The sequence below is a fragment of the Nipponia nippon genome, unplaced genomic scaffold, assembly GCF_047370975.1.
Source record: "Nipponia nippon isolate SJK-2023a ecotype South Korea unplaced genomic scaffold, ASM4737097v1 scaffold_8, whole genome shotgun sequence".
Classification (NCBI taxonomy): domain Eukaryota; kingdom Metazoa; phylum Chordata; class Aves; order Pelecaniformes; family Threskiornithidae; genus Nipponia; species Nipponia nippon.
Window position 1 is genome coordinate 48283429 of NW_028262402.1, and position 144179 is coordinate 48427607.

The 144179-nt window shown below is 40.8% G+C and overlaps 2 protein-coding genes across 3 annotated transcripts in view; one reads left to right on the forward strand and one right to left on the reverse strand.

The window, feature by feature from the left end:
- The first annotated feature begins 16271 nt into the window (after nt 1–16271).
- Nucleotides 16272–93028, forward strand: MAP1B (microtubule associated protein 1B). The gene is made up of 7 exons (XM_087742614.1): nt 16272–18425; nt 23192–23293; nt 69765–69847; nt 73854–73994; nt 78347–85160; nt 87331–87569; nt 88296–93028. The coding sequence occupies exons 1-7, from the start codon at nt 18248–18250 to the stop codon at nt 88449–88451; spliced, it is 7713 nt and encodes a 2570-aa protein (XP_087598740.1). The 5' UTR covers nt 16272–18247; the 3' UTR covers nt 88452–93028.
- Nucleotides 93029–100820: 7792 nt separating this feature from the next.
- The window catches only part of MRPS27 (mitochondrial ribosomal protein S27), a 48000-nt gene continuing 4641 nt past the window's right edge, over nt 100821–144179 (reverse strand). Inside the window, exons 3-12 of one of the 2 annotated variants that reach the window (XM_087742615.1) lie at nt 140628–140698; nt 137577–137635; nt 116381–116495; nt 115788–115866; nt 114370–114485; nt 112025–112114; nt 111402–111504; nt 109008–109150; nt 105424–105579; nt 100821–101247 (exon numbers count right to left, since the gene is read on the reverse strand). In XM_087742615.1, coding sequence (XP_087598741.1) covers nt 101008–101247; nt 105424–105579; nt 109008–109150; nt 111402–111504; nt 112025–112114; nt 114370–114485; nt 115788–115866; nt 116381–116495; nt 137577–137635; nt 140628–140698 — 1172 coding nt within the window. In that variant the 3' untranslated portion in view covers nt 100821–101007. The remainder of the gene's footprint in view (nt 101248–105423; nt 105580–109007; nt 109151–111401; nt 111505–112024; nt 112115–114369; nt 114486–115787; nt 115867–116380; nt 116496–137576; nt 137636–140627; nt 140699–144179) is intronic. The other variant, XM_087742616.1, reaches the window with a different exon arrangement.

Genomic DNA, 144179 nt, shown 5'->3' on the forward strand with positions numbered 1-144179 from the left:
AACCCAGTATTATGCATCTTCACAGCTCACACATGCTTTTAGTCTGAATGGCTTTATTTAGATTATTGCAGCTAGCACAGAAAGAATCATTATAACATCTTCTTGACGAAGCACACAGCCTGTACAATGCACACAACAATACCATTCCTCTTGGACTACCTCATGTGGAACAGCCCCAAGACAGGAACCTCAATCTATACCTACGGAGGCACTGCACAGCTTTGACATTACATGGCTTCATGTGCTACTAAGCAGCAATAAAGAATACTCCAGCTGAAGTCATGGATTACATGCAACCCCCCAACAGGATAAAAAGTCTCAAATCTATGTACGCCCAAAATAAATAAGGACATAAACCCCAAACCTCTTCACTTAGGAATATTCTACCTGTTTGGGGCCGAATAGCTCTCTTTGGTAATGCTCCTGTGGCCTCTTGAATTTAATGGATAATGAAGCGCCAAATTCTGCCAAAATGAACAGGAGAATGAGACCAGATGTAAAGTAAGAGCCATAGAGCCTCTTTGTTGGTATTGTCATGGACACTTTCATTCCCCAAAAGAATGAATAGTATCTTTAACTCTGATCTCTCATCCTGGATTGTTTCAGTTACTGGGTCTTATTTTTTCCTAATCAAAGCACAGCAACAACTTTGATGAATCAACTTTTGGCTAAGAATCAACTTTAGTCAAATAATAGCGTTGAGTTTCTGAAACAGTTCTTACAGGCTTGGGTAAGTACAACTGTAGATGAGGACCAGAGCTATCCCCAGGTCCATTAGTGAAAATAAGAGCAATGCCATGGTGATCAGTGGAATTATTTTGCTTCAGATGAAAATAGTTGGGCAGGGACATTGCAAAGGGACATTAACTGAAATGTTTTTTTATAAGATAAATGACCAGAATGGTTTCTATAAATGCATGTTTGCTCACTTCTATTTTCCAGTGTGATACCCAATGTATACCTTTATAATCATTTGCCCAAGCGCAGTATTTGGTAATCAGGACACACGGAATCCACAATAGTGATTCAGTAGTCTACCTCTCACTGCTGGCACCTGAAATTGGAAAATACATAGAATCATAGAATCATTTAGTTTGGAAAAGACCTTTAAGATCATCAAGTGCAACTGTTAATATATCATGGCCAAGTCCACCACTAAACCATGTCCCTAAGCACCACATCTACACCTCTTTTAAATACCTCCAGGGATGGGGACTCAACTACTTCCCTGGGCAGCCTCTTCCAATGCTTCACAACCCTTGTGGTGAAAACATTTTTCATAGTATCCAACCTAAACATCCCCTGCCACAACTTCAGGCCATTTCCTCTTGTCCCATCACTTGTTACTTGGCAGAAGAGACTGATCCCCACCTCGCTACAACCTTCTTTCATGTAGAGAGCAATAAGGTCTCCCCTGAGGTTCCTTTTCTCCAGACTAAACAACCTCAGTTCCCTCAGCCAATCCTCACAAGACTTGTGCTCCAGACCCTTCACCAGCTTTGTTGCCCTTCTTTGGACACACTCCAGCACCTCAATGTCCTTCTTGTAGCGAGGGGCCTAAAACTGAACACAGTTTTTGAGGTCTGGCCTCACCAGTGCTGAGTACAGGGGGACAACCACTTCCCTGGTCCTGCTGGCCACGCTATTTCTGATACAAGCCAAGATGCCATTGGCCTTCTTGGCCACCTGAGCACACTGCTGGCTCACGTTCAGCCGGCTGTCAACCAACACCCCCAGGTCCTTTTCCACCAGGCAGCTCTCCAGCCACTCTTCCCCAAGCCTGCAGCATGGCCTAGGGTTGTTGTGACCCAAGTGCAGGACCCAACACTGAGCCTTGTTGAACCTCATACAATTGGCCTTGACCCATGGATTCAGCCTGTCCAGATCCCTCTGTAGAGCCTTCCTACCCTTCAGCGGATCAACACTCCTGCCCGGCTTGGTGTCGTCTGGAAACTTACTGAGGGTGCACTGAATCCCCTTGTCCACATCACTGGTAAAGATATTAAACAGAACTGGCCCCAATACTGAGCCCTGGGGAGCACCACTTGTGACCTGCTCTCAACGGGATTTAACTCCATTCACCACCACTCTTTGGGCCCAGACATTGAGACATTTTTCTACCCAGCGAAGAGTATGCCCGTCCAAGCCATGTGCAGCCAGTTTCTCCAGGAAAATGCTGTGGGAAACGCATTCAAGAAAAAGATCTTTATTTTCTATACATTCCTCTGTGGAATGGGCATACGTGTTATTGATCAGTTACTTAGTCTGTGTTCATTTAAACCTGAATAACAGATTTACAGGACTCCAAGGACAAAACAGATTAGAGAATATAATGCAGGGATACAACAGTGTTGGCATTGGGATATGTTAGATATGTGGTCTTTTCTGCTTTCAGTGCCTATAACTAAAACACATGTTGGCGTATGTACAGCCAGATTTTTTTTTTTTTTAATAGGTGTCTCCAGTAAGATTCCTTTGCCTATAGGAAGCTGGTGGGGAAACTTCACTTTAAAATTAGATTATGCTTTAAATACAGATATGGGTCTCTAGCTTCAGGAGCACATCTTTCAAAATCTCTGCTCTCATGCTCCAGATTTTGACACAGGCCTGACTTGCATCAGTTTATAGCAATATTTTCAGAAAACATGGTCCTTTTTACACTGACATGACTGCACAGTAAATCCTCTCGGTTCACACATGTCTATTGGTGTCCACACACATACTTGCGCTTGCAGATGCTCGCCATTTCCTCGTCCTGTGCATGACGCTCAGAGCATGGGAGCGGGTGTCAAGCTAAGGCTGCAGCCAAGTGCCATCTCTTCACAAAGCTGCTGGCTCCTGCCTTGTCGAGGCGTGTGTGTGCAGACCCGTGGGTCAACAGGCTGATCAGCAAGGTTGGCCCCATCTGGCACTGTGCTCCCAGGGCTGGAGAGAGCTGGGACACTGCCTGGAACCCAAAACCTTACATAAAGCAGGTGACATATTCCCAGGAAATACAACCATACTGCTTGAGTGTTTGTGACTGTGCCTGAATATAGTCCTATTAGCCTGAGACTGGATATGAACTAAACTTTGTACATATAGCCTGAATTTCATTGATGTTGTATTGTGACTATATTAGGACTAGCCAGCAGGACTCTCAGGATAGAAATAATGAAGAAAAATGATGCAATGAGGATGAAAGACCTTCCCACAAACGCTTGGGAATTTGTTCAAAGATGACTCGGTGAACAGCTGATCCAAAGGGCTTGGCTTGACCTTCTGTAAAGTTCAGGAAATAGATGGTGAACTGCAGGGTAAGGAGCAGAAAACTGCTAAGACAAAACTTTGCTACATAAAAAGTCACTAATTTGCAAGAGTTGTTTGGAAGCTCTTTCAGGAATTAGACCGCTTGTCTGGAGGCTTTCCTCTTCTTCTATATCCTGCTCTGTTCCTATCATCAGGTTGATCAATACATTGTTTTAAGGAATCTACCATATTCACCATCAACCACAGACTCACAAAGGGAATAATATCAATACTGGACCCAGTCAGGCCTCCTGGGTAAGGATGATCACTGCTCTCATTTAGCGCTTAGCATAAAAATGGGAAAAGAGCATGATGGGTGTTCTGAAAGGATAACATTGTAGAGAGAAGAAGCTGAGTTGCAGCTATTTGCCTAACCATGAACACTTAATTTATAAAACATCTCCATTCCAATTTTAGTTAGAAATATTTTTAAAGAAAATAAACCTCATTTGTAACTGGTGCATAGAATTTTGTGTTAATGCATTTACTGAATTTGCATTCTGAAGCATAGAAAAAAGTAGTATAAAATTATGTTCCAGAGGCAACACTTAAGGCAAAACTGCTTGTAGGCCCTTGACATACTAAGAACAGAAAATCAATTTTCCTTCAAACACCTTATTGGACAGTACTTGTAAGCATCAAAATAATGGCATTATTAATGATTTTGTACTGTGACATACTGGTTCATTGTACAGATCTGGAGAGATCTGAAAGCCTAGTAAAGTCTCATCAAGCTTTTTTTATTGAGAGAGTAAAAACACATGGCACAACCTCCTTCTCTTCTGGAACTGGGCCAACTTTGCCTTTCATGCTCCAAGACAAGGATTTTTAGAAATCCAGCATAATATGCATACTGTTCCATACATATTCACTGCAGGCATTTATATCAGAGACCATAGTCAGAAGGCTTGTCTTTTTCACCTTCCAGTACAATCAACGCGGTGGAGGGCAGGGGAGCTCTTGCAGAGTTCAGTTCAACTCCCTGACCTCCTCAACTGCAAACAAGACTTAAGTAACCTTTCTTGCTACTCTGGTTGTCCTATGCATGGTAATAATGACAGAGTGGTGGTGCATATCCCACCTTGAAAACAGGAAGAACTAAACTGCAGTGTTGGTATGTCTGAGTGAAAGAATTTTTATTGAAGAGGTATGAATGCAGTAATGAATTATCCAGTCATTGTTTGCACATTTGAGGTACCTTCCATTATTTCATTAAATTTCAGTTTCAATACTAGGGAAACTTATTTGATACAAAACAAACCTTTTATAGAATGACCTGCGTTACAAAATGGCTATGACCTGTGTGTGTTGCTAGAGAACCAGGTGATACACGGTGAGAACAAACCCAAATCAATATTATAGGATGAGGTTATGGGTCAGCATCTACCAATATGACATGGACACAGAGGAAAAAAGGCAAAGTAAATGAGCTTTCTTTCATCTAAAGTATACATCAATGTTTCTTCCCTCAGGGCATCCTGGTGGTTAATGAATATTTCAAGAAGCAAAATCAAGAGGTTGCTCTCCAGTCATTTCATTAACTACCTTTTTATTTGGACAGTTAAGTTTAGATGAAACTCAGCAATGAGACCATGGAACAAGTGACAAAGTGTTCATTCACTTCAGCTGGGCTTCCTTTACACACCAATGGTGAATATTCAGTATCTTCTAAGAACCAATGAGTAGTCATCAGCTGAGCATCCAAAAATACTTTAGCCTTCATTCAAAGTTAGTAACTCAGTCATTTTCCATATACAATACAAAATTTTAACATTATAAGCTTAAGTTACCCCAGTTAATTTTTTAGGCACCTAATCTAGTGTCCTGAATGGAAAGGTTCAGCATCCTCAGTCCCCACTGCAATGAGAGGAGGAAAAGGGGTGTTCCTGCAGAATGCTGTTCACAGCACCCCAGTTAGACTCCTGCTCTGAACTCCATCTCGTCCTCTCCTGGTGACAGAGGGAGCAGACAGATATTTCCTTCCTAACCTAGAAACCCAAGCTTGGTGTCTTTCTTAGAGAGCATGACTGTCCCTAGCATTCACGGTGCAGTTTCCAAACTTAATTTGTAATGGCTGTTGTTGGGAAATCCTGGTATGATCGTTACCCGATGCACATGTATGCAGCATAAGTAGTAATGCACAAGGACAGACCATTATGTTATTAAGGCTGCAGTGAAGACGAGAGATGCAGTTATTGTGGTCTGGACTAGACAAATGCTACAAATTTTAACCTGCTAGTATCCTGAAGCTGTAAAACAACCAGACTTCAATTCTCATCCCATTAAAACAACTGAGATTTTTGCAGTGACTTCATTATGCCCCAGATTAGACTCAGTGTGAGCTAAGGCTTGGAAAGGTGCACAGATTTGAAAATCAAGGCAATAATTGATTAAATTGGACATCAGAGGATGAACTGTCCATATTGAGGATATTTTCCATTTTCTGGAAATGTATCCTTTTAGGGCAGGTTAAGTCAACTGAATGCAAAAATCTTAAGTATTTCAAAAAAAGAAGTCTAGAATCTATTCAGATAAATTTACACATTGTTACAGCCCCTATGAAATGTTGAGCACACATTTAAATCATGTGGCTCATGCACACCTTATTCCTTAGGCAAACCCTATGCTTACCCAAGGATGCTGCCTTTTCTCACCCTTCCTCCAAACCTGAAACACCTGCAGTCAGTCTCAGCTTATTATAACAGCCACAGCTGCATTTCGGGGCTCTGCTTGGGGACTAAGGGCCTATTGTTATGCCTTGGGCCATGTGTTTATCCCCATCAGCCATTAAACCTGCAGCAATGTTCACCCCTGACCATTATTACTTAAGTCAATATCAGTCTTGTTACTAAGCAGATGAGCTCTTACCAGGGTGATTAGGATGTGATAACTGCATAGCTGCAAGCAAATCAGATCATTCCCTACCACTATCCACAATATGTGTAAAAATAATTCTTCCAGGTGGTTCAAAGCAGTTGGCTGTGTGCCTAACAATTCACCTAGGCATTCTGGGATTGCATAATAAAATACTACTTGTCATGTCTTATTGCTTAATTATTGTTATCAGCTTCCAGAATTTCAGTAAACTGGGCGTACTGCATAATGAGGTTAAACTAAGCCAGAGGCATTGTATCACAAGTACAAAGAGAGCTATACTACTATATTGTACTGGATATACTACTACCCCAACACAGTAAACTTTTCAGTCTCTTATATTTTTTTCCTAGGGAAAAAACAGCAGTTTACAGTAGACTTTTCTACAGTGTGTCTGGATCTTAAATTCTCTGAGAACAATAAACTCCCTGATACGATAAACTCCCTTTGTTAATATTATCACAGCATGCTTAAAATGTATCTGGAGAGTAGATGAGGAGACCCCTCAGGCTAGGAGACAGCAAAAGGGAAAGCAAAAGGAGAATGATCATCCTCTCATGTTATGAAATCTCACCTTCACTCATTTGCGTAGTGACAACCTCTCCCTGCTTTTTGAATCAATGACATCAAGAGCATAAATGCCTAAGGTAAAAAAAACCGAACAACTGAGTAACATTAGCAGAAAATTCCTTAAAAGCAAAATATACGTAATAGGAAATTGAACAGAAGAAAACAAATGTAAACAAAAATCCAGAGAAAAAATACCTCTGTTTTTGCTTTTCTCTAAGAACTTATATTTACCTTTTCTCCTACGTATTTCAAACAGCTTTCCAAAACCAAGCAAATCTGCAGTTTATAAATGAGAAAACAGGAGAATAATGAAGGTTAAATACATGACTTAATATAAATACATCTATGTGACAAAGGTAAAATACATTGTTTCCCTTGGCAGGTGAGGTCCTCTCATTCTTTCAGAATTACCTAAGCTTACTATCCTCACTAAAAAAAGATTTTATTAATTTTTACTGCCATTAGCAGTAGAGAACAAATTCAGCTCTTGGAAGATGAGCTGGATTTTATTCTGGTTTATTTATCATCAAAAGAACTGTTAATTAAATTCTCAGTGCAAAATATCACTGTAGATGCATCAACCCAAAATAACCCAGCTTGGCTTTCAGTGTTTATTAGATTCTGGTGTATGTTTTCCTGCTTATGCTCAGGAAAAAAATAGCAAAACTAAACAAAACCTTAAAAAAATCTTTTAAATGGAAATTTGTCTAGAAGCCACTGGAAAACAATTCTCATGGAGTGAAAATTTTAGTGACTATCCCTGGTCAGACAGCAAGGCAACATCAAGTTGGAGATAGGTTAGATGCCCTGATTAGTCCTTGTGCACTTGCTGCTGGTGCAATAGTGGAGGGACAGGCCAAGCCACCAGTGCCACAATGCAGAGACAGAGGGAGGCAGGGGTCTGCAAACAATCTTGAGAAATTTCTCCCCAAAGACATGGAGTTCAGAGAGATCACAGTGCACACGGTCTGGAAAATGCTTACTCATGAGAGCATCCCATTAGCTTTTGGACTTGGAGCCAGAGCATTTTGGCACTGCTTGAAAAGAAGTTGAAGAGCAGCACGCTGTATAGCAATCCTGTGACGTGATGCTGTGCCCCTGCTTTGGACAAACAGTCCTGTTTATTACAGCAAGGATTTTACTGTGGTCTTTAGGTGCATGGGAGTCTTCAGGTGCCCTCTCAGGACCTGTAGAAGGCAACTTAGAAAATCTAGTCAATAGGTTTAAATTCTCACTGTGATAATCTGTACCTCTACAGGACAGCCCATATATTTGATAAAGGCTGAAACTGGATTAAAATCCTAAGGAGTTGGTTTCTCAGTCTTAAAATCCTGAAGGCAGTTGGTGAATGCAGTCAGTATCGGTCACCTTTCATAAGTGCCCAGAGGAGAAAATGAGAGTGGTTGCAAGGATCCTGAGAGTCAGGAGACGCCAGAGGTGCTGACTGCATGGCTGGTGCTCTGCTCCACGGGGAACACAGACGACCATTGCTGCAAGAAATAGTTCTGCTTGTCTGAGGGGATGAAGTGAATCGTTTGGTCAGTGCTCACCTTGACTTACACCTCATGCAATGCCTTGGATTTTGCAGGATTGAGGCTGAAGGGGAATTGTGCCAGAATCAACCCTCTTCCCCTTTTTTCCACAAATGATGAATTCCCATCCCACATCTGGGACACTGATTCTCCCAAGGAGAGTGCATGGGAAAAGAAGTGATCAGGTTTAATGTCTGTTTAGATTCCTACTACATCTGTCCAAATCCCTTCCTACAGCTGCCCATCCTTTATTTATGTAATTACTTTCCAAATTCATTTGACAATACCATGGCCCTCTGGCTAGTCACCACTTTGCTGTTACTCTACTTTTCCTCCAGTGCCCACAGCCTGAAAGCAGGTGCTAATAGGTATTATCACAGAAAGTTGCACAATATCTGGGGCATCTTTCTTAGCCAAAATAAACATGACCTGTTCTTGATTTCATGTTGTTCTTGGTCAGAAAATTTTCCTCTTAAAAATATTTCACAGTCCTTGGTGTTTACCCCTTTTCTGTGCTGGATGCTAGCAGAACATGGGCTTTGCCAGTCAGCCATGCCCTTCAGAGCCAGATCAGCATGCTAGCCACCTCACTCAACTTTCTGAAAAGACAATGGCAAAAAAGCTTATCATCAACCCTGATCATGCTTGGAGCATAAAACCAAAACCTAGACTTCAGAGAATATTTCTGAGGGAGAAAATAACCCTTTGTCCATTTTGTTATAACTTCACCAATGTCCTTTGTACTTTGTCTCCCAATCTTTTCTTCTTCTATTCATGACTCTTCTCAGTACTTCGCACTGTAATGTAGTTTTAGCAGTTTTCTTCTAGATACAGTTTTACTGGCCCTTCTACCATGGTCTTAATTTAGTTTTCTATAAAAGCGGTCATGGACAGCTACTTTACAGTCCCCACTGAGTCTGTTAATATTAATTAATGTTAATATCAGCTCATGAGGCTCAACAAGGCCAAGTGCAAGGTCCCGTGCCTGGGTCAGGGCAACCCCCAGTATCAATACAGGCTGGGGGATGAAGGGATTCAGAGCAGCCCTGTGGAGAAGGACTTCAGGGTACTGGTGGATGAAAAGCTGGACATGTGGCAATGTGCGCTCACAGCCCATAAAGCCAACTGTATCCTGGGCTGCATCAAAAGAAGCGTGGCCAGCAGGTCGAGGCAGATGATTTTGCCCCTCTACTCTGCTCTGGTTAGACCCCACCTGGAGTACTGTGTTCAGCTCTGGGGTCCTCAGCACAGGAAGGACAGGGACATGTGGGAGCGGGTCCAGAGGAGGGCCACAAAAATGATCAGAGGGCTGGAACACCTCTGCTATGAGGAAAGGCTGAGAGAGTTGGGGTTGTTCAGCCTGGAGAAGAGAAGGCTGCAGGGAGACCTTATTGCAGCCTTTCACTACTTAAAGGGGGTTTATAAGAAAGATGGGGACAGATTTTTTAGCAGGGCCTGTAGTGATAAGACAAGGGGTAATGGTTTTAAACTAAAAGAGGGTAGATTCAGACTAGATAAGGAAGAAGTTTTTTACAATGAGGGTGGTGAAACACTGGAACGGGTTGCCCAGAGAGGTGCTAGATGCCCCATCCTTGGAAACATTCAAGGTCAGGCTGGATGGGGCTCTGAGCAACCTGATTGAGTTGTAGATGTCCCTGCCAATTGCAGGGGGAGATGGACTAGATGACCTTTAAAGGTCCCTTCCATCCCAAAGCATTCTATGCTTCTGTGAAATGAGATTGAGGTACGAATCGAACTGAAGGAAAATGCTCTGGTCAAAGTGGAAGCCTGAGCCTACAGCTGGAAAACGAAAAGGTAATCAGAGACTCCTCTGGAGATAAGCAAAACTTTTCATTGGATGAATCACCTACAATGATTTTAATGCTGTTAAAAATAGAATGTGTGAATGCAGGAATAGAACAATGAACAATTTTATGGCCCGTGGGTCATAAGGAATTGTTTGGATGCTTTTTCTCAATGACAGCTACTGTGACTGAACTTACCCAGTGCAAATCGTCCAAAGAAAACATGCAGTGCTTGCGGTAAGGATGTTCAGATAAATAACACTGTTCCCTCAATTTATTAGTAAACCTATTTCCTATTACAGAGTTGACACATTATGGTTTGCAGAACCAGGATTTTCTCAGTTAAATGTGAAAAAACCAGCTCTGACCACGTGTTGCTAAAATCCAGAGCCTTTGTATTACCCAAAAATGGAGATTACATTCTGTCTGTGCAATGTAATTCCATGACTTTGCTTGGAAAGGATATATTTGTTCACGTTCACAAAACTGAGTGCAACTGCAGCATACTGTCTGTTACCCCAGAAATAGCAGCATTTCAGTGCTGGAAAAAATTATTCCTGTATGTAAAAAGTTGCAGTTGCAGAATTACTGGGAGGAGAAAGAGGCTTTGCATATATCAGGTACATGATATATACAAATACATATTATTGTGCCACATAATGACAATATAATATCTGCTGTCTCAAAAGTGTGTATGCAGGGTGACTGCAGTAAAATACGTCAGATCTAGCTAATACAAATCTTGCCTTCCTTGAGTTTTGAAGACTAAACCATGACCTTTTAAATTTGGAATTCAAAAAGTTGTTGGAACCAGCATAAAGAGAAGTTGGAAAAAAACCCACAACCAAAGAAGTTCAAGCTATCTTGGGTAAAACTGAATGGAATATTTGGAAAAGAACATTAAAAAAAAAAGTTCCTTTTCTGCATTTTGAAATTTGCTTGGTGGTGGATCTATATTTTTGCATTGGAAATCATACTTTTCAGCAACGGCTCTAACATTGTTGCTCTACTGCCTTTGCAAGTAATGAAGAACAAAACTTCTCTGTATTTTAGAAATATGGTAACAGCATTCTAGCATTACCCAAAAAGGTTATCATGCAACATCTGGCAAATAGGATACCTGACAAAAATCAGGACAATTCTTAAGGAGAAATCATGGCAGACCCTTATCTGTCCCATGGCATGGTTCCAGATCCACAAGGACTCTTGGGACACTGCCATGGCGGGACCAAGAGAGAATCCCATGTGCACAAGGCAAACACTGACGGTGACCCCCTGTATATCAGAATGCACAGTGGTGGTGGTCTCCGCCCAATCCCAAAACAGGGACCCTTTAGCAAAATGCTCAGCTTGCTGCCCTCTCTGGGTAGCCCTGCTGCGCGCTGTCCACTCAGGCCATTCACTAAAAGTTCTGCAGTGTGACCCTTACTCAGCCCATCCCAACCTACTGCAAAATACTAATGACTAGGAATGACTTATTAAATTAAAGAGCAGATAAAGCAGAAAGAAAGAAAGAAAAAATCAGAGGAGAAACATCCTTAAATCATCTTTACTTTGCATCAGCCTATTGGAGTGCATGGAGCAGACAGATAAATAGTAGACAGAAACCAAAGGGAAGCCAAAAAAAAGCCAGAATGATGCTGCAAAATTGTACCAATAGTAATGTTGCTACTAAGCCACAATAGAAAGTGCAAGAAGGTGGAAAAGAAGCAGATGGTCAGTCTTGTAGGTGGTCTGAATGAACAACTCTGAAATTTGTTTTGAGAGTGAAGTTAACCGTTCCTACTGTTTATTCTGTAAGAGTATCAAGTTCTACGCAAAAAGTATGAGTTTTTGTTGTAGTTGAAATGATTAAAGAACTGGATTATTGTGACTAAAGGGTACATCAGTAGAATGACTAAAACCTATTTAGGCAATATCAGAGTCACAAATTATTCTCATAGGAACAGGCCACATTTCATTGTAATTTACTACACATATTTAGGTGAAATCTAGAGTCTCTGAAAGAGAACTAGAATGAAAGGTCCCATGAAGACCCTTGCAGGAATGTAGTTTGCATGCACAAAAAAAACCCGGCAAGGGTGCAAAATAATGCACTACCCTGTTGCAGCTATGAAATATGTGAAATCACTGTGGTCTTGAAGAGCTGGGGTGTTCTCAGTGCAGGACCGTGGTCTGCTGGACCTCTGCAGATCCAGCAGTTCCTCAGTTTGCATGTTCAGAAGCCTATCAGTGCACTCTGTGAAACAATGCTTGCCTGAATTTCTTGCTTCCTATTCTCCACGCAGTAGCAATATGCCATTTCTCTTGTAGTGTGCTCAAGAGAACATGAGAATGGACCCTTGTAAAATAATAATTATCAGTTTTAAATCCTACAGAACTAGCGGAGATAGGCAACCTCTGAAAAGTATTTTAAGGCATGTCTTAAAGCTAGATGAGAATATAATGTAAAATATCTACTTGCTCTTGGGTTCCCAGAGGTAGCTTTAGATGATTCAGCCTGGGGGGGAAGCAAAAAAAAAAAAAAATGCCTTTGCTCTAGAGCACCTCCATGTGCTTTTGCCACCGGAGCAGCTAGGATGTAACAGCGTGACTGACAGCCCATCGATGTTTTTCTCCTCTGTGCTTGCAGTGAGTTACAAGACTAACACCTGGCATATAAGACAGCTGATGGTCTTCCAGCGAGGATGTGGACCGGCTGTGCTGCCAGGATAGACAGGTTTCAGGCAGGCTGTGGCCAGCCTGAACATAGATGTTATGCCAGCCAACACCACCTTGCGGGAACTCTCAGCTTCCAGTTGCCCCCCCAAAAAATAGTCATTGAAAACCCATGACTTGATTCGCCCCTTAAGTCAAGAGGGAGCTCTAAAACTGGCTTGAAAGGAAGCTATGTTGAGCCTCTGGACTGCAGGGCTCCTCGGGCTGGTGTGATAGGCGATAAATAGTACCTTGTCCCTAGAAGCCAAATGTAATTCTGTAACCTGCAGTCCTTCAACAAGAATTAAAAACCTGCAGAACCCACCTCCTGAAACCCAAACTGTATTCCATATCATCAGACCATTCCTCTCTCTCTTGTTCAGAAGGGTTCAAAACTGATCAAAGGAAGCTCAAAACTACTGCCTGATGCCATCTTTATTATCATTTGTTGCTGAATTTTAAGTGTAATCCTAATTAGTACACATGATCTAATTACTTAAAACTGCTCTATTTTCTCTCCAACAGTGGAGAAGCAATCATTTTATTTTCATGCAAAACTATGTGGTTTTTCATAGCAAATTTCAGGATAAGTTTATTCAAAATCATTAATTTGTAATTTGTCTTTTTTGAAGTCATGTGGTTGACTATTAAGTCGAGGGGAAATTCCTTTTTTTTTTTTTTCCATTTCATTCTTACTGAAGTTAAATAAAGTATTTTTCCTTTTTTTTACTTCTAACTTCTTTTTCCACTGTACAAAAAGAGGGAAATTACTCTGATAAAAAAATAATTAACTTTTTCCATTGGGAACTAAAGCAAAATGTTACTGGTGTTATTTTTCTCTCACTTCAAGAGAGAAAGTTGCAAGTGAGAGAAAATGTTATTTTTAAAAGCAATAGCGTTGCTCTCCTCACTTTTTTTATTTTAATATTTAACTCCATCTTTTCTGTGGGGAAGGTGGGAGGAGTGGGAAACAGCTGAAATACCAACTGAAATAGATATTTCACCACAAGCAAGTAAAAACTTTCTTTTGCTGTTTAAAAGGTAATCATTAAAATTGAAGTAATATAATTTAAAATACTTAAAATGAATGTCAGAAAAGTAATTTTTATTTTGCATGTAGTTAAACACAGAGCTTGCCATCTTAAAAAGTAAGGTATTTCCCCTCTTAAAGAGTCTCTCCTGGAGTCCAAGTCCCTGGCTGCTCACTCAGGTACAGCTCTCTGGTGCCCCTAGCCTTTGCCATATCACTGCTGCAGAAGCAGCTCCTCCAGCAGTGCCAACTTGAGGATATTAGGGATGAGGATGCCTCCCTGCCTAAAAAAAATGGGGGAAGGCAAGAGGAGTTCCCTTTGTCAACCACACAGCTAGGTTCTTGCAGGTCTCCTGACTAATCACATCATGGCCCGTGGGTGCAGGATGACACTTCTGCTCTGCTGGGGTCCGGGCAACGTGCTGACTGTCCCTCTGTGCCTGCTCTGTTCCTACGTGCTCTGCTGAGTTGCCTAAAGGAGCAACACACAGAGGAGACTCTGGGAGGTAAAGGCTGGACCAAGTGGGGATGGTGGAGCTTCTGGCTGCAGGAAATGGGGAGTGTGGGGCCACACGTGGGGGAGTGGGTGTATTGAGAGTGACAGTAAGCCACATTGGGAAGGCATCAGGTAAGGTACGAAATGTTACAGGTATTATTTGCTATAACATTGGTGGCACATTCTTGACTTCACCATGCATCAGGAAACACTTTTTCACTGTGAGGGTGATGGAGAACAGGCACAGGTTGCCCAAAGAGGTGGTGGAGTCTCCATCCGTGGAGATACTCAAACCTGGTTGAACACAGCTCTGAGCAACCTACTGTAGGTGGCCTTGCTTCAGCAGGGGGATTAGAAAAGATGACCTACAGAGGTCCCTCAGCCATAATCTCTGAAATATGTTATGCCTTACTGCCTCTCCTTATGAAAACCTGCCTGCTCTAGGAACCCATTTCATGACGCATTGTGCAATTCTCAGACTGACATTTCCCTCAGTGAGGACAGCCTTCTGAACCACTTCACTTTCAGTAAAGTTCTTAAATTGATCTGACGTAATGCGCATGGATGAGTATTTCTTTTATGCTAGGGGTGACATTTGGCCTCAGACAAAGGGCCTCTCTAAGGGTTTGTGTATCACTGAAACCTCATCTAAAACTTGAAGATAGGATTTGAACAAAACCTGAGTGTTAGTGGGTAACAAATGGCACACACCACCAAGAAGTATGTTCTAGTTTTAGACTTCAAGAGCTTTATTTAAAACTGCATGTTTACTTTAAAACATACCAGATCCACAAGAAAAATACAGCTCTACATAATGTTTGACTCTATTCAACTGGGGGACACCAATTTGGTACTGAACATACTAAAGGAACAAAACCAAATGAAAACAAAGCAAACAAAAGCCATACAGCAGTGGGTACCAATCATTGTCTTTTTAAAACAGCAAGAGATATTCCACAGTCCACATGAGTTTTGCTGTTTCTTCCACCGAAGCGGCGTACCTACGTGGTTCAGCTGCAGCTAGGAAGCTGGTACCACTTTCAGACAGGGAGGGTCACATGACACTGAGTCAGCTTCAGTACAGCACATTGCCATTTCACCCAGCAGCGGATCTGTTGATATGCTCCATGTTGCAGAATATAAATGGGTTTCCAGAAAGGGAAAGATGATGACAAACAAAACCATCCGAGTGAGATACCGTCAGGGCAAGTCACAGCATGAACGCTGACCACAGAGCTGGGAACCTGCAGCTTCCTCAGAGACATATCCAGGAGGTTAAAGCATCTTTTCTTGTCTAACTTCCATCTCAGATGAAGTGGGATATGCTTGTGAATAGATGAGGGCAGAGGTCTGCATCCGTTGAAGAGTTTAGCGCAAGACCATTTTCTTCCAAAGGCAGCCTCTTGTCCTTAGGGTTTTAATGTGTGGCACATTTCCCACCACAAGAGAGTTTAACTGTAACAGTTCACCTTATATCATACCATGTTCTAGCTGCATATTATTTTACAGCACAATATAAAATAGAGGACTACCTCAGCAGGCTATTTCAAACATATGTGTATTACCTACCTGTAGGTAAGCATTTTCTTCTTTGATACAATACATTCTTTTCACCTCTTACTTTTCAAGTTCACAGGCATTTTTCCAGTTATGTATGTCTTCATTTTTTCTTAAAATAAGCAAGTGCTAACAAGCACATATAATGCATTTTGTGTACTGATGTGTGTTTCTCAGAGTAATGCATTCAACCTGCTGTGCTTGTGAGGCAAGCAATTGTTTCACCTTTATGTGCAGGAACCACTACCAGTCTGTTCTGCAGCCAGTTAGCAAGGCCCCTTGGCAAGCCCCTTCCATGCTCCAGAGACCAGCTGCTCTTGGTGGTGACTGAAATAAAGGCATATCCCAAGGCTATGTGTTGCAGTGGGAGAAGCAAGAAGCTGGCTTTCTCCAGCAGGCACCATGTGGCAAATGTTGAGAGTATCTATAATTAGAATAGATTATTCGGGTGGGGGTCATATAGGACATGGCCACGGAGGAGTGGACATTATATCTAGGTAGGCATCTAGACTACCCCATGGAAACTGCCAGGATCAGCGAGGAAACACCAAAGTCACAGCTGGGCTCAGACGAACTGGGGTACCCAAAGAGCAACACTCCATGCCTCGCCAGAGTGAATACCTTGCCAACTTTAGAAGAATTGCTGCTAGTTCTTCTGCATCTACGCCGTTGCATTTGTTCTATCAGTGGTGTCAGCTCTAGTGAAGAACGAGCACCGTTGCTCTTTCTTTACCATTGTGTCATCTCAGCCACCTGACATGGCTGTAAAAATGCTTGTCCGCACTCTACAACATTCAGACTAACAGCAGCTCAGAAGAATAGTCTGCTTTGGATGCAACACCCAAACGCGTCACACTGTATTAGCCAAGGCTCTCAATGCAGAGGAACTATTCATATTAAAAACACTAGGTGCTATAGGCAGATATAACATTATGGACCAGCACCTACAACGGTGGTGTTTCAATCTTTGTGGGTGCATCTAGGCAAGTAAGACAAATAACAGTAGTGACAACCTGAAATGCATGTTAATTAGAATGAGTCCAGTGTGCCCTGAAACAAAGTACATATTCTAAGAAAACAGGACTGCTGTATCAGTTCACCTGGGCAAGCACTGTGTTTCTGAGCAGCAGGCAGGGAATTTGAGCAGTCAGTACTGGAAGGAGCTGCACACAGACGAGGTGTCTTCCCAGTCAGGGGCCAGAGGTTATCTTAAAAACCAGGCTATAAAAGTTTATATCCTTGCATAGGTCATAGTGCGATTTCTCCCACATCACTTTAGCCATATAAACAAGAGGCTTAGTGTAAACCAGTGCCTTGCTTCTGTCAGCAAAGCGAGAGGAACATCTCAGACAGGCTGATTTATCTGACTGCTCCATCCCATTTTAGCAGAGGATAAAACACTTTTAGGAGGTGATTGAGCTTATCTCTTGAGTGGGTCTCAGTAAGTATGTCTAACTTTTATGTGGAGAGGAATGAAACCTTTGTTTTTCTAATTGTCTATGTTTTCCGGTACCATTGCTCCCCGGAGTTACTTGAGCCTGGTCAAAATTAGTTACCCAAAGCCCTTTGAACTTCTGGAGCCTTAAGAGTATGGGTTTCAGAAGCTTGTCCGAAACCAGTGATTTTCCAGTGTAAGTCATATATCCATGGGCCTTGAATATGTGCTACATTTGAAGTACTTTATTAAGCCAACTGCTTTCAAATGAAAAAAGGTAGCAAGAATATTTAGATTGCTGGTTGTGTGTGTGTGGGGGGGAAGTATGATTCAAATCCTGCTGCAGTGCTACAGCGAGATGCAGGAGACCGGACCCTTGTCCCCTGACACTGGAACTGCTTTTTCATCCGCCAGCCTCAGGGGTGCCGCTGGGGCCCCGATGCCGGCTTTCCCAGATGAGCTCGCCGGGTCCGCCCGGCCGGCACCTGCGGCTCCTCACCGCCCTGCTTCAAGGCTGGGACCCGGGAGGGCCTCGGGGAGCCCACAGCCAGACCCCGGGGCCGAGCAGCCCGGCGGGGCACGGGGGGAGCGCGGGCCCGGGGCCGGCCTGGGCAGCGGGGGCCGGGGGTGCTGCCGGCGGGGCCGGGTCGCCCCCCTCGGGGCGTTGTTCGCCCCCCGCGTCCTTCCTGCTTCCGGGGGCCGCCGCGGGGAGGATTTGCCGCAGATGACATCAGCCGTGGATGCTGGAAGCGCGGCGGCGGCGGCGCGGGGATGCGCCGGCTCCCCCCCTTCCTCCTCCTCCTCCTCCTCCTCGCCAGGTCCCTGCCCTGCACCGTCTCCGTATAAAAGCGCCGCCGCCTCCCCGCCCGCCCTCACTCCCTCCCCGCCGCCTGCGGAGCCGCCGCCGAGCGGCCCTTCTCCCCTCAGCGCCCCGGAGCCGCGGGGCGGAGCGGGGCGGCGGCGATGGCCACCGTGGTGGTGGAAGTGGACTCGGAGCCCTCCTGCAGCATCCCCAACCCCACCTCCCCCTCGCCCAGCCTCTCCCACCGCTTCCTGGACAGCAAGTTTTACCTGCTGGTGGTCATCGGCGAGCTGGTGACCGAGGAGCACCTGCGGCGGGCCATCGCCAACATCGAGCGAGGTGAGGCGGCGGGGAGCGGGGACGCCGCAGGCAGCGCCGCGGCACCCCCCCGCCGGCGCCTTCCCCCTCCTCGGACGCGGCCCGGGCTTGCCCCCAGCGCACCCCCCCCCACCGCCAGGCGCGGCCAGACGAGCCGCCGGGTCGCGGTCTCCGGTTCTTTATTCCACCGGGGTCCCGCCGCAGCCCCCCCCCCATCCTCCCCCGGCGGGGCGCGGGCGCTGCGGAGCAACGGCTGCGGGCCGGGCCCCGCCGCCGCTCGCCCAGAAGCCGCAGCGGGCGGGTCGCCCGCCCCGCCAGCCCGGCAGCGAGCCCCCCGCCCCCGCTGTGGGGGCAGAGGGGCCGGGGCGGGAGCCCGGCGGCCGCCGCCGATCCCCTCCGCCCGGAGACAGCGGCGGGTGGGCGTGGCGCGGTCCGCACTGCGGTCCCTATGGCAGCCCGGAGCGGACAAAGGGCGGCCGCGGCGCCGGCGGCAAACGCGGCTGGGGAGGATGGGGATGGGCTGGGGCTGCGGGGCGGCTGCTCCCCGCGGAACCCCGTCCCCCGCCGCCGAACCCCGCCAAACCCAGCCCAACCCAACCGGCGGGATTCGGGGCGTTTTCCTCCTCGGCGGCAACGACTGCCCGAGCGGGAGCGCAGCCGTACCTTTGTGTCTAACTTCGGGCGGTGAGACTTTTCTCTCGGCTGGAGGGTTTTTCAGGACCCGAGCTTTATATGCGCATATATATATATTTCAATAAAGAAAAACCATATGGGTAACAAGGCTAAAACCTGAGTGCTCCGCCTCGTCATTGTCCGGCTACGGGCTGCTTGGACTCGCTGTTTTATTTGTCCTTTTCTTAAGGCGGCGATACAGGAAGGTATCGCAAGTGAAATGATAGTTTAATGAGTTCTCGGTGTGGTTTCTCATACAATAGGCTGCAGTGTAACATGCAGAGGGGGGGAAAAAGCCCCGTTGCAGTCATAGTGGTATGAAGCACAAAGAAAATTATTGCCGGACCCTATAGTTTGTTAAACTCAATTTATACCTGATTTTGTAACATATATTTCTGTTCCGGGCTCATGAAAGCAGAGATTTCAGAAACCTGCCATTGTTAGAGGGGAGGAAGAGACCCTGGAACGGGGAATTGGTAGCAGCCTTGTCATGTAGGTGTGGTTCAGCGGTCCAGCTAGGACTTCATTTGTCTCTATTGTTGCTTTCTCAAGCCTTGTTGCTTTAGTTGGCTATTTCTCTTGATTCTTTTTCATGACTGTTTGTGGTAAAGGACTGCCTCATCACATCTAACCGTGTCCTGTTCACCTTTATTGCTACCATTGTCTCCTAGGGAGAGCTGCTGAGGCAGATGCTTTGTCATTCAGAGCATCTTCAGCATTGCACTTTCCTAATTCTGCCTAATTTTCGATTATGTCAGAAGTGAATGGGCTGTATTTTAATTAAATTATTAAAAATTATAGAGCAAATGGATAAAACTTCTGCTCTCAAGACAGCTGATGTCATCCTTCCTCTGAAGAAATGCTCTTCAGTCTCTTCTTGAAGCTTCTATTGTACAGTTGCTGCTGCATAGCTCTGTTGCTGCTACCTCCTGCCACTAAGCATAACACCCACTTACAGTTTTAGATGTTCAGAGGGGACGCTTTGGCCTTTTTATTCATCATTTTGGATTAGAAGTCACCTCGCTGCTCCTGGTGTGAGACGATCTGATTGAGATTTTGCCTGCTAGGAAAAACCCTTGATCAAATTTTGAGGTGTATTGTTCTGGATGAGTACACTGGGAGTCTGAAGCTTTATCTGCATGAGGCAAACATGGGCTCGACTAATCTCTTTCTCTTTGGACAGTGTGCTATAGTCTGGAAAAAAACCACTTCTTTCAACCTTTATTCTTAACAGAGCTTTAAATGTGTTTTGGGTTCTTGATAACTCTGCCTGTCTTCTCTGGTACATCTCCTGAGTACCATCACTGAAAACTGTGGATTCATGCGCCAAACTGCAGAGCAACGTGTCAAAGAAAACATCTGCTGATAACACATCAGTGGCGTGATGCTACGCAACCTGGTGGAATGCAGAGTCATTTCTTAATATATCATGAAGAGGGAATGGCGTGGCAAGATGCATTTTCAGTAATTGCATTTGGGATGTGACTTTGCTAAGGGAGCAATCCTCCAACCCACCGTCCACCAAAGGAGAAGAGGGGAGTGAAGAGAAAGCTTCAAGATTTTTTCACTGATTTTGGCAAACGCTACTGGGTGTGCCCTGCCTGCTGTCTGATTCGTCCTGTGTCTAGTGGCATTGCACTCCTAAGACTGCAGAAGGAAAGAAATAGCTCCAGTTCAGCCATGCTCCCACTAGCTATGTCTATGCTGTCAATGATCTACATCATTGGATTGACCTTGGATTTTAGTTCCAGATTTACCTCTGTTCTACCCAAACATGATCTGGTTATATAATGTATAGAATATATTATGCTGCTTTATAATATACCTATATAATTTTTGCAACCAGACTGCTGAATCATGCAGCTGCAGATTTGGGATATTCTATCCAAATCCCAGCTTCAGCTTCTACGGCTACTGTGTGCATGGGATGTCTAGTTTTTTTGTTGTTTTTTTTTTTCCTTCTGTTTATTTTGCATATAGTCCTGTGTTTTGGACATTGCTTGTCTCACCAGTCTTGGCTACTCCTAATCAGAATCTTATCCCTACAGCAAATTTGGATTAATGACAAAAGCAACTACGGATGGTGGACAGGCCCTATCATTAGCAGCATTGCTGAATCATGGTCCATATTGCTTAAATGACCTCCACAAAGCTTTGTAGTCTCCCCACACAAGCTTGCTGTCAGAGGCCAGCAAGCTGTTTATCTTCTACCTTCTTGAAGTTCAGCGCTCATTCATTCAACATACTTCAGCTTTGTGATTGATGTTGGTTTACTAGTCGTAGTTTTCATATGTGCTGTACATGCGTGGTATTATATATTATATCTTCTTTACTTTCTTGGTCTCAAATATTCCAACACCTGGAAAACATTAAAGCCTGCTGAGTTGTATTTGTCTGCCAAAACTACACCCGAAAAATGCGCCATATGGCCAAGAGATTTTTGAGAAATGAAAATAAGGAGACTTGCAGAAGAGACTCACTGCTTACGTCCCTGAACAATGATGCATCAGTCAGGAAGTGGAGGTGGCTGGTTATAGCTTAGTTATTTTTCTCTTGAGTGGTTATGAAATGAGTTTCAAATGGCAGCTACTTAATAGCTGGTAGCATATCCCAGTAGTAAGCATGCTCCTACCTGGACTGGGATGCTGACAAGGAAAAGCCCTGGATGAATTCTCCCTGAAGAGGCTTCAGGTTCTTGAAATGCAGATGTTCATATTTGCATGGAGAACCTAGCCGGAGCTGCAATGGGAGACCAGCACTGCAGATCTGGTTTCTCTGCTCTTCCCCCTCTTTCTTCTCCTCATCCTTCAGCCCTACAACATGGCTTCTGCCAGCACGAGTCCTGATGTTTCTGCTGCCTTGAAAGAGAATATAGCATGGGAGGTAGCGTTGACAGTATCGTTCACAGCCTGAAACTCTGAGAGTGTTACCAGCAGGAGTGTTAGTGCTAGTCTCATGGTGAGGATTGGCCACATGCCTCTTCAGGCATCTCCTCACCAAACCCCAAAGCGATTTAATTCAACAATCTCATGCAAAGGCATGGTCAGGCATGTGGGGAGGGGGCACCAGACACTTCCTCACCTGCAGTCCCTTCTGCGTTTGCCAGCTAATTTGTGTAAGTCTAATGATGTTCCTTTAGGAAAAAAAAAATCACTGTAATGTTGGTGTTCAAAATCACAGCAGTGCCTGGACTTACCTGTAGTGCAACTGCCTGCTCATTATTTTTCAAAACTAGAAGATTTTTCAGGACAATTTCAAAATAAGAAAATTATACAAAAATGTTAAGCATGTTCTCCTGTTTTGTTTTGGTTTTATTTATTATTTAGTCATCAAAATCTTAGGGAAGGAAACTATAAATTTGTCTTTTGGTTGCAATGATTTTTTTTCTTTCCCTGGTCATATTTCAATCCTTAAAAATGTGTTTTGGAATAATACACTTTTTGATCATATGTGTCAAGCCTCTCACTTTCTAAGTAGCTGGCGGGAAAAACGGTAGGGAATAGAGATGTGCTGTTTAGTTTTTAAAAGAAAAAAGATCAAACATAGCATTTTCAAATATCAGAACTAGAATTTTGATGCTTCATAAATAAAAGATCACTTAAATTTTAATTTAAAATATGGGATGCTTCAAAGCTTTTGAATGAAGAAGTCAGCATTTTAATACTTTGAATTCAAATAATAATTTGCAACGTGCTAGGTGATGCTGTCTTGTTTTCTCAGAGGGACAAGTACAATGGTCCTGCAATGTGACTAAAGTGTCCTCTGAGTGATTCAATCTTTCAGTTTTTAAATCAGTGTATTGCTATTTTAAAGTCCATTTGGGGACATCAGTAACTTCTTGTACTGTGGCTACTGGGATGTGGGACCAACAGTCCTAAAGCTGGGGCCTTAAAGGATGGTCATCCTTTGGAAAGTCAGATTCCTCTTGCTTGTGACCAATTCCCATCCAGAGTGCTCCTTTTGAACACTCAGCACTTTCCAAAAAATAGCTGTATGCCTTGAAAGGAAGAGAGGCTGAGTTTGGAATTTAGAAATATGCAAATAGCATGAATGCAAAATTAAAACTTCTAGTGCTCATGTGTCAAGCTAGATATGTTTTATATTTTCAATTTTAGGAATCCGATCATGGGACACAAACTTGATTGAATGCAACTTGGATCAAGAACTGAAACTTTTTGTGTCTCGCCATTCAGCTCGATTCTCTCCTGAAGTTCGAGGTGAGTTTTTGGAAGTGTTTGTCAAAGGTGTTGGGGTTTTTTGTTGTTGTTTGTTTTAAGAGCAGAATTAATAAATACACTCTGGAATTGTATGACCCACTTTCATTTGTGATTCTTTACAATGAATAATTTTTTTCCTTTATTTTAAAATATGACTTGAAAATAATGATTTGTTTTAACTTTCTCACAACTTAACTTTAAAATAATCAGCCTTTTAGGTTAGCTTTATGTATATCACCATGATTACCTTGGTAGTAGATGTTAGTTTTAGGGCCACATATTAAAGTTAAGTAAAACTCACTTTTTGACTGAACAGTTTGTTTACGTAGCACCAATCTAGTAGTCCCAGAGACTGAAGATTATTGTGGTAGGTAGAGCACATACAAAAAAATAACCTGAAAGGTTAGCTCTACAGTTTGATAGAGCCAGAAATTGTCACAGCTGTTGTGCAAGCACATTTCAAGCACAACGTTTCTTCCCAAAGGGCTTGGACTTTTCTCTTTCTTGGTATGAAAAGCTGAGGGGTGGAAGGTCTACCTTGACTCACAGGAGCTTTCTTTGGCTTGTATGAGGAAATTAGAAATTTACAGGGCTCATAAGACTAAATCTCTCTTGCTGCCTTTTCTTCAAGCCTGTCCTTCCTTTAGAGGATTCATATAATAAAGAAAAAACCAAACCAAAACAAATCCAATTTTGTGACGTGTAAAATCTTATTTTGTTCTGGTTGCATGGGATTCAAGTGTTTGGTAAGTTCTCTAACATCTCATTACTTTAACACAAATGCTGAGTGAGCATGGGTGAAATTAATCATGGTTTTCATGTAAAAATATATAACTTTCTCAAAGGAGTAGAGGTTGCTTTCATTGGTTGAAATCATTGTGGCCATGTGCACATTGACTAGTACAACCCGGTGCTGACGAGCGTTATAAATTCCAGCTTCAGGAACATCTCTTAAGTGTGGTGAAAAAGGGCTATAAAATGTTGTATCATGCTACTACATCACATTCCTAGGGTCAGTTGCTATACACTGTTGACAAAGAGATCCTGGTGTCTTCCTAGCATGACAGCACTGACCTGATGGTTTCGAATAATGTACCAAAATGTCTTGTGTAACAAAGTCTTCCTCTTGCAGCATAGGTTATAGCAGATTTTGCCATATCTCCCCATATCTATAGAGAGTAAAACATTGTCAGAGTTCAGAAAAAAAAAAAAAAACTCTATGATTCTTCCCCTGATTTGAAAACCAGCAGAACCAATACAACAATGCTCAGTGTGAAGATTTAGAGTCAAGGCATATAGTTCCTGATTTACACAGAAGTAAACTCAGGCCTAGAATACATGTCTTTCATTTCACTTTAAATATCATGAAGCCAATTCAACCTCTCGGTGACACTAGTTGCTTTGTTTTACAGAGACAGTATTCTGATAAGTGAAATTAGCAGAATTTATCTTTAAGGAATGCAAGATGCAATGCATCCCATTTTTAACATGTATGTGTTTTACTTTAAAGCTTCAGGGAGAAAAAAAGATCCTGCATTTCTCCTTTAGCAAAAATATTCCAGAGTGTCTAATATTTTTTGCTGTCTTGTTTAGATGATACATCTTGATACCATTAGATGAATTAACATAAAGCAAATAATCTGCTTTCATATGGTAAATAAAATAGGGTTATGCACTCCTTTTTTCAACAGAAAGATTATAGAATTCTCTAGGAATTTTTTTCTAGGAATTGTATTTTTGGTTGATTTTTTTTCTTGTTTGTCTATACTTGCCTGTTTAGTCTGTCATTGTGTTGAATTACAACTTAATTGCCTGTGACTGGAATTCAACATCACTATGACAAGCAGCAATGAATGTGTTTTTCACCACTGCTCAGTCTTTTAACAACCAACTGCCGAAAAATATGTTGAAAGAGCACTAAGGGGGCCTGAAACTTGGATAAAGGTAACATCCAGGAATAAAGCTAGCCTTCTTGACCAATTTCTTGTCTAAAATTTTGTGGGGAAGCCCCTTGGCACCTCAGAATCCCACTGCACAGATCAGAGGATCATTTATTTTAGTTTTTTTCTGTGATTCTCTGATGCTGAATCTGCATGAAGCTCCTTTTTATCCTCCCTACTGTTTGGTAGGCAGAAGTGGTTATTGTTGCCATTTGTTAATAAAATTTCAGAATGTTGGATTTCTGTTACAACACCCAAATGTTGAATTTTGAGTGTTTAACCAGTGAAATGGTCAATGTTCATACTAAAGAGATGGTTGTAAGTACATATTCCCTTATGGTCCCAAACTCGGAAATTCTGCAGAATTTGTGTAACTAGGTGACCTTTCGTCCAAGGAAAGTACTCATCCAAGGTGACGGGGTAGCCTGTGGGATGTAATTAAACAGCCTTTTTTTCAGTTCTTTGAGACTGAACTCTTTGTCCGACTCCCACATAGGGACAGTTTACTCTTGAGGAAGGGTAGAGTCATCTAGTGTGTCTGTACAGCTCCTAGTGTAGTCAGGTCTGACTGCTGATTGAAGCCTGTTTGATTATAATGTTTAATTATGGTAATTGCAGTGCTGGCTCAGTACATGCTTCTATGCTTCTCAGAGCAGCTCGAGGATATGTACAGCAGCGATGTTAAGGGTATGACTCTTTCTCCAAAAGGAAGCTTGGAAGAAATGGGGCCAACCCTGTCCCCACGCCATATGTCTGCGATATCGAAGGAGAGACATGCGAAAATATGTCTGTCAAAGCATTCATGTGTTTTCACTTGAGGAATTTGAGGTCTAATCCTTCTCCCTCTGTAGTGAATAGCAATGTACATACTGATAGTGCAGGGAGCATGATTGGATCCCAACACTCTTTTTATGCTTTTTCAAGGGAATGGGTTGTCACAGTGGTATTTGTGCATCCTATATTCAGCTGCTGGGCAATTTATGGATAATTTATGATTGCTGAAAAATAGGATTCAGAATGGAAATGCCAGCAGATCTTTTCTGATACCTTGTAAAGCAGCTGAGTTAGCAGACTCCTTAATAATACCAAATCTTGCAGAGATGTTGTTGTCAGGTGCTGGTGAAAAATGAGTAACAGAGCTTATTAACTGGTTGCCAAGACAACAGGCAACATGACTTAAAATGGGTACTCTAGTGCTTGCCTCTGTTTTCCCTGTCATGTACTGATAACTTCCATCTTATGTTAACATCACAAGGACAAAAAAAAATGCAGACAATGAATTGTAACATGTACGTGCTGGAAAAGGAACTTTGTATCTGGCAGTGAGGCAGAGCAAGTGGAGAGTCTTGGAAAGAGCTCTGTTGAAATTGCAGTTGTTACTACCGATCTTTGCTTAATTAAAAAAAAAAAAGTTTTAGCTGCATAAAGCAGCTTCACAAAAGACCAAGTAAATGGGTTCTGGGGTGTGGGTGTGGGAGGGTGAAGCCATTGAGGGCCCTTCTGCAAGCCTTCCCCACACCTGCCATTTTCCCTTCTGCAAGACTTCACCACACCTGCCATTTTGTACCTCAGCTTCCACCTGGGGACACTTGAGTGTTGTGTTGGTGTGTATTCAAGCCCTTGTCTAGATGAAACCCACTTTATTTCAATAGCTGTTCACTAGCTAGTCACCCCTAACCTTCTAAGAAATACCACTCAAGAAATGCTCCATGGCTACTTCGTACTTTGTCCTGTTGTTATGGAGAATGTGTATCTGTGGAAGACGTGTTTCCTATCTGAGCAGTACCGGGAGGTCTCCTCTTGCCCATAAGTCAGCAGTTGGTGACTGTGCTGCCTTAAGTGAGTCCTTCCTTACCTGTGCCCGAGACTTTATTTTTGCCAGCCTGCCTGCAGCCAGGGAGGACCTTGGCAAAGTGCAAGACATGTCTGGTGTCCCATGTTTGGCAGGCACCTGCATCAGCAGCAGCAGTGGGCTTGCGTCCTTCAGGCTTCCTAAAGAAGGTCATTCTTCTCTGAAACTGTCATTATCCCCAAAAGGCTTAACAGCTTTCATTCTGAAAGTTACTGTTTCAGAAGTTACTGTGTAGGGCTGTTAGTATCCTGTGGAGAATTTTTGGATCTGGGAACTTTGGTCATCAGTGCTCACAGTTCCATACTCTGCCAAAGTGGTATATCGTCCCGTTGCCTTTGTCAAAGCAGATCTAAACCCAGTTAATATCACACCTAGTAGCTTGCAATGTGAGCTCGTGGAATCACTGATAAAATCCTAAAGGGCATGGTTTTAGTTCTGTCTTATTGAAAACTGCAGTTCATCAAAATTTGTCAAGTAAGAGGACATAAGTAGTTGAGCAAAACCTGTCACTTAAAGTGAAAGAAAGAGAAAAGATCCAAGAAGTCAAGACCAGATTTCTCATCTGGTATCAGAGCGCCATCACTAATTGCTTAGGAGTTAATTTAGCTTAAAATCTCAAGTAGTTTGGTATACACATTTAGGCACATCCTATAAATATGATTCTTCAGCTATTAGAGACTGTGGTAGCTGGAATAGCTATCGAGTGGAGTCATTTTAGCTCATTATATGTTTAGAGAGGTTAATTTTAGTTGGTTACCAGGCTTGTTTTGTGTCTTCAAGTGTTTGTGCCTTGGAAGAAAGAAAATGGAGGCAAAACAGGACTTGAATAGGGAATTGAGCTGACTCACGCTGCTGCGGCTGTGAATGGTGTCCCCGCAGGGGGCTGCTGCCAGCGATCCAGGGTAGTAGCAGTGGGGCTGCTTGGCGGTGTGAGGCTGGGGACCCACAGTGTCCTCACGGGGGCAATCGGCCAGGGGGCACACACAGCGCTCTCGTCCGCTCGCGAGCTTTTTTTGTGGGAGATGCTAGGATTTGGGTGGCTTAGGAGAGGATTACAGTGTAACAGCCTATATGTTCGTGTACATGAATTGTCGAAGCCTTCCTTTCTTAGTACTAATCAAAATTCCAGAGATGGCTAATAAGTGACTTTATCTTTTTTTTCAGTGAATAAATTGTTGCACTTACGTGACAATCATTCTGGCACTGACTTCCATTTCTGCTTTTTTAGGAATAATCTCAAAGAAAATTAGCATGAATTTACATTGCTGCCAAAACACCAGTACCTGCTGATGCTAAGCTCTTAGCATGAATCAGCAAAATGGCTGAGAGGTTATTTTTAAATGCCTTGTATTACAAGTACATACAATGAGTTCAGTGGTCTTAGAATAGCCCATATCTTATAGGAACAGGTTTTTGACCTGTATGAAGCAGCTACCAGAGGCATGGGATTAAGTTAGTTGTGAATAATGATAGAATTTCAACTCCATTATGAAATTTGAATACCCATTCCTCTTTATTAGAATGATAATTCAGTGTACCTAATGGTATATTCACAAGGGTTATTTTGTTAAGGGTTATTTTGTAAAAACTTACAGAATTGTAATTCTTAATTTGTCCCTTACAAGACTGCTCAGTCTTTCTTTCCTAACATTTGGTCTATGTGGGATGTCTGAAACTGAAGACTTAAAAAATATTTTATTTTTGACTCTTGCATTTACAGATGACCTACCTCTCATCTCTCATCTCTTCCATCATGGATTTATAATAAAATGGGTAACCAGAACATCATTGCCACTTTTTTTAGCTAGTTTCTGGTTGTCATTGGGTGCTGGTTTTGGCTGGGATAGGCATTATTTTCTTCATAGTAGCTAGGATGGGGCTATGTTTTGGATTTGTACTGGAAACAGTGTTGATAACTCAGGGATGTTTTAATTCTTGCTGAGCTGTGCTTACAGAGAGTCAACGCCTTTTCTGCTTCTCACCCCACCCCACCAGCGAGTAGGCTGGGGATGCACAAGAAGCTGGGAGGGGACACAGCTGGGACAGCTGACCCCAACTGTCCAAAGGGATATTCCACACCATATGATGTTGTGCTCATGATATAAAGTTGGGGGAAGAAGGAAGGGGTATGTTTGGAGTTATGGTGTTTGTCTTCCCAAGTAGCCATTATGTGGGATGGAGCCCTGCTTTCCTGGGGATGGCTGAACACCTGCCTGCCGATGGGAAGTAGGGAATGAATTCCTTGTTTTGCTTTGCTTGTGCACGTGGCTTTTGTTTTACCTATTAAACTGTCTTTATCTCAACCCACAAGTTTTCTCACTTTTACTCTGCCGATTTTCTCCCCCATCCCATGAGGAGGGAGTGAGCGAGTGGCTGTGTGGTGCTTAGTTGCCAGCTGGGGTTAAACCACGACACATGGGCAACATTTTTCTTAGATGCCTGTTTTTCTTAATTTTGTTAAGACTTATCTTTTTTAATTGCCTGGATTTTCTGTTACTTTCTGGTACAGTTTAGCAATCACTTGAGAGAAATATTAAATGTTTGTAATTGGACTTTATAATGAGAAAAGACTTGATTCAAAGGCCACTGAAATAATTGTATTGGACTTTGGATTAGAGGAAACACTATCTAGTATTTTTAAGGTAGAACAAGGACCAAATTTTCACATAACGAGGGAAAAAGTGAACATTTTAACTTCTTTCTTGCCAGATAAAAATGATGCTTTACTTGCAGTGAGTTGCCTACCACTGTATTCAGTAACAGGACCAGACCCAGGGAAGAAGAGTCGAGATATTCCTTGCCTCTAGACTAAGTGGAATGAGGAGCATATGTTCACCCCTGTTGCCAGCTCTAGAATGAGAGTAGCCACTGTGGCTGCTGCTATGAGCCTTGCAATAGCATGAGGAGCTCCAGCTGTCATCTACCTTGTAGAGGCAAATGCAAGAGATGCATTAGTGCTGGCCACAGATCCAGATGCTCCTGTCTGTAGACTGCTGGGAGTATCCCATAGTACCTCATGCTCCCTATGAGTAGGTAGGGAAGATACGCACTTCGGTCAGTAATAGCCACAAATAGAAAGCTGGATAGTTCTGTAACAGAGGCCCATGCTTTTGCCTCAAACCCCCAGATGGTTCCACCAAAAAGACATGATGGTTACTTTTGGCTTGTAATTGCTGGTGACAATCTCTTCCTAGGGTCAAGAAGAAAAGCCAGTGCTCCTGATGACCTGGATTTGCATGCTGTCTGTGTGTGCAGCATAGACTCATAAATGAAAGGACAGGACTCTTCTGGTTCTTGGCTTTTCTACTGGTTGGAATTAGTCTGTTTATGATTCAAAACTAGTTACTGATACCAGACAAAATTAAGTTTAAAAAAATGGTATTAAAATAATAACTAATTCAGAAACAAATTTGTTTGAATTTCAGTATTATTTTGATGTTGTAACTTTATGTATTTTGGTACTTGAGAGCTTGTCTATAGTGGTGACATGAGTCACCATCCTGTGTCCCTGTGTCCTGTATAGCTGTTTGTGGGACATTCTGCCCATCGGAACTCTGGGAAGCTTAGGGTTTTATTTAAAACAAACAAACAAAAAAAACACCAAAAAAAAAGCCCAAACAAAAAAACTCTTCCAATGAGACAAGCCATATTCTTAGGCTGTGTAATCTCTGAGCAATTTTAATGAGCTATGGAGACTTTCACCTGGAAGTCCATTCCCTGCTGCCAAAGGCAGCCTTTGGAAGCTATCCCAGTTTTATGGCAGTTCTGTAGCTCTTCTGGAGAAAAGACTGATCCTGGCTTCAGTTCCCATGTGCTGAGTCACAAATAAGTTTTCTAGGTCTTGTAAGCTCTTTATAGTGGATTGAGTTCTGTGCCCCCACTGCTCCTGAGAGCCTAGAAAGAGCAAAAGCAAGAAAACTCATGAGTCAAGATAAAGATGATTTAATAGGTGGAAGAAAGAAGAAAAAAAACAACAAGTAAAGTGAAGGAGATCACTCACCACCTCACACAGGCAGACTCATGCCCAGGCAGTCTCCGAACAACAGCTACCTTGGAAACGCCACCTTCTTCCTCTACTCCAGCTTTTGTTGCTGTGCATGATATTATATGGTATGGAACATCCCTTTGGCCAACTTGTGTTAGCTGTCCCAGCTTTGTCTTGTCCCAAATTCCTGTCCACCCCCAGCCTACTCACTGATGGGCAGAGTGGGGCAAAAGAAAGCCTTAATGATGTGCAAGCACTGCTCAGCAATAGCTAAAACATTGGTGCGTTATCGACACTGTTCTAGACACAGATCCAAAACACAGCACCTTACTGGCTGCTGTGAAGAAAGTTAAGTCCATCCCAGTCAGAGCCAGTAAACTCTTCTAGAAAGGTTTGTTTCTTAATATGCATATGTGTATCATTAAGAAGAGCAGGACTCCAGTCTTGCATGTGTCCTTTCAAAAGACCATAAGAAAGGACTGAAGTTTCCTGGATCACTGTAAGTGTGAGGAAATTGGCATCATGAAAACTGTCCTGGACACATGGGACAGACAAGACAGACTAGAAAAATATTAAAACAGGGAAGAGGGAAGCCTTGCTTTCATCTCTTTGTGTTCAAGTCAGTTTTTTTTGCTGGCATCATTGTTGAACTTCCGGGAAATAAACATGGGATGAAGTCTGACAAGCCCAAATAGAGGGGTCTTGTTTCTGACCTTGGGGCTTTGAAACATCCAGTGCACATCCTGGCATGGGTATTATGGCCATCCAGCATGCTTTCCTAACCTCAGGCTCTGTCCTGAAGTTTTCTTGGTCTTCCAGAACCTGCATGGAGTTTAGACAACCTGAAAAAAACAAATAAAAAATTATTTTCTATGTGACCAGTACTTTAAATAGATATAGAAGGTAATGCCGTCAAGAGTATCTCTGGATAGGATTTAATGCTTGTCTGAAGCTAATAATTTAATGGCATTACTGATAATCATTTGTCAAGCACTATTGAATTTTTCAGACTTATCATTACTAGCTGCAAAGCTCAGATTCTAAAAGTTCATTAGACTTGGAAGATTTAAATATTTTTCAATACTAATTAGTTTTTTGTACATTTAACATTTCCTAGCAATTTCATAAATTTTAATCTTTCTGTCCACTTTTTCAATGATTGTATTACAGAATGCCATTCTTTTTACATTTCAATCTACTATATATAAAAAAGCTTGAAATGGTCTTTTGTTTGTTTTTTATTGTGTCCTACAATGTGAATTGCTGGATCAAATGAAAAAACATAGCACCTTTCAACATAACACATGCAAGGCATGGAAGTCACCAAAAAGAAATAAAAATGGAGACAGTGTATTATTTAAATGACTCCTTAAAAGTAAGGACGAGGTCCTTTGATCATAGCACTGTCTCAACTGCATAAATAGTTTGGCTGCACCAATTGTGTTCCTGAAGAGTCCCTAGTAGGAATAGTTGCTCTGCACCTAACAACCCTCTATACCTATTAAAGCCTGTAATTACAAGAAGAATTACAATTTGTCACCAGCTTTGGTGGACTAATGTCATTGTATGTCAAGTGGGGGATTATCATGTAGAAGGAGACCTTTCCGACATTCTCATTTTGTGTTGAACAGGAGGATCTGATAGTATTAATCTGTTAGGAGGAGCTGTTGAGTGGGGGAAACCCATTTACTGGGCTATGCTAATGTATGTGGGTCCTCCACAACCATTTATAGACAGTAATCACAGGAAAGAGGAGATGCAAAGCATTCAGATTTCCTTAAGCAGTATAGACTTACTATTCAGTCCATTAAACAGTATAATACAATCACGCGTTAGAGCTGTACTTACCTAAAAGTTTGACTTCTGGATTGTTTTGTGGCCTGTGTGCTCCCTTTGTAATTAAATTGGTTTAAACTGAAAGCAAATTCCAGGCCAAGGAATCAGTTTCTTGCAGAGAATCTGGAAGAAACTTAGAGATTTACTTTATTTTACAGGTCTCTACTTTTTTTAGTTTCACACAGCATGTTATGTATTTGCAGAGTTGATGCTCCTCTAACTTTCAGTCCATTCCTAACTTGAGCCTTTTTCCCTACTGATGTTGGAGACAGCTGGACATCTATGAAATTTCCTGTGTCCTCCCATGCTTTTCAGGCCTTCCTAGAGTGCTCTGAGAATCAAATGAGTTTTTAACACAGGGCTTGCTGCTTTCCAGGAGGGTAGTAGTTACTGTGGTATGTTCAACCCAGGGCAATGTTCTAGTCCTGGCATGCTAACACTTTCTCCCTTCTTGTCTTGACTTGTAGTCACAAAAAAGCAGGGCTGACTTTAATAGAAGGGACCACTCTAAAAGCTTTCTTTCACTACTGGAAGTTGAAGAGTGGTGGTGCAAGACAGCCTTATGTAGAGCTACCCTACCAGCTCCAGATGAGCTGGTACCTCTACCCAGGACACTGCAGCCCCACACAGGTGCAGCCCCAGACTTCACTCCCTGGCAGCAGAAGGATCTCATCAGTGATGGGCCTTTCAGAAGACCATCAGGAGGGTCTCATCATGTCAGTATTTAGCTTTGCCACAGCTCTGAGTTGGCAGGGCTCTACTGCCGTGTTTCAGAGGCAGCTTTGGTGTCTCTGCAAGGGCAGTTTTTGCATGGACAAAGCATAGATCAAAGGCTTTATTTTGTGACACTGACATCCGAAACTATTTTTCCCATTTTCCTGATTTATTTTTTTATTTCTTCAGCTTATTTTAACCATTGTATCCTATTCCCTTCTACTTTCCTAAAATGAGTGAAATGCTGAGTTTTGATATTAGCAGATGTTTTCAAGACTATAGAGAAGCTTGTGTTCATCCTAGATGACACTTCCTTTTCTTCCTTTCCCCATGCTGTTCCTCCTGCAGTCTTCCTATATGTCACAGTAGTTTAGTGGTAAAATGTGAATGGCATCTTGTCAATAGTGGCACTTCCAAGCTTGCTGCCTTTCTTGGAGCCACACCACAGCTAACAACAAAGGAATGTTTACTTTTTTAAGAGATGAGTTTAGAAAAAGCTCTGGTCAGGGATGTCTCTGCTCATAAATGATGTTTTGTAGTTTTTCCTCCTTCTACTTCTGGCTTCCCTCTGCTATTAAAAATGTTGGAGGCTACTTCTGGCACTTCCAACTTTTTTGTTGGTCTTCCTTTTCAGCAGATTGCTGTCTCTTTGTCAGTGATTGTTACCTTAATCTAGGGAATGAGGAAATTAGAATTAGACCAAAGTCCTTGCTGAACCCCACTGAAATATTACTCCCTGTGCTATTCCATGTCTGTGACTTACTTGGAAAGATGGGGCACCCTCAAAGAATATTAGGTCAACATTAGACCAACTGTTTTTCATTAGATAGTCTGGGTAACCTGTTTGTTGGCTAGGTGTGGACTGGACACAATAAAAAAAACTCATCAGTAATCCTTGGGGGGAAAAAAACAGAGAAGGTGTTTTCACACCAGCAGAGATGGTTCTCAAACCAGCAGAGATGTAGCTTATGTGGATTTGCCTTGCCATAGTACTGTGACAACAGTTACTGCTTTCTAAGAGGAGTTAACAGGACAGATACGCTCCACTGTGATGACTATTTGCAATCAAATCACAAATTGGCCGTGTAAAGCTTGTAATCATGGTTGCTACAGCTGACAGCACAATAACAAACATTCACTGCTGAGTTTGATGCTTTTTCAGATTTTAGTGTCAAAGGTTTAGACTCTGGATATTCTCACCAAATATTAAAAGAATACTTGAGAGTCATTTTTGAGATCCTGTGAAATAAGAGGAAGCATAGGAAAGTACGAGCAATCTCAGTCTTGCAGCTCTATTCATATTTTCTCATTATCTCTCGTGTCTTTTAAATTGTTACTATTTTCAAACATCATCCTTTTCCAGTACAAAATTAAGTTGTAATAATATACTTCAGGTTCAAAACTTATTCCCACCAAAGTGTCTACATAAAATTCAGCATCATATCATGCAGTTACAACTACTTAATTTAAAAAACTTGAAATTAACAATTAAAAAAACCCCAAAACCCAAACAAACTAACAACCCACATCATGTTTTCTTAGCCTTTCCCTTTTTTGGAAATCACCTGCCATGGAATTATGCTCCCTCGTGCTTTTTTGCCAGTAGATGGCATTCTCAATGCCCATACTCACTGCTGTGCAGTAAATAAGCACATACTAAAGTCAGTATGAATACTTCTGCACTGTTTTTAGGTCATAGTACTTAATGTGAGACATATGTTTCTATTTTGCTCTGAGATCTTGCTTGGAGTTTGAATTTCAGACAATTCAGCTCTGTTGACTGTGAAGGATGAATCCCTCAATGTGAAATGAGCTCGGCAAACTTCAGATCTCTCATAGTCAATGGAGGAAAAGCAGAGTATAGCTCATGCAGGGCAAGAGCTCTCGCAGTTTGAAGACCACAGGTAGTGATCATTTATGAAAATGCTTAACATTACATTAACTCTGCAGAGCCAGTAGGGAGAAAAGCAAGACCATTATACATACGGCTATATTTGTGCATAATATATGCTGTAGATATAGCTGAGGAAATCAGCCTTATAGATCATGTATTGGCTGTATTTTCAGGTTGTCTCTACAGACCTGAGCTTCCCCTGTTTTGAAGCTGCCATATAACCACACCAAGACCTATAGTAGTGCCTCCTCTTCCATGCTGAATTTAGAGCACAGCATGGAATAAAAGACCTGAGACCTAAGCAAGTAGACTCTGACTCACTTGTCAAGTTTCGTGTATCTCAGGTTTTTTCCCCTGTCTCAGTCTGTGCTATGACTGTCTGTTAGGAATATAAGAGTACAGTAGCATGTAGTTTGACAAAGCATTTCAGTATTGTCTGTCTGAAAATACTTGTTCATACAGGTTAAATTCCAGTGTGGTCTTTTGCCTTTCTTAGGGAGGAAAAAAAAAATCATGGCTTTCCAAGTGTAGAACACATGATATATCCTAAATCAGTGACCTGAAGTTTAGTCCTTAACTTTGCCTCTCAACTACATAAAGACTGACTGTGACTGTCACACTCAGATGCTGTGGACAATTCTTGAACTGGATTATTCAGTTGCAGGGATGTAATGACATTTAATTCTTTTTGCCTTGCTTCAGCTTCCCATCAAGGACTGCTCTGCCAAGTGTGTCAATAGGGAATCTAACATCAGTGATTTATGCAGCGTGGTCTTCATTAGAATTCAAAATGAGGCCACCAACTCTCTTCAAATAAGCTACCAGCCAGATGTTAGAAAGTAATCACCACAGGGATCACTCAGCTTGATTTGAAAATAACACTAAAGATGAAAAGCTGAGATTAGCCATTCGCCAATTTGTGTAACGCCTTCAGATTTCTGAGCTGTATTACAAAAAAAAAAAGTGAGGACAGTTTTATGAAACTGAACATCTGCATACATCTGCATAGGCAAAATTTTTTGATATATGCAAATACTGGTAAATGGACATCCAAGTACTTTTCAGTTGATTTAATTGGGGGCAAAGTAGCAGAGCTCTGGATGCTCGCTGGGACCAGGTATCTTTTACGACTTATTAAAAAAAACCCACCCAAACAACAAACAAAAAATCCAAAACACCCAAAAACATAGCCAGCAGTTTATCTTAAATTGTGATTACTACATCACTTTGACAAATTCTGTTTTTAACAAGTGTAAATTATGATTAATTTTACTGAAAACAGAAGAGTCCCTCCAGATCTACTCCATTATATGTTAGGGCAGCACTGGAGTGCTGTTGAATAATTGCAATTTGTAGATCCCGTCTATAGACAGTTGGAGGGAAATGGTTGTGGGGAGCTGGTCTATGGTTTGTAACAGGGTTCCACATAAAATGAAATGCAGCGCTGCTGGGTTGCTGTGGCACCACCTGAAATTAAGCCCAGCAATTCTCTCCTATGGTTTCCTTGCGAGTCTGGGTGGTGCTGGGCTTGGCAATAAATCAACTGACTTCCATTAGACCTAAACATCTGTAGGAAGCTGAGTGTCTGTGCACAGTGTAAGCCAAGCTGGTGAAATACTGTCTGCCATCTCTAACAAAGCTCCATGTCAAGTGGGAGTGAAATGCTTCTAAGCGCTGCCGTGTGTCTGTGGAAATGTGTGCTTTATGATTACTAAAACGTTCTTGCCAGTCCTAAATCCAGGAATGCTTACAGGGTAGAAGTTAAAATGCCATGGGGAGATGAAGTAAATGACATTTTGATTACCCCTCCGAGTTTGGCTTAGTGACTGACACAACCTTCAAATCCTGGGGGAAGAGAAGTGGCAAGGAGTAGTCTTTTGCCTTTTGTCACCTCTGCTGTGCCATCTCTGCCTCTGCATGGCTGCTTATCTCACGGCTGAGGGTTAATTAGAAGACTTTGAGGCTGAAGTTGTGGAAGGGAATTTAAATTGCATCTGTATGGATTGCGATCTGGTGGAGTTCATTAGCATGCAGGCGGAATTCGTGCGCCTCTCTGCCTCTCTTCCCAGAGCTTAAGACTTTCAGGCATTTCCACACTGTGGCAGATCTGTTGTGCCTTATGGGCTTGGCCTGCGTTTTCATATTAGCACAGTTTAATTAGGCAAGGAGAGATTGCTGTGTCTCCAGAATGATCTATGGATACGATAGATCAATATTTATTACAAAGATTCTTTAAAATAAATGTCTGTTCTGTTAGACAGGTTTGCTCATTCAAAGGCCCTAGAGCCATTTGAGAAACAATTAAATCCTCTCTGGTGTGAAGCAGAATATTAAAAAGGATTAATGCTGACAGACCATGTATTCTCTCTAATTTCAGCTGTGTTGCTATTCTCATCTGATACATATGTTTGATAGAGGGAGCTGGTTTCAGAGACCACTGCCCATCCCTTGCAGCACTGTAGAGTGTAAGGGAGGATGTAAAATGGGTCAAGGCATTGGCTAAAAATGATCAAGTGCAAACAGAAATATGTAGCTGTAGAGGAACATACAACGGCTGTGCTGGGAAGAACTTTCAATAGCTTAATTGCATTAAATTTATCCTGGTTATCCAAATTTGATGTGAAAGGTGAGTATGAAGCGGTCCAGTCTTCTAAACACTCATGTCAGTAGCCAGGTTTACAGTGGCTGTCCAGTAAATGCCACATGAGGAGAGCTTGCATGATCAGGTCATTGTTGATTTTTTTTTTCCCCCTGATTTTTTTTTTTTTTCCCCTCCAAATAAATTTTAGTATTCTGAGCAAGGGAAGCAGTTTTCCCTTTTGGGAGCATGTTGGAGCAATATGCAAAATCTACTCATTTGTGAGGATTCACAAAGGACCTGAAACAGAAGCCACAAATCAAAACTTTCAACAGAAAAAGCCAAGGTGAAAGACATTGTGATGTCAACTAATAAGAAGAAATTATATAATTTGTACAGAAAAGAAAAATTTCCCTTTCTAAGCTTTGTGCAATTTGGATTTATTTACATGGTTGAGTTTGCTACTCATGTTATTGTGCTATTCCTTATATATGACTATTTAAATATGTTTATAATATACTATATATATGTTTATAATACTATATATGTTTTAAGAAATACTCCTATTTTAAAATTTGCATTTTTCAGGTTAATGTCTTATGAACTACACAGTAAGGTAACTTTGTAGAAGCGTAGCCATCTCAAAAAAATGCAGTAAAAACCACAATCACCAAGTTAAAAAGTATGCTCAAACTGGCAAGTACAGCTGATTTGACTCTTAAGAAAGAATACAGGTGCATTTGCACAACTTAGAACTATCATCAGGCATAGGTCAGTTGATTAACATCTAGTAAGAGTTCTCCTTTTAGTGTAACTCCCTTAGAAAATTACATGTGCCAGTCTTAAAATGTATCACGGTTCATATGGAAAAAAGAAAAACAACGCAACTCTGCCTTTAATGCAAGACAGTGGAAGCTTCCAAGGGAAATATAATGGCAGTTTTACATTTCTTTGTCAAGAGAAACTATTAAAACTCATAGGATTTCTCTTCCCCAAAAAGAGAAAATAAATTAAATACTGAGTTATTTTAATCTTTGGGGGAAAAATGCAACTATATTGGTATCATGTTCCTTAAGCATCCATCTGCATTGTTTTTTTCAAAGGATGATGATCCTAAAAGTGTACTTGAGTTGTGTTCATTTAATACTGGGTGGGTTAAATGTCTCACCAATGCTGACACTTTGTCATTCTAATGAAGTACAATTCATGAGTGTCTGTAATTACACAGCCTGTGTGCAATCAGCAAGATTTCTAAAGGGACTGTATCACATCTAAAATAACATTTTCTTCATTGCATAGTTTAATTTCACCTGACATTTTGCCAGCCAGGGCACAAGCTTTCTTCAGGAAGCAGCAGAATATCTCTGGTCTCCTTTAGACAAAAGAAGGTGGAAAATTAAGTTATAAATCTGCTTCTCATTATGTTAATGAAATATTACATCATGTAGATCGACCTGCTGTAGATCTTAGATATTTCTTTTATTATTTTAGTAATTTGCTCTATTTGTTATGCATGAAAAATGCTTTTGATAACCCATGTTAATCATACTTGCTAATGAACCAATGCCTACAATTATTGCACTTAAGGATATATCTTCAGAACATACAATGTTAGAGGGTTGATAATCAGCACAACAGTAGCTGAAGACACTGATTAATTTAATCAGGGTTATTTTGCCTGCTGCCAAAGTACAGGAGGATGGATGCTGCCACTGGAAAATGCTGGAGCATTTAACCTGTGGCTATCTATTTAGGGAAAAAATCAGTTCAGCCAGTTTGTTTCAGAAACATTGGTAATGCGAAATGTTTTCTCTGTTATAAACGCAGTAGATATTTACTACCTTGTTCAGATCAATTTATTGTGAAGCAGCATGCCACTTTCTACTGTGAATCTTAATAATGCCCAGAGGCATTCACATGAAAATTGCTCATTTAATTTTCACTGGATTACTTTTCTCATTTAAACAACAATAATAATGTAAAGTTAAGTGCAGAGCTCCAATAGCTTGCAAGGGTCCTTTCCCAATATTCTCAACCTGATTTTGAAAGCCTAATCTTTTAAAATACAGCTTCAGATTTCAAAGATCAATTTTTTTTTTTTAGCCTTATGTGGAAAGCTGAATATTTGTTACTAGTTCTCTTAGTTCAGCCAAAGCAGTGTGCCTATCACCAAAGGATATAGGCCATTTTTTAAGGCAAAACTTCTGTCAACCCAGCTGATTGAAAGGAAATGGGTAATAAACACAACTTGCACTAGGTCAGTGCTTTCCATTGTCAAAAAAAGGGGCCCAGCACAACACTTAAATCTATGTGGTTGGAAACCAGACATGTAAAAGACGTACTTTGTCATTGAGATGGATATTGCTAATGCAATTGCCTGTAAGAGCATTGTCTGCCAGATGATGAATAGATCAGCACCAGCACCGTCTCTCAGAAGCTGCAGATACCATCCTCTAAGGCAGAGGAGGAGTGATGTGTTAGTGACAGCAGCTCTCGGGGGAGGAATGATAGGGGCAGAGGAATATATCAAGGGGAAGATCAGTGGTAAACAGACACTGGATGGCTTTTACTCACCTTCTATGAAATCTCTGGATGTCCCCCATGGCTAGAAAAGAATAAAATGGCAGAAATTTACTGTCATTGTATCGTTTACTAATACATGGGCTGAAAGAATGTCTTTCAATGCCTTTAGATTTACTTAGGTCCAGTTTTCCAATGCCTTCATGTTTAAAAACCATCAAGAATTTTTTTTTTTTTTTGGTGGCTGCTGCTCGTAGCAGCCCTGAAAAGAGAGAGAAGGATTTTTTTGCTTCCTTTTCTGCCCTTTAGCATGCTCTTTCCAGCAAACCCCCCCCAGTCACCTCCCCATGGGGCAGGGGCTGCTCAGACCTCTTGTGGTACCTGGTCACATGTCTTCTGACAGGTTCAAACATTTAATGAGAATGGCCAACCACCTAAGGTGGGGTTGGCCAGAGACCCCTCAGTTTTCACAACTACCAGCTGCTTTCTTGCTCTCTCAGTGATAAGTACAGATCACAGAAGCCAAAGTTGATGCAGGCATTAAAGTGAGAGCCAAGTTTGCCCACTACTTTTCTGCGTTTTCTGATTGAACATTGTCCAGGTAAGGCTGCAAGAAAAGAGCTCCAGAATCACTCTGGATGTTATAGAAAAGGCTGGGATTTGTTTCTTGTGCCAGCTTTGTTTTGAGGTAGCTTTTAAAACAAGACCACCCCAAAGTGCTAGACTTGGTATGTCCATCTACCCTGCAACCAGCCCTAGAAGAGAACTGGGCTATTGCTGACTGAGAAGAAGAGGAGAAGCAGGTGATAAGGGAGACAAGAGGTAACTTTCTTTTCCTGGGTATTACTAGGAGACTCACTGAGTGGGCTTTATTCCTTACTAGGGAAAATGTTTTGTTGGTTGTATTGAATGGCAATGTAACTAGTATTGTCTTCATTTTACTGTTATTTGAAAAAGCTATTTTAAAAAAAATATGTTGAATCTGGACCTTTAAAAAGCCTGCTATTTCCCTTGTATCAGCCCAAGGGAAATCTTACTATTTCCAAAGTAATATAATTTTTTTCCCTGGAGGCAATACTTATTAATAGCCTATACTGAAATTCAGACCTGGAAATAGCTTTTGTGTTCCCATGGAAAAAAATCAGTGCAGTATATACTCCATTTTACATGTGCTCTTCAAACATCATTTTCAGGTTAATCAGGACTAAAGGAGAATGCTTATAAAGCTTAAACTTTTAAAATTTTACTAGGTGAATAGGAAATATATGCATAGGAAATATATGATTTTCATAAAAGAAAAGACCACCGGATTATTATAAAGGCCAGAACTAGATGATTCACAGGAAAACTGAGGGAGACGATTTCAAATGAGAGTTTGTTTTTTTCTTTATTTTTAAGAGAAACAAAAACAATTTGGGCACTAGAAGTGTAACTAAAACCCAATGTTTTTGTGAACTTTCATTACTCATTTAAAACTAGTACAATAGACTTTCATCTTCCCATGCTTTTTTTAAGGGAAGCTAATTACAATAATCAAATTATAAACCACTCAAAACCAGTAGCTTATGAAAAAAACCCCTGTAAATGTCTTTTTATCTATACTCCTCGGCCATTCCTCTGATGAGGTTAAAACTTAAGCTTTGACAGGTATACTACAAAGGATCTTATACTGTTAGATGAATTCTGAGTGGAAATATACCCAGATCCTAGGAGGAAATGCAAGAAAACAATTTTTGTCAGGAACGTACTTACATTATAGTTGCATCTCGTTCTGTCAACTTCCTTTGCTAGACCACTTTACATATATTGCCATGGATCCAGACATTGTCTTACACTTGTTCCCACTCCACACAGAAAGTAGAGATGGCAGCTCATGATAGATCTATATGCAAGTCTTACTAAAACTATTATTTGATGTATTATTATAAAAAGTAGCCAAGATTTTTTTGAAGAATCATGCAGTAATATGATACACAGTGAACATGAGATAGCAGTGCAAGAAACTCAAGCCTTGTTTCAAGAGAATACTTAATGAATTCTTAAATCTTTCCATGACTAGGGAAGTGCTGAAGTGTGAGCCTTAGTTTTAAGCCTTAAGCTGTAATGTTCAAAACCACAAAGGTATGCAAAAAGATCTGTTTTCCACACAAGTCCCTAGGCTTTAAAGGACAGAATTTTAATGTTTTCTCCATTTCTGCCAAGTGACGAATCTGAAGTTAATAGCTGTACTACTGTCATTGTTAACTTTGTTTATTAATATTCTACTGTATTATCACTGTGCTGAACTAGTGAAATTAGACAGACAGTACTTAATTCTGTATATTCAGCTGAAGAGATCAATGTGGATTTGATGCTGTGCAAGCAGGGAGTGTGAGGTGAGAGTCACTAAGAACCACATGCTCCTGATTAAAAACTTGTTTTTATATTAATGGACAAATAAATTTGTACATCATAATATATTTCAGATCCTCCAATTCAAAGATGTTTGCACAGTCCTTAATTTTGGAGGGCTTTGGTTTTACATGTCTTCAAACAAGATAGAAGATCACATTTCTTTTCCTTTTCAAAGTACTTGCTTTTGATGTACTGAGGTGTTATTCCCTTCTAACTTAAAAGTAGCTTTCAGAGGTAGTGAAAGATCCATGATCATAAGCTCAAGGCTTTGGAGGCCTTGTTGTGTCTTACTAACTTGCGCCCTCACTACAAGGATATTGAGGTGCTGGAGCATGTCCAAAGAAGGACAACAAAGTTGGTGACGGGTGATGGGTCTAGAGCACAAGTCTTATGAGGAGCAGCTGAGGGAACTGGGGTTGTTTAGCCTGGAGAAAAGGAGCCTCAGGTAAGACCTAATCGCTCTCTACAACTACCTGAAAGGAGGTTGTAGCGAGGTGGGGGCTGGTCTCTTCTGCCAAGTAACAAGCGATAGGATAAGAGGAAATGGCCTCAAGTTGTGGCAGGGGAGGTTTAGATTGGATACTAGGAAAAATGTTTTCACCACAAGGGTTGTGAAGCATTGGAAGAGGCTGCCCAGGGAAGTGCTTGAGTCTCCATCCCTGGAGGTATTTAAAAGAGGTGTAGATGTGGTGCTTAGGGACATGGTTTAGTGGTGGACTTGGCCGTGCTAGGTTAACAGTTGCACTTGATGATCTTAAAGGTCTTTTCCAACCTAAATGATTCTATGATTATGTGATTTTATAACGGTAAGGTCCTTTCCACTCCTCTTCAGACTCCCAAGCAGCAGTGGCATGAGTAGTGGCGGCATTCTTGATCTTGTGCTGATAGCTGGCCATGAGAGGTCTGACTACATGGAAAATTCACGTACAAAAATGTGTTTATATTTCTGAAGTCCCTTGCAGTGTTCGTAGCTTGGATTTTGTAGCCCTGCTTTAGTACATAAAAGAACAGATACTGACCTTAAATAGAATGAGACTGAATGGTATCTTTTCATTGTCCAACAGCACATGAAAAGTACTAAAACAGTGACAAGTATTTTTAACTACCTCCAGTCTTAAAAGTTGTCCAAGGTCTTATCTTAAGTGCCTCTTTTAGAAGGCTGATCAACAGTGCAGATAACTTTCTCACAGTAATGGTAATACCAAAGATACATAATGTAAGAAGACAGCAGAATGAAAACTGGTGTTTTGTTTCCTTAAAAATTACTAACATTCCCAGTGATTTCATCCCACTTATTTTATTCTCCCTTAGAATAATACATATGAATAATACTTATGAATATATTCTTAATCCAAGATATGGTTTCTAAGAGAAATCCAAATCTTGCTTGTTTAACTTTAGAAATTTTTAGAAACTTTTAGAAACTTTTAGAAGTTTTTGTCAATGTTTGATCTCATAAGCCAAATACATGCTAATGGGTGAAAATATGTTTCCGTTTCAATAAATTGTTTCGAAAATGCTACCTTCAGGCTGTTGCCAGTCTAGAAATATAACAGCTATCACTATCCAAGGACTTGAATCATTGTGTGCTCCATTGCAAGGCGCAAGTATATAAACTGAAAGGAAAGCTTAAGCCATCAGGAAGATACTGGATCTCTTTTTGTTATCTCAGCCCTCTGCAAAATACATTAAATGTTCCTGTTTCTCTAAATCAGATTTCACCTATTAGTAATAGTGAGATGGAGGAGAGCCTTTTATCCTCACTTTGTTAAGGTCAGCTGGAAAAAGAAAACAAGAAATGGGAGAACACACAAAAATTTGAACTAGAAAAATGTATTGAACTCAAGCTTTTTCCTTCTGATGTTTTCCCCGTGCCTTAGGGCAAAGGCAGGTGTCCTTCGCTGGTTGTTAGGGCAAGAAAAAGCCACTTGAAGGTCAAATTTGGGAGCTTTTGACCTTGCAGTCAGTGTTCATTGACCCTTTGACAGGGCAAATAAGGAAAAAAGACTGTTAATATCCATTTACAATATTTTTCTTTTTTCACTGAATCAGACAACTTCTCCTCCTCTCCCTCACATGACTCTCTTCATTTGGGCCTCATGTCTCTTACTTGAACTGATAATGCATATAAGATGCTTGAGGCTTCTGCGAAGCCAGCTCTCTTCCATGCCTGGAGCAACTGCTTATCCTTATGTTTCTGGTATGCTGCCACTACAGCAGCACATTAAAACATTACAGGCAATTTATTAAATATTAGAACTGAAGCAGTTTATTTTAAAATAGCTCTGTGTAGGAACTGTTGCCTTTTTTCTCTATTGACACTCAAGGCATCTGAGAACTAGACTAATTACTAGGTGCTAGTAGCACTTGAGACAGCACTGCAAGAAGTTGAGAGATGTCAGAAGACAACAGTATTTACCCTTAGGGATGAGGGTAGAAGTCTGACCAGGCAGTTTGTTTATATTTAGCAAACCCCTTTCCCTGCTCTTGTAGAATATTTATTATGCATTTATTTTTGTGTCAGTTGGTAAGCTGTGTGCTGTACAACAGGAGATCACACAAGACAGGCATGAATAAAATCAGACAGGCTAGGAGGTAAGAGAGGGAAGTGAAATAACTTTTCTTTTCATCTTTCGCTTGTCCTTAAGTTGTCACTGGATAAGTATCTGATATGTTAAGACTTGTCTTCAACAGCAAAAGAGAACATAAACTAGAAGGTACTGTTCCTTTGTGGACCAAAGAAGGCTGGCAATCTGGGCAGTGATTTGCACGTACACTTAGAGAAATAAGCACTTGTGAGAGTTAAAAGGTAATGATTTAAAATAGTTAGCACCTTCCCAAATAAATTTCTTAAAAATACATTTTAAGCATTACTGTAAGACACAATAAAACATGGGATGAATTGATATGAAAGCAACAGATGGTCTTTAGAAATTTTTAGAACAACTTTAGTATCACAATAGATATACTACTACATAGTTGGGTCTACTTCTGAACTTCTTACTCAGATGAATGATTCAGTGTACTTACAGATTTGGCCGGATCCTATCCTTCAAAGGTGTAAGCACTTGGTTATGTTCTAGCATAACCATTTTACAGAGATTTAAAAAATAGCACTTTGAAATGTGGAATTTTTCAAACTTTCACTTTATCTTCTGATTAGTCTCCTTAGTCTGATTTTGTTGAGAAAAGCTTGAATGAGATGATAAAAAAGGACATACATACAGATGCTTAGACCTAAATTAGTAAAATTAGACCAATGCCTTTTAATTTAAGTTGGGTTTAAGCATTACAATGAAATACTGATTTTTCTTTATGCTATTTACTGCAGCTCTTAATCCACCTGGTGGATGAGCCAGAGAATTTATGCTGGGACCACTGCTGCAGGTGTATGTTGCAAAACTCAGTCCACAGGAGCTGTTTAGTTACTAAAGACATTCTCGAGTAGAATTTCTTAGGCCTGTTGCTAAGGGCATGCTAAACACAGGATAATTGTGAATTCACTGTTGCTATGCCAATTTACATTAAGTGGAATCTGAGCCAGGGGGTAATTTCCATGTAACTTGCAGATGGGATATAGAACTATATGAGAGAGGATGAATAATTTATGTCTGAGTTCACAATATTAGACCAAGAACCAACTCACAATTAACTTATTCTTGAAGCCATGGGAAAATTCACATTGTGGTACATGGTGAATGTATTAATTCATTGAAAATCTGTCAACATTAAGTTTCCTTGGGATTGCTAATTAGCAAGTTAAAATATTTTTGGCATTGAAAAATATTTTGGATTTGAAAAATCCTGTATTTTTATCTTGTAAAACATATTTTGCAGACTTGTTTTTAATTACCCTGTCTCTCCAGTGAGTTTGTCCAACTCCCACTGAAGTCAGTGGAAAAAGTTCTGTTGTCTGAAGGCCAGTTGGATCAGCCCTTACTCTGTGTAACTTAGGATGTTTCTTCTGTTTCCAGCATCTCTGATAGATGGTGCATGAGAAATACACACAATCGAATTATCTCTGTACGGAAGAACGATATCTTATATTCTGTAGTGCTTCTGTTATTTTTATTACAAATCATGCACAATAGCCATAACTGGAACAAAGACCCTTGTGCACAGCATGTTATAAAATGCCAGTATTTCCAAAATGTTCATTAAACAACTTGACGAACAGAAATGCAAACAGTAAACAGATGTTGCATTATTTGGAGTGCAGCTGTGGAGCAGAATGTGTGATGACTTTATTAACAGCACGCAGAAAATTATCACAAAAACTAGCAAATATATTAGCCAGGGAGATACTAAGCAGGTGGAAAACAAAGTACTTCTGGGTAGGAATTCAGTTGTGACACACAAACTATTCTGCAAGATGTCAAGAGACACTTTGTGGAGAGGACCTTGGTTTTGTGTCTAGCTGAGTCACCATAGCTGCGAGTGCACCCTGACATCTATGGAGAGAGGAGATGAGATGAGTCCCTGCAGGATCTAGCTATCCTTTGAACATTTCCTATCATGGACTGGAAGGCAGAATAGTAACCTTGATTCTGCCACTGTTTTGCAGAGATGATTTGTCTAGGCCTACCTTGATGCTGAAGAGGAAAAAAAAGGGAAAGAAAGCCAAGGGAAGTACTAATGCCTAACAATTCACACTGAGGGTGCACTGAGAAACCCAGAGGTCCATTAAGAAACAAAGTACTCTTGCTATTAGTGTCCCAGCCATCAGCTTAAGAGGTCTGATGTCATAGCCACAGGCTTAGTGTAGCCATTTCAAATCCCAGTGCTCTCCCACTGCCCCGCTCCCCAGGGAATAGGGGTTTTTTTGCCAGAAATGTTCTGCAGTATTCGGAGGCAATGATGATGTATATCGTTTGGATGTACAGCAGGGCATGGATGATAGTGCTGTTCAGAAGTAGGGGGAACAAATGGGATTAAATGACACTCGAGGCTGTTATGAGAAGGAGGACTGAATGCTGCCATTACAGCAGGAGTGGCCGAAGTGGTTAGTTGTGGTAAATATGGGGGAGTGCTCTTCATTCTGCTCCCTGCAGAAGGTCTGCCTGCTTGCAGACATGCTAGTGCAGTAGGAACACCTTGCAGACGTGTTGCCATGCCACAGCGAAGCATATAAACTGGGCTTGTGTTCAACCATTGTTATAGACAACGTCCATGGAGTTTGCATAGGGATGTTGCAGCTTCTGTCTGACTTTGCTGCCTTTTTTATTTCCCCCTAGAACCTCAATTTATAACACTGCCTGCAGTTATTCCATTACATCTGATGCTAGCCTCCAAAGTAAGTTTTCAAATTCTGGATCAGTGCAAGTGAGAAATGACCTAAAGGACCCGGGAACAGGGCTGAGATAGGTATCAATTTGTGAACTGCAAATAAAACTTCCAGCTAGGAAATGCAGACTTTTATACCATGTGAAACATTTGGTAGAGCAGCATAAAACACTTCAGGGAAGAAAAGAAGAGGGAGAGTTATTAAGCCTCAATTTCTCTTCTGTTTTTGGAATTGTATTTTAATGTGTTTAAGCTGGGCAACAGAGGTGATTACCTATTGAAAACTAGGTTACCACCAGCTGTAGAAAAAACTTCCTTTTTAAATTACAGTTTTTGACATATAAATACTGTTGATCTCACTTGAAATGGTACTCAGCATTAGGGACTGTGCAGTCTTACCAAGTTTTCTATGTTTCAGTACTTCAGCAGCTGAGTCAGATTAATAAAAGGCATTTGTTTTCTATGCAGAACTTCAATTTATTTTGTAGTTCATTGCTTCCATTGATTCTGGTGAAATGCAAATAATGGCAGAAACGGTAGGCCGACAGCTGCAGCTGTGAAACATGGCACTCACTCCAAATGTAAATGCGGCACACAGGGACTAACTCCCCCCTCTCCACCACGTCCCCCCTTACACACACCACCACCACCCCACTCCCCCCACCCCCTCCCTGTCCCTGTGGCCTGGAGGGGTTTTGTCAGGAATAAAGCAAGCAAGCGCTCCCAGGAGCTAGGGAAGTGAGCTGGAAGGAGCGCTGAAAGGAAACCAAAAGTAGAATTTTGACCTCTGTCACTAAAAACAAAGATTGAAAAGCTGGTCAAAGATTTTATCTAAGCATAATTTAATTGAAAATACCCTTTCAATAAAATTAGTGTTCTGCTAAAATGTCTTTTTTGTTTTTCCTTAGATGAAGGATTTTTCAGATATAAGCAAAATGTGTCAAATCTTATCTTCCTTTTGCTGCCCCCACAATTTCCAAATGGAACATGGTGTAAGAAGTCAGTTCCATTTAAAAAATGTTACTAGAAAAGCATTGTTTTCCACAGACTGTAAGATTGGCATTATCAGGGACATTCATACAAAGGCTTCCTTTCCTCCAGTCTATTCAGGGAGCAGGGTGAACGAGGAAGGAAGGTCTGCACAGCTGAGGCGTGGGCATTTATTCAGGTCATAAGTAGTAGGGACAGCTGTGGCCTGATGTGCTGAGACTGCCCACGCTCACTGCCCTGGGGAACCTGCAGCCAGAGGACGTCCTGGACATCTACATTGTCTTGGCACACCTAACGCATGCTGGGCTCATGGGCAGTACATGCTGCGCTGGTGTTTCTTGTTTATATTGCACGTTTGTGTCAGTTCACATACTTCTCACAAGAGTTTTTGCCCCTGAAAATTACAATTAAGACAGAAAGGAGATAAGGGACAAGTGGAGAAAGGAATGAGTGAAGAAAGGATGAAGATTTTGTAACTAATTAACACAAATGTATTCAACATTTTGCGGTGCTGGTGGTGCAAAGGAAATGAAATTCCATGGTGTAAAGTGGGGGGCCACCTCAGCCTCATTGTAAGGTAAGAGAGCCAAACCTTCCCAGGGGATCTGGTTTCTTACTGCTTTCCTATTTCCTTCTGAGTCACCAGGAGCTGGAGGTAGCCAGCACTGGATTTGGCCAGTGAAGATGGATCCTTGCAAGCTGCCAGACTGCACCTGAATGGCAACAGTTCCTCTGGCTGTTGTTCAGACCTTGGGTTTATGAACAGGAAAGAGGCTAATGCTGGAATTAAGTTGTTCAGAGCCAGAATTCAGATCTTTCGTGATTCAGAAAGGTCGACAATTTACTGCTGTACAAACTATGAAGATGTACTGGAATCTGTAATTGAAATGAACCAATTTTTTAATATATTATCTGATGCTAAGATGGGCAATGAATATTTTTCTTGGAGATTAAAATGACGGAAAGGAGGGTGCTATAGGAACTGTGAGTATGTATGTGGATGTAGAATGGCATATATAGTAAGTCTAACAATGGCGGGGTGATAAGTGCTCAGATATTTGGAGTAGATAGGGAAAATATGTGCATATTAATGTTGGCATAGATCATCTTTCAGAGAAATGAGAATGAAGAACCGCCTCATAAGTATGTTAATATATAGAAATGTTCGTATGTAGAAGTCAAGTGGGGGAAAAGAAATTCTGATACAGAATGGACCAAACTGTATCAGTGTAATTAAAACTTCAAGTGAGACCTACTTATTGATTTTATATCCTTCCCCCAAATATAGTTTGCGTACACAGCTCATGTGGCTTGAAAACTGATGCATACTCTGCAGATATAAATGAGCCCTTAATATTTTTAAGAATTGTCCGGTCTGACTTAGTTGAATATTATAAAGTGTTTCTGAGAGTTTCATGCATTAAATTAAATATTACCATGCCGGTTGAATTCTCAGTATCCCTAAGCAGATCATGAAAGCGATTTATAGCATTCGAAGGAGAGTGGCATGGGACATTTTAGAAATATATCGAAATAACAGCAAACATGCTGTGGCTTGATGATACATCTATAAAATATAAGTCCACATGCTTTGACCTGAGGGAACAGCAGACATGTGTTTACAGTTGCATATCAAGATCTAACATTCACTAACAGCAAATATATTAAATCTATATACAATGAGAGCCATGCCAGAGAACTTGTGGTTTTGTTTTATAACAACCAAGCCAAGGACAGTTTGTAAATAAATGTGCCAATTTTCTTGGGATTCTTCGTTATTTTTTTTTCATTCTTTGGCATATGAAAGAGAAAATATTTCCCTCAATTGCAACTATCATTATGAGGGTGTTATTGATGAACATATGAAATATTAGTGTCCGGGTCTAATATTCATACCAGACAATATCTGTGCTTAGAATTTGATTGGTCTCTAGCCTGTGCTTCATTGTCTTCTAAATTAAAAACAAAAGCACATGTACTTTCTCACAGTATTTGGGGAAAACAGGGCAAGAAAGAGCTGTTGGAAATCCAGGAATCTTGCTGAGACCTTCAAGCTGGGAAGTAAGGGATGCTAGGGAGGGGGGCAGAGGTATTGTTTTGAAATCTAAATCTGATTTATTCCTACTCTGTTAGTGATTACCTAAAGCACTGGAAAGGATGGCTCTGACCCACCAGGTTTTTCCTGGAAGTGATGGGGAAGCAAATTTACCCACCTCAGCAAATCTCTCTGATCTCAGCCAAGCCCAGTGCCCATCATTGCAGAGGATGGGTCCTAAAACTGGGATGCAATCTCCCCATGGATTCCCAATGTCAACTATCCTGAGGTAGTGACAAGGCCTTCTCATGTCTCGTGATACATGCTGTCCTCGAGAGTGACCTTCGTTTGTTTCTAAAACCCCCATGCCTTGCAGATCAGTAAATGGGTCTTCTGGTTCTCTCCTTTAACTGGGTGTATACAAGCAGGTTATACCAGCAGTCTTATCCAGTTTTTTCTTGAGCATTCATAAAAAATGAATGAAATTTTGCCCAATGACCTATTAAAAATTGAGTAGCAGCATATGGGATTTAGCCCACACTGACAGGCTTACAGGGGGAAAGCCACTGTAACCAACAGTTCTTTTTATAATCACTGGGTATTTATTTTTTCCAGGTGCTTAAAAATCAGCTATTTCAGTGTTGTGCTGTGCCAGTTCTGTTTCAAATGAGGAATGTACACGGTTCTCAGGATTGAGTGACGTTTTCATCAGTCTAAGTAGGAGTGTGTAGTAATGAGGAGTGTGGGATACAGAGCACATCCTGCAGCACTGTGTGGGCTACAAGTTGAATAAAAGAGTAATTTTATGTATCAACTGAAAATTAAAAAAAAAAAAAACAAAACTGCACACTGACTGTTCTTTGAAGAGGAGGTGTCCAGAAATTACCTTTGGGTTATGAAATGCAGGCAATAGAGAATGCTCTTTTTCTTAGGAGAATACAGTGAAATCTCACGCTTTGTGCAAGGGTGATGCTGTCTTGCTTACTGCCACGTGTGCAGACCTGGTGCATATTGTTCACCGTAAGACAAACATGGCTTGAGGCACATTCAATCTGAATTTGTACAGCACTTGACTCTCCTAATGCTACTTTTGAACTTGACTTTCTTCATTTACCCTGTAGACATCTGTTCTTAGACAACACACAATGTTACACCATTGTATCTGAATTGGGAAAATATTTTTCTCTTCATTTTTCCAATGGTCTTCTTCAAGATGTCTTGGAATGGGCCTCCTTTTATGTGTGTCTGTCTAAGGGCATGCTATAAAAGCTTATGAATATCCAAGTGCTATATATGCCAAGTGCCAAATGCTATAAAATGCCCACTTTTGCCACTCTAGATTCTGCATAATTTTGGGGGGGAAAACGCTACAGGAATTTTTGAGACTAGCTAAATGAAGATGTTGGTTATTGATAAATAATTTATACTTACAAAATTTCAATAAAACTGTTCTTACTCTGTCTACTGAATTTACCACACTCCCTCATTCTCATCTATGTGAAAGCTGAGATTTTTTTCCGTTATCTGGATTTTCTGCATATCACCTTCTTTTAAGAAACTCCCAAGACCTGTTTTTTTTCTGGCTTTTGTGTTCCTCAGTTGTTTTATCTGGGGAAAAACAGCATGAAGATAATTTCAACAGCATGACCCTTGGGGCTACAGGTAAGAGCCTCCAGACTTGAGGACTCCTGGAGCACTTTTCCAGGGGCAATTAGTGCACAGAGATAAAGGCAAATCCTGGAGCCTGCTGGGCAGAGAGGTCAGAGACTCAGAGAGACCATCTTTATAAATGAGAAAGTGGGCTGTCTCTCTATAAAAATCTGAACTGTTCAAGATCCTCTGATTTAAACAGAACCTTTACATCTCTAGGATCCACCCAGTATTGCTCAAGAGCTACCACTTTAAGAAATTATCAGTGTCAATCGTTATGAAATCCCCAGATGGAATATGGATACAACACATCTTTTAAAACATACGAAATAGAAGTGCTGTACATGTCTTTCTTCAGTGTTTACATTTTAATTGCAGCCGTCATTGCTCTATATCCGTATCAACACATCAGCTCTATTAATAATATTCTGTGAACACATCTCTAGATTTCAATTTTGACACATTTGTAAGCGCATCTTCTCTAAGCATCTTTGAAGTCTCATCTTGGCAATCCGTTGCTGGAGGCTACTTGGTGTCAATTGCCTAAAGTAATTAGAAAGATGAAATTTGTTTAAAAAGTTGGTGATCATCATTCTTCCTGCTTGTACCCTAAAGCATAGCAACTGGATGCAAGCTAGAGGAATCAATTCTACTACCAAGCCTAGCATGAACGAGTCTCTTTAGTTTGATTTTTGTAAATTTCTAGCTTTCAGATACAGAAACAGGGGTTGCCAAAGGCAAATCTTTTTTCACAACATGATGAAATCTGTATGATGAAACCAGCTTTAATTATTCAGTTGGTGCCTGCAAACAGTTGCTTAGTGATTGGTGGCCTTTCTGTTGAAATCTGCAGTAAAACCGATTTGTGGGCTAGGTCACTAGCTGGTTTAGGTCGGCATGACTCTGCTGATTTAATTGGTATGCACTAAGGCAATCTAGTTAAAAATATCTCTGTATATTTAAGAATAGTATGGACAGCTTCTATAGACAAGACAATGCTGATCGATAAAAGAGACATCTCATATGGTTTTCAGTGTACTAGTTTCTCTTTCACAGATGTCTTTATTTTCTCTGATTGGTGTCTTGAAGAGTACTTAAAATCATCCCTGCAGCAATTTTACTTTTGTAAAGTACCAGGTGAAGCCAATCATATGGTAACTCAGGAAGATGAGTCTGTGTGAAGTTTGCATTGAAAAGCATCACAATATATTAATTCCTAACTAAACACTTTTGTATTTGAATACATGATTCTTCAAAAAAAATTTTTTTTGAGATTTCTGTAGTTAAAAATTAATTAAAAATGCTTTATTCTTTAGTTACAAATATTCAAACTGAAAATAAAAATACATGTTGTTCTCAGCGGGGGAGAAAGTGTCAGGGGAATAGGTTCATAGCAGCTTATAGATTAATCTCCTAAGCAGAGACTGGTCTGTGCATGTGTTGTGGAAGCAGCTTTCCAGTTACAGGGCACCAGGTGGTCACCTATGGTTGATTTAAGAAGCAAACACTGCCACAAATGCTATTAGTAGTGTGTAATGAGATTAACTCCCCATAGTACTTGAAATATTCTTGAGGTTTTTCCCTAAATCAGCACAGGGCTGATCACCACCTCTTAAACAATGAAGAGTTTAATCTTTCATTGTTGTATGCACATAACTGTTATTGGCATTAATAGGAGTTAAGCATGCACATAAAGGGAAGAATAGACCTTAAAGGTTTAAGTAATCATGGTATGCTAAAGGTTTCCAACAATTTCACAAAGAACCTGGCCAAAATTGTATGACTATTCCCACTGGGTGATATTAAGTATTTTCAGAGATTTGTATTTTTGAGGCATAAAGGGGGATTAGAGCTTCCAAAATAACAATGAAGATTTACGGAAAGGTAAGAAGACTTAGCTGCAAGAGACAGAACCTGAGGCAGAGCTCATATTTAATTAAATGTTTTTCATTTCCATGACAGGATGAGCTTGTGCTTTCTTTCATTTTAAAATAACTAGTTTTGATGTGTACTGAGCATTGCGGTAGACTTCCTGGGAGTTTGGTGGACATTTATCTAGTTAGAGATGACATAGTTCTCCACGGCAGTTCTTGCATATGCAGGAGGAAACTATTTCACTAGGTGCGAATTCTGTGCCTTTCTGTAAAAGCTTGCTGTGGCTGTGTAAGCAGAAAAGATCCTCCCATTATGGGTCAGCAAGAATAGTCCTCTGCTCCTCACCTCAGAGGCTGCCTGAGCTATTTCTAGGGGCATCTGCTTCTTCCTAGGAAGATGACTGGGAGTACGAAAGGGTATCAGAAACGGTAACTCAAACACTTGAAGATTACAATAAGTGTTTTCAGAACTAGATCTGTTTCTCATTTATTCTTCCACACAGAAGTTGGCGCAAGGAGAGTGTACAGGGCCAGTAAAGAAAAAAAAATAATCCAACCTAGACTCTTGACTGGCCTCTGGAGTCTGCCCACTTTGTTATTTAGAGGGCCAGCTTTTGCTTTCACACTTGCTGGTTCATTGGTTTCTGATTTCCAAGCCCTCTGTTAGCAGGTATTTTTTTTCTTGTATCATATCAGTGGATATGAGCTATCACTATTTGTTGTTCATACATTGCTTTTTGATACTAGTTTCCACCACTGATTAGGGTTATTGCTTTGTTAAATTTTAGAGTTTAGGCATTAAAAAACATTGACTTTTCAAGACAATATTTGGATATGGGTTTGTATTTCATGAAGATACTTGCTGTTTTTTCCCTCCCTCCCTGTTTTTGATGTTCTAATTACAGGATAGCATTGACTTTTTCAGTCTTATAATGTAGTCCAATTGGTTGTACTTAAGCACATCATCAGAAAATTTAAGGCCAAAGACTGGAGGGACTACTTTATGGCTTGTTTTAATTCCAGAAATGAAAGCCAAAAGAATGTTCCCTTTGTGCTGAAACATTTAAGTGGCAGGTGCACCTTCTCTTTTTCTTCTTTGTAAAACCTGGAATTAACTAATAGTACCTGCCTGTATTGTGTGCAGAGGCAATTGACTTCATATTACATTTGCAATTTGTATAAAACCATCATGGTGAAGAATTGCACATATCCACTAATGAATCAGAGGATGAAGGTGTTTTGAGGCTTTCAAGTGAGCCTCTCTCTTGGCAGAGCAAGATCTCTGCCTTCGGGTAGAACAGTTGCTCTGCTCTTTCAGACCAGGAAAGCAGTTGCTGCTAGAATAGGATGGTGAATTCACATCCAGAAATTGATTAGCAACACTGCTTATCATTGTGGCTTTTTTCACTGACTATATGTAAAGCAAAATAAAAGCTTTGGGCAAGTTGTCCCATGGAGCTGGGAAGCTGGATGGTTGCCAGGGGAAAAGCTTAAACCTGGTTCTCATTAAAGGCTTACAAACAGAGTATCTTGTTAGGTTTTGCAGTGGTTGCAGAGGCTTGGGGATATTCCACAGCTGGTAAATTAGTTGATAGTAATAATACGTTCAACAGAATGACAAGTTTCTAAAGCACACAAAAGTAAACCCAAGTATTAAAAAATGTAACTTTTCCACTGTAATACGGCTATTATGATTGGTGATTTGTTCAGGAAACAGCAATAAAGCTGTAATGTTACTTGTGAAAGAAGAATTTCACAGTTCTTCAAAGAGCACCAGTAGGTAAATTATGTTTAAGGAGGTATTTTGGCAAACAACCTGGGATTTTTATTTTACATAATAAACATTGCAGTACAAGTATTGAGGGTAGGTTATAAATTGTGGGTTTTTTTCCCAAGAAAATTTATTGATTGCCAGACTGTAGGAAGATTCAACCTTAAATAATTTTATATAGTGCAGAGTTAAGTGTCTAATTTGGAGGGCAAGGCTCCCTGCAAAAGCCCTTAGTGCTTGCAAATAGATCTGTCATTCATTATTCATGGATTGCCAAGGCAATGAAATCCTTCTCTGATTTGGACTAGGAGGAAGGATAGAAATTACGTATAAACAGAGAAACTTTAATAAATATATGTCAAAGAAAATGTGCTTGAGGGAAAGAATGGATTCCCCACATGTGAAACCCCTATGGGTTGTATTGATTTGTCTGACTTTGAGTTGGCAGATGAACTTAAAACTAAGTTACATATGCAGTAATGACCCCAAGGCCAGAAATATCCCCCAGAGGACTTTAATTGGATCTTTGGGTTTGGCTTCAGCTGCAATAGTGATGAAAACCCATTAGTAAGTAGGCTGTGGCAATTGGGAAACATTAACAGAGACCTTCTGAAATTATCAAAATTCAGAGACTTCTCCCTGAAGGGAGGGAGTAAAAGAGAGATGTCCGGGAAGAGGGAAGGCAGACCTCTGAAATTATTTTTTTCTGAAATATTCATTTCAGTATTTATCCCTTTGCTGTACATTTTGCATTTGCATCAGCTTTTCCCTGATGCTGCTGCTCTCCATTTTCCATATGAAGGTGGGAGTTGCGGTGAAGTGCAAGGAAGCACCTGCACAGAGTGCTGCAGAGAAAAGAAAAAACCTCTGAGCAAACTTCCCTTCCCTGGCAGTCGGGATGGTGATGGCAGAATGGTACAGCCAGGCACTGCAGCACACGGTGGTAAAATGGAAGCTTATAAAAAGGAGGTTTTAGCAATGGCAATATTTGGAAGAAAATAAAGTGCATTGAACAGAGGTTGGTTTTTGTTTGGTTGGTTTGTTTCAAATACAGGAAGGATCTTGCTTAAATTCCATTAAGGAGAAACATAATGCTGGTGTTCCCTATTTTGTTTTCAACAGCAGATATTTATAATCAGAGAACCTTTTCCATTCCTCATTGAGCTCAGTAGCAATTTTCCTATGGAGTGCACCTGGATTTGAGTTAGACGCTATGTTATTTAATGCAGATGGGTGCCATCGTATTTTGTTATAAGAAGTCATTCAAATAAATCTGATGTTTGTTTTCCATAAAAAGCATCCCTTGGAAAAAGTCACAAGGACTTTTCCTTTGACGCATAAATTTGCGTAGCATCTTTAACAGCCTGGTAAATGGTTTTGGTTTTGATGTGAATATACAGGGCACTTGGTATAACAAAAGAACACTTAAGCTTCTAACCAGTCCTGTGAATTATGATTTATAGTGCTGTTTGATAAACAGTGGAGTGTGAGGTAAAGATTCACAGACGTATTGAGAAAGAAGTAATATTTTTTTCCAAATAAGATTTTATTTGGCTACTTGACAGTTAACACCGAGTTGGGATGTGAAAGAGAGGTTTCTTTTCTGAATAACTGAGCAAAGTTAAAATGTCATATTGTGAGGACTATTGCAAATAAATTGTACTGGGGAAGGGTCTACTCTGCTGAGGATTATTTTAGTTTCCAGGTCCAAGACGTTTTCCAGTGGTAAAAGAAGAAATTTCCTTCTTTCTAGACAGAGAAAGTTGTTTCTGGAAGAGGTCTGATGTTGCGCAGCTCTTTCTCTTCCCTGATTAGTTATACTCCCAAATGCAGGCTCAGATGAGGACTTTCATTGACCTTCAGGACTGATGACTCAGCTCTGCATTACTGCAGTCTCCCATCGTGGTGCATGTTGTTTGCCAGTTTCTATGCAGTACTGGGGCAATGTGCTGTGCAGCTGAAAACTAAAGCTCCAGATCCACAGATCAGTTCTGCAGCATATCATATCATAGAGCTGCCCTTGCCATATTGTATGCATCTAAGATTTAAGGGCAGGAGAGAGATTAATGTGAGACAATGAAAGGATTACAGCCTAAAAATATAGGGCTGACTGTAATATACATGCAATTAATTTACTAACTTGCAGTTAACAGCTTTTTAAGATTATTACTTGTAATGGTGATGTGTAACTCAAGGCAACTGCTTACAGAGAATCTCACATTTGCCTACCTGCCTGCCTCAAGTTTATGAAATACAAAAACTAAGAGAGGAAAAGATTAAATTGCTTTGGTTTTGCCTGGATAGGCCCAGACAAATTTCTCACAAATTTCAGTGGGTGTCAGTTTCTGTTTTCTGTTGCCATTTGTAGCTAGAGTTTCAAGGTCTGCAGTGGTAACATTATTATTTGTTAAATAACATAGATCTCTTAATAGCCAAGCAAGTGGTCTATGGAAGAATTTCAGTTCTGGGAAGTAGCTAAAGGTGACTTAGGGGGTCCGTCTAAAAAAATAATCCATTATAGAATCATAGAATGCTTTGGGATGGAAGGGACCTTTAAAGGTCATCTAGTCCATCCCCCCTGCAATTGGCAGGGACATCTACAACTCAATCAGGTTGCTCAGAGCCCCATCCAGCCTGACCTTGAATGTTTCCAAGGATGGGGCATCTAGCACCTCTCTGGGCAACCCGTTCCAGTGTTTCACCACCCTCATCGTAAAAAACTTCTTCCTTATCTAGCCCGAATCTACCCTCCTTCAGTTTAAAACCATTACCCCTGTCTTATCACTACAGGCCCTGCTAAAAAATCTGTCCCCATCTTTCTTATAAACCCCCTTTAAGTAGTGAAAGGCTGCAATAAGGTCTCCCTGCAGCCTTCTCTTCTCCAGGCTGAAGAACCCCAACTCTCTCAGCCTTTCCTCATAGCAGAGGTGTTCCAGCCCTCTAATCATTTTTGTGGCCCTCCTCTGGACCCAGTCCAACAGGTCCATGTCCTTCCTGTGCTGAGGACCCCAGAGCTGGACGCAGCACTCCAGGTGGGGTCTCACCAGAGCAGAGTAGAGGGGCAGAATCACCTCCCTCAACCTGCTGGCCACGCTTCTTTTGATGCAGCCCAGGATATGGTTGGCCTTCTGGGCTGCGAGTACACATTGCCAGCTCATGTCCAGCTTTTTATCTACCAGTACCCTGAAGTCCTCCACAGGGCTGCTCTCAATCCCTTCATCCCCCAGCCTGTATTGATACTGGGGGTTGCCCTGACCCAGGCACAGGACCTTGCACTTGGCCTTGTTAAACCTCATGAGGTTCACATGGGTCCACTTCTCGAGCTCGTTTAGGTCCCTCTGAGTGGCAATCCTGTCCCTCAGGCATGTCAACTGCACCACTCAGCCTGGTGTCCTCTGCAAACTTGCTACGGGTGCACTTGATCCCACTGTACCTGTCATCAATGAAGATATTAGACAGTACTGGTCCCAGTATGGACCCTTGAGGGATGCTACTTGTCACTGATCTCCATCTGTACATTGAGCCATTGACCACTACCCTGTGGATGCGACCATCCAACCAATTCTTCATCCATCAAACAGTCCACCCATCAACTCCCTCTCTCTCCAATTTAGAGAGAAGGATGTTGTGGGAGTCCATGTCAAAAGCCTTACAGAAGTCCATATAGATTATGGATAGCTTTTTAAATATTCAGTGTTTTCTAGTGCACAACATAGTGATGTACCTTGCAGAATTAAAAGGGTTGTGTAGCTGCAGCACCCTAGTTGGCTTCTAAAGATTCAGGTGTCTGTTTCTGTATGACCTTGGAAATTGTTTCCTTATATCTATTTTATGGGGTTAAAATCCTTTCACACCTATCATATGTGTTCTAAAGATAAAATACATTGCAAAAGTAGTTGTTCAGAGATCACAGTGTCTCTAGAGTTTTAATTTACAAAACCAATATGTGGAAATATTCCTAAACAAGATTAAAATACACATTTCAGTAAGCCGCTCTGAACTGTAAATATTTTGGAGGAAGATCCTAAGTTTTGTTTGTATGGAGCATTAGTAAGTGCTACGTATTGCCTTGAAAATAATGGAAAAGACTATACAATTTATATAAAAAGGCTTTAAGGGCAAAACAATTGAAGAATAAGACATAAAGGTATACATGAAGTTTTCCATGTTGATGAGTGCAACAGTCTTCTAGCTGTCTTTGAAGCCTCTTGTTTCAAGGTTGGAAGAAGGGTGATTTCTGAAGGAGATGGTGACTTCAGGTAAATTAATTTTGGTGAAAGCCCATGTCAGACACTTGAGATAGGATGGGGTTTTTGCTTCTCAAAGCCATACTGACTACAGCCATGCTATTGAACAAGGCAGTTCTCATGACTAGGGACATTGCATGGCCCTCTGGTAAACAGCCATCACTCTTCCCTCGCTTTCTGCCCAGATATTAAACTGCTCTCCTCTCTAAACACTCCCTTTTTTATCCTTCCTATAATTACAGGAGATCACTTCTTGGAGTAGGGTCATAAAGCTGCACTCACCTGTCTGCAAAGCATAATTTCAGCTATGCCAGTTCAGATTTATGTCCTTTGTTTGCCATCCTCTCACTGAAATTACAATGTGGCGGACAAGGCTTCTGGGATTTGACCTTTATCCACCATGTGGACACAGGTCAATGAAGAAACAGAAATGGCAAAGCTCAGAGACAGCCATACCTGACTACAGCAACAATTAGACATCAAATGAGAAAGCAAAGACTGCTGCCAGGGATCTACTATCTCTACAACAACTGGTTAGGATATTGGGTAGTTTCCCCAGAAATACGAAATCTTAGGTATTGGGAATAATTGGTTATTGTAGGATGGATAAGGAATGTTTGGATAATCTTCACTTCAAGAAGAGGCATGTGTTTTTCTTATCAGTAGCGAATTTTAAGGCTCAAAAGCAATAACTTGCAGCTGAACTCATTGAACAGACTGGTGCTGTTGACTGACTACTGGATATATTTTTCCCTAAGCGAAGTCAAGGGTGAACCCATTTATGTGGAGCATTAGATTCCACTACTGTTGCAAGTTCAGTATATAAACAAGAGGTATATTCTTGTTCTGTTTGACTCTGATTTTATTGAGGTCTTCAGCAATCTTGGTTTTAAATCTCACTCCTGTCCACAGTCTCAGTGAAATTGATAATGAAATCCCTAGGGTACTTGGTTCAGTTTTCGTGGCATATCCCCTTTTTGGGAGATAAACCTATTTTAGTAGGCATTAAAAATACAACATATAAACTTTTTGTAGGACTACTTTGTTAAGAAGAGATTTTTAATGCTTTAGCAGTCCTTCATAGAGCCCTGAAATTGTAAAACATCAAGAATTATGTGAAAAATACCATTTCTGAAAGTGGGGAATGACAGTTGAGGGTAATAGTTTGCCCCTGACAGTAACAGATAGGAGTGAAAGGCCAGCAGTTTGCTTCCACTTGATAAATGGCCGTATTTTGGCAGTAAATTAGATGTCACATGAGGTTGGGAAATAGTGCAAAAAATCAATATTTAGTGTGAAAAGTTGATACAGTTAGTCTGTTGATCAACAGAGTATGTGAAAACATGATTTAATGCCTTGAATTTACTTCAGGAGATTTCAGTGGGAATGGGTCACAGAGCGGTGGAGCCCCCTGCAATCATTTGTAGTTATTGTAGCAGCTCCTAGCGCAGCTCAGTTCATAAGTCTGCAACTATTAGAGATTAAACTTTGAGGCAGACGATATGAATCCAGCTATGAATATTAGTGCAAACAGGTCGACTTGCTTTCCCCCACTGCTGTTCAAGAGTCCTGAGCAAGGATGGGTGGGCTGGGTTCCTGTACAGTAACTGGAGGCTGAATCTTGCTGTTACTGTTCAGGCTGCATCATTATCTTCTGTCCAGCCTTCCACTTTCAGGGCTCTATTATTACCTGGAAGCATAAACCCAAATGAGATCTGACGGATAAGGACTTATCCAAGAACTGAAATGAAATTATTTGTAACTAGCCTTATTTCATTAAATAAACGCGAGCTTAAAAATCCTGAAATACAATATGTAGCAGGACATTGCCTCACAGGACTTGTAGTTTATAATTGTTGCAAGTCAGATGTAAGTAGGAAAAATGTTTAACTATCACCAGGTTGCAGCTGAACCATATGAAACTTGAATATGAATTCCATTTATGCAGGGAGAGGGAGAAGATAAAACAGGGATTTATGCTTCCTGCAGAGTCACAACAGTTCAGTATTCCAACAGATCAGATGCAAGAAAGATTAACCTAACTTTGCAGAGATAAGACATAATTCTCTATAAAAAGCATGTAACATTAGGTATGAATCTGAACTAACCATTGTGTTCAGAGCAAGCAGGTTTAAATAAGTACAAGAAAAACAGTCACACTTTGCAGTCAGTGTCACTCTTCCAAATCTTCGTCACCATCAGAGGGCTCAGCAATGTTAGTAGAGCTGACTTTTTGTTCACAGCTGTCACACCAACTCAGCATCCTAGCAAGTATGGATTTTATTTTCACCTAGAAATGTGTAAAGTACTCTGATATTCGTACATATATAAGAGTTCTTGGTGGAAAAAAATGACTAGCTTCCTTGCACCCAGCTTAAACTTAAGAAGTCATTGGGCTGAATTGAGCCCTGGAGGCAGTGAATCTATCTTCTCTGACGTAAATGGAGTTACACCTGTGTTATGTACTTCCCATCATGTCAGCTAGTTACAAGACTGACTGATGAGCCTCTGCAGCCCCGGGCATCACCTGCAGGGCTTTCAGAGTGTGCCTGGAAGGGGCTTTCTGAAATTTTTCTCTCTTAGTCCAGTGCCTTGACATTATACAGCCATTTCTCCATCAAGTCTGCAAATAATTTTCTTCTTACTTGCAGATACAGAACTCCAGATTTTTACAACATCAGAATTTCCCTTGGCAACTCTGTAAAACCCACTACCTTGCTTAATGCTGTACACTTACCTATTTCTCCAGCTTGCAGTTTAGGTCAGCAGGAAACTTAATGTGCTCTGGTGGCCCCGTCTCAATGGGAAAGGTGAACGGGATGGAATGCCCCATATCATTTACACAAGATTTCTTCAGATAATTGATAATCTGCTCTAAAAGGGGATCTTGATCCTTTCTCCTTTGTCTGGAATCGTTGTTGCAATGTAGTGCCTCCAGGTTGACAGTGGGGAGGTTTGAGGGGGTGGTCACAACTACAGCATTATTTGACAGTTTATGCCCATTGATCTTTGTGTTGAAAACAAGGAAAAATAGATTTATTCAGTCAGTACAAGAAATAGCAACCATCAGATGACCAGTCACCCAGAACTCTGAATATTCTGTTCATAACATAGAACAACCATGGTGAACACAAGGTTAACACGTCTTTTTGGAGGACAAATTTGAAGTCCCCACTAGAGAAAGGTGAAACAATGAGCAGTTTGAAGTTTTTTAAAATGTATGGGTTATTGCATTACTGTTGGCTAGGCAAAAAGGCCCTTTTTTCCCAAAGGAATTCATTGGTTTAAATATATCATGTCCAAAGGATATGATAACCTTCCAATAACCTTCATCAGGCATGGTAAATCTGAAACAGATGTAGTTGAGGTGATTCTTGAACATCAGTTATTTCTTTCCAGCCTAGTGACTGACAAACCCCAGTACTGTCTTTCAGAGTCTTAGCAGCTCAAAGACTGTGCTCCATCTGACCTCTTTTTCAGTGGTGAAGACCTTTGTTGTGTTCCTCAGGCTACTTATTACTTCTGGTTTTGCTAAAGGCATATTTTCTTCTACCAAATAAATGTAAAAGAGTGTCTGATTTGTCCATGCCTTGACCTTTAGTGCTTGGATGCATAGAAATGGAGTGTAAAACCCCTCCTCCCTTCCTCTTCTCGCCTCCAAGCCCCCTATGTACTCACATATATGAAATCCTTAGCTGGTAATATTTTGAAGTCATCCAGCTCTTGCTTACCATGGATGTAAATACAGTGAGGACTAAGGCTTTTAAGATGTTACAGTGTGTGGATATCAACAAACAGGGTATTTTCCTGAGTAGGAATTAAATTACACCAAGCCTTTCCTGCTATCTATACCCAGAAATGTCGAGGAAAAAGGTTGCACGTTGCTGGTCCTCAAACACAGCATTGCCCTGTTGGGCAAATGTCTTTTCCTCGGTGATTGTATTTGTCTGTTAATGACATCTTCTCAGAGTTGAAGAAAGAAGTCTAGGAATGGATGTTTTATGTTCATTTTGTAGGATTTTTCTCCCCTCAATGTCCAGAAATTCTTCCACAAGACAGGGGCAGCAGCGGGGTCCTGGGCATTGGAGCTCTGCAGAGCAGAGCAGAGCACTGAACATTTCCAGCTGCAGAGAATTAATTGCCTAGTCATGGCTTGTGGGAAGTTTCATTAGCAAGCCTTGCAAGCTATGCCATCTGCTAATGCCACCCAGCACGGTGACTGGTGTAACACAGCAGTCATGACTTCCGACAGAGAAAAAAACGTTCTTTACAACGAAAAAGAAAAGATGTTTAAAGTTGCCAAAGGGTTGTGTTTGAATGCCAACTCAGGTGTCAAACAGTCATCATCTTCAGGGAGAAGGTCTTGTCCCTTCACCCTTCCTGCCAAGAATCATCACAGGAAAGATTTGCCTACTTCCTCTGTGTTTACTTTGTGTGGAAATGGCATTGATGGGGAGTGAGTGAGTGCTGGTGTCCATCGAGGGTGACAGGAAGGGCTGATGGGAACCCCTCTGTTGAGTAGCTTGTTGCCTACAGCATGCTCCTCCATGAGCTGGTGTTGCACAGGCATGCCCAGTAAGAAGTGTGTCAGTAGTGATCTTTGGTTAAACAAGACTTGAAGAAGGGCTTGCTTTCTTTTCCTTGCCATTCATTTACCTTTTGTGTTCACACAAAATTAATGTAATCACTTAAAAGTGGGCCCCATGATCATGCTGCTTGATTGGCCTGAAAAGATCAACTGTGTAAGTTAGAAGTCTGTTGAGTCACTTCTCTAGGAAATGTTACTGACACCATCCCCATCCAATAATCCTACTATAAATGTCATTGATATTTGGCTGAGTAGGGGAGCAATAGGGTCCTATGGCCATAGGAACTGGGATGATGCATGTGGAAATCACCCTTTAAGCAATTGTCGCATGCTGTTCACTTCTCCTCTCTGTTCTGGTTCCAAATCAAACAGCTGCCAAGTCTCTTTATTCATATCTGGTTTTAATTTGAAGCTTTACTTAATAAAGTCAAGGATGAACAGATACTTAGATTTCTTCCAAACACAATTAATATTTATTTCTGAAAGTCTTTAGATAGGACTTCGACTTGCTTTCCAGAAACTATAAGCAGGTAAAATCTATCCACCCAACCACTTCTGTGCAACCTGCAAGTTTCTTCCTTTCTTCCTCTGACACATCACAGAAATGTTCTGTCAAATGTGTAGAGATGGGCTGCAAAAATCCAGTAGAGTTAATTTAACGCAACCCCAGATCTTCTACACGAGTCTCAGATTCTCCCACTCCATCTGTAGTTTAGTAAGTCACAGTCTCTTGCGAGTTTGTGAAATGCTGTTGCTGCTTTCTGCTCCCACATTGTGACAGTTCATTTCTGCTTGATTAAACTGTTTCTGTGGGAGACTTTCCTTCATTCCAGCTGAGCATCTCAGGGTATCAACCTGGGTGGTAAGCCTGTGTTGCTCTTACAAAAGTGTAAGTAGTTTTAATAAAAGATGTATTTTTTTATTTCTCAAGCAGTGACACAGAACCATGTTACTGATATAAGCAAGTAGCCACAAACTTTCCAAGTTTTACATGGGATGGGAACCCTCATAGTGACTCACACCCTACCAGTGCTGGGTCTCCACCCTGTATGATAAGCAATAACACATGCTGATGCTGAGGAGTCAAAGAGGGAGGCAGTCACACAGGCAGCTCTGAACAAGCACCATGTACATGGTGCAAACCTCTACGCTTGCTTCTGGAAATCAGTCTCAAGGTGCATGAAACCATGCAAGCACTGGAGCTGGGTGTGTGGCCCACGGGAGCATAGGGTGTAAGTAACCACCATCGGTGCTGGTTACCACGAGTTGCAACTCCTCAGGTCAAATCCCTCCCAGCTACACAGATACACGACTTGGAGCAGGTTCAGTGAAGTCCAAAGTGGGTGCTTTGAGTCAGGTGGACGCTATACATCTTTGACTAATTTTGCATGGGGCAAATTGCATTTCTTTTCTACCTGTGCTTAATGTGTTGATGTCTAATCATATATGAGGCTTAGTCTGGCCTGAAGCAAACTGTGTGCTCTGTGTCACCAACTATTAAGTGAGAAATTTCTGTGGCAACTAAAGGGTGATGATTTCTTTTGTTTCCTTAACAATGGTAAAGACTAGATTGAATAAACACTGCCTAATCTCTTAATTTGAGGGAAGTGGGCAGAATAACTAAAATATCAGATTGCAGAGCATCCTCTGAAGGAGTCTGTGGTAACAGACCCATCTGGATGTTTTATTGAATGTAGCCTTATATATGCATTCCTGTTAGGCAAGGAAACAGAGCAATAAAAATAAATTTAATTACAAAGGGTAATGCCAGAACTGGATGCTGCAGAGGGAGACCTGCCCTCCTCCCCTTTCGTAATGTACTATCTGTCTCTTTCTTTCAAGGATGTACAGCAAAAAGAATGTGCGTGAAGAAAACTAGGTTTCTTCAAATGAATTAGATTATTATCCACAAGTCTCTAGGCACTGTCATGCACAAGAGAGTAAACTACAACCCCATCTCACATTTTAGGAACATTCTTTTTTTTTCCTTCTCCGTCACTTTCTATCATTTGATTATAAGCTTTTACTTCTATAAGCAGGACTTCCGCAGAGCAAAAGCAAAAGACGCAGCACATTGCGGCTCGGTGGCGAGGAGGAGGAGGGCAGGCGGGGTGCAGGCAGCGCAGGGAGGAGGAGGAGGAGGGCATCGGTGGCGCAGGCAGGGCCCACTGCCCTGGGGAGGGCTGCCTGGGGAAGGTGTGGGAACGGCTGGCTGACCACCCTCCCAGGCTGCCCCGCGCAGCCTGGTGCTCACAGGAATGCAGGGCGCCTTTCAGCGTGGCCATTCTCGGCCTCGTTATTTTACATCTCTTTACAGGGGTGTTTTTCTAAGTTGGCAAATAGGTGACTTGTTCTGTGTCCCTCATACTTCCTTTTAAGCATAATTATTTTAATTGATTAACATTGCACCAAGCAGTTTGCTTGGAAGGGACAGCTCTTCTGGTTTTTTTGGACTAATTACCAGTCTGGATTTCTGAATGACAATACAGCTGCTAATTAATCGCACTGCAGTTCTCACAGAAAGAGACCCTGATAAGAACTTGCCAATTAACATAAGAAAAAAAAAGATGTCAAGAGTCCTGTTGTGTTTTTCTGGCATCCACTCCCAGTCAGATGAATATCACTATTAAATACAGAGACAGACTAACTACTAAGTATGAACGCCAGTGGGCTGCGAGGCTGCTCCAGACGTTATTCATTCAGGAGCTAGCTGTTATTGGTACGCCCGTTCACTCTTGTGCCTAACATTGCTTGCTGTGGTTTTTATAAGCAGGAGGAAGATGAAGCAGGACAGCACGGCAAGTGTCCGAGCATCCCCACAGGGAATTCAGCTGGCTGAATATGAGCCAGCAGGGTGCCCAGGTGGCCAAGGTGGCCAATAGCATCCCGGCTTGTATCAGAAATAATGTGGCCAGCAGGACCAGGGAAGTGGTTGTCCCCCTGTACTCTGCACTGGTGAGGCCGCACCTCGAGTACTGTGTTCAGTTTTGGGCCCCTCACTACAAGAAGGACTCTGAGGTGCTGGAGCGTGTCCAGAGAAGGGCAACGAAGCTGGCGAAGGGTCTGGAGAACAAGTCTTACGAGGAGCGGCTGAGGGAACTTGAGTTGTTTAGCGTGGAGAAAAGGAGCCTCAGGGGAGACCTTATCGCTCTCTACAACTACTTGGAAGGAGGTTGTAGCAAGGTGGGGATTGATTGCTCTCTTCTGCCGAGTAACAAGCAATAGGACGAGAGGAAATGGCCTCAAGTTGTGAGAGGGGAGGTTTAGATTGAATATTAGGAAAAAAATTTTCACCAAGAGGATTGTCAAGCATTGGAACAGGCTGCCCAGGGAAGTGGTTGAGTCCTCATCCCTGGAGGTATTTAGAAGAGGTGTAGATGTGGTGCTTAGGGACATGGATTAGTGGTGGACTTGGCCGTGCTAGGTTAACTGTTGCACTTGATGATCTTAAAGGTCTTTTCCAACCTAAACAATTCTATGACTCTATGAATTTCTCTCAGTGTTCCAATGCTAATCAATATTAGCAGAAGGCTGAAAGGGGAGTTTTGGCAGGGTGGATCCTAGCTTTCACCTGGTTTGTCTGGTATGGCCAGGGACCTGGGGTCTGCGTGGGACACTGCCTGGCTTGGGAGCACTCCCACGGTGTGTGACAGGGAGCACAGACGTGCTGTGCAGGATGGTGCTGGTGGTAGTGGGCAGCGGGGACACCCCTGGGCTCCTTTGCTTGCCTCACAAATTGTGCTCGTTAGCTGTGGTGGGCGGCACGGGTGTACAGCCCAAGTGTTCACATTGCTTCTTGCAGGGGAAGTTTGCAGCCCATGCTGACTTTCCTGCTGCTGTGGCTAAGCAGCTAATAGTTCCTGGAAAAGCTCATTTAAAACCACCTAGGCATGTTACAGGACTGTGTAATCTCAGCTGTATCTGTGGTGTAGATACGTCCATGAAAACACAGGGCCAGATGCTGAGCTGGTGACAGTTACTCCAGTCCCTGATGCACACCAGCTCTGTGAGACCAAGGTGAGTTACAGGGACCCCTCTGGCCAGGAGTAAGGGACAGGACCTGGTGCTGTTGCAAGTTTGTTTTCATTACCTTGAATTTTCTGGAGCAGTGTTTCTGGCCCACAGGACAACATGCCGTGGGTGTTTCTGAAGAGATGAGCAGCACAGCAGCTGCTGTGGCCGATGTGTGCTGCTCTGGGTGACCAGAGAGCTGTCGCACACCGGGACATACAACAAGCTCACGGAAAATGCTTGTTCAAACCATGCTAGTTGAATTTAATTTCTTTCCTTTTTTTTTTTTTTTTCTCTCTGTGCTTGCAGGTCAGAAGATTCTTCACCACAGAAGTGATGTCTTAGAAACTGTAGTTCTGATCAATCCCTCAGATGAAGCAGTTAGTACTGAGGTAAGTCAGAAATACTTCATTGGATGTGTCGTAAAAGCTCCATTAAGTGGACAGGATGAGAGCAGTGAAACAGATGTAGTTGAGATGGTTCTTGAATATCAGTTACTGCCTTCCAGCATAGTGACTGACAAACCCCAATACTGCCTTTCAGAGTCTTAGACTAAAAGCAGGTCCTAACTGTGGATGAAAGCGCATGTTAGGAGCAAATATCATGAAAAACATCAGCCATCCTTTGATTTTGTCCCTGGTTTTCCAGACTTCTGATAAAATATCAGAGGCACAGGAGAGAAACACACCTCTGATCCCGGCACTCATTTTCCCATAACGTACCAAATTCCCTTCTTGATGAAGTGGAGGCAGCTGTGGTGAAACTGCATCTGCCTTTCTTCTGCTCCTCCATTGTTTGGTAGCTCTGGATGCCTATTTTACACATGAAAAAAGTGCCTGAAGGTGCCCTGAGACAAATTTAGGTCTTTGAGAAGAATTACCAGCTGTATGGTAGTGACACTAAGTTGATCTATCTGTCCTTCAAAAAGCATGTGACATGATCAATGGACTCTGGAGAGCGCCCCAGAAGAGGACTGCCAATTCCTCATGAACTTGCTAGAGTAGAGTCAAAGAACTGAGCATGTAGCTCAAAGACACAATTGACAAATTTATCTAGTGAGACTGAAGGTTGAAAAAATAGGGATAATTGCATTGCTAGCCTGTGCTGGGAAGCACTGACATAGTACCATTTCTGTTGGGAAATGAAGCAGCTCTGCTTGTAGCACATAGAGATATACCTATTTTGTTACCAACCTTAAGGGATTTTAACAACAAACAGGAGGAAGGACTCTGAAACAAATGAAATTTCTGAAATTGTAGGAGTTTAAATAAGTAAGTCACCTTAGTTAATGACAGCTCATTCACTAAAAAACTATGCGTGAAAATATCTTACAAGGCATTAGAGGTACTTGGTAAGGAGCCAGGGGGTTAGCTGGGTAGCAGCTCTTAATACACACAGACATTCAGAGTAAAAAGCTATGAAGTGTGTGAAGGGGTGAAGAGCCGAACAAACTGCCAAAAGTAGGGAAATGCTGTTTCTGTCACTGTTGCTCATCATACCTTTGATGGATGACCACACGGAAGAACAAGGTCTTAGGACCATTAATGACTTTGGAACCCCGGCTTTACTCCTTTGGTTCTGGAAGATGTTTGTCTAATTTACTGTTAAATTTCCTTTCGCTAGACTGTGGGAGGCGATCTTTTCTTCGCTTTCATCTTGCCAGACTGGTCACAGCCAGAAGTTACAAACTGAGATTTAACTTGGCTAGCTAAGCAAGATTCTGACTGGACACAAGCCAGAAAAAGACAATAAGAAAGAGGCAGGAGGATTAAATTGGAGGTTGGAATAGACATGCTCTGCCCATTGTGGCAAATAGAAAACTTAAGTTTCATATATCAAGAGATTTCCAGGTTCCATCTGGGAAAGAGTGATATACCATGGAGCTCTGACTTCACCAGAAGAGGAACTTGGATCTATCCATTCAGGAAAAACAAAGGAAAATTATATTAAAAGAAATTCCTGCTAATCTGACTGGTAATAGCCATACTGGTGGTAATCTGAGCATGGTTTTGCCCAAAGCTCCTGTCATGTTCTATCAAATGCCAAAATACTTCTCAGAAGAGAGAGGCCCAAATGGAGAGAGACTGTAGTTTCCCAAAGAAAACAAGTTTCTGAAACCTCCATGAACAGTTACTTCCTTCTTAAGAAGACCCCACTCTGTTGCTCTAATGCTCCTGCAACTGTACTGTAAGTCTGGGAAACCACTGATCTGCTCATGCTCCTGTCTCTGTTCACACCTCATCTTTACCTCTGTTTTGACTGAGGCTACATCTTGCTGTTCACTTCTTTCAAATAATATCAGACTTCAAACAAGGGTAAAGCTGAACAGAATCATCACCTTGCAGTATTTCTTCTGAAATGGAGTGGTCCTGAAATCAGGAGACAAATTTCTGGTAGTCCTTCGGGAAGCCTTGTTTATACCGAGACAGAGAATTTGTGTGTTTCTTGAAGGTCTTCCATGTGTATCATACATTATGCTCTGTAATCGGCAAGCATTTATTTACTTTTTTTCTTGCCATAGTTTGCTAGCTCTGCAGAATGTATTTCATCATCAATTAATAAAATAGGTTGAAGGAGAATTATGTAACAGTCACATATCAGTGATTCACAAGTGAGGAAATAATTTTGCTGTTGGAAAACCTGGTGAGTTTACACAGAAGTTGGCAGGCTGCCCAGCACTGCTGCCAGCAATGAGACAAAACATACAAGAGGAAGCCAGTTCTTTTATGGTTTTAATACAGCTAAAACAGACAAGATTTGAGCAACACACATCAGACAGCCAGCTGCACTTATCTATATTTCTGTCTGGAACAGAAATAGATACACTCGATCCAGCAAAGATATTGCTGAATTTATAATTGTTTAGTGCAATTAGTGATAGACCAGCATTAGTCCTGCATTTAATTAAAGGAACTTTCTGCGGCTCAGCATCAGGGTCACTTATTTAATAAAATAACAATGAAAATGTGGTAGAATTGGGATCTTCTTTCAGATACATTCTCTTCAGTGCCTCTTTTCTTCTTGTACTGAAAACACGAGTTCAGCAGAGATTCAGGTCGAGCCTTCCTGGCTCAGCCTCCCTGGTGTGAGCAGGAATTATTTAGAACAACTGATTGCTTAACAATCAATATAAAAATTGGAAAGAATAGCTTGCTAGGAGAGCTGAGGTGATTATGTCATCTCCATGGAGATGGAGCTTGGGTGCAATATCATGTGGAGTTGTTCCAGATGGACTCTGCTCATTTAGTTTAATACGTGGATAGCCTTGTTCTGGAATCACTATTCTAGTTTAGCTTAATTCCTCCTTAAACAGAGGAATTATTAGTACACTTGAAATTCATACCTTACCATTGGCTGAATTGATTTTTCAGTGTTGGACAAGACTTTTGAAGTATTTGCAAAAAATTTACTCAACAGTACAGAATCTTACACAGGTTTTTTTAGTTTTGTTCTTAAATTTAAGTTTAAGTTAGCCAACAGAAGTATACTGAATGTATGGATTTCTCTTAGCATGCAAGTAAATCTCCCCCTGGGGGACAAACAGGAATTATTAGTAGCTGTAGTGAGGGTCAAGTAAAGTAACGAGCATCTATTTTAGAATAGTTAAGAGATATTTCAAAATGCAGAAGAAGGTTATTTCTCAGTAGCAAGCTCATTTGTGCCGTCAGGCATCCACTGAATTTACTACTGTGTATTGAAAAAGGTCTTGGGTTGGCACACTTTAAAAACTTACAGTGTACAAGTTAGTGACATCATGAGATTTAAATGGTCCATGTGACTGTATCTGAGTGCTTGAAGTTCAAGTTTATGGTGAAGCAGAATCCACCCTTCACTTTCTATATGATTCAGGTTACAACAGAATGAGAGTCTAAATATGACACTTTTATGTGTGATTTCTTACTCTTCAGTGACATTTTCACAACTGAATAGCAAATAATGCTGTACTCTGGGAAAAGAAGAGCAGCCTTCCAAAAACTGAGTCTGACACATGCAGCTGTCCCTCGTTAGCACATGGGACACAGTTCGCCAAGGGTGTCCTGATACAGAGCCATTGAAATTCACCAAGAATTATACAAGGAATATGTTTGTTCATTGAAAGTATTATTTTTTCATTCAAATTTTATTCTATTTTGCCCCTTGATCTTTTTTCCATGTCATTAGTTTGGTTTATTCATCAGACCTTCTCTCTAATTGCTTCTCATCCCTCCTTTTTTCCCTTTTGCACCTTTGTTACTGTCTTTTGTAAACAGCACTATAACTTGATAATGTTTTGACAGTCCTGGGAAACACTGGTGCAAAATATATTTTAAAATAGGAGAGATAAACTGCATGTTTTCAGTGAAATATAGAAACACATGGTAACTCCCATTATTGATGTATTTCTCTCCTTCATTCTAGGTGCGTTTAATGATCACAGACGCTGCAAGGCACAAGCTCCTTGTACTAACCGGACAGTGCTTTGAAAACACAGGAGAACTCATTCTTCAGTCAGGGTCCTTCTCCTTCCAGAACTTCATTGAGATCTTCACGGATCAAGAGGTGTGTTCAGAAAAGTGTCTTCCATACATTGTCATGTGATGGTAGAGGTTTCTAGAAGACTAAAAATGGCCCTTTGTGTTGTTAGAGTTAGCATTGACAGCCCAATGCTGATGGTCTTTATTCTTCATTATAAACTTTCTTTCAAAATATTTATTTAATTTACTTTAGATTTTATGTAAATTGCTTAACAAAAAAATTAGATTTTAATTTAGGGGACTAAATGGTAACTTCCAGAAACAGAAAATCAAGGAAACTTCTGACAATGGAAGGAGATAGTGCTGTGTTTAAAATAATACAGGTTGTTTATCTAAGGTGCACATACAAAGCAGTCAAATTAAACTTGACACCAGGTTCTTGCCTGGTGGCAGCTAAGTAGTAGGTGACGTTAAATAAGATAGAGGCTCTCTATTGGAATAGCTGTAGTTCTTTGCACTACCTACCTGCTTGGCTTCTTTATAGTAGTGTTTAAAATTTGGCTAGTGAAATCTGTAAATATTGTGATTTTTACATACCAAAAAGATAAGTATGAAGTATACCAGTATTTAACGCTGTTTGTTCATGACTTGTTATTTTGCTGTCTTGCTTAATGTACTGTGTCTGAAAGCTCCCATAGGGCAGGAACCCATAGTAAACAAGCTGTCACACCTAATTTGGCTGTTGTGTAAAGTATATATTTAAATAAACTACATGGCTGCATCCCTAGGAATTTAGTTTCCAAAACTAATTAGGAGCATGTCAGTGGAATGAGATTTGAAAGTTCAGCACTGAAAAGCAAAGTTTGCATGAGCTCCAGCATGACCTTATTGTTTCCATTTGATCCTATTCTCAAAGCCTCTTTGTTCAGCATATGGTTGTAGGGTTAGGGAAAGAGCTGGATTGCTGCTCTGTGAACATACATGACGCCTAAAACTCAGTGGCAGTTCGGAGAGTTACTTTTCTATGAAACTGCAAACCCAAGCTCCTTCCATCTCTGGCTAATTAGCGACACATAATTACCTTATGACTACATGAAAAACTAGAGGCGAATCCTACCATTAGTGGTAGGAAGTGAAACTGTTGGCTGGAAAGCGGAGTGGTGGTGATTGGCCATGAGTTACAGTTGCTGAGGGATTGCCACAGCGGTGGGCATGCAGGGCGTACTCCCGTGGGCTATGAGTAAGGCTCACTTGGCTCATCTCTGTGGCTAGCAGTAGGCTCACCAGCCAGCTGGCGTGGGTCTTTGAAAGTGATGGCTTCCAACTTACTGTTTCTGAAGCCTTGAGCTCTCACTGCTTCTACAAGATTTCGCAAAAGCAAAGAAAGATTGCATTTGCCATACTACAGTCTGTGTATGCAACATTTTTTAAAGGACCCCAATACCAGGAAATTTTTAGGTGGTCTACAAATCAGAAAAAAGGTTAGAAAAAAGTGGTTAGTGGTTTTTTAAGTGGTGGTCAGAAGAAAGAATTTCTGTGCTGTCCTGACACTGGTGGACTTGGCAGTGCTAGGTTAACAGTTGGACTCAATGATCTTAAGGGTCTTTTCCAACCTAAATGATTCTATGATTCTATAAGCATGTGAGGTTTGATGAGTACTGTGTAGAGTTGGTGTCTCTGGCCTCTGCCCATTTTTACTTCACTGGACCAAACCTGAACTATGGTCAAGGAATGTGCTTACAAATAAGTAAATGATAAATACCCTTTGGGGGATACTCTTATGAAGTCTAACTCAGAAATCCATTTCTAGCCTGGAGAACTCCCTGCAGGCAATGCCTGAAAGTGGTGTTTTCAACTTCTCCTGTGCCAGAAGATTGAAGATGTCCCACTCCACTGCCTCTGCAACAACAGCTAGCAGAGGAAAACCTTTCTTTTTACCTTTGTGGCCTAGGGTAGGAAACAACCTTGTGTTTTCTCTGAGCAGCCAGCTTGCTGTTTGCCTTCACCAGCTGTGACACCTTTAAAACTTGAGGATTCCCCAACAGATGTCCCTCAGTGCTTGAAAAGATTATCAGGTTCACAGATACATTTCTTTGCTCCCAGAGGGACTTCGAATCCAGAGAGGAGAAGGAGCAGTTACATCTCTGTGTTACCAAGTAGCATAAGCAATGGAACTGTTGATATCCTTGGTGTTACCATATGAAATGCAAATCCATTGAGGCCTTTTCTGGGGTGTTCCTGAACTTGCTGTTCCTAACAGATACGATCTATGTCTGGTATAATTTTTCTCCAGCTTTTCATTGGCCTGCACTACCAGTGGCTTAACACTGTCTGCATTTTGCATGCCAACTTTTAGGAGCAAAGAAAGTCAGAATTTAGGGTTATGAAGCAGAAATCCAAATATGGTATAGCATAAACTGGAGAGGACTAACCTCAAACCTTGGCCCAGTATATTCATTAGCCCAGTGTATTATCATATGATTTTTTTATGTAGCCAGAAAATTGGCCCTACATGAGAAACAGTCTGTACTCAAGTTCTGTCCTTTTATGTGCAACCGACTTGGATTTATTCATCCAGAGGAAGTGATCTTTTACTCCCTTTGTAGGAATAACATAAGAATGTGTTTTCAACCCTGCTCAGAGACACAGCATAAGGAGTACACTTGAGACCCTAAATCCATTTCAGAGCTGTGGTCTGCGCTGCCACTCTTTTCTTATTTCCGCAATAAACAACAGGAATGGTTCTCCTGTTTTCCTTATCTTTCATCCTTTTCAGCCTTTTCTCCTTTTATTTTGTTTTGCTTTGTTTTTTCCTTTGCTCTTTTTCAGACAAAGCCATGTCTGACATACGGGTGAGATTTATTTATACTTCTGTCAAATGGTTTGGATACTAAGTAAGGCTGACAAAGGAAGATAGAAAATATTTATTTTCTGCTTTATTTAGGTATTGGTTGGATTATCTTTCTTTGGATAACAGCCACTGCATCTTTGTTGAGTTTTATTTTTGGTAAATGCTGAAAATAAATAATGTAACATAAAGAAAGAAAGTGAGACATACACCCAGAGAGGCCCAAAGAGATCTAATGCAATCCAACATCATTAATTTTTTATATATTCATTTCTTCTGCTGATTCAGCTTGTGGTCCAAGACTTTCAAATTATTCAGCTGTAGCTTATTTTATGTCATCGTTATGAAAACTGTTTTTACAGCTTGAACTGACAACTGAGTCTCTGCAAAAACGGTTGTGGTATTTTGCGTGATGATGTGCTGGCATATTTTGCACTGACATTTTATGTCTGAATTACTTCTTTAAAGAAGAAGTTTACATAATTTGGTGGTCTCCTTGTTAAGAGCAAATAGAACAGAAATGGGCTACATTTAACCGAATTGTCAGTAAAAAAAAAAGTCAAATGAAAGTATCTGTGGAACTAGGAGAAGGTATAAAATGTGTCATACTTTTTCATGTTTGTTTGTCTACTAATCTGGGACCATCAAATATTGTTTTTTAGTTCAGGCTGGAATAAAACAACAGCTCTTCATACTATGGCACAGAACTTCCTGTTTTCCATGCCTTTATTTCAGCAGCTGGTTTTGGTAATAGCATGTTATCAAACACTGTCAAAATTAATGGAGTTATTCTAGATGTCAACTTTTGTGGTCCATGAGTATAAAATCAAAATAATGACAAGAACATTTTTAACCCTAACACTTTTTTTCTGGCTTTTTCTTTATCCCTGTATCTCATAGTCTCAGAAATACAAAACTTGTAGCTGTTTGCATTTCTGAAGCAATAACTCATTTCTTAGTGTTCTGGAAAACTCTCCTGCAGTCAGTCGTGCTAATCTGGGAGCAGTGCTGGCTTTTCAGTAGCCAGCCTGCAGAAAGAACTGCAGTAATGATGGTGTGGTGGAATATATCCCATGAGAGAAGGGGTGAGGAAGGCGGCTGCCCCTGGGAGGATGCTGGCCTCCTCTGGGTTGCAATTGCTCTCTGCCTGTTAAAAGGATGTGCTTCATCCCTTAGATATTTGGCTGACTCTTCTGGATGGACTGGGGCAGCAAGGAGACTCATGAGCCAATGGTAGAGATAGTGGCAGCTCTGACAGTGTTAGCCTCATAGTCCTCATACCCTCTCAATATAAAAGTTTGTACCATCCCCCTGTAAAGGGTGGAGGAAGGGAGGGGGAACCTTGGGGTACTGCCATCCTTTGGGCAATAGGGACCAGGAATAAGGTCCTTCTTTGTGTTTAAAAAAATACAGTAGTAAACTAATCGTGGTAACAGGTTCCTTTAGCTTCTAGGATGGCTACTCTCCAGTGCAGAAGCAAATGAAAAAGGTTTTATCTATCTAATGAGGAAATATTGTGTTCTGACATTAATTGTGATTAAAAAATTAATTTACATGCATCTTCTTGTGTTTTTGTTTTACAACCCTAGATTGGTGAATTATTGAGCACCACACACCCTGCCAACAAAGCCAGCCTAACTCTTTTCTGCCCTGAGGAAGGGGACTGGAAAAATTCCAACCTTGACAGACACAACCTTCAAGACTTTATTAACATTAAACTCAACTCAGCTTCCATATTGCCTGAAATGGAAGGACTCTCTGAATTCACAGAGTATCTGTCAGAATCAGTAGAAGTGCCATCACCATTTGACATTTTGGAACCTCCAACTTCAGGAGGCTTCTTGAAACTCTCCAAACCCTGCTGTTATATTTTCCCAGGGGGAAGAGGGGACTCTGCATTGTTTGCAGTGAATGGATTCAACATGCTTATCAATGGAGGATCTGAAAGAAAATCTTGCTTTTGGAAACTTATCCGGCACTTGGACAGGGTAGATTCCATTCTGCTCACTCACATCGGAGATGACAACCTGCCAGGAATCAATAGCATGCTTCAGCGAAAGATAGCCGAACTAGAAGAGGAACAGTCCCAAGGGTCTACTACTAACAGTGACTGGATGAAAAATCTGATCTCACCTGATTTAGGAGTTGTATTCCTTAATGTACCTGAGAACCTAAAGAACTTGGATCCTAACTTTAGAGTAAAAAGGAGTGTAGAAGAAGCTTGTTTTACTCTCCAGTATTTAAATAAATTGTCTATGAAACCAGAACCTCTTTTCAGAAACGTGGGAAATACCATTGACCCCATCATTTTATTTCAGAAAATGGGAGTTGGCAAACTTGAGATGTATGTGCTTAATCCTGTCAAAAATAGCAAAGAGATGCAATATTTTATGCAGCAATGGAGCGGTACTAACAAAGATAAAGCTGAATTCCTGCTACCAAATGGCCAAGAACTAGACATTCCATTATCCTACTTCACCTCTGTCTCATCCCTGATTGTATGGCATCCAGCTAATCCTGCAGAAAAAATAATCCGAGTTCTGTTTCCCGGAAACAGCACCCAATATAATATTCTAGAAGGACTAGAAAAACTTAAACACTTAGACTTCCTTAAACAACCAATGGTTACACAAAAAGACCTAACTGGGAACATTGCTAGTCCGGCTGTGAAACAAGCAAAGTTGAAGCAACGAACAGACAGCAAGGAGAGTCTCAAGCCTGCTGTGAAGACGCCACCAAGCAAGCCTGTCAGAAAAGAATCTAAAGAAGAAACACCAGAGCCTGCAAAGCCTAGTCCGGCACCGGAAAAGCCTCAGAAGTTGGAAAGCAAAGAAAAAGTTCCAGTTAAAAAAGAGAAACCAGCAAAAGTGGAGACCAAACCTATAGTGGCAGAAAAAGACATAACGAGTAAAGAAGAACAATTAGTAAAATCTGAAACTCCTGAAAAACAAACTACAGATGTAAAGCCAAAAGTGTCAAAGGAGAAGCCAGTGAAAAAGGAAATCAAAGCAAAACCTGAAGAAAAGAAAGAGGAAAAAGAAAAACCAAAGAAAGAGGTTTCTAAAAAAGAGGAGAAAACACCCATCAAAAAAGAGGAAAAACCCAGAAAAGAAGAGATCAAGAAAGAAGTTAAAAAAGAGGTGAAAAAGGAAGAGAAGAAGGAAACTAAGAAGGAAGTAAAGAAAGAAGCTCCACCAAAGGAAGCTAAAAAAGAAGTTAAAAAAGAAGAGAAGAAAGATATTAAGAAGGAAGAAAAAGAAGCCAAAAAGGACATCAAAAAGGTTCCTAAAGAAACAAAGAAGACAGCTGCTCCTTCGGCTGAAGTCAAAAAGCCAGCAGCAAAGCCTAAACCACAAAAGAAGGAGGAACCTGCTAAAAAAGAAGCAGTACCTGCTGGGAAGCCAAAGGAAAAAGGAAAAGTTAAGACTGTGAAGAAGGAGATCAAAGTCAGTGGAGCACAAGCTGCCCTTGCAGCAGTTGGAGTTGCTGCCACAACTGTAGCAGCTGTAGCAGCTGCAGAAATTACAGCCAGTGGAAAGGAACTCGAAGCTGAGAGATCCCTTATGTCTTCACCAGAGGATTTAACAAAGGATTTTGAGGAATTAAAAGCTGAAGAAGTAGAAACAATAAAAGAAACAAAACCTCAAGTTGCACTGATAGAGGATGAACTGAAACTCACTGGCACAGTACAAAAAGAGGCCTTTGAAGTGCAAAAAGAAAAACTAGATAATGAAGGACCTGCCGAGTCTTCTGATGAAGGCATAACTACCACAGAGGCTGAGGGTGAGTGTGAACAGACACCTGAAGAATTGGAACCTGTGGAAAAGCACAGGGTTGATGACAATGAAAAGTTTGAAGATGAAGGAACTGGCTTGGAAGAATCATCCGAAGCAGGAGATTATGAGGAAAAGGCAGAGACAGAAGAAGCTGAAGAACGTGGTGAAGATGAAGAAGAAAAGTCACCACTGGACACCACAAAACCATATATGGGAGAACCAAGAAAAATTGAAGAGAGCTCAGAAGAAATAATGGCTGAAGCAGATGCTAACATTAAAGATGAAAAGTATATTGAAAAGGCAGATTATGAGGCATCAGATGAACGGGCTGAGGAAGACAGGGAAGAAGCAATAGAAAAGGCAGAAACTGAAGAGACTGAAGAAGATGAGGAAGACAAAGCAGAAGACATCAGAGATGAAGAGGAAACTGAAAAAATAGAAGCTGAAGAAGATTATGTGATGGCTGTGGTAGACAAAGCTGCAGAAGCTGGTGAAGTTGAAGATAAATATGGCCTACTCATAATTACACCAACAAAACGCTCAGAGCCTCAGTCTCCAGCAGTTGAACCAGCCTCTTCTATCCATGATGAGACATTACCTGGTGGTTCAGAAAGTGAAGCCACTGTTTCTGACGAAGAAAATAGAGAAGATCAACCTGAGGAATTCACTGCTACTTCAGGTTACACACAGTCTACCATCGAAATATCCAGTGAACCAACTCCAATGGATGAAATGTCAACACCCCGTGATGTCATGAGTGATGAAACTAACAATGAGGAAAGTGAGTCACCCTCTCAGGAGTATGTGAACATTACCAAGTATGAGACATCACTGTACTCTCAAGAGTTTGGCAGACCTAAACTTTCTCCACTTCCAGATGCTTTTAATGGATTATCTGAAGGATCCAAAACAGAGGCCACAGAAGGGAAAGAGTATAATGTGTCAGCTTCCACCATCTCACCACCTTCTTCATTAGAGGAAGACAAATTCTGCAAATCAGCATTCCAAGATGTATACCGGCAAAAAGAAAGTGAAATCCAAGACACTGCTAAATTAGAAATCAAAGAACCTTATCAAGAAGATGTTGGTGGAAAACGTAGTCCAACCAAGAGTCCAGCTGACAGTTTGTCCCCTCCATCACCTGTCGCCAAAACACCACTGAGTGAACGTAGTGTGAACTTTTCACTCACTCCCAATCAGATCAAGGTCTCATCTGAGCCTGCCTCCATTGCTACATTGCCTGATGTACATCAAGAAGTTGCTGAAGAGCACTGTGCAAGCCCTGAAGATAAAACGTTAGAAGTAGCATCTCCCTCACAGTCTGCTGCTGGTAGTGCTGGCCACACACCTTATTATCAGTCTCCCACTGATGAAAAGTCCAGTCAGCTTCCCTCTGAAACCAGTGAAAAGTCAACAGAAGCTCCTGTTAGCTTTGAATTCAGTGAAGTCAAAGATGAGTCTGCAAAACCCAGAATAAGCCCTATGGATGAACCTGTGCCAGATTCAGAATCTCCTATTGAAAAAGTTCTCTCGCCTCTACGGAGTCCACCACTGATAGGTTCAGAGACCACTTATGATACATTTTTGAGTGCTGATTTAAAGTCTCCCACCAGAGATTATGGAAGCCCTTCTGAGGGGAAACCTGACAAAGAAAAATCACCTGTTCAGATGAGCCCAGCCTCTGAAGCCAGCTCTGTGGGCCTTTTCCAAGAAAAACAAGATGAAAAAAGCATGGAGTTTATGGTAATTAAGGAAAGCTTCAGCCTAGAAAGGAAAATGGAGGATACAGAACCCAGCAGCTCCCAGTCTTCACTGGTCTTGGATGAGCGGAAGTTAGCAGGTGACCTCTCACCTACTCAAATAGATACCAGTCAGTTCGGTTCTTTAAAAGAAGATACCAAAATGTCAATTTCTGAAGGCACTGTTTCTGACAAGTCTGCAACTCCTGTTGATGAGGTTGTAGCAGAAGACACCTATTCCCATATAGAAGGAGTAGCTTCTGTCTCTACAGCATCTGTTGCTACTAGTTCATTTCCAGAACCAACTACTGATGACGTATCTCCTTCTTTGCATGCTGAGGTTGGATCTCCCCACTCTACTGAAGTTGATGATTCCCTTTCAGTGTCAGTTGTACAAACACCAACAACTTTTCAGGAAACAGAAATGTCTCCATCTAAGGAAGAGTGCCCAAGGCCCATGTCAATTTCTCCACCAGATTTCTCACCTAAAACTGCAAAATCGAGAACGCCAGTGCATGATCACAGATCTCCTGAGCAGTCAACTATGTCAGTAGAATTTGGTCAGGAGTCCCCTGAGCAGTCTTTAGCAATGGACTTTAGTAGGCAATCTCCAGAATATCCTACTGTAGGCACTAGTATACACCATATATCTGAAAATGGGCCAACAGAAGTAGATTATAGCCCTTCAGATATACAGGAGCCTACTTTTGCACGGAAGATTTCCCCTGTGGAGCAGTTGTCTTACTCTCAGGAGAAAGATATTTCAGAAATTATTTCAGTTTCTCAAATTGAAGCTTCATCCTCAACTTCATCAGCTCATACACCTTCCCAGGTAACTTCACCACTGCCAGAGGAAACTTTTTCAGGTGCTGTTCCACCCAGAGATATGTCACTACATTCTTCTTTTACCTCAGAAAAGGTGCAGAGCCTAGGAGAAAAGCTGTCACCAAAGTCTGACCTGTCTCCATTAACTCCAAGGGAATCTTCTCCTCTGTACTCTCCTAGTTTTCCAGATTCACCTCCTGCAATCACAGAAACAGTGTCAGCTAGTCACACACCTTCACTGTCACTGCAAGTGTCCTCTGGCAAAGCATTTGGTTACCAGGAACCCCTAACAAAGCACAGTCCAGAACCTTTACTCAGCCCAGAAAAAGAAGATTCAGAGAAAAGCAGCAGATCACCAGAAGAACTTAGTTATTCTTATGAGGCCACAGATAAAACTACTAGGTCACCAGGGGATATTAGCTACTCCTATGAGGCAGCTGGAAAACCTACCAGATCACCTCAGGCCACAGATTATTCCTATGAGACAACCGGGCAACCTACTAGGTCACCTGAGGCCACAGATTATTCCTATGAGATAATCGCGAAAAATATGAGGTCATCTGAGGCCACAGATTATTCTTATGAGATGACTGGGAAAACCACCAGGTCACCTGGGGACACAGATTATTCCTATGAGATGACTGGGAAAACCACCAGGTCACCAGGGGACACAGATTATTCCTATGAGATGACTGGGAAAACCACCAGGTCACCAGGGGACACAGATTATTCCTATGAGATAACTGGGAAAACTACCAGGTCACCTGGGGACACAGATTATTCCTATGAGATGACTGGGAAAGCCACCAGGTCACCTGGGGACACAGATTATTCCTATGAGATGACTGGGAAAACCACTAGGTCACCTGGGGACACAGATTATTGCTACGAGACAACAGGGAAAACTACTAGGTCGCCAGGGGACACAGATTATTCCTATGAGACAACAGGGAAAACCACCAAATCACCTGAGGACACAGATTATTCCTATGAGAGAACTGGGAAAGCTACCAGATCACTTGATTCTATGGATTACTCCTATGAGACAACAGGGAAAACCACTAAGTCACCAGAAGCCATTAGCTACTGCTATGAGACAACTGGGAGAACCACCAGGTCACCAGAGACCATGGGTTACTCCTATGAGACAACTGGGAAATCCTCTAGTTCACCTGAAGCCACAGATTACTCATTTGAGACAACTGGGAGAGCCACCAGGTCACCTGAAGCTACTAGCTATTCCTATGAAGCAAGTGCACATTTCACTCCAGGAAAATCGTTAGCAGAATCCCGTCAAGATGTTGACTTATGCCTTGTGTCCTCTTGCGAATATAAACATCCCAAAACTGAACTTTCACCCTCATTTATCAACCCAAACCCCCTTGAGTGGTTTGCAAGTGAAGAACAGTCTCAAGATCAAGAGAAGCCATTAACACAATCTGGGGGAGCTCAGCCACCTTCTGGGGGAAAGCAGCAAGGGCGACAGTGTGATGAGACCCCTCCCACATCCGTGAGTGAGTCTGCCCCATCTCAGACTGATTCGGATGTTCCCCCAGAGACTGAGGAATGTCCTTCCATCACTGCAGATGCTAACATTGACTCAGAAGATGAGTCAGAAACCATTCCGACGGACAAGACAATTACATACAAACACATTGACCCACCACCTGCCCCAATGCAGGATCGCAGCCCTTCTCCTAGGCACCCTGATGTTTCCATGGTTGATCCAGAGGCTCTGCCTGTTGATCAGAATTTAAGTAAACCTTTGAAGAAGGACCTCAAAGAAAAGACAAAGACAAAAAAGCAGGGTACTAAGACCAAGTCATCTTCTCCTGTTAAAAAAAGTGATGGTAAATCAAAACAAGTGGCTTCACCAAAGCCAGCTATAAAAGAATCTTTAGACAAAATTTCCAAAACAGCTTCTCCAAAAAAGAAGGAGTCTGTGGAGAAGGCAACCAAAAATATCTCTAATCCAGAAGTAAAGTCTCGAGTGGAAGAGAAAGATAAGGACACCAAGAATGCAGCAAATACAACATCCAAGTCAGCAAAGACTGCAACCACAGGTAAAGATAGCAATTCCCTAGTGTTAAGATTTTCTTAGTTGTTGCAGTGAAGTTAGTTTGCCTTTATATCAGCTGAGAATGTGGTTTGCAGCAAATCCCCAAATAAAGTCCAGGTTTTAAATATAAATCCAGCATATAAAGGCCACATTTAAATGCATGAAATTCACTAATTTAACTTCTGTAATCTGAGAAACTTGATGTGTCAGTTTGCTCAGAGAGTACATAAAATATAAAGAACTTAATACTAGCTGTCTAAACTGTTACCCAACTAACAGAATTAAAAGTACCACTTTTGTAGGTGAAGTGACATCAGTAGCAAAGTGAACCACTTTATTCACTGTAAGAATGAATTGTAGGCACAATTCTCTTAACATAAATTAATGCAATTAAATATTGTGGGAGGCAAAGGTACTATCGGCCATTACTTTGCTGCATTAATTTTAAAATGAGTATTTTAAAAAATTATAACAGAAGTAAGGGCACTTTCAGTGAACTAGGCATGTACATCACATAATCTGGTTAAAGTCTTATGCCATCACTGATAACTAAACATACAGACAGTTTATGTCATTTTGAATCACTGTTGTGTATTCTAAGTAGCAGTAAAATATGAATTAGATTACTGAAGAAGGCATTGTGCTAATCTGTTGTTTCCGGCAGATCTTGTTAGAGAGTGTTTGGGGGATACTTTCATTTTGCTGTTGTCAGGACTGATGTTCTGTTGAAAGCTTTTTTACAAGGAGCAGGTCTAGGATTCCATACAAACAAACAAGCATCCAACTGTCTTTAGCTTCCCCATTTTAAGTGGTCCACTGTTCCGTTCTTACACTATCGTTTGCATGTCTCTTTTAGTAGATGTATTTCAAAGCAGCCGTGTAGTCCCTCATGCTGTACATTTCTCCAGCACTTTAGCTCTATATGAGGTTCTTCTTCCTTAAAGCATACTGCTCAAGTATACACTAGAGCAGAAGACAAGGCTGTATTTGATAATGACATTTAAGTGCAAAATGTAACATCTAATATTATCTGGTGTTGGTATCCACAATTCGGAAAGATATATCACAGATTTTTATGCTAAAAGATGATAAAAGATTTTGTAACATAACCAAGAGTAAAAACTCTCTAATTCAGGAAATCTCATCATATCATGATGCTTATTTGGCATATTGCCCTATGATGAATGGCAGGACATGCTAGACAACTGTAATGGACATTACTGGCCTTACAGTATGTGACCGTAAATAGAGTGTGTTGCTCAGATAATTGTTTATCAAGCTTCATCCTCTGTAACAACATGAGAAGGCTAATAGAACATAAATCGTGGTCATCTAGATAAAGTTACTGGTTGAATCCTGATTTTCAGTTCACACCATGTTCCAGTGCATAGCAAAAGCATCTTTTTGGGGGGTAATATTTTTAATGTGAGTGTTTAAACTTTGAACTTGCTTTTGACTGAAGCATTTAGAAGAAGTACTATACCACATACAGCAACAAAAACGTGCTTCCCCCTACTTTTTGTGAGAAGTGGCTAATTTGTGTATGCAAATAAGGATTGAGCAGGCAAACAAACACTTGTTCTCAGTTCCCTGAAGTAATTGCTTTACAAGTTTCTCTGTCCTCCCAAGTTCCTTTTTGACCCTGTTTCTGCTCACATGTAGTAGCTTCCTGGTGCACCTGTAAGGCAGTCTGAGCGTATCAACAGCTACCATGTCTTGCTATGTGCTGATACCCCAAATCTCGGAGCTGCTTCCAATCTGCATGGCTCCTTGTGTGAACCTAGGTTTTATAATCATGCATACCTCAGACTTTCAAAAAGCTGTACTTAACCTGGAAAATAATACCAGTGTTTATTGAATGGTAATTCAGTAATCACAGTCCTCCATAGTAATTATTGGATAATAGTTGGGAAGGTCCAATAATATTGGAAAGGTCCAGTAAATTTTTGATTATGTGGTAGTGAGTTTTTATTGTATTATATAGTTACAGTTACTCAAGTTTTTCCTCCCATTACAATTGTGATTGGGATACAACAAAGCTGGAACATGTCATTTGATGTAGGAGGGTAATGCCATATTTGGACACATCTCACCTCAGCGGTTATAACGGTAATTAATAAATGCATGTTTTTAACCAGCCTGTTATATATTCTTTTGCTGTTTGATTTCCAAAGGACCTGGGAATACTAAGGTGGCAAAATCTACAGCAGTGCCTCCAGGACCTCCAGTGTATTTGGATCTGGTGTACATTCCCAACCACAGCAATAGCAAGAATGTCGATGTTGAGTTTTTCAAGAGGGTGCGGTCATCATACTATGTCGTGAGCGGGAACGATTCTGCAGCTGAGGAACCAAGCAGGGCTGTTCTGGACTCCTTGCTGGAAGGCAAGGCGCAGTGGGAGAGTAATATGCAGGTAGGCTCTTCACTAGTATCTCTACCTGGAAATTTAACCTTCTCTGGGAAGCAACTATGAGAAGCTAGAGTGCCTCTGGAGTGGACAGCAGCTGCCAGGGAATGAGGTCCCAGGCTGGGCACCTTGTTTCACTGATGATGTGAGAGGACACCCAAGTGAAGCACAGAACTGCACCACACTCAGCTGCTCCCCATTTCTGGCCCTTCTGACCTGTTGCTGGTGAATAAAACAGTTGGGAGCTGCTTTACAGGGCCGTTTGGCTATTTCGTCTTGTTACTATACCATATATGATCCAAGTTTGGACACATTACAGTTTGTAAGTAGGAAAGAAAAGTGAATGTTTCATGGTTGATATGGTAATCACATACACTTGGAAACTTCATGTGCCTCTCCATCATGATCAGTAAGTAAACAAAATATTTGGCCATAATCTGAAGAGCTATCAGTGCAGACTACAGACTGCTACTTCTTTGGAGAACTGCATCTCAGCATCATACAAAACCAAAGTTTTATTTTTATAAACTACTTCTTTGCAGTCATTTTACTTTACCTACATCTATATTTATTTCCTTTTATCCATCCATTTTTTCAAGTATTTATTGCATAAAGACCCACTCTTTCCAAAAAGGAAATATACTTGTTGGCCAGGGCTTCTTACAAAGATGTTTTTCTTATCAGCTGTTTCTGTTGTCCATTCCTCAGGACTTCTCCTGTTTTGTGTTGCAGGTGACCTTAATCCCAACCCATGACTCAGAAGTGATGAGGGAATGGTACCAAGAGACCCATGAGAAACAGCAGGATCTCAACATCATGGTTTTGGCAAGCAGCAGCACTGTTGTTATGCAAGATGAATCTTTTCCTGCATGCAAGATTGAACTGTAAGAACAAGACCATGCACCACAAGATTAAACTTTGTTTCCAGAAATTCTTCAGTTTGAAAACACCTTTTCTAAAAATTCAACCCATCTATTTCAACTGCTGAACTATATACCTGCCAAATGCTATACTGTGTCACAGTGATGCAAGTCACTAATATTTTCAGTCTTTGCTGATTGCTAAGGGAAATAACAGTATTCCCATAGTAGGGTTCAAATTACTGTGAAAATACAGATCCAGTTTCATCTCCGCTGAACGTTTGGAAACCATGCACTAGCAACCCCAACTGACTTCTGCTAGTTAGAGGCATTTGCCCTCTAAAGAAACACAAAGAGAGAGAAAGAGAGAGAGGGGTAGGAGGAGAAAGTAATAAATAATTAGATCTGCATTAGTATCATGGCAATAGATGTATCGCTTACTGCAGTCTGCTTATGCTCTTACATGAAAAGAAAGTTTTAAATTTGTATCAATCTGAGCTATTGCAAGGGGATCCTTTTTTTATAGAATTAAGTTAGCTGGAAAATAAAAAGAAACAGAACGTGGCTAGGAAGGGACGTACAACCTAAACACTCATCAGCAGTTTTCTACTTTAATTTGAACTCTGCATACTGACATACCATAACAATCATAGGCCAAATATGCACGTCTGCACCCCATACAGAAGTCTAAAACCTTTCTTTCAACATGCAGAATTGTTGGTCTAAGGCATGCTCCCAGTGAAAGTCCACTCACTCCAGCCAGAACTGACCAGTCCACATGCTTGAACACCCATATCCACTGTTGATTAACTGAAGCAAAATACCAAAGCGGTTGGGAGTACATACAGTAGACAATTTGCCTTAGAAAGTGACTTGAATGTACAAAGAAACTTGATGCACTTATTTTTTAATGTTGAGACAGCAAATTTATAAAACATCTGTGTAGGATCATAGTTACACCAGTAAAGAAGTGTGAGTGTGCATGTGTGGTACTAGAAACCAATCTGACTGGTCAAATGGCTTGGTGCTATGTTAGTTTTATGAACTAACATATTACATATGTTAGTTACATGAATGCTTCATTGATGCACTTGGACAGCTCAACAAGGCAAGATGAGCATTTTTTTGAAAGCTTCTTTTGTACTGTGGAAGCAAGATTGAAGTGGTGTCCAGTATCAGAGTTACAAAACTTAGTGAAACATTCAGAATGATGAAAAAGGTTACCTGCAAGCCTGTACAGTATTCAGCCTTCCTTTGTCTTACCTTATTTTATTTGTTTAATTTAAGAGTGAATATGGGAACAAATGTACAGAAACCTTTTTTTTAGTGCTGTGTGAACTTTTAATAGATGAATTTTTAACAAACATTTTCATTTACAGGAAAATGCAAAGAAAAATTTTTCAGGTGAAGGCAATTTTTTTAGTAGTTTTCTAAGATAAATGAATAATGTTGTTTAAGGTTCTAGTGAGAATGGATATTGAGGTAAAATTTATTGAAAATAGTCAACTGCCAATACCTTTGGGGGGGTGGGGGGGTGGAAGGGCACCCTGGTGGTAAAATTAATCTATTGATGATGACAGAAAATGGGATTTGAAAAGTTGATTGCCTAATACTTACAATGGTGTAACCTACATTCTCAACCCTCGCAAGATCTTGAAAAAAGATAGAATAAGCAATAAGCTAAAATAAGTCTTCTTCCTTTCCCCTTTCCTTTCCTTTCCTTTCCTTTCCTTTCCTTTCCTTTCCTTTCCTTTCCTTTCCTTTCCTTTCCTTTCCTTTCCTTTCCTTTCCTTTCCTTTCCTTTCCTTTCCTTTCCTTTCCTTTCCTTTCCTTTCCTTTCCTTTCCTTTCCTTTCCTTTCCTTTCCTTTCCTTTCCTTTCCTTTCCTTTCCTTTCCTTTCCTTTCCTTTCCTTTCCTTTCCTTTCCTTTCCTCCTCCCTTTCCTCCTTCCTCTCCCCCTTCCTTCCCTTCTCTAGACTGCTTGCAGAGGAACAGCATCGCTGTTCTGTGGTTTAAGACGGTTTGGATTTTTTAGTCTCAGAAGTTTTACCCCAATTAAAAATCTTGTTACATTGTAGAAGGATTGCAAATCTGAATTTAAAGAAGGTGTAAAGGCCTCCAGAATGGAGATATGTGCTGGTCTGTATGATTCACCATTATGGCTGGTGTTAAGTTTCACAATGTAGTGAACTATGACCTCATTTTATTTTCTTTACTTATAATTTATTTCAATTTTACATTGTTAGGATATTTTTGTTTAATAGGTGTATGTTTGCACTCCTAATTTTTATGAGGGTTTTTTTAGTACTGCTTTAGGGTCCTTTAAATGTGGGCTCCTGAAGCCCATTTAATGCTGTGAATTACTGTTTGTCAGTTGTTGGGGGTTTTGATTTATTTTTAATGTCTTCTCTTTTTTTTAGGTATCTCTAGCAATGCTGTTTTATTTATTGCTATACCTTTTAAGTCGTTAAGAATAACTCAGAATTACTATGGCATAAAAGGCAAATGGAAATGTATTGTGAAAACAAGCATGTTTGCTGGGCTCATAATCATTCACTTAAAATTGCTTTTGTAATACATAGTCTACAAAGTTACAGGCAAAATGTTTGGCAGAATAGTTGTACTATTTCTACAATTCTTTCTGCTTTGTCTACTTTCTTATATAGGTCAGATTTCAAACTTTTTGAGTGGGTGGGAACAGATTTTCTGATTTTCTGACAATATCTGAAATGGTTTGTATCTGTGCTTTGGTAGAAAATCTGTTTTAAGTACAGCAGTGGTCCTGAGACTAATCTCACTTACGCCACTTACTCCTGTGAATCAGGAGCAATTTCACTACAGTCAGGGAAGTTACAGTCATTTGGTCCTACTGTAAATGAAATTGGAATCAAGCCTTAAGTCTCCCCAAGCAAGTTTGTGATGGCTCAAGCATTTGTTTTACTTTTAAAATAATAGTAATAATAATAATAATAATAATTAGACAGTTACAGCTGATCTTAAAATGTACATTTGCTTTTTTGCTGCTACAAGAATACTAAAACCCCAGTCTGGCTATTCTGAGATATTGTAATGCCTGTTCCATCCATTCCCTTTCAAATGACAACAGCGCCTGGGTGCAAAACAGCGATGAACTCCTCCATTAGCTCCTCTTGCCCTTAATGTCTTTCCTGTCTGTGGAACTAATCTAACTGTGCTAGTCCTAGTACTACACAATTAGTTTAGTGTAACAGCCAACAAAATGTACCATGTACATTAACGATGAGTGCTGTTGATCAGCATAGATTTCTAGGAGCATGGTTTGTTATTGATTACTCTAATTATAAACATTCAATATCTGAGTGTAAAGGACACTCTATTTAAATGATGGTATTACCCATAACGGCATCCCCAGTCATGATCCTTATGCTATTACTATACTGCTTTGTATAATTCAATGAAGAATTAACTTTGGAGATCCCACCCCACTCCTGAACTTGGACAGGGCCTCTCTTGCATGCCTTTTCAAAGTCCTGTGGTGGGCCTGACTTTATTGACCTCTATTTTCATTCCATCTTTCATAGAAATCACTTTTGATTTTTTTTTTTTACTTACTTTACATACTGTGGTGATTGGACATAACTGTGTATATGAATGTTGTTTTTTTTTAAATTGTCTATGATAGCTTATGCATTTTAGGAGAGTTCCGGTACTCATTTACTAAGATTTAATCAATTTGTTCACTGAATTTTCAATCCCTCCCACCACAAGCAAGTCAGCTCCAAAGAGCGCTTACTGTGCATTTGGGACATTTCTGTCATACGCTTCTCTTTGTTCAACTGTCGCCAGAGGCTCTTGCTCAGTAATGATGTTTTGAGAGAAATAGTAATTTTGTTCGTCTGGATTTGTTAGAAAAGGAAAAAGTATAATGTTTACACTTGAAAGAAACTGTAAGCTTTCATCTTTTCACTTAATAATTGAACAAAACACTAAAAGCAACTAGGGGTAAGCATTTCTTAGAATGCAATTATATTATTCACCTGGTTTAAAAATGTTTGCTATTTAAAATAAAAAAAGAAAAAAAGTCTGTTTGTTGTGAATTTACAAAAAATCTAAAAAAAAATCAAGTAACTAAATAAAACAATGGCATAAAAATATAGAAAGAAAAAAAAAAAAAAAAGAGAAGAACTAAAAAAGCAGCTTCTCCGCACTAGACTAGCTAGGAGCTCCAGATGACAGGAGCTACCTTGTCAAGACTGGGCTGTAATCACAACTGTAAAAGACAAAATCTGAAATATGCTTTCACACATTTGCATGCAGCCATTATCTTCCAAACTATGGAAAGAAACAGTCTTGTTGCTGGCTGAGAAGCACCTCACACACCTCCTCTCTCTTGTTCTGAATGGTGTTTGTGTCAGTCTGCAGCTGTGTATGGTATTATGTCTTATAATCCTGCATCACTTCTATTCTATCCAGTCATATCTAATGTAGAAAATTAGTTTCCAGTGGAAGTAATATGTAGTGCTTTTATGATATTTGTGTGCAATATCCCCTCGTCCATTGAGGATATTTGATGTAAAGGAAACAAACTCAGTTCCACAATAAAATACAAAAGTGGTAAAGTGGTGTTGACATGTTTCTTGTCTTTGTGTATGTACGTATTTTTAAGTTTTCCCTTTCCTTCAATCATAATTACCTACTCTATGCCTTTTTGCTCAGAAGGTCAATGACTATTTAAATGCTAGATAAGAACCAGTCTCTATTTAGAAATTACAAAATAAACGCGCAAGGTTACTCTTATCTCTTGTGGCGTAAAACATTACCATGATGTACCATGACGTGGCTTCTTTTTGTTGTTCTCATTTCTGTATCCCTCAGCAGCATAAGAAAACACCTCATTTTCAGTAAGTACATGTTCAAGGGGCTCTGTCAGAGACGATACCCAATAAAGTTACAGCAAACTGTGCCCGGCCTGGTTTGAAAAGAGGTCTTTTCCAAAGTTGTTGCAGTTTAACAAGAGTGCACAGCTTGTCTCCAGTGGACATGGACCCTTCCCGACTGCTGCTGCCCAGTAATCCCCATGAGAGGGGATGGAGCATTTTTTCCTTTATAAACATCAGACTTTTCCTCTACTGCTGTTAAAGGGATGCTGTAAAATCAGCCTTTCTGCCTTTGTAGTTTTGCTTGCTGCTGCAATGCCTGCTGTGGTGAAGTGCAGCAGTTAACGCTTACATTTCTTAGCTTGGGGAGATGGTAATGACATGAAAGCGGGTAAAGGCTGGGGCAGCAGGGAGCAAGGGGTGCTCACTCTCAGGAGAAGCAGTGGTCCTGTGGGATTTCCTTCAGCAGTCTTTTTTTTTGGCCCTTATCCGTCTCCAACGTCTAAGGTTTCATTTCTAACTTCTAATGACATTAATAAGAAATCCTGTGCTTGGCTTGAATTGGGTTGAGCATGGGAAAGTAGAGGAAAATGAAGACCAGATGAGGGGAGTCAACTGCTGCAAATCTTACATCTCAAGTATAATCCCACATGTGTCTACGTCAAGGTTTTTTGAGCTGCTGTGGTAGAATAGCCTGATGATACTTAAAATATATTAAAATGATTTTGCAAAGCAGACCAGGTCAGGCTTCAACCCCAGTTATTCACCCACAGTTGTGGGGTGAAGTTCTGGATTTACACAGGTGGGACCATCCATGTTACCTGTGGATAGGGGCAGGCTAGCCTGGTCTGTAGCATTTGGCTTGCTGCTTCCAGATGCCAAATGAAAGATCCTTTCTTCAGCACAGCAGCTGAGGAGGAGAAATTTTATTTCCACTAGTGTTAGTAATGAACAAATTCGATCAGCTTAAGAAGTATTGCAGATAGCATGGGAAAATTATAGTCCCTCGGACCTTTTCGGTCTAAAATGAGGGATCTGTCTTGTGGCATCCTAGACCTGGAGACTGTTTAATACTGATTTCTAGTGTTCTGTGGGTGGGAGGAAATTGTAGCTTTTCATGGTTCCTAGGATGGGGTGAAAAGAGGTGTCCAGGGGTCTCTTGAGTAATAGCCATGGTGACACCTCAAAGATCCAGCTCATTCGCAGCATTGCAGCAAAGCTCCTTGGCTTCCTAGAGGGTGTCTGCGGGCACGCACTACTTCGGCTACAGGAGCATTGCTCGTGTCCTTCACCCAGCGAACAGTTTTTGACCACTGCCTGCTGCTGTGGTCCCTAGTTTCATCTCCCACAGATACGACCAGTCCACCCTAGCATGAAACCCCCAGGGCATTGTCCTCCGTTGTGCTGTGTGGGCTTTCTTCAGATTCAACCCAAAACTACCAGAGGCTGAGGCATGCTGAGTGCCCTCATCTTGCCAGGGGATTTGCGGGTTTTTTTACTGCCATGCTCAGCATCATTTCCACTGAAAATGAAGTTCTGAGGAGAACTAAAGAACCAAATCAGCAGGCACTGTAGTGTGCATAAGCTCTGTTCACTGGTTCTCACGGACCCTTACCACTTGATGTAGCTGCTTCTCTGCAGTTCAACAGCTCCAGCATTACTGGCCCCAGTGTGAATAGCTGGCAAGGAGGGGGTGGAGGTTGACTGTGGATCTGCTGCCAGCTTCACTGCCAAAACAATTGCATATGCCATGATCTACACATCACACTGCAGCTCAGCCCATCACCTATGCTTGTGAATTACACAGAGAAGATAAGTGAAATTGATGGAACTTATGACCTAATACAAACAAAGCTAAATATACTTAACAATGTCTATATACATTGAGGTTACACTCTGTATACCTGTTAAGGTCCAGAAATTAATTTTGACTGAGCTTTTGCCAACTTCATGATGTTATCTCAGCCCCGTTGTATTACTTAGCTTAAAGAGTTGAAGGTAAACTAAACCACTGAGACACTTAAATACTTTATACGAACCCCCCAGAGTGCAAGTCAGTATTTCCAGGAAGAGTTTATCATTTCCAAAGATGTAATCATAGCAGCAGTTACCGTGTGTAAGACCAGAATAGGCTTGAAAGTTTCTTTCCCAAATCATTTAAGGGAGGAATTGTCAGGATTTGCAATAAACAAGATATATTGAAAGCTGAATTGTGTCCTGATAATCTAATGTGCTTGTCAATGAGACTTTAATGCTATTGCTGTGCCTGGGGCATCTGCAATTTAGAATGGGTTGAGTGGGCTTGAGCTTATCAGAAAGGTTTAAGAGAAGCAACAGAGTTAGTACTGTGCAATTGCTAGCTGAGTTCAGTGACAAATTTGTGATTACTGAAAGAGATATGTATTTCTGTGGGGAGATTGACCCAGAGTAGACGGCAGAGTTTTCTGTCACATGTTTAGTACCTTAAGTTACTCTTGAATTAATGTTTTGTCACTAATTCTTGACCTATACTTCATTCTCCACAGTTTTATTTTGAAAGAGTCACTGTCCCAAGTTAAGGTTGTTTGTCATTTATGTCAGCAGTAGTTTCTCTTCTAAGAGAAAAGCCTTATCTCCATCTCAGCATTTCCTCTCATTAAATTTCTGGGAAGGTAAATTTAACTCTACTTTCCACAACTGTGCTCAAATACTCGCTAGAAATACATTTTGCAAGGTTCAGTTGTAGTTTCTACATAAACAGCCCCAGCAAAACCAGCAGCAGTACTTGCAGAATCGGACGCTGTTCAGTGGACCACATCTTGCATCCCTCAAAGTCAAGGGTGCAGTTCCCTTTTGTAACTATGACTCCAGCTTCCTGAGGAGATGGGGGAAAAGAGGACACTTCCTAACCTGTGCCTGGGACTCTCTTCTGCCTGTCTCAGTGGCACAGTGACAGCTGCTCAGGTCAGAAACCTCCTTGCACCAGCCAGCCTTCACCTGCAGATGGGGAAGGTCATCGTCTTGGTCCTACAGTTTTAGGGTGGCCAGAGAACCCTGGGACAGGCAGGCAAGCAGCTGGGACAGGCTACTGGGGGAGGGAGCAGGTGCTTGAAGCTGTGCGAAGGGGGTCCATACCAGCGCTGTTTGTAGGACATAGCCTCTGACTGGGTCTGAGAGCATCCATTAACCCTATCTTGGCAAGGTTGGGTGTTACCATAAATAGGGTAGGGCCCATCTGTGCAAGGCTTCAGGCAACATTTATTTGAGCTGCAAGGGAATAAATATGTAATTTTCCTCTTGTGAATAATGGATAATGACCTTCAGTGCTTCGTTGGAAGTGTTCTGCCAGTGACACTTGTGGGAGGAAGAGTTACATATTTGCTTGCCTAATCAGCAGCATATTTGGTGTCTGCCATGGATTTGAATTGGGAAGCTGCTTTTTGAATTAAAAGGAAGAGCTTTAACCTTTAAAGTGCTAGTTTTTTTCTCCTAACAGCAGCTGAATTAATGCCAGCATACCAACCAGGCTTTGCATTTGTACTGGTTTCTGTTTCTTTTAACTATTCTGCTGTTGAGAGAAGGGTCTCTCCCACACCTGGGGAAACATGGGAGAGCTGTTAACACTGTCTAGCACGTGCAAGTCTGGCAATGCTGCACCACAAGCGCTAGTGCAGGCAGGTATTATTTAGGCTGCTGGTCACCTCGTTCGCATGCACAGCTCAGTGACTGCTTCTAGCACTGGGAGATTTTCCTCTGCCTTTATACAGGCACCAGGATAACAAGTGGGGAAATGATTCAAAAATTTTCATGAAGAAAGATGCACTCCTGTTATTTAGAAATACACTGACAAGGGAGAAACTGCAATAGCAGTGATCCAAATCACAGCTGTAGTCACAAACGAAAACAGGATGTGAAGGAACATTTCTAGGAGAGGTGATCCAAAAAAAAAGGAGATAGTGTTACTACCAAGAAAGGTTTTTGTCTGGCCCCTCCAGGAAATATTTTGCCAGTCCCATCCACATACAGAAAGGTCTATGCAGCTGTCTGAGACAGTGCAGCAAGGAGAGCAACATTTCAAAAAGCTTGAGAGTGTCCTAGTGAAGAAGTGATCATTGGGTTGTGAGCTCACATCGAATGACTGCCAGAGCACAGGACTGGATGAACTCAGCATCTTTTTGTGTTTGTACGGTACAAAAGTATTTTCTTTTTTTTTTTATTGCAGATATACACACATGTGCATTCTTCCCTTAGCATCAGAGCTCCGGTTTAAGCAGCAGATGATCAAGAGCTACTGTATGACTTCTCTGCCCCCCTTCTAAATGCAGCCAGCTGCATCACAGCGGGTGATGGCTATCACAGGAGTGCACACAAAGCCACAGGCATCCGGACAGAAGGGCTTTTGACTACCTGGGGCCCAGTTTCACTCCTAGGTGTTGCTACAAGTGTTCTTCAAACTTCATTGTAAGAGTAATCAATCCAGCAAGCAGCTGAAAAACAGGTTGTGGGTGCAACATGATTTATGCAATGGGGTGAACAATCAAGTCCATCTTACTTTTCCTGGAGTGGGAAGGAGAAAAGCAGGTAAGTCAAGCTGAGTTGGTTAATATTCTGTTGATTTTTCATGCTGCTGTGTTTGTGGTGCACAGCTACCATCCGTGTCTCCCTTAGGAAGCCAAGCACATGCCTGAACAGCATGAGTCTGTGAATTACTGTGTCTCACAATTTGTCTGTCTCACTGTTGACCTTGTTCAAAGCTAGCAGGTAGGAGAGAGCACCAAAGACAGTACCTTCCTCCCCTCCCTCAAGCTTCAGTTGCTAATTCATGTTTCCAGCCTCTTGAGACTGCACTGTGTCCAGGGCTTCAAACCTCAGGGTGCCCAAGCGCTTGGTACCGCGGGCTGCTTGTGGTCTGCAGAGCTGGGGGCATGTTGCTGTCTGAGAGGGGGGTGCGGGGCAAAGAGACGTGGCCGGCCTCCTTGGAGAAGGGGAGGAAATAAAAGCGAGATGATATATGGGAGGAACTTCAAGGGGATCAAGGGTGAGGTCAAAGGTGAAGCAGAAATGAGAATTGCTGGAGAATTCAAGATGGTGCAGGTAGGCTTGTTGGAAATGTGAGGATTTACTAGGTGAGGAACCACTGTTTTGGCAGAAGCTGGTTGCTATGGAGTGAGACAGTGGTGAGACCTGGGGTGTAGAGAAGTAAGATGGAGGCTACTGGACCATGGAAAAATACTTGCCTGGGGCATGAGGGTGGAGGGAAGAGGGGCTCTGGTGTGCAAGTGGCCCAGCTGGTGGAAGTGTCACAAGTGGTTTCTCGCTCAGGGCGATACTAAGGGGACAGATAAATGAAAGGGCTTGGCAACACTTTTGGGTCCTTAAGCCACAAATGGTCTGGACCCTCTGCTGCAGGTCTTGGGTTTGGTGTCCTTCATCTGGCCCCAGGAATCCGCTTTGCTGCCTGCAAAGCATTTGGCAGGGAAACCCCCATCTCCCAAGGGCAGAGGGGGATACGGGAGCAGATTCAGGCAAAGGCAGAGAAAGGTTGTATCTACAGTTTAAGCTTTGGACTAGGCTCAGAGCATTCAAACCCACAGTGCCTGGAGTAAAACAAGAAGGTAACCTGTAATATTCATTAACAGGCTACTCAGAGTTTAGAGAAGGATTTTTTTCTCCTATTGCTGTAATACTTCAGGCTAAATAAATGGAAAGGGAGGTTAGTTGCGGGGGAAATGAAGCGTGCTCTGCGAGACAGCGGGGGACCATGGCAGCTGGCTGGAGCTCAATTAGCATTTGCAGCCTGGTGTATCTACAGAGCAGCGTGAGGGAGGGTGGAGGTGGGGCCAGAAACAGGCTCCTTGTGCTGCCAAGAAACAGATGCTAATGAGAAACAAGGAGAAATGTGGCAGTGCCTCTTGTGGCCTAGCCATACAGTGTCTCGTAAGCAATATGATCAGCAGCTGCAGTGGCTAGAGGCCATGCACCAGCAAGGAGGGTCTTAAAACCGTGGTGGTGTAGGGAAGATCCCAGGAAGGAGAGGTGGTGTCTGCAGAGAAAAGCTGAGAAAGGAATCAGGCTGCAGGAGTGATTGTGAACCTCTGGAGGTACAACCCATGTTCCGATACTGAAGAACTGAAATACGCGGTCAGGGAAGGGACACTTCATTCTCCTGTGGCTGGCCTAGGAGCGATGACCTCTTTAAAGCCACCAGTTTTAAGGAAATTGTTCTTAAGAGTGTGTTTGGCCTCCGACTCTCCCTTAAGGCTCCCTAACTTCTCCTAGTAATCAGAAAGCATTTAAACCAAGAAAAAGGAAAAAAAATTCAGACTTGAGAAAAGTTGCCCAGGAAAAGTCCACTGCTGGTTTAGTTAGGCCAAGCCACAAAATCATCCACTTACCTGGAGAAAGCACTCTCTTAATGCAGTATGGGCGAAACTATGGGACTTGCTGACAAGATGGGGTGGAGGACCTTACTGCCAAGTTCTTGGATATGAAAGAGCAATCAGGCTCCCAATGCGTTTGCTGGGAATAAGAGAGGTATTTGGTGTATGCAGATAAGATGCTTTCCTACACTAAAAACAAGTTCACTTCACAGATTTGCAATGTGTTCTCACTGTATATACAGTGAGTTTGTGGTGTGAGTTTTATCACTGTAAGAGTAGACAGGTGCATGATAAAACTGGAAATGCTTATCAGACCCTGTGGTAAAGCACAGTGAGACAGCACTGTCCATGCCATAAGAAGTGGCAATGCAGCAGAGCTCTTGCTAGGGTCTCCCTGTTTTCAAGGAACCTACCCTGCCATGAGCTGCATAAAATCGTGGCTGCAGCTGATGAGATTCATTGGTGACAGGGAATGTAAGCAGGGATGGATGCTGATGCACAACCACAACCAATGGACTATGATCCTTTCCTCCCCTGCCGTCTCCTTGGGCTCTGTGTGAATAGCTATATTGTTTTACCAATCTGAAAAATGGGGCATGGGACCGTGTACACAGCTGAGACAAGAAGGGAATTAGGTCAAAAACCCCATGAAACAGCACCCAGAATATAAAAGGAAACTGCACTGCAGTATGAGGCTCTTCAGTGTGTGCCGAAGTGGTTGTGCATGTTTCTCTACCGACCTTAAAAATGGAGCAGAGCAGCACTAGTAAAGTCAGAATTTTTTAACTTCCTTACAGGGAAGGCACATCTGAGTAGCTGTACAAGTGCTAACTCGCTAGGCTGAAACTCTTTAAAAGTAGTTTTAAAAACAGTCTGAAGTTAGGCTTCCAACTCCATGTATAGTAGCCTGAATTTTCCAAATGGGCTGGGGGAAAAAAAAAAGCAAGCAATATATGTTAATCCTCTTAGTGTCTGAAGTTCAGAGTAGCCAAGGCATTCTTTCCTGTGAGAAACCCCTACTGAAACAACTTGTGTTTGAAATTCTTCCCTCTTCTTTTGTTCCTTCCATCCTCTACACCTTTCATCACAGGCAAGCTACTTCTTATGCCTTTGTTTCTTTGTGTTGCCTCCATCCCACCCCCTGCCTAGCGGATGCTACGAGGAAAATATATCAAATACAGAATGAAGATTTCTAAACCACATGCGTTTTACTTCAGGAAACAGGCAAAATGGGAAAAGTTTAATTTGCATATAGCAGTCACATATAGTCACACTTGCAGAAGGACTGAAGTGAAATATTAATAATGGTGAGCACTTCAGTTCACGGACAGAGGAATGCATACCACTACGGTAGTCTTTGAATTCCAGTACTAAGCAGATGCTTCAGCTAGCTTCCTAGCTTCCATTTCCTGCTTAGCCTTTTCTCTCAGCTCTCTTTCTCTCTCAATGAGAAGTGCTTGTTCTTGCTCCCACTCCTTTAGCTTCTGCTCATATTTTGCAATGTCTTCCACTTCACATGCTGGCAGTTTTTCCTTGACAAGTTGGGTGGTCAGGGTTAACAGGCTTTCAGATTCAACCTTGCCAAGTGAATGCAGCTTAGAGTACAGCTCCTGTCATAAAAAGGGATTTGGTGGGGAATGAAGAGGAGAGAGCCAGTCAGTTACAAAATAATCAGCCACAAAATACTTCCCTATAACAACCAATAACATTGCTGTTTGAGTCTGGGCTATACAGGCCAGGTAACTATTTCATCCCAGCAAAATGTTTTGACTGTGGTAGCTGGTACCATTTCTTGAAATGCTAACCTCTAGAATAATTTTTTTTGAGCAATAAAACTAAACCAATGAAGTTTCATTTTCATTAACCATTGAAATTCTCTTTATTTTTCTAAGTTCAGTTATCTGGTATTAACAAATACCAGCTGACCAGTCAACTACAATAAATATAATCTAAACACCTTGGTTTTGCATCTTACCTTAAAACCAATTGAATGATTTGCTCCACACTGCCTGCATTAGCATCCCTCTCAACAGATGCACATCACTTTAAATGCTCTCTTGCTAACGGCATGCTAAAGTAACTCCCATGATTTTTCTTCCCAACAGTTACCGTGATCTGAGGCTTGACTATGCTTACACAGACTGTACAATAGCACTAAAGCTGTTTTCAGGGATATTCTACACTGAAACTAAGAGCAGAGCTCCAGTAAGAAACTGTGCAGTATTTCTTTCTTGAGCTTAATTTATCTAGATTTCATGCAGCATAAAAATGTTAATTCACTTAAGATGATGAATCATCCAGTGATACTATTTCTGGCTTTCTGGAATCTTTAGCCTGATGGCTCACTAACAATCTGATTAATTGCCTTAAAAGTGCAGATACACAACCAAGGAGGAGGTTCCTGGGGGAGAAAGATGACATGGCACTTGCAGATTCTTTAGTCCTTGCTCACTCATTAGATAGCAACACATTTTCCTGATTGTTCTTTTAAATAAAACGTTTTACTGAGCCCAGCACTAGCAGAAATGTTTGAAGTAAGTACATGTCCTAAGGAAAGGTACATCCATGCTTCTTTCCTGGACCCTTTAAATAAAGCCTACTGTTTTGCATTGCAGGATGATGGAAAGAAGATATGGGGATCATTCATCTCCAAACAGAATGGCAATTCTGGGGCCACGCAGGTATCCGGACTTCCAGTTATCACTAGAAGCTTATGTGCTGTGCTGCTGGCCCACAGTGTTCTTCTCACCCCAGCCCACGCTGGCAATACTCTGCAAAGGCACTGCCCCTCAGCTCCTGTCTTGAGGCTCTGCCTTGTTCTTACGCAGGAAACTATGATGTCCTCTCTGAGGTCTCTCCACTTCTCTCTGCCTTAGCCAACACAACTGCAGGCTTTGTTGTGTTTTATCAGACCCTTGAAGGTTTGAACTGGACAGACAACAGATTAAAGACTCTTTAAAATGCTAGGCATGCAGGTCTGAGGGGCATGGGTATTTGGGTCTGTCTGCTTTTTGATTTTATGATAAAAGAATGAAAACAAAACCAATGGCTTCGAAGCTAATGGACTAAAACCAAACTCAGTAATATTTAGGTGTATTCATCTCTATTTTGTTTGAGATGTCAGTAAGCATACAATGCATCAGTGAGAAACATGAGGAGACCATACAGCTTGGGTCTGGGGAAGGAACCTGACAACCATACTCATGTTTACAGATTAGATATTCAGTCTAAACATAACAGGTTTAGATTCTTCAGACTCTCCCTACTAACCACTACCAAGGATGTGCTGAAAAGGGGGTTTATGCATTGAAATATGAAATTGAAAGAAAGAAAGGCACAAACAAACTGGAAACTAGCAGGACTTCTCTCTTAAGCCATTACTGGTATCACTAAACTCCTGGAATTTTCCCTGTTCTGCTGTGATACATTAGTGAAACTAATTTAGGAAAGCAGCAGGGTCTATGTCCTGCAGGTACCAAAAGACCACATTCTTAAGTGGCTGAATCATTGATTTTTATAAGCAGTCTCCAGGGCACTGCATGCAGACAGCTAGAGAAGGAACACTGCTTTTAGAGAGGGTGTTCCCAGCATTTATGTGATGAAATGCTTGCCCACTGATCATTGACACAGATAGAAGGAATTGCCTGAGGAACACTGTACTGACTAGTGAGCCTCAGCGTACAGGACCTGAAAACAGGTAATTACAACACGAATGACAGTGTCAGACAGAGAGTCTAAATTACAGCTCTAAAGGCCTTATCTAGAAAGAGCCAAATGCCCTGAAGTCCTGTTTGGTTTAGTGGAAGTGAAGGTCGTGCTGCCTCTCACACATCATATCTGTTAGGCCGCCGTGGCTTTTTCAGGTACTTCCACAAATGGCTGTTCTGAAGGTTGGTATGACACATAGACCCCAGTATGTGTATAAAAGACACGCAGAACAAGACGTAGTTCTAGACAGGAACTGTTTGTCTGGAGCAAATCCACATGCTTTTCCTTGCATATCAGGTGTACGACTTGTGAAAGAGAACTGGGCAAGCGGGAGACAGAAGCAATTGGTTTTGAGTTCATGGAGAAAGACTGGGATGTGCTGGCTAATGCAGGGCTAGACAAAGTGCACTGAAGTGTCTTCAGCAGCAGAAGTGCAAATCCTGTGTTGGGGTTACGGCACACAAGAGACAGATAAACTGCTGGGACAGCAGCTGTGAATGCCAACATCAGCAGGCTGCTTCAGAGCTGCCACGTTCCCTCAGGCTTGTATGGATTTCTAGTGAACTCCTCTGCACTGTGAACTATGCCCATAATGTCCAGGGGTTCAGCTGGGAAGACTGGCTGGTGTTGGCTTAATGGATTTGAGAGAAGAGTCCAAGAGCTCTTTCAGGCTTAGCTGAAATGGCCTTCTGACTTGAGAGCTCCTTTTCTCTTCCAGACAACCAGAAATTGTGGCTTATTTACATATTAATTAGTGCTGAATGCCTAGACTTCACATGAGGGCTATGTCTTTCCTATATTCAGACTTTTCTGGTGAGAGCTTACAGCTAAGCATTGGGACTGTAGTTTATTGGCTCAAAGTCAGGGCACTCACTGCCAAACCAGGGAATGCCTGAACTAGGGTTAATTATGGAACTTGTGGAAAGGTTGAGGTGAGAAGAAAACTACTGTCTTGGCACTAGCCTGTCCCCAATTTGACATTTAGGTCTTGTTTTGAGCAGTCTGCATTATTTTCTTCAAGGCTAGACAATGGACAGACAATGAGAGACTCATAAAAAAGTCTCACTCCCTCCTTGAAAGGGTACTTGTGTTTAACTAATTCACTGTAATTCATCCAGGCATTAGTTATCACATGCTGAGCACTCACTGATTCTCAAACACTTTAATTAAAAAGTCCTAAGTGCCTACAATGCAAGTTTAATATCTAAAGATCAGTGGCAAATAATTTATGTAAATAGAAATTAAAGAAGGGAAAAGCGTGTGAATGTGAGGTGAAACCATAGGATACTAGTCTTTTAACTTTTGAAATTTCTGTAGAAGAACAACAACCTGTATCCAGAACAACTGTCCAAGGTCGTGACAGCAACAATGGAAACTGATGGGCTACAGAAAGAGTACTGCTCCTGGAACTATAAGCCAGATTAGTTTCAACCTGGGGTATTTGATTTTTACCACAGCACAAATCAGAGACAATAAAATAAAATGAGCTCATTATAGAGCTGTGAGATGATCAAATAAAATGCAGTTATTATACAGCTATGCCCTAATGAACAACTGTTGTGTTTCATAGTGTTATCATCAACGTGATGACCTGAAGATAAAAGGGAAGCAATATAGCCTTACTTAATTCCCCAGACTGAAAGTATAGGATGAAACACTCCTACTTAATCATAACATCCACAAACGGAAATTAAAGTCAGGATGGTCTCGTGCGTATTACAATTTATTTTAATGAGCAAGAGCCCACACAAGGTCAGATAATGGATCTCTAATGACATACCACTTTCACAAACAGGACTGGATTTATCATTTTGATGTATGAAAAGTGAAGATAAAATCCCAGCAGACAGACAAAATACGAGTGGCCTTGAGCATTTATGCCTTTGTAGGCTGCTGCTTTGTGTTTGAAGAAGTGAAAATGTAAGGTGACATCAGTTTCAAAAACACCAGGTAGGACGCCTGATGCACTGATGTGGTGTCAGTCTGCTAGCCATAATAAACCAGCATATATATTTTCTAGCATGTATTACGGAGATCTACTACAGCTTAGAACAGTTAGATAAATGAAACTCTCTTACCTTGAATCGGCTGTAGTACTCGGGTGCTTTAGACTGCTCTGTTTCTTCTGATTCTGCACACTGTGACTTCTGCTCTAATTCCTTGACTTCTTCAGCTGATTCTGGACCAGGTTTTGCTTCAAGGACAGACTGCAAAATGGTCTCCAGAGCATCAATCTGAACAAACACATTTGTCATTGTTAACATAAACAGTTCGGACATACAATTTGAGTTAACACCGCTGTAACGTTTACAAACAACTTCATGAGTTACCATGTATTTTGAGATTACTTCTGTGTATGACAAAAAGAAAATAAAATTCTAAAAGGAAATAGCACTTATTGTTGGACTTGGAACTTTTGAGGCTGGACATTAAATCCCTTCAACAGAACAACTCTACCACCCCCCTGTCAACAGTAAAACTCCCCGTGACTCAGATGCCGACTGGTATTTGCACATCTGTCAGGCATCAGGCTAATGTCTCCTCTTAGCCTAACATCACGCCATAAATACTAATGCTAAATGGTAGTAACAGTGATAACAGCACTAGCATGATACGCAATCATAGATACATCTAAATAAGACATTACTATGGCATGTTTAAACAATACAATCTCTAACAGATCATCTCAATACCTCTTTGCTGAAAAGCAGCAGGGAAATCACCTGTTCAGCAACAAGAACATCCATTCCTATCATTAGTTTGATAATTTAACAGGAAAAATGGAAATGTACGCACATAATATATTGCTATAGGTATATTTTTTATCTGTGACACCTCTGTTCTCTTCATGCTTTTGTCTTTCAAGGTAGTAAGAGAACCACTCTCTCCTAATCTAATTGCAGTTGTATCAAAAGAATGCATTAGCTTCACTAAGGGACTTGGAAAATTATATCTGTATGTATTATTGATACAAAAGATGGAACTGCTATACGGATGCTGCTGCTGTTTTGGGAATAACATGATCTCCATAACTGGAATTATTGGATGCAGGTTGCCTGCATCTTGAAGTTCAGATTTTACAAATGCAAAGAGCTGTTACCCTTCCATGAATCCTAATTCTGAATGTTTATCAGTAGGATGAAATAACTACGTGTAACCTTTGAATCTGTGATGGTTTCCCCAGGCAAAAGGGATCTTGATACCTCTGGTTTCATTTTCCTAGCATAAGTATATAATGCTAAAGGAATAAAAATTAGGTTTATTTGAAATAATATTCTTGAAACTGAAATGTAATCTTTAAACGAGCAGTACTGAAACAGAATGAAATAAGCAATGAAATAATAACTATGTGCTTGGAAATACATACACTAATTTAGAGACTCACAGAATTGAAAAAATCAAAACTTGTCTTGCTTGTTCACAGTTAAACAATATAGCACAACACTAAAATAGTATTTCTATTATGTTGTTAAGATAGTAATGGCAGAGAGAAAAGAGACACCCTTCTAGTCAGAAATGAATGGAAGCTTAAAGCCTTGAAGACAAGTAAGTGACTGATAATGATTGGGCAAATCACTTGAAAATGTTTACACCAAAACTGCACAGTTAAAAAAGTTCATTTGAAAACTTCCCTTTTAGATAATGAAATTTATTCAGCCAGAAAATAATATTACATTTTGGAAAAGAACCAAGTTCACAAAACCAGGGCCGTGTCCTTCTCAAGTAACTCTGCGATTGTGCAGGCATGCAAGGACAGTGATTTATAACATGGCCCATATTTCTCAGTGCTATGATATGGATTTATGAGAACTGCATAATGGTCAACCTAGCCCTGCCCAAGATGAGGCCCAGGATACTACAGGAAAAAAGGATTTATGGCACTTGAGGTTGTTTCCATCATACCTGCTGCTGAATTCAGTGGAAGTTGACTGACCCCAATATTGACCTGGTCAGTGCTCTTAGTCCTTCACCCTTAGGAATACTGCATTTTAGTTGCAAATAGTAATTAAAAATATTGTATGGATTTTAATAGTAAAATCTTAATGAGGATTTAGGTAGAAAAGGCCAGATGATGCAAATCAATACACTGTAATTACACCAGATAAAGATATGGACCAACATATTTTCCTTGTTTTCCTTTCTGCATTGGGGTCACAAAAATGCATTAGAGAAAAATTATTTTGATAATAACAAACCATCCAGGCCTGTTCTTGGCCCTCAGCTTGGTGAAACTTATGTGACTTGCACTACTGTTTATATACTGCCACCTAAAATCCAAATGAGGCCAAGTATCTCTTCAGGGAAGTTTATGCGTGGTCATTGCTTTTTGGGCTCTACTATTGGATTTGTACAGAGATGCTTGCAGCATTAGTGAGTCACCAGTAACAACCTTATTTTATAAGTTCTCAGTTGTTCACTAGAACACAAGTTCTCTACACTAGAACACAAGTTCTCAGTTGGTCACAACTGAGTTGTTCTAGTTGTTCTGAGTTGTTCACTGAACAAAGTAAAAAGTGTCTCTGCGAAGAAAGCATTGCCAGATATTACTAGCGTTTACTATCTTTACAGTATCAGTACACAGAAGGATGGGATCTTCTATGGACCTGTTGTACCACAGACAGATGTAGCCTTGTATCAACACTAGGATATTCATCTACAACCTAAAGCAAGCTGAGGAGCTCCTTAATTGTCTAGGGTTGTAAGCAAAAAAAAAAAAAAAAATCACAAATGTATTAGGCTGAGTTCTTCAAACTTGGAATAAGGAAGAAATCTCCAAAACCACACACCTAGAGGCGTAACTCAAAATGGTGGAAGTTGCAGATGTGACACTTCCTTGCTTGCACTGTCCAGTATTACACAGAGCTGCTTCCAAGCATGGAGCAGAACCTGCTGAGCAGTGCCCTGGCCTTTGTCTGTCAAGGGAAATGCAGAAACTGCAAGCCCAGTAGTGATGCTAGCAAAAGGGAGACTCCCATCACCAGAGACACCTTCAGGAAAGAGTATCAAGAAGAGGTGAGACCTCAGTGCTGTTTCTATGCTCCAGCCGATGTGATGGTGGTTTCCTAAGTCACTCCCCCTAAGCTGTCTGATTCCAGGATCAGCACTCCTAAGCCCCAAGTCCCTTAGTGCTGACCTCACAAATGGACAGAATCTATCCATCCTCCCCAACTGAGGACACTACAACCCTTCTAGAAAGCACTCTGTACCGTTTTTGGACCAGGACAATATCATCTCAGAGGGCACAGAATATATGGAATTAGCTTGCAGAGGAACAAGATGTGGTATTTCATCCTCACTGCTAAGAACTGTCTCTGAGTGAGTTCAAAAGCTTGGGAAGCAAAGGGGTCTTCCCATCCCCACACACATGTGCTTCCTGTGACATAAACCCAGGTGTCTCTATAGGGAGGGGAAGGCTTAGGAAACATACTTCAACGGTCTGTGGCAATAACAGACACTCACTCCCAAGGACATGCCAGCAGACATCATCACTGGCTCATCAACTGAAACAGTGGTTCTGTTCTAAACATTATTTCTTCTCCTCTCTTCCAAAGACCTCTGAAGTATTGCTGTGCCTCTGCAAGGCACAGAATTCACAGGTTTTACTGGAGTTTGGCTTGTATGAAATTCCCTCTGTCCAGTGGGTTATAGCCTTCATACTTACAGCTTCTTTGCAGATTTTGCCGTCCCCTGACAATGAAGCCACGTTCTCCATCACTTGCAAGGCTCTGTTCAAGTATCCAGGTGTCCACATCAGTGGCATTAGATTGTATACAGCTCTTAGCCCTTTATTCAACTCCACTTTCCCTGTGATATAAAAATACTTTAGCTTTAGTACTTCAACACTTGAGTCTTAATGGGATCCATACAGGTTGCCTCTGTTTTTCAGAAGTGACAGCAAGTTTCTTGGCTTCTGTGGTAAAAACAATACACTCTTCTACAAAGCTGCTCTGAGAGAACTGCTATTACCTTATTTTGTTAAGGTGCCTTCTTTTTGCCCAGCTTCACAGCTATTACTTGTTTATTTCTGGTTCCTCTCCATACTTCCCCTCCCCTCTTGCCTAGAAATTTTGTCCAGATGGAAAAGAAGAAAACTGGTCAGGTTTTCTGGTTGTCTGGCAGTTGTAACAGCAGCTCCGAGCAGGATGTCTAAAGATCTCAGACAAATGTCTCCTTAGCCTTCAGGGACTGACTGTGCAGCATGTGTGCACTAAATCTGAGGCTCTGGACTCACCTCTGTGGCCTTTAGGGTCTACTCACACATGTGTCATGGCCAGACTGTACAGTGTTTACAGCACACACTCCGGCTAACCATACAGCTTAGTACCCCTATTCTTGCTGGAGCTTCCTGAGAGGAAATATGGCAGACCGGCCAAAATGAAATTTTGGTTCTTGATTTAGGACATTCTGTGCAACAAGGCCTTCACTGACTTTAGCAGGACCTGTGATGCACAGCACCACTGACAATGTGGCTTTTCTTCTGATGGTAATTACTAGAGAACACGAAACTCCTACACAATAGAGGAAATGTACATCACATTGCAGCTGGTGAGTACTAATTTACAATGACCATCACTCCAAGGTTTTGATTTTATCATTGTCAATGTAACAAATAATACCACTTCAGTGTAGCTTACGAGAGTTCTATCCAGGCTCTCAATCTAATTTGCACTCTGGCTACAATGACACAAAACTATGAAACATACCTTACTCTTCTTTACATGGAAGAGAACAGTTTAGGAAAAGCAAGGTAATAAGTGCACAGACAAGCTTATGGACTACGGCTAAATTAAATAGCTGAGGTGCTCCAGGCCACTCTGTGGCCATAGACACCTTTCACTCTCTCAGAGGTCGGTTCCATTAGTGTTGGCAAGACTGTGGAATACGTGACATAACAGTAAATAGCTTTTGATCTACTGAATGTCCATGTCATGGAACAAGTACTACTGCTCACAAACAACAGTGAAGTGCATTGTTGAAATACAGCCACTACTCAACCAATCTATATGACATAAAATATACCCAAACTGAATGCCAACTGGACAGCAAAGTCCCTATTTGTATTAGTATTTCCACTGGATAACAAACTACTGCTCTATGGAAAATCCTGCTTCCAAATTAATTTTCACGTTTATCCCCCTTTTTAACTGAAAATGAGTTTTTTGTCTTACAGTCACGATAAATCTGAATCAGCATCCTAACTCTGCCACTACATATTGTATTTTGAGGCCACATTTTAAGAACAAGTCCACTTTTTATTACCCTCAATAAATTCTAGAATAAAATATAATGCAGTAATGGAACAACTCCATAATCACAAATTTTAAATTAATTCATTACTTTCAAGTAAACAATAATTTCGTAGAGAAGGACAAATCCCATCTGCACTATATTCCTCTAAAGGTTAGAGGAAATTCAAGAATTACTGACCCCATTCCCCTTCCCTCCAATTCTGGATATACTCTGATCTAACTGCTCTTTAATAATATAGCATATCATTAGCAGTGAAGACTCCTTAACAGATACAGGATAAAGGCACTGCTATCTGCTGTTCACAACAGAAACATTAACTTCACAGTGAGCAGTAAATGTTCTAAACATAGCATTTTTCAGGCTGTGCTCTCTGAAATTCTTGAGGTTTAAGGATTATTTTAAGAAGTTCACTAACTAGAAAGAGAATCTATTGTCCATAACCTTAAATTTGTGTTATGGAACTCTGTACTTTGGGGTTTTTTTAAAATTTGTTGGTCCACAAACAAACCAACACCACTGCTCTTTAAGAACGTCTTCTTTCTTTCAGCTGCCAATCCAAACCTGCAGGGAGCCCTAAAGGAGGTTCTGAAGCTGTCTGATAAAGGACATACCATTTAAATCAGTACTACCCTCCAGGCTTACAAAACAGATTCAGTCCTAACTCTGAAATTGTTCCTTCCACTACTTCTGCCTTTTTTTTTCTTAGCCTTCTCCTTGATTACATTTTAGTAAAGCAGAGATGCCAATTTAATTCAGCCACTGAAGACAAGAGGGAAAAGATGACTATGAGGCAGATGAAACTTACCAAGGAATGCATAGCCATACAGCTGGGAGCTAAAACCCACAGTGCTTGTTTGCTTTAGACCCGTAAGCACTAGCGATGCTCCAAGATTTCTCTCCTCTTCCCACTGCAAATAATGTAAACTAAGTAAGTGTTCCTTGACAAACACAAACATAAAATGGCAGCAGCCAAAGACAGCACACGTGTCTTTCATCAGATGTCTTAGCAATAAAGTAAAGAATCATTAAACATGTCTAGTGTTCAGAGTTACAGTATGTATATCCTGAGGAATAGTACACATTATACTGAAGAACACCTCTCTTTCCAGAAGACAGTAAAATGTGAGTGGTTAAAATTTTGCATGGAAGTCAATCAGTGCATTTCCTTCAGGACAGAGGGTTACACTGATTTACGTTAGCCAAACTCTGTCTCTGTCCTGTATGTCCTACCACTTGCTTCAGGCTAACACTGCTGAAGAAAAAAAATCACATGGCTCTGTACTAGCGCAGCCTTTTCTTTTAAGTATGTGGTAAGATACCTGCTCCACTATCCCTCACCAGAACAGGAAAATGCTGAGGGAAGAATATGCTGCTAATGGCTGCTTCGAGTCCAAAATCTGCACTGTGAAAAGAACATATGCAACTCACCAAGACTGTGTATGCCCCAGGATTAAAAGTACAGCTGTCTCTCCAGCTAGAGAGAAGTACCAGCTGTCTGAGCCAGACCACCTGTGATGGCTAAAGAAGGGCACCCAATCAGTAAGTACATTAAAACCACAAGAGTAGTGTGAATTTTGTTTTGCTATGGGATAGTACAGTACATTTTTCAAGACCAGAAAAGCACAAACATCAAGGATAAGTATCTCTTTACTGCAAGTGAAAGGAGCTGAACAACTCCCATTCCTAACAAAATGAGGAAAAGCAAGCTATAAAAAGCAATAGATTGACAAAGTCTGACTCTCTAACACACGGTTTTTGTGGCAGGGTACTTCAGTGTCTTGTTTATTACCTTATGACCTGAAACAAATATCCTTGGTGAAACGAAGAAGCCTTCTGAAAAATTCCCTGAGGTACAGTGAGTCTTAAAAAGCACAAAGGGTCAACCTTCTGATTTAATGCATTATTCAGAGATGTCTTTTCAAGGTATGGCATTTTTTTGTGTCTCCATTTGGGTGCTACAAGAATTTGCATGTTATCATCTGACACAAAATACCATCACCTGACAGCCAGGCAAGGTTATTTGCCTGACCCAGAAAAGGGATACAAGGAGATAGGGCTGTTTCATGCTGAATTCAGTACTCCAGCTGAATGTTATAGGAAAATCAGATGCAACTGGAAAACCAGGGCTTTTAGCAGTCTAGGTTCTTTTGGGAGCTAGCCCATTTGGCTCCAAGACCTGGATGAACTGCAAGAACTTAACGTTAACACCTTTGCAGTGGAAGGTAGCAATCATACTGATTGCAGCAGTCAAGGAGGGAACTTTCTGGGGAGAGCCAAAACTAGCCAGGCTTTCAGTGATGTTTACAACAGCAGAAAAATGGAAGCTCTCTATCACCACTGCTATACACACTAAGGACTAATGTAGTCAGATTCAGCCCAATATTCAGCTCTCAAAGTTAAAAAACCACTTCATCGGGCTGCTGGACCCTAAGCTATGGCCAAGGGCCTGTCTGCAACAGGACACTAGCTGACCTGTCTCACACCTTGGAAAACAGAATGGGATTTTCAGGAGTAGCTGAGCAGATCTCATAACTCTGTCTACCCCACTTCTTAAACACAGAAAATTGGTACTGAGCATTATGAAGTGTTGAATGGTAATCTGTATGGTGTATACATACAAAACTATGACTTATTGCTGTCTTCGGAGGGGGTTATTTCAAAATGCATATTAAATAAGTCACAGCTATATAAATATGCTTGCCTTAAAGGTGTCATACATCCACGCCAGCCTTGCTTGCATATTCAGCTTTCATGAAATGCTACACATATTGACAAGTGCTTGTCTTTGCAGTGAGGATAAACAAACATGGACAAACACAACGGGAAAATGAGATTTTGGTCCCTCTGCTTTTCATATACAAGTGATCAAGCATACTTGACTTCTGGGGAATGAATGAGAATACAGAACAGGGCAAATGCACATCTGTTTTCTATAGTGAAAACTGAAATTACAACCCAATTGAGTAAAACCTTAAGGCATTAACCTTAATATGCATTTTGGAAGATGTTTCATGTAAGACAAATGGAGGCTTCAAGCGTTTTCCTTATGGATGACAACATGCTATTGAAGGCTTGTGCCAAACTACATGAAAAGTAGCTGCCTAAACTGATGGACATGGCAGAGCCCTTTGCTGATACCTAACTGAGCCCCTTCTGCAAAGGTAGAATAATGCCACTTCCAAGAGCCTGAACTGTCATGTTGGCCTGAAGCAAGCGAGACGTGAATAAGAAACCCCTAATGCCTGCAGACAGGAGAGATGAAACGAGTTTAGTTTTAAAACAAATACGTACTAGAAACAAGACACCCAAAGCCAAATGGGATAGTAAAAATCCTAGTGAAAATGCTTTATAATTCTGCAACATTACCATTACCGAGCTCTAATGGTGAGCAATACTCACCTTAACAGGGTCCTATACAACAGATGACACAGGTTTTTTGTGTTAACTGATAGAGTCCTCTTTGAACTGAACTGAAATGTCATTTCATAACCTTCCAATGGGCATACATTACATCTGAAAATCCCAACACACCTTCCCTTTCAGAGAAAGGAGCAAAAGGGGTGACAAGTTATTTGATAGCTTTCATATTTTGTTGTTTCTTTTTTTTTCTTTCTTCTGCAGTTGTGAAAATAATGAAAAAAAATGGGAGTATTTATTTTTTCCAGGTAAACTTACGGGACATAAAATATATTCAAGATTGAATGCCCAACTGACTGCACCACAACACTTAGAAACAGAGGGTTTGTGTATCGTTTTGAGCACCGTCAGCTTACCGTATGTTCAGACTTGGTTGCTAGGTACTGGTATAAAACGTACAGAGAAAGAAGCTGTGTTGAGAATTCATCAAAACTTTCTTGCAGCATGATCTCTGTTACAACTGACATAGCATCTATGGAGGAAAACAATACATAATCAGCAAGTGCAAATTTACACAGGTCCCTTTCACACCCACTCATGTTCACTGATACTTTACTGCTGTAGTATGTTTTGAAGTAGTTAGGGAGAAAGTTAAAGATTTCCTATGACTAGTAATATAGAATTAGTCATACTCACTTGGGCTATTCAAACACACCGCGACAAGGAAGAATGGGTTGAATAGCATGAGACCACAGCAAAGGAGCTTTCCAAACTCAGCTCTACACTCTCCAATTGGCTCTTCTTTGCTCAGCCCTTCAGTTATTAATATTTTTTTTTTTTAAATCTCTAAAAATTACTCTTTGTTCTTATGTTTAGATTACAAACAAGAGAAGATTGGCTTAAGTTCACTGCCCTTATGGTGACAGGAGAGTACAATGGAGCAGAAATGCTGTTACAGGTCACCCACAGCACTCACTTCGTTCAGCAAACAGTGCTCTGGAGGATCTCCACAGTGTCCAATGACACTCCCTGTCCGGGAGGACAGTTTGTTAAACAAAAGGCCTTGAGCCTGTCACAGAAAAGAAATATGGATGGAATAAGGGGGAATTCACAGATACGGGGGCTCTCAAAATAAAATATGTATTAAATTGCCGTTTAGCAAAACCTTCATGATAAAAGCTATGGACAAGTCCTGCAATTCTATCGTCCCTTTCAGTTATTTGTTTTAAAGACGCTTACGCAAAGAAAAGCTCACTGCAAGTCTACAGTACCAGAAAACCTGCAGTGAAATGAAAATCTTAAGTATTTGCCATCAAACATGAGAGGATTATTCACCTCAACACTTAAACAGTCAATAGTGAAAGACAGGTACCTCAACACTGCAATTCAGCATAGCTGGCTCCCTCCGGTGACAGACAGAAAATCTAGACAAACAGTTTTGATATGTAGCTTTTTGAATAGCTAAATGTAGGTGAGATGAACTCTATCAAGATGCATTTCGATTCTTATAACACTCTAATTATCACTAATAATTCCTATGATGCTGTTAGCATGTAAGTCAGACTTGTAAAAAGTGGAGAAGTTGATTTACATTTGAAATAGTATGACATAATGACAGTAGAAACTGTGAATTGCACGTTTCAGAATTATGTAATGAATAAAAACCCACAGAAATGAGATATAAACATGCAGAAAAGTAGTTTAAAGGAAGGAGAAGGCGTATTTTTAAGGTGACTTCAGAGAAAATATGGCTAAAAGTTTTTAATTCAAAGAAAGGCTCTGCAGATTTAAGAGCATACAACTAAGGATGCAGAATTGGCACATATTTTTTTACCTTCATATTTCTTCTGCTTTATAAAACAATCCAACAAAATATTGAATGTAAAATTATCTGGGAAAATTCCATACTGAACCTGAAGGGAAGAAGGAAAAAAAAATCAGTGTGAAAATCTGCTGTTCAAATCTTCCCAATCATAGCGCTGCAGGTATCAGAAAGATCAGAATCATAGCATTGCACACTACTACAATGTGACAGTCAGTCAAGCAACACAAGCAGATTAGCAGGGCTCCTGTGATGCAGGCCTTCTAACTTTTGATGTACTGGATTTGTTTTGGCATTTTCTCTGAGCCTTTGAAACTTCGGAAGGAGGGGCACTGCCCATCAGGTTTTTATGCCTCTCCTGCATCTAGCATGTTTTGGACACCAACAGTGTTTAGAAACAAAAAGCTTCCTGGGAAAGAAGAGGAAATAAAAGCTGTAAAGAGCTTTAGCTAAAATTCAAGTGCAACGTTAATTTTTTACAAAGAAATACCTGAACATAAAACCACAGTCTACAGGACCTGGCTGCAATAGGAATCCCAGGTAAGCCACACTTGTCTCAAAAAGCTGATCAAATATATTCATGGCTTTTCCTTGTAAAAACTTACCTTGTTTTTTAATGTGTATAAGGCTTTGTCTTCTGCGCCATATTTTAAGCACTGTCTGATCCAGCTGTGGATGGTCCAGTCTCGCAAGTACCAGCAATTCGGACTATGCCGAAACCTAAAGGATGATAAATGGTCCAGGTGACAATATGACTTTGTTATCGGAAAAACAAATTCTGTAATCAACAAAGTGTGAGTTTCAGAACCCCTGCCTTTCATGATCTCAAATATAAATCTGTCTGTATTTGACTTTGCAGGCAATCATTGCTCTCCAAAGAGCTCCAGCTAGCCCTTTCAAGTAAGAAACAAAACTTTGATACACTTAAATACTGTGTACGAAGGGGGAATCTGACTTTTTCACAAATGCATAATACTTTAAACTTCTCACTTTCCAGAAAGCGTACTGCTTTTCCCTGGAAAAGATTAATGCCATAAAATAATAGCTTGGTATATTTATGAAGGCCAGCTGAGATTGCTATAAACATGGTAGTATTTTTAACCTTGTCCTTCTGATCGTACAACATTGCCTTGTTGCTAGTCTCGTCAAAGACTGCTCCGAGACACTGCTCCATGACTGATGACATCAGCAAGTATCAGAATTACATCAAAACAGAGCTGGGTCTGAACCCTTGGAGCTTGTGTAATCTGGTGTCTCCGACCGTCTCTAACTCGTGCCTCACTTCAACTACTTAAGAATACATTGTGCCTCAGCACAGTCCACCCCTGGGCTGCTGCATGCTTCCTTTGTGTTTAGAAACGCTTCACCAGTGAGGCATGCCTCGTGCAAGGGGAAACTCTGCTGGAGAGCCCTCCCCTGCCTGCCTGCACCAGCTGGCTTGCTCCCAAGAGATGTTTCTTTAACCTGTTCTGAGACACCTCATGCCACGTCTTCAACAATATTCCCAGGCAACCTACTCCAGTGCTCAACCAATTTGTAAAATTAAATACTTTTAAGTTCAGCTTCTTTTATTTCATCCTTATTCAGAGATATCCACCTTGCTCTGTATTTGGAGAAATAGTGACAAAAAGCATATGGAGCTTTACCTTTGGCAAAGGCTCAAAAACCAACTGAGAGTCCAGTGGTAGGACCTGCTGCCTTGGTCCTGGGCTGAATTTCATACCCCAGTGTGAAGAGATGCATGCAACCTTTCTCAATTCAAATTGTACGCATGAAAAATGGGCTCAGTCCCCAGCACAGAAGTGACTGCCACTTCCTGTAGAAAATGCCGATGACTGAGCTGGGCTCATGTGCAGATGCTTGCAGCCTCAAGCCAAGCTGCAGCACCATTTAGAGGCAGGGCTGGCTCTTCCATCTGAGTGAGCATGCTTTCCAGAACATTTATCAGATTAACGTGGCCACCAACTCTCCTTCCCCCTCACTGAATCTCTGCGTATTGCATCCCATGGCTGAGGGCTACACAGATGACCAAGCCTGGAAAAGTACTGCAGCCTACAGAGCCTTCAGAATGCAGAAGACATCCATGCCAAAAGCAGAGCTAAACAACTACACAAAGTCTAAATACAGTTTTGTAAGTGGCATGTGAAATCTCCCCATTAAATTAGAATTTAACAGAAAAAGAAAAGCATGCTTTGAACATTAAATTACAAACATCCATTTTGTTGCTCTAATTGCTTTCCATTTTCTTCCCTCTGGAGTTCAAATACTGGGAACAGCAAGAACGTATATTTGCTTTCATTAAAGTCCTGTTCAATAATGCTTACAGGATGCATCAATTACAGGCATTTGGACTTACTCATATTTTGATGAAACAATTATCTAATTGCTACAGACTGTTTCACCAGCCTTTCAAGACGGGTCAGAGTGCAACACCAGCACCCAGCAATAAAGCTGTCAGCATCTTTTAAAGTTGCTTCCTTAAATGGTTAATATTGTTTCACACATGGAAAACAACAGACTTTGTCTCATAAAAACATGACACTGATGCTCTCAAAGACCTAGGCCTTTCTTTTGATACAATCTTTGGCATCCTTCCTGCTAATTAGTTACACAGGATAGAAGCAAACATTAAAAAAACCCCAAACACCCAAAGGTTTTAATGGGTTTGAATATTCACCTTTTTGCAGAGCTGTATTTATTCTCTTGAGTACACCATAGTGAGAGAGAGCACTGCAATACCTCCTGCACCTTGGGAATGCTACAGCCTACTGTAATGGTGAAATGCTTCTAGGTTTCAAAGTCAAATTGCACTTGGACAGTAAAAGGCCTAACAGGGGTGCTATGCAGTCTACAAACGGGATGAAACTGATCCTCGGTCAACACAAGTTTCTGGAATCAATACACACAAAATTCAGAGGCATGTGGCTGGGACCGATTTGAGCGTGTGTGTGTGTGTGTGTGTGTATGGACAATTACAGGATCTATCAGATATAATTACTGTACATTACTATTAAGATCTTTATGCTTGGAGCAGGTCTCCACTGCAACAGGTACTATGCAAATAAAATCAAACAGCTTCTCAGCCAAAGAATTTTCTAGTTAAGTCTAATAATTAATTAAAAAACAGTTGACTGGGAATGAAGAGAGGGGACTGGTGCCAAAATTTTTCTGTCTCCATGTCAACAAGAATGCAATACATATGCATGTACACGATCCCTCAACACAACACACTGCCATTGATCCATGATGTGGTAGAAGGAGAACTGGAAGTGAAAGGAAAACAGGTATGCTGCAATCTTTAACTGTTTCTGATCCATATAATGCTGGGATGAGCTGTCTCTATTCTACTAGCTGAGAAGATAAGCCAACAGAGTATCTGTTTTTGCAGCTAACCTAGACAAACTAACCAAATGTTGTGGCAGACATTTTTATTTGAAAGGGAATCAGGGAAAAGAGAAGATTGCTGGTCATTTTGACAAGCATTAACATCTTCCTCCTCTTTCTCCACAAAACACAAACCAGGATATAATTTAGCAAGGCAATATGTTCAGAGACAGATGAAAAGACAGAAGGAAGCTAAAACTACAGAAAGCAGAGGATTCAGAGTGAATTAAATAAAGGAAGCCTCTAGCAATTGCTGTGTGTTTAATGGAAAGACCAGGAGGTTATCTTGCAGATGTCTGCTGCTGAAACTCATTTTTCTGAGAACTAATAAAAACCTGAGAAGCATAAGATTCTTATAACACATTCAGAAAAGACAAGGAGAAGCATCTGTAACAGTATTAGGGGAGCTCCCTGTTGGTACACTTTAATGTTAATAGCTAAAGAATCAATATGGTCATCCTTCCAGCCATTGAACTGAGAACATCTGTCCCCACAGGGAACAAGAAGAGGAGTATGTGTAAGACAAGCAGTTCCTGAAATATCAAGCTCATTGTGAATCTAACAGCACACAGTGCAATGGTACTAGAATTCCCCTTATTTTGGTTCAAATGATGCAGTCCACAAACTTGATTTTCGTTAAACCATTGCTTTGTACTTGCAAAATTATTATAACTTGGAAGAGATATAGTGAGTGTATAGCCTCAGTACACGGTACATTTTTAGCCCAGCAAGTGCATACGCTCTCTTGCTCACAAACTGACCCACACATTGGGCTAAGAATACATTTTTAGTTTACTAATTTTCTGCACAAGGCCCTGTTGCTCATTATTTACAACAATGCTGAAGTACTCATGCTATGTTAAAGAAACTGAACAATGGAAAAGTTTATCAGATGCTGAGAGTGCTTTATGGAGTGCTCTACTAATACAGCAAGCATGACTTAATTCTATTGGTACCCTCCCACACTGCAGAAAAGCTGAGTTGCTTCCCTTCTTTCTTTCTTTATTTAAAATGGTCTTTCCAATTTGTTTGGTGCCATCAAGTGGTGATGCACTCCAGTGCTGCTTTCACATACCTTGTATTCTCAAGGGAATTAATACAGCAACCCTGAGAGTAAACAGAAGCATCAAGATGCTGGACTGTATTCTTTTCCTTAGGTTTGGCACAGGGGAGTTGCTTTGGGGACAGGCACAAATGAGGAAGATGGTGAAGGAGGATTTGCTGGATTACAGAAGAGCAAGTGCTGCAGAAGCAATATACTACCAGGAACAGCTCTGCTGTACGGAGGGAAGGCCAGTTCGGCAGATCTAATTCTTTGCTAAGCTGATCAGAAGCTCCCATTTTGCACTCTGAGGCTTTCTTAAGGGTTGATCCAATTCCTGGTACTGCCAGAGGCTATCCTTGTGCAATACACTATTTTTTCTTTTTCCCCCCATCTGTGAAACAGGGAGTCCCCTTCCTTTCTCCAACTTTGTCTGACCTAATGAGAAAGTATTTTGTGATGATCTACACATCCAGTGCACAGAACTGTATGATCTCTTAGGCCTCCAGATTTCTTCAAGACTTTCTAAATTGCACCTGCATTTTGCTTTGCTAATTTTGCATTACCATACATAAAACCAACTCCTTAAATAAAACCTCTTGTACTACAATGTTCTTCTCTGTTCTTATGCTTTAAAAATTCCTGTACCATCTTCTGCCACATTGCAAGGAAGTGGAGAAATTAACAACAGGACACTGAGCAGTCTCCATGCTTTCATTATTTCTAATATACATCATTTCATGTGTTATTGTGCTTTCCTCAGAGTTAAAACCAAAAAGGTTTCATATGTTGCTAGCCCCCTTGTAGGATCTAGTCCAGGAAAGGAAGGAACCTACCTAGTGGTAGTCACTGTAACAAATTTCTTCCACCTACACTTCAGATCTCTCTTACTTCTTTTAGAACTAGAGAGAAATATGGGTTTGCATGTTCATTTGCTTTAATCAGGAGAGGATAGTGCCAGATTTCTTCTCATCCACTTAAAATTCTAAAAAGTTCTGAAGCAAAATATAAGACGACTTAAAATGAATAAATAGCATAAGGAATGTCTCTGCAAGCCAGGAAGAAGCTCTCTCAATGGAACGAATCCAAAGACACTCCACATTTTACACAAGTCATACAGGGCTGTGAAGCTCCTTGGCAATGCCATGTTTTTTTCTTCCCAGGCACATTTTTTAAGCTACAGTGCATAATGATCAAATGGATTCCAGGCAGGCTTAGCTGGGAAACTGGAAGGCTAAGGAAACATCACCCAAAACTCTCCCTTTGTTTGTCATTTCAAGCCACAGGCCTTGGGAAAAATTGCCTGCATTTTAAATGGACCCCGAGGCATTGCTCATGTGTCAGTGTCAAAGGCAACAGCCGTGAAAAAAATCTTTGTTGACTGAAATGTCCTTTTAAACAGGAATAAAACTTTACTTTTCCATCTCTTCTTTGCCTGCATCTTAGCCTACACCCTTCTTTGTATGCATCCTTTTAAAAATTTCATGTATAAACATCAGTCCTATAGGAAATACCTCATGCATTAACTGCTTACACTCAAGCAAAAAGAGGGAACATTTTCCTTTTATGTTGAAATAAAAAACTCAACTAGCATATGTAGTATAAGAAATTAATTATCTAAAGCAGGAACAGGACAGGTTTAAAAAATCAGATGAGTCAACAGAGGATAGTCTAATGCTGAGGCAGAATTGTGCTCTTGCACAAGAAGAGAAGCGGTTTGCAGACTCCCTGAGTAAAGCCCACATGCAGCCCTTATCCTGTTTTAATTTTTATTGACTTTCCTCGATCTCTGATTTTAAACTAATTTAGCTCTTGATTGCTTTGACCATAAAATTAATTCTTCTAAATTAGGCTTGCTCCACCTCCACATGAATGCATATTTCTTGCACAGTGTCTTTTGTTCAGGAGTTGCACAGAGCTCTAACACCACTGATGAATGCAGAAACAGGCCTAAACAATCAGTTTTTAGATAAGAGAAACCATAGTACAGAAGCACAGTCGAACACCAAGGCCGAACAGGAGACTTGAAGAATACTTTTAGTATTGGGTCTTGCTTTCCAGTTATACCACATTCAACTTTTATTTCTGTCCACCCCGATGTTACCTGTTTCTTAACCCTTATGCTTGGGAAAAGGACCAGATCTTGAAGAGGCAGTATTTTGGGTAGAAGTACATACTACACAGTCATTTAGGAAGTCTTGGGATATTACCCTGGTAACCACCCTCTCCTAACAACTGAAAGGACAGAGTTCACCATTCAGTAGTCTCAGTAGCTACTGCATTGCTCAAAACCACACTCCTGCACAGAAAGCTCAGCTTTGCAAAGTCTCTTTCTAACAATGACTATCACATACAACAATCAACCATGTAGTGCCTAGGATCTAGTTTATCCTTTACTGACCTAGCTACTTTGACAGCCAGTTATTAGAGCGGATTAACAAATGACAAGCTGAATTTCTGATACAACAAGCATTTTCTGCCCATTGTTGTCAATCTCTTGTATCATTAAATGCTCTTCTTCCTTTTGATGGATTTAAGGCACCTTTGTGAGTAAAACACAAGGAACAGCCTTATTACGTTAAAAAGAAAAAATAGTATCAAATAGTTGCAAAATCCTAGATAAATGTTATAAATTTCAAAACAATGTATGAATGGAGATGCAGTTTACAGCAGCATAAAAGAAATGCTTTGCTTATACATAAATAGATGTAAGAACCACCACAAAAGAAACATTAACAGCAACAGATCCAGAGCCTACAGCAAAACTTGAAGCAATTTATTGGGATTCCTGGCTCTGAAAAGTACTTGAACTATTTATCTCTCTTTCCATCCACAGGCAGTGAACATAATAGAACTGGAGTGGAGCAGCTCTTCCAACCTCCTGCCACCAGGTTACACCATGCAGCCTTTAACCCCTCTAGAATCATTTGCGAAGCACAGAGAGGAGGAATCCTTCAGACAACTCGATCAACTTAAGTATCCCACAGGCTTGCCCTGAATGCCTCAAACCTTTATACTAATTAGTTCATAACCAGACTGAAAAAGCAAAGCCCAGGCTCAAGCAATATACTGCTGCTCCGTACACTCTTTGTCGCTGTGAACAGCTGTAACAGCCTCTTCCAGGCTGTTAAATGTGTTTCCTAAAAAGCTCCTCTAGCCATGTAGTTCCAAAATACTCCAGAATTATGCACTGCCTGGCAGGGCACCAATGGTAGTTCACTTCTCAAAAGAACGTGAGTCAGGATTTCTAGTGTATCAGCTTGGTTGAAGGTGCTCTGTATGCCTCAACCTGACACGACAGGACAACAGTCACAGGCCTTGCCTAGCTAGAAACTAAAGGTCTTAACATTTAAATATCCAGTATCAACACGGCTCCTTGTTCTAAGCATAATATTTAAACAAGACAGGTTAAAGGGAAGGTCGTCAGCTAGCTCACTAAAGCTAAAACTGGCCGCTTGGGGATCCCCAGTGTGACTGGTAGAGAAAAGAACATTGTGATCATACAAATATTGCTACTGAGAAAAGGTAGGGGTGCCCGGTTTAGTTTAATGCAGAAAACAAAACTGGGCCATTTTATTGACTTTCAGAAGTTTTATTTCAAATGCAGACTGTGAAACAAGCAACCGCCCTTTTTGGCTTTACTCCTGTATCGTCAAGACAGAATGATGAGGTGAACAGCAAGGGAGATATGCTTCACTTCTTGTTGCTTAGAGACATATCCCCAATGAAAGAAACCAAATAAACAGACACTTCAACGTAGTATTTCTATTTTTCTCCTCCTCCTAGGATAATAGAGTGCCATCACCCAACACGCTCCACCTCTCACACTCCTTTTGGAAAAGATAGGCAGGAAAATCAGATTTTCTTCTCACACACGTGAAGAATCCATACTACCTTCACCATAAAGGTGAAATTCACTCAAAGAGCAACACTTAACAAGAAAAAGGAAAAGTCTTGTCATGATAATAACAACAATAATAAAAAGCCCAACTTTTTCCCAAACTATTGACTGTAAAGGACATAGCACCTAGAATTTCTCTCTGTTAAAAATACTTCTGGGCTTACAGTTGAAATTAACGGTTTTGAATATAAATGCCATTAATATTCTAGTGACTGAATAGAGAGTATCATAGGCTGAGAAAAACACAGGGTGAGCTGTTGGTATAGTGTTTCTGGTAAGATACTCTCTCGTGCCCTTCCTTGTCCCCATGCAACCACAATGAAGTCTAATTTAAACCAACTCTTCCATTAATTTTATCCTTTCCTGGTATCCTGGCGTACAAACGCATATATAGAGAAATTAAGAATTGTACAACACACTACGTTTCTTGCTTTGGTAAGATTTTTGAATCTCAGCAATTTCTAAGTGTCTAAGGCTAAAACTTGCTGTATTAAAGCTCAACAAAGCGTCAGTTCTGCTGGAATCTTTACTCACGTCTCCGAAAACTGATTAACCCAAAGGCTGTAAAAAATGGCATATATAAGTAAAGCACTGATTCGATTGTTACCATTTTACTAACCCAGCTAAGCCTGTCATTACTTCAATTAATTCTACATCTGTCTGAAAGCTGGTACACAAGTTATTGAAATGAAAAAGAAATGTTTGTGAAAGCCCGTTTGTAAGTTGTAGCTGCTGAAATCACCTTTCTACCTGGTTCACTTTGCGGAGCGAGAGGGATCCCCTGCTAAAGACTGCCAGAAAGTCAGTTTCTAGCAAAAAAGCTAGTTCCCACTAGCTGCATATTGGAAGTAAGTTTAAAATCTTCTGGGTACCAAATGGTACCTATGTCATGGGCTTTCTTCAACCAAGGCTATCTGCAAGATTACGTGATATTAGGGAATAAATTGCTTCAAAGCTAGTTAGATGCTTCATTTTAAAAAATAAATAAATTACTTCAGATGCTTTAGAAAACCTCCATCTCTTAGCCACCAACTACTGCAGGGATGTCACAGTGAAGCCTGTGTTCCAGTAACCATTAACCAAGCTGGAGAGAGACATAGCACCAAAGGCTTTTAAAGCTGGCAAGACAGAGGCTCCAAGTTTTATAATAGTTCATTCAGCGTCAGAAGGAACTGCATCAGAGTTACGACCAATGTTCAGGAGTTTCTGCCTTCTAGCGCTAAGCTTAAACTATGACAGAACACCCCTTTCACATTATACTAAAAAGGAACACTTTATGGGTATGCATAAAAATCGCTGTCAACAAAAGCCAATAATGACTTCTTATTTTAAGAGCAGGAAAAAAACCTCAGCCTCTAACTAGACATTGCTATTACAGTATTTGCAAACAGCAACTTTTTAACGGTGCCTAATATACAAGTCTAAATTTAACCTGAGACAAAATTAACATAATTTTGTCAGAGACCTAATTCATTGACAGCTGGAGTCCACATTATAATGTTGCGGCATCTTCCATTTATTCTACTCAAATTCTTTATGCTTCACAAAGTATCTCCCAGAAATACATCACACACTAGCTTCAACCTACTGTAACGTTACACCCACTGACACAACCTTTGACACTTTTCAGTTTGTTCACAGTTGAGCTTGCACAGATTACAACAGATGTATTCCTCTGGCTTGAGTATCAAAGGCTGCAATACACAAGCATATGAGGCAAACTGTTTATTCTGCTATGTTGTTCAGTTTCACACCACGTGCAACCTAAGCAAAAAGAAGGTGCTGGCAAGAGAGTGCTGCAGGAATACAAATACTGAATGGATCTTAGTAGCCAACTTAAGCAAGGGAAGAGCCAAATCTTACATTTGCTGCCAAACACTTAAAAAACTGGATTTGCACAATTCAGGTTTCACCTTTTCAGATTTGCTGCCATAGTCCCACAGTTCAAGTTAACCTAATTTTGACCTACTACCTGTGCCCTTTTCATTCTTCATTGCTAGAGCCTGATTTCCTTGTGCATTGCTGTCCTTCTGCACCCCATAAGCAAAGGGAAGGCAGAGCTATCTGGTAAGCTGTCAAGGTAAACAAATAAGGTTTTCATATTAAGCATAAACACCTGCAACAGGGGGGACAAAACACCTGATGCTCACCTCTAGTTTCAGCCAGAGCTGCTGTCAAAAAGGCAACCATTTCCAAAAAGAGTTGCATAGTTGCATAGCCAGGTCTTGGCTACCAGGCAGTCCACCATGAATCTGTCTCCATTTCATGTCATGTCTCAATGAGCAACAGCTTATTGACAATTTTGTTCTTCCAACCATGCATTTTCCTGAGAAAAATATTTTCAGCAACAAAAAACAAAAATCCTCAAGTCCTTCACGATACATTTTTAACTGTTCCCTAGCCACAGTAAGTTACCTAATCACAGTACTTCAGAGGGTAACTTCTAGTTAGCACACCTCTTAGTGCATCTAACTTCTTCCAAGCCCAATGGGACAGAAATGTCCTTTGTTCCATTGCTTCTGATGTCAAACATGTGGACCAGTAAGCAAATTAAGGATAAACATGGCAAAACTGACTCAAGCATTGGCAGTTTGAAATTTGTGGTCTCTTACTAGCTTTGTGATTGTTTTACTCTTATTCTTTCCAGAAAAATACTGTACCATCAGATCTGTTATTTAAAGAGAGAGACAGTAGGTACCTCACTTTAAGTACTGCATGTACTGTAGGACAAATGTTCCCTTGCGTAGGTAGGTACAAGCTGCACAGTAAAATGAGGTTGCGCTACTCAAAACAGCCAGAGGATTTCAAAATGAAAATGGATATTTTGTAGTTCCTCCCCTTTTGAGACCAGAATACAGCCAAGACTGTTAGTTATAAATATAACCCACTCCTGGCTTTGCCTCTGCTGATGAGCATCAGTGCAAGATGCAAGGCCAGGACGCCCTGCCGCTTTGCCTTCTTGCAGTGGCCTACTCAGATCTTGTATTCAGGCTCCAAACTGACATCTACAAGCACCCAGTTCTCCAAGGCACTCATGGTATGGGAGGCTTACACATGTCATGTTACCCACTGAGCAGGAGAAGACAGAAGAGGGAGGAAAACACTGCAACTATGTGCAATTATGTACTACATGTGTTTCAGTCTGGCTTTTTTTATTGTATTCCCCCAAAGAACCACGATTTCCGAAACAACACAACAGTATCTTATGTAAGATGAACTTGCTGTTTTACAATTTAACCTGGACAAAGGAAACTGTGAAAAGGCATGATCGCTGCAGGACAGTAACTTCAATGGAAGACAAAAACCGAAAACCCTTTGCAGAGAAAGCAGAGTGTACCACTCCTGCTGCGAATGCTCCTCTGTCATGCTCTCACAGTAGCTGCTGTACCTTGTCCACCCCCAGTTACAAGCACCAGCAGCCAGTCTGGTTTGTCAGAGCTTTGGCACAGGCAGTGTAGGCAAAGGAGGGGGGCGGGTTGCCCATTTTACTCCCAACTGTCTGCTGCCAGAGGCCGTGTATTTTGCTTGTGGCTGTATTTAGCCCTGCTCTGCTCACTCCCTAATGGAACTGAGTGGAAAGTGACGATTAGACTGAAGAAAGGAGTATGTTAAAGGAAAACAGCAGTGAAAGAGGAGAGATCAGAATTAAATAAATAACAATTTAAAGAGGATGATCATGAAGTTGACTTTAGAGATTAAAGCCAGCTTCATATCCACACCAATTCTTGGAAAAAGATGTAACTCATAAAGGTGCAAATCTGCTTGCAAAGCCAGTTGCCAAGATCTGTACGCTTTCAGCTTGAAAAGCTCTACAGTGAAGGTGCAGGGGAAAAAAAAAAAAAATCCCTGTTCACTTTTTCAGCAAGAGAAAGAAGCAATGTTTATTGTGTCTACATTTACAGCTGAGAAAATAGGAGTTTCTACCAGCTGCTCTGTTGCATACCCCCTTCCCATTTTAACAACAAACCCAAGAGAGCATTCTTTGTTGGCTGTTTAAATGCTCCCTGAACTAGATCCTGGGTCAAATCCTCTCCTGGTCCAAGAAGAAAACACATGGTTCCCCCAGCTACCAGGTACCTGCATCAATCTGCTGAGGACCTGGCACACCACACATGCACATGGACCATTAATTTGAAAAAAGCTGGGAGGCAAGGACAACTCCAGCACTTTTCAAGGATGTGCAACCTAGCATCCCACAAAATCTGTCAGAGTGGTGAAGATGGAAACCAACTACAGAGAGCTGCCGCAGCATTATTCCTAAAACGACTAACTTCACATTTAACAGAGCCCATCAGGCTTTCAAACTGATGTAGCAAAGGGGAGACAGGGAGGCAGCTGAAAAGCCTGCGGACATTCTCCTTCAGGGACACAGGACACACCAGGATTTTAGGAAATAGGTAAGGGGATATCATCAGCTGATAGGAGCAGCTTGGGCTTCTATCTAAGCTTCCCCTGCCCCATCCTGTCCTACCCTCCACCCCCACCCCCCCCATGACGCCCCCAAAAAAAGAGTAAGGAAGGAATTATTCTGCCTAGGAACCAAAGATTTACCAAGTAAAGGACAGAAATAGAAAAAGAAGTAATGGAGACTCTACCAGAAGGAACAGTCGCAGGTAGCTGAGCAGAGTGACTGGAGTGCTTGGTACAGAGAAGCGCTGAAAACGCAACTGGCCTCATTCCAGCAGACAGTATAGATACATTATCTGGAGCATGCAGCTTTAAAAATAGCTCACTATTAAAGCAGCATTAAAATAACAAAAAAGAAAAAAACAGCAACAACAACAAAAAACCCCAAAAGTAGGCACCCTGAATAACCCTTTTTTCCCACTTTGCTGCTGGGCGTCTTACATTCAGAAATTTCCACCTTAATTTCCCATTTCTGGAAAACAAAGAGAGAGAGTAATAACCTCAGAAATCACTCCAGGAAAATGTTAAACTATGACCTTTGCTTATCAGTATCCCTACTCAATTACAGCAAAGCACTGTTTTGTGGGTCTGTTTGCAATACAAGCTGCTTCTCTCCTTAGGGAGTAGAACACTTTTTCACAGGCATGAAGGTATATGCAGAAATAAGCAGCCATACAAGTTGAATAAATGCACCTGCTTATTTTCAATTTTGTTTTGCACTCTAATGTTTTTGGACATTTCTGAAGAAGATGGAAATATTTAGAAAAAATGAGCCATTGGAATCAAGCAACATAAGCTGGATCTTCAAATTTCTTTATTACTGAAGCCAAAGAGAAATCTACAGCCTGATGGATATAATCAGATAATTTTCTAAATGTCTCGATAACTGATCGTTGACAAAACTATTTTCAGTTCTACAAAAGCATAAACATCCACTTCTGTAAATAAAAACAGCCAGCTATTTGAAATTAACATTCCCAATCATTTATATGCTAAAGATGTGTGCTAAAGTAGGTATCTCTCCTCGCTGTCACAGTAATTTTCATTTTGTTATAACCATTTTGTCTATAATGGTGTAAAATAAAACAAAAGAAGATCAGATCTATACCTGTGGTACATTATTTCATCCCTTATCATGGTCATCTTAATGCTCCTTTAATTTCCAAATGCTTTCACCTTCTGGAACCTGCATCACATCTGCTACCTGTTACTACATACTATGCAGCAACATGCATCAAAACAAGGAAGCTTATATACAACAATGGTTTGTTCAAAATTAAGATCATATGGATTTTTCCTTGTATACAGTAAAACGAAGTGAAGTTCTCAATGAAAATGCACAAAAGCCTTGTATTTCATATGTTGGCTAAGGTAACACAGGAAAAAATACCTTAGTGCCTTCCTTTGTCCTCCTCTCCATCGGTCTACACTATAAAACCAGGGCATGACTTGCCACCGTTCAACCATACTGACTATCTTATGCCTGATCTGGAAGCCTTTGGACTTTGTACTTATTCCTCTGTCTTGTGACATTTAAACTGTTCAGCATTTTGAGTACACGCCGGTTGCGGTAGCACAAAAACCTGTATTTCCCAAAATATAGTACAAATGCTCTCCCATTTTTAGACTATTTTGTTATTTTATTCATGATGTGTGAAGACAGATCAAGTTAAAATGGCCTAATGTTTTCATGTGAATGGCTATCCCGACTTTTGCTCATACCACAATCCCGTGCTACTCAGCCTTGTGACTCAGTAAGTTAAAGCTAACAAAAAATTAATAGAATTTCTATTTGAAATAAACTGCTCACAAAAAAACCCTGAATTCAACAGTTTGCATTAAATATCTTTTTTCCTCAAGAAACATATCTTTTACAGCTAATTTTACCAGCAGGATACCACAGACTAGAGAAAGTTACTAGCCAAGCAACTGAAACCAGAATTTTTAATGACTGTTGCCTCTTCTACAGCTGCAATCATAATATATTCTTTATTCTCCTATGTTACATTTAGTTCAGCTCAATAATGAGTACTTGTGACTGAAAACAGCAGGAATGCATGCTTGCCCCTTCTAAATAAAAGAGGAATAAAACACAGCACGTACAAATAGTAAAATCCTGGCATCTGGAGAATCTGTTAATTTCACCAAATAAAAAGATTTCCTGTAGTTGATAACTTTTAAATGCAAAACATGTTCTGATAAATGCTTTCCATGTTGTACCTAATATAATTAATGTTTACATAATCATTAAAATGTGTACATTTGCAGAAAAGTAACACTTTCATTCAAGTTTCTTTCTCAATAGAGTTGTCCCTACCAATGAAAAACAGCACTCTTGTAAACACTTCTCTCTTTTTGTAAAGATAATCAAATATATAAATATATATACCTGTAAATAAATACCTCTTAACCCAGTAAGTACCTAAACAAGATTGTCTCCTTGCTCAGTAAAAAAATGGTTCCAAATTTAGTACTATCATTCCAAAGAAAATTAAAATGGTTTAAAGGGTTACCAGAAAACAACAATAAGGCTTTCTGTAGAAAGATAAATAAAATTATAAACATGAAACATGATTAAAGTCTTTTATTTGAATTAAGGTTTCTTGCTTCCTGATTTAAACTGAGATCAAATTCAACAATTCAAATAATTCTAATTCCAATCAACCTATCTGTAATAAGACAGCTCTGGTCTACAGTATGTCAGGATTATTCCTTAACAATATAGTTCATCATTATTTTTTCTGCTGTATTTCTGTTGATTCAAAAAGGAATAAATACTTGCACCATAAAGGAATGACTTAGGTTGATGGATGCAATAACAACAAAGTTAGCAGTTCCCAAGGAAGGGATCATGGCAGCTCTGGGTATGGTTGTAAACCTAATAAAAATCCAGGTTTTTATCCCAGTATTTGCCATCTTCCACATTACTTAAAGGGAAAGGATTGCTGTACTGTTCAACACTACTTAGGAAAGCTGTAAGAGAGGATACTCAACAGAAACAATAATTTCCCATGCTTTTTTCTTCTGTTTACGTGGGTTTGGAGCTGCTGCCTGGCTCTGGCTGCCATTCCTGCTCAGGGGCTGTAATGGAACCTGAAGTTCCTTTCACGGGAAGCTGGATGGGGTTTTTTCTCAAGTGTATCTTTACAATTATTAGTCATCAAAGCCAGCAAAGGAATAAATCTCTGACTGTGTTTGTGTTTTAAATTCTGAAGCTTATAAAAGGCTTTACTCTGTCCTGGTCATTTGTATTCATATGAACAGCTCGCTCTTTACATTTTTGGCTGCAATTTAACCTCCGTCTAGACTCTCAGTATTTCTAAAATATAAGGCAAGATCTGTCTCCAGAAAGGCTTTTTGCTGGTGCAGGAATTTACGGAACAACCTTTGGAATGCCACTGGGTATAGCGAAATTGACATTTAAGGTGAGTATGAGTCAAATTCTGAGACAAAATTGCCTTTTCTCCTTCAACATACAATGAGTACAACATTTGAGATCTGGTCCTAAATACTTACCGCTCACATTGTACTTCAGTCTATTTCCAATACTATCTACTAGATAGAATGCGTTGAGCTGTTGGCAAGAAAGATGCTGGTTGAAAGATATGAAAATTCTGCTAATATTCTTTCTTGCAAGAATAGTAGTGAAAGCCTTTCTCCCAATACTAAATGAAAAATATGTCTACATGGGGTGTGGACTGAGTCAGTTCTTTCCATTTCTGAATCTGACTGGCTTTATCTTTCTATCTACTCCAGAAATATTGGGGAGGGGGGGATTGCCCCCTAAGGTTGATACATGCATTCTGTTTGTAGAAGAATCTTTCATTTTCCCTTTTTTTAAATAGATAGGTTTTTAAAATTCAAATGCTTATCCCTTTAGTGTTGGCAACATGAAAAAAAAGAAAAGATTCATGTTGAAGGAAAGTCTTCCAACTTTTTCTGCTTTTACATGCAGTGCCTAGAAAATTCTCATCCAGGTTCTGCCAAGCTTAAAGGAAAGCGTATACAAAAGGACAGATGAACTATGAAAAGCAGATGACTGAAAAGGCCTGTGTTACAGGAAAAGATCTTTCTGAATGCTTTTCAGTGTTATATCTTTAGTGATGGTTCTCTCACGCTTTACAGCACAGTTACGCTGACTGAGCACACCTACTTGAATGAGAAGCCGTTACAGCATTAGGCTTGCTGAAAATTGGCTCTGGGTTCTGAACTGTAGTTGCTAGTTATTTTCTCCAAAGATTCCCATAGCTCAGACTCTGACAAACCATGGACAGACAATGACAACAGAGAAACCATGAAAGATGACAGGGAGAGTAAGCACATGTGCCCCTCTGTGCAGGTATGAGTGAATGAGGGAGACAGAAGAGTGGTGGAGTCTCTAATACTAGAATGCTTATACCTGACAGCACTGGTTTGGATAGTGACCAACAGTTCTTCCCATGAAGCAGCATCACACACTGGCCACCATAATGCAATAGCATTAAACACAGGTATTTCTGTCATTTACATGCAAATTACTGGAACATTTTAATGAGGTAAATCTCTCTAGTGCTTCCCTTCCTTATGTCTCCCAACCCGCCAAAGAGCAGCCCAGATCTTTTGCAAAGGAAGTTATTTTGGATTGCTCAGCTGAGGCAGGTGTCCAAAATGGTAAAACATACCATTCTGGCTACGAAGTGTATTTTTCTCTCAGATGCTTCCACCACTTCTCAATATCATTTCAAAACATAACTGCTGCATAACTTGAGTAATAGGCAGATATTTATGACTCATTTATTTTTATATATCTTCTTTTTTTTACCCACATATTTCTCTGAAGGGAGCAAAAGCCAAGACCTGATGAACTGATGAGGTCTATGTCAGCTACAGCCTTAGGACAATGAAAACATCTCAAAGGAAGAATTAAATATGTTGTAGGATTTTGTCTATGTCTCCTTTTTCTATTTGTGCTGGAACAAGTTATTGGTATTCATTACATCCTGTAGATTTATATACAGAAACAAAATATCATATTAGTGGGAATGAATGCCATGCAAAGTATATTTCAGGAGTACAATTTTTTTTAGTCCATTGTAATGATTTATGGCAAGCAATACTTTAGAGTAACTGAACGTTTTCAGATGCTAAACTGCTTGATTGGCATGAAAGTATCAAAACCTGCAACTTCTGCACCCACAGAGCAGACATGCAGACATAGAGAGTGCAGGTGAAACTTATTTTGCATATGATGTTGGACTAACTACTGATACGCTGGCATTATAAGGAATAAGCACAATTTCATCTATATGGAGACCACTATAGTCCCAAAATTATTTAATGTTTGAAATCAGGCCTCAAAACTGTAACTTGCTACCATGAAAGATATAACAGCATATCGAAGAACAACTTCTAATAGTTTGCTATTGTCCCATTTTGTGATTATAATCAAGTACTGACCCAAGGTAATAAATTGTGAAATCTGCAGAAATAACTCATTTACAAAAAAGCAATTATCAATCAAGGAAAGGCAATGAACAAATCTAGATAGACTGTCCAAGAATTTGCAGAGCACATGCACATACACAGAGCACATGCACATTTACATTTTACAGACTGTGTATACTTTTTTCTACACAGTGGGTCATGGGTTTAATACAATTAAAAATCCTCCTGAGGAATCTCAACATAAAACTTTCCACAATTGCTTTCAAACACATTGAAAATCTTTGTTGGCATAAAACCTACACACAGAATCAGCAGTTACCTCACCACAAACCCCCTCTCCATTATGCTAATGTTTCTATCATACAAAAAAACACCCTGACATGAGAAATACTGACATCTCAGTGAGACAGGACAAAGTAAGGCGAACTCCAGGTCTTTGATCTGGCTGAAAGTGCTCTGCATTCTGATTAGAATTTCTGCTGGGATCCTAGGAGATGAAAGGATTTTTTTTAAGTCTGACAGTTAACGGAGGGGGGGAGGTATTCAGAAGAGAACAAAAAGAGGAGCACTGAAAGCAGATGACGTCATCCCTCAAAATGGCCTTTACCATCTTACTGACATGTTCCACAATGTAGCATAGCAGTTTCCACACAGCTATTCTTGAGAGCTCAAGATCCTCTGCGGAGACAGTACGGCTGGAGATCCACTGCTTTAAAAGGATGGGAAGTTGAAACAGGTCTAAATATAATACGTATATTGTATTTTGGGACCCTAAATGCATTATGGTAATGCTCCAGAATACTATTTTTTGAAACTATGTTCTGCCTTACACACTACAAGGAAAGTCTCCAGCCTACAGAGCTTACAATTACAAGTTCTGGCACTCCCATCTTCAGGAAAACCCCACATAGCAAGCATGGAAATGCCATTTACCTCCGATTCTTCCCACAGGCACAGTTTGCCCTTTTGTACCAGGAACATCTTCCAGCCTTGTAGGGGCCTTGGAACTGACTACCCTTCACCTCAGATTGCCAGAGGCACCCAACACTGGGGAGAGACATCAAAATCTCCCCCTTATTCTCTACAAGCAGTTAAGGGGCAAACCACAGGACACTGGGAGCATTCTGCTTATTTATGTTCAGGCAAATGTACATACAGCCAACTTACCAGGCCATGTACAAGCCATTTGCTTACAATGGATTTGTATACCTCAGACGATACAGAAAAGCTCTTTGCTGATACTGCCTTTCTCTTTTTCAGAAGCTTACTCTCCTTACAAAAAGTACAAAAATTGTTCTTTGAACTGTTTCTCATTAAGCCAGAAAAAGATTTCTTGTCAAAGCATCTCTGTTTATTAACTCTCCCTCTCTACCACCTCCTTTATGTCTCATAGTGTGGCCACTTTTGCAGGACTTTTCTGTGTCAAACATCCTCCCAGCTGCAAAGAGGTATCTTTATAACATGTCCTTCATTTGAACTCCAGCCTAAGTGCAAAATGTAAAGAACAATAAAAGGGGCCTTGCGGATACCAACCACATCTCCTATTTCCTGAAGCCAGCACACTTACTTTCATTTGAAAGGGAAGTGATGTTATAATTGGGATTTTTACATTTTCACATGAATTACAGAGCTCTCCACACTGTTTCACTACCTGCATATAAATGCATTTTGAGAGAATAATTTCATGGATCTTGCTGAAATGAAGTCTCCTGGAAAACCAATGCTAACATCACCAAAAGACTAAGCATTTTGCAACACCAAAAGAAAGCAGCATTACAGGGACACACACAAGAAAAATTCCAACCAAAGCATGTCTGACAAGCCATGTGACACATTGGTACCTCTCTGTTCTCTCCACACAGACTACTAAAATGTGTATCAATTACAAATGATCATATTTGATGTGCACATAACCATACTCTTACCAGCCGCAGGAGAATTATTTCTTAGAGAAACAGTAAATAACTGTCACTACTTTTGAACTGCAGATCTTTCCTTTAGAATGTGTTTTTAAGGATAAAACCCCTGTATTTTACACTGATGTACTAAGCAGGCACAGATGAAGAGCAGGGACGATATTTACATGTTAGGGATTCCCACTCTATCCTCTCCCTCTTACTATGGAACGTTTTCTATGCTTCTAATTTTTTGTCACTCTCTCTGAAACTCTTGTTTTCAAGAAGAACGAACCAGTAAGATACATTACGTATGAACATCTCTCTCTGACTATCTGGATTTTATCTGTACCATTTTGAGACTCAGCAATTAAACTACCACGCTTTCCTCTTGGTGTCAGGGTACTCAAAAGGTATCCCTTACCCTATGGGGCCTGACTCCATCAGAGAGAACTTAAAGTCTTTGTGGCATGATGTACATTACAATCTTCAAGAATGTTAACAAAAGGTACTAATAGCACATCTGTAAAACAAAAATGAGGGCTTGCCTTAAACTGGCTTTACTTTCTCCTGTTTTCACCTCACATGTTGCAGGATGGGAAACTGATTTCTGACCACAGATTCTGACAGGACTAATGAAATCTTCATCAGAAGGAATGAAAGCTTCACTAACCTCCTCTCTGTGAGAGATTCTTCTTCCTTCTTCTATTTTTTCATTACAGGATATTGCTAATATTAGCAAACTGGGTTTCTCTTGTTTCCATCTTGAAGCTCTGAGGTTCAGATACTGCCCCAGCAGTACCAGAGAATCACAGAGATCTGAAGTCTAATGCAGTCATGCACTTACAACAATGCATATACTTAAAACAGGCATCCAGTAAACTTCTTCATTAAAATAACAACCATTATTATTTACAAACAACAACCTGACATTATTTGTAAAGAAGCTCTCTCACGCACTTTGTCAGGATGAGTTACTTTCTCCATTATGAAACGTAGCTCTCAAAATGTGCGTGCAACTATCTGTAAAAGAACTAATTTATCTTAGTGATCAGCAAGAATTACTGCCCTCTTAAAGTCGATATTGAGATGTACTGACCTGAAGCAACCAAGCATTCAACCTGACACTAGCAGAAAAGGTACCCAATACACTTCACTCAACACAAAAAGAGTTGCAGAAAACACTAACAACCCATGCACAAGGTGAACTACACAGCTTATCTGGGGAACATAAAGTACTAAGGGAATAAAACCCAAAACTATACCTCATTTAGCCTTGCTGGCTTGATCATTATCACAGCATGCCCATTCTCATTTCTATTTGGTCTAAGGATACAAGCTTCTTTGAGTCCTACACTTAACACAGGCAAATATGCATATAGCCAATTTAGTTAATTTATGACTTAGAGAACAAAAAAGTATCAGAAGGAAAAACTGTAAACAAATATAATTCCTTATAATTTCAGCATCTCTAATGTAAATTATAGCTGGAGGTTGTATTAGCTGTTCAGTGGCTCAGGCTAACATGCTTGACGGGAGCCAATGCTGGAGGTCCAGAAGGAGGATAACCGTAACAAAGGAGAAGTTACCAAGAAGGCCCTTAGTGAGTTGTAAGACACGTAGATGCACATATTTTGTAAAGAGAAATCAAAGCCAGTAAGCCGGAAAGGGTCAGTCTTAAAAGGGCAAGACTTCATGGTATTTATTTGTATGTCTCAAAGTTCATGTTGGGGGAAAAAGATGCTTACTTGTAAAGGTAATATTCGGCTTGATCCACTTCCTCTCGTGAAGAAATGTTGTCAACAAACTGATTAAAAAATAAGAAATAAAAGCTTCAGAGGGAGTACTCACAAAGCATATTAGAAGAAAATGCCACTTCAATAAATAAAACACATTTGTTTGGCATATTTGGGTGTTTGACAGTACTGGAGGTCTTCAAGTCTTTGCTTGCTCCTACACAGGTTTCTTCTAGACTGCTAAAAAAGTCTTTTTAAACTGAGACAACTCCCCTCCTCAACTCTAAGAAACATTATACACCTTGAAAACATGGAGACCATCTGAGAATTATGTCCATATAGCTCAGTACCCCATATTTTCGCTGCTCCTCTCTGAATTTTTTGTTCTTTAATCAAATCCTTTAATTTAAGAATACATTCAGTTCTTTACTTTTTTTCCCCAATTTTGAGTGAGTCTCAACATGTCTTACTTATCTTTCTAAAAAGTATTATTTTCCCTAACGTTTGCCTGTTGTGCCTATTCATACTATAAATTCTGAAGGACAGGGGCAACAGCATTTTTTATTTCACCACACATATAAATAACAGTAAGAAAAAAATCATCCCCCATGCTGTAAAGCACAATTTTCCTCTGATTTAAAACCTTGTCTACTCCAGGCAATCTTCCAAAATTCTCAGTCTATCAACTATTTAAACAAACCCCAAGTTTTCAACCTGAATGTCTTACGGTAACAGTGAATCCTGTTTTCCTGTAGGTTTTACTAACATAAGCATAAAGATGCTGGAACACTCTTCCCAATATAATACCTTTAGCTCAGAATATATAAACAACATGTTCTCAAGGTCGGTACTTCTCTTTATCCTAAGCACAAGCTAAAAATAATAGTTTCAGCTGACTGGTACTTGCTCTCCAGTTTCTTAACTCTCCTTGCATGCTGTATACATGTAGGTCTCATCTTTTGAGTGTGGCAATAGCATGTCTGTGTGCTATATTTACATTTTAGAAAATAAGAATCTGATGTGAGCTCCAGGTATTGGAAAGTGGGACTGTTTCACAATCTGGAAATGCCACTTCTCCAGGGAAAAGGTCAGCCCAAAGCAGGAACATGAAGGAAAGGAATAAAGCTGATTAAGTAATAAAAGGGAGAGGAACACCCATTTCCCCCATGGATGCTGTTTCAGAAGCAATGATCAAGAATGCTTGATCTGTATAAATGCTTGTTCTTGTAACTGTATAAAATGTTCTGTGACTCCACAGTTAGTGGTGCCAATGATCCTAATTAGTGGTGTTACCGAGGTACCAGGGTGGTGACTGAGCTTTTTTGGATAATTTTGAAGATTGAAATTAGTTGTTTTTTTCTTTTAAAACAAGTGACATATTTATTCTGCTTCTTCAGTACAAACACTCATTTATACAGGGAACTTAAAAGCACATCTCACATCTCTGCCTTCACTCCCCCTCCCCAGATTAACCTATCCAGAAGATGGAACTGGTTACTAATTCCAGTAAAAATAATGGCTTCACTTACGGCACACCAGTATTTGTCCTGTATCAGTATGCTGAGGCAAGGAAAGAAAACTAGAGAAGCAAAATTGTGCTGGTTTTGGCTGGAGTAGAGTTAATTTTCTTCAGAATAGCTAGTATGGGGCTATGTTTTGGATTTGTGCTGGTAAGAGCGTTGATAAGAGCACAATTCTTAAAAGGAGTGGCTGAGGGAAGTAGGGCTGTTTAGCCTGGAGAAAAGAGGGCTCAGGGGAGACCGTATCACTCTCTACAACTACCTGAAAGGAGGTTGTAGCGAGGTGGGTGCAAGTCTCTTCTGCCAAGTAACAAGCAATAGGACAAGAGGAAACAGCCTCAAGTTGCGCCAGGGCAGGTTTAGATTGGACATCAGGAAAAATTTCTTCACCAAAAGGGTTGTCAGGCACTGGAACAGGCTGCCCAGGGAACCGGTTGAGTCTCCATCCCTGGAGGTGTTGAAAAGGTGTGTAGACGTGGTGCTTAGGGACATGGTTTAGCGGTGGACTTCACAGTATTAGGTTTACAGTTGGATTCGGTGATCTTAAAGGTCTTCTCCAACCTAAACAACTCTATGCTAGCACAGGGATGTTTTAGTTCTTGCTGAGCAGTGCTTACACAGAGTGAAGGCCTCTTCTGCTTCTCACCCCACCCCACCAGCGAGTAGGCTGGGGGTGCACAAGAAGCTGGCAGAGGACACAGCCAGGACAGCTGACCCCAACTGACCAAAGGGATATTCATAGAATCATAGCATATGATGTCATGCTCAGCATATAAAGCTGGGGGAAGAAGAAGGAAGGGAGGGAACGTTCAGAGTTATGGAGTTTTGTCTTCCAAAGTAACCATTATGCACAATGCAGCCCTGCTTTCCTGGACATGGCTGAACATCTGCGGGCCAATGGGAAGTAGTGAGTGAATTCCTTCTTTTGCTTTGCTTGCATGCACGGCTTTTGCTTTACCTATTGAACGGTCTTTATCTCAACCCACAAGTTTTCTCACTTTTACTCTTCCAGTTCTCTCCCCCATTCCACCGGGGGGGAGTGAGCGAGAAGCTGTGTGGTGCTTAGTTGCCAGCTGGGGTTAAACCACGACAAAAATGTATCCACCTCTGCCTCACTCTGAAAGGAGCCTGGAAGTAGAGGAAGATGCACACAGACAGGCAGTATGCTAATTCATTGCACTCCCTTACCAGCCTGGGTTCTTATAAGGTGCCTGAGTGGGTGTTAAAGCTCTCACTAAGACAGAAACCACAGGAAGGCAGGGAACGCATATTAGGGAAATACATAGCCCAGTAACAATGAGGACCAATTTTACTGAGAAAAAAAACCTATTTTTTTTCAAAGACCCTACAGTCCAGGTACTAACTAATGAGTACAAAGTAACAATAAAACAGCTTTACACAGCAATTTAACAGTATAACGAGACATTTACAACTCCAGAACTCCCAGCAGAGGTAGTATCATTTATCCCCTTTCAGCTCACTTGATTTCATAAGCAATCCACTATCATTTCCATCACTTTATGATTGGGATTTATTTCCTTACCCGGGCTATTGTCAAAGAGCTGACAGGAAGCTTTCTTTCATAGGTTCTGTCCATTAAGTGGGCTAAGTCAGCTGGAGAAAACAGAAGAAGAGTATGTTTAATCAACTGGCATTACAGGAAAATCTGCAGAGCCGTCATACAACCTAGAATAGAACCTCTGTCCATGAAATCAAATTCTGGTTCCTTGTTAACATCTCATTTTGAAATTGTATGAAAACAGTACTTTCAATTATTGTTAAATACTTTAACAGAAAATAATACATGGAAAGGTTCTCAACATGATGTTTTTAACTTATTAGAAAGAAGGGGGAAAAAAGCAAACTACCCTATAATGTGTTGGATGGAATTAGTATAACTAATATAACTCATCTAAAAAAACTGAGCAGATGTCCTTAAAATTCACACTTGCCTTCAAGATTAGCATATGCTGGACAGTACTTCTGGCATGGGTTTGTCCTTTATTTTACAGTAAAACAATGAGACACAGAAACAAGCAGTACCATACCGATGAACTCCACAGTCACAAACAGCAATTCAAAGAAATCCTGTTAATCAAACTGGGCACTGTGCCAGAACCTTATTAACTTTATAGCATTCTGCTCCAGCAGTCGTATAACAATATTAATTTGACCAAACAGGAACTTTAAGCTTCTGACTGTTGAACAGGTAGCCAACTGTTGCATTTAATGAATTTAGTTGGAAGTTAAATTCATTTAATTTGGAGTTTTACTTTTGTACTGTTCCTGGAAAATAATGACAACTCAGGAGGAGTAAGCTGTTCCTTGTATGCTTACTGTCAGCTGTTTGATTCTTAGCTGAGACATGAACTGATGATATCCAATCTATAAAATTTAGAGACTTCAATCATTTTCTTTCTATTCTCCTGCATCTTCCAGGACCAGGAATCCAACATATTCTCTTTGCACCATTAGCACCTTGCTTCACCCTTTGCACCCCAAGATTACAACTGTTACTAAACCAGCCTCTCCTTTGACACCTCTCAATTAGACCCATTGGCCATCCTTCAAGAGCTGATGGGTTGGCTCATTTTACAATTCATTTTCCAAAAAGGTCATCTGACCTCCACACCTGTCAATGAAACGTGAGGTGAGCACAACTTGCAGCACCACATCAGAATTTACTAAGCCTTCGACTCTGGCAAAGTTGTCAGGGCAGAAAGCAGCACAGCATCAGTAACACACCATGTCTCCGAGGGATGCAGTCTATATACGTTCTGCCCACAAAACAAGTGATACCACTATTCATCGTTTTAAAAACACACCTGTACTGCCAGTGAATACTGAGGGGTATACAGTTCTAACAGTACGAATGGCATTCAATGTTACTCTGACCTTATAGGTACTCTCTCAAATTACAACACGTGCAAATATTTTTGTTGCAGCAAAATGACGGAGCCTTGATCTGGAATTACATGGCTGACTCTTAGTCTGGACAATGCTGCTGTCTGCCACATAGCAGTAATTTGTGTTTATGTAACACTTTCCTTCCTGAGGCACTTTAAGGCGTTCTTCAAAACACAAAAAGGGCATTTATCTCAGGCTGAGGGAAGGCAAGCATTTCATGACCATGAAAGCAAAGGGAAATCTGGGGCAAAGTTAGTGAGGCAAGTATCAGCTCCTACGAAATACAGCACAGGATGCTGAGCTGATGTGGGCCACCAAGGCCATGCTGTACCAGATAATCACTAAAACAGCAGATCAACTTTTTTAATGGTAAAGAAATTTCTGTGGGAATATCCTTACAAGAAGCGTCTGTATTTGACCTTATATTGCCTGTCTCTCCAGCACTCACAAGGGTCATGATAGAGCATGTAGGTAAAGACTTTGGGGGCATTCTCAGTAGTGCTAGCAGTTAGAGACAACGGATGCTGTGGCCAAGTCAACTTGTCAGGGACTAAGAACTGCATAGATCCTTGCCTAAACATACTAAGCCAACTGGCATCCAACATTCTTCATCTGCATTTCAAGACAGCTGGAAAAAAGTATTCACTCCGAAATCTGGTATGTTTGATGACATAGCAACATGGACGTGAGACAGACAACTGCATAGGTTGGGAATTCGTTTATCTTTTCCAGAACTATTTTTATTAGGCATCGCCCTCTGAAAACTGGAAGGTGATACCTAAGACCATTTGGGGCCATATTCAACTCCTGAGCTTGGCACTTCTTTTGTCTAGGTGCTCATGAAGATGAAGAGCCCATGTGTTCATGAAGATTAAGAGACCATTCGAGGAAACACTGAGTACTTCAGTAGAATATAAACCAAATTAATACAATGCTATGAGTGCAAGATCCCAAGACTGTTAGCCATTCATACACAGGCCTCCTCTGGGAGAGTTCACACACAGAATTTTAATGATTGACCTTTTATGCTGTCTACAGAGCTGGAGGTCTCCATCAGAACTTCAGCATGGAAAGCAACATGAAGCACTTATCTATCAGCTCCAATATAAGTCACAATAAAATGAAAGCTGATTAAACCTTAAAGAATAGAAGACAAATCAAGTTAATGGGAAATTTAGCTTTGTTTCCAAACTGCCATTTCTGCTGTAGTTTCTTGATATTAATAATCTGCAGTGAGCAATTCTTCCCTGGTTTGTTTTTTCTGAAGAGCACCTAAAACCAGACTTTTTTTCTCATATTCAAGATTTGAAATAATGCAGCTACTTTTCGTAAACCAAGTTTGCTCTATAAGCTGCTATTCAATAATCAAGATTAAAGCTTCTTCTTAGTTAAAAACATCCCGACAGCAGTACTAGAATGCCAGAATGTGAATGTCCAAGCCTGCTACCACTGTTAGTAGTAAAACTTGAGTGCTAACATTGGTGTATAAACCAAATAAATGTTTTAATGGCCAAAGCAAAATTCTATGCACATTCTAACAGATGTATGTTGCAAGTGCTTTCATCTGATAGTCGTTACCAAAGAGGACACTAGTATATATAATCTCTCATACATATTGCCTAAAAATACATTTCTAGAAGATTAACTTTTACAAAACTTTAATGTCTCTAAAAACATATTTCTGCATATTGCAGATATACATGGATTTAAACAAACTAACAAAACAAACTGTAAATCTGAGCTGAGGTCATTTAACTTCTGGACGTGACTTCACAGTTGTCTCTAGAATACTGGTGTCTGAGATTTCATGTACACTTGTACACTTTTATTTTCATTTGTTCATAGGAACTCAATGTCTTGCTGCCCACAATAGGGTGATTCAGGACAATGACTGGGAAAATATTGACTGTCATGTTCCAAATCAGTGGTTATGACATCTAATACCAGTTTGGTGGCCCAGGAAATCAAGACAGTTTCAGTTTGATTCACAGTGTGTACTACAGCATGTAGCCACATCAACAAGTGGCACATTTGGCTACCATGTAAGGTCACTACTCTCTTATTTTTAGAAGTGGTCCATCCATGACAGGGTTGAAAGCCAGTGATGGGGCAGCAACGGGAAAGTGGATACAACTGTGACACAAAGTTTACCTGTCCTGGGAACGACGGGCAGAGCTAATACCTTAAC

Excerpts from the sequence above, each read along its gene's own strand:
- MAP1B (XM_087742614.1), top strand. The coding sequence starts at position 18,248 with ATGGCCACCGTGGTGGTGGAAGTGGACTCGGAGCCCTCCTGCAGCATC. Across the intron at positions 18,426-23,191 it reads CATCGCCAACATCGAGCGAG|GAATCCGATCATGGGACACA; the intron begins GTGAGGCGGCGG and ends TTTCAATTTTAG. Across the intron at positions 23,294-69,764 it reads ATTCTCTCCTGAAGTTCGAG|GTCAGAAGATTCTTCACCAC; the intron begins GTGAGTTTTTGG and ends CTGTGCTTGCAG.